A 135,112-nucleotide genomic window follows, 5' to 3' on the forward strand; every position below is an offset into this window, starting at 1 on the left:
ACTCGTGATTGCACTTGCGGGAAGACAACAGAATTTGGAATCCCTTGTTCACATGTTATATGCGCATCAAAATGGTTTGGATTAGATCCTGCACAGCTTGTACAACCATGGTACGCACTTAGCGAATATGTGAACACTTACGATGGTAGATTCTATCCTATACATGATGAACAATATTGGGATGAACCGACTTTCTAATTACAACACAATCCAGTTCGACGAGAGAGGAGAAGGGTCGGTAGAGATCGCACAACCCGCATTAGAAATGAGATGGATCAATCATCTGGCAGAGAGAGACGTGGGAGGTACGTGAGATATATACTGAGATATTATCTAAAATTTAATTCAGTGACATAATAATTTAATATTTATCACTTCTCATTAGGTAAATTTTATATTTAAATTGTTTTCATACTTTACAATGAACTGTTAATATTTTTCTTTCTTTTCACTACATGTAGGTGATACTTGAGGGATAAATTTCGAAGATATGAAACCTACATATTATCATTTTATACTCCAAATAATTTCTTTGTTGTAATTTTATTTTTTGGATATTAAGTGTTTTGTAATATATTTTGCAATTAACTTATGTTGCACATCTTATTTGTAATAATTTTTTTTATTAATTCTAATATTTTTTAATCTATTATGTTCATATTTCAATATACGTAAATAATCAAATATAATTAAGGTTTTTTATACTATAAAAAAACCAAAATTTTTGCAACAAACTTTTATAAAACTATCTACAATGATGATAACGGTGACCACCAGTGCCACAACTAGGTCTTACAATTCTTCTACAACCCCGACCGTATACCTCCTCCTCGTCTCCTTCTGTTTGTGGTCGCACAGGAGTTGTACTAGGACCAACCGTGCTCATTGTCATCTCACTTATTGGTGTATCAGAATATTCTATTGAAATGCGATTGGTGATATATTCAAACGAGGGCGTATGTCATGCATGAACGGTGTGAAGTCACTCTGTAGGAGCTGGGTAAAACTACCAGCATATGGGGTGTGGAAGTCACGATCATACCCTTCATAGCTCGACATCACATACAGAGTGTAAAATATAGAATTTGTTGTCGAAGGTCCGGGGTACCCAAAATTTTGCGTGTACCTAGGATTGTTCGTCGCTGAAGTTCCTGCCTCACACTCATTTCGTGTCCACGTTGGAGGTTGCGATGTAGATGCATGACCATGTCGTTGATATTGTTGTTCCTATATTATAAATTGAAATAAAATGTTGTACATGCTTAAAACAAAAATAAAGTTTTCAAATTTAATAAAATAATGAAAAAAATTAACGTAACAAATCTTACGTAAAATTGTCGGTAGCTTCCACTTATCGGATGGTATCCAACCATAGTCGTAGGTACTAGCATCGGAGATACAAAAATATGAGAAATACGTCGGTACCAACCAATATACTCCAACGTCGTGTCAGGTGTACCATATATGACAAGTTCCCCGCCCGTGACAAAATTATATCTATCAGTCCACATATCTACAAATTGTTTGTGAAAGGCGGCCCAATCAAAATCGGATCGCCCTTGTCGTGTCAGTTTGTGAAAATTGTCGTAGTTAGTGGCGGGTGGGGGAATACCCTGACGCATTCCAAATTGTCGAAGACATCTCTCTGGTCGATGCATTTCAACAATATCAAAATTTATCAGCGGACACGCAGACCGACATAAGAGATTTCTATTTCCCTCAAGGTACATATTCAACTCCGGTGACTCCATCTCATATACTGTCCATTTAAACTATCGAAAAACAAAGTACAAGTATTATCATGCTTATCTTAAGACAATTTATAAAATATGTTTATAAAAATAAATGTTGTAACAAATTACCTGTCCATCTACCATTCTGTCAAGCATATCCCTCATTGTACGAATAGAATGCCGCACAGTGTGCACCCATGAAAACCCACGCCTCCATCTATGATATGAACAAGCAGACATAATAGACCATTAATAAGAAATAATAGAAGCATATTACAAAGTAAATGTCTATAAAGAATACTTTGCGCCAAAAGGTGGGTATGGTAGACCCTGAAGCACATCAGAAACTGGATCCGATTCCAGATGACTTTGTTGCACCCTATCTGGAGTCAAAAGTGCAATCCTCGACCACACCCAAATCTGCGACGATATACAATATACATGTCCCTTAAAAACAATTTGACCAAAACATATATATTTTTATACAAGTATTCAAGTACCTGAAGTATTTGGAGAGACCCACATAAATCTTTCTTCAACTCCATACAAGTATTGCATAACTCGTGATAGAGATAGGCCAATACAGCGGAACCCTAGCTATACGTATTCACCATATCGATGTCCTCAAGAAATGATAAATACATAAGCTTTACCGCATAAATCTTTGAGTCCGAAAACATACATCCACCGATAATCAATAATGCCACACAACGAGAATATTTCACAACGTCGTCATCTGTGCTTTCATCATTAATCATATGATCTAAACAGTGTTTTCGTATAGCGGTGAGGGAAAGGTGGCCACCTTTGATTTTATTAGCCTCGGGCATAAAACCCAACCAATATAAACAGCGTTGCTGCAACTCATTTTTTGTGTATGCAGTATCTACACCAGTGATAGGAATGCCATCGATATTCAAACCCCACATTATTGCAACGTCCTGTAGGGTTATCGTGGTCTCACCGACTGGAAGGTGAAACGTGTGTGTTTCTCGATGCCATCTCTCTACCATGGCTGTAAGCAAGTGATTATCATAATATTTTATGGGTCCACACTGTAATATACCATAAAAACCCATGCGAGCCAAACATAGACGAACACGATGATGAATTCCTTCACTATACAATGTCCATAGAGAATGATCGGAACGACGTGGGGGTATAAGTGAATCCATATTCTCGGCATTGATATTGTTCGAAATATGTCTATCTTGTAAATACAATACATTTTCTGCATTTTTCGTCATCCTACAATTAATAAAATATGGATGTAAGTTATATTATTTTTTATATCTAAAAATAACCGATGACATTCAATAAAAACATCATACATACATTTATATTATTAATAATAAGAATTTAATAAAAATATCAATTTTTAGTATGAATTAGTGTATGTGAGATTTTAAGTGGTTAAAAAATAAAGTAAAAGTTGTTCTCGTTTTATAAAATGTGTAATTATCATATTTCAATAACTTGATTTGATGCTCATCATTTTTTAACAAGTTTTTAAAATTATCATGTTGAGTAATTGACGATTATCATATCAAAAAATTATTTAACTCAAGTCATTATTACACCATAATTTATTATTATTAACAATACTGACAAATAATATAACTAGCTTATTAATTACTATTTACTATTATTCAAGATCTTCTTACTCAAATTATTATTATTATTATTATATTATTTTATGATTGATAATTTATTTATTTTTTATTTTGTAATGTTTGTAGTATATAATTTTAAATAATTAAATCAATAACATAATTTTTTTAAAATAATTAAATCAATAATATTTAATTGTGTGATCTATAACATAAATAATTTTATAATTAATTTCATTATTATTTACAGTACTTTAATTATTATTGATCATTATACTAAAAGATATTATTTATTCAACAATAACATTGTGATCGTTACTACACTTTATTTAAAATTAAATTTAATATTCAAATTATTATTATTATTTTAGTAATTACAATAACTACATATTTATATTATTATTATTAAATTTAATTATTATATATATATAATATGTAATTTTAGTTATTTTTCCGGTTTGAAAATTAAAACTAGTTAAATTTTAATAATTAATATAATATTTAAATATTTTTTACAAATAAAATTTAGAAATTTTAATTATTTCCGATAATTTTAAGACTATATTACTGACTAATATATGCATATATATTAAAAATATCTACTTTTGCTTCTATTTTTTGTAGGATAGTATTACGAAAAAATATATACACTAGAGTTTAGTAAAAAAAAAAATTTTGATCAATTTACATCTTATTTTTGTCAAAATAATTATTAACATTCAAAATTATTAATTTTATTATAATATATTTTATATTTAAATTAAAAAAATTTATTCACGACTAGTGTAGTATTTTCAGATTTATTTATTTTTAATAAATATATTTGAATTAATATACGTAATAGATATTTTTATAATTTCAGAATTATAAAAAATAACAAAAATAAAAAATAATCACCTTTACATAAATCTCTTATTACGTATATTAATTCAAATATATCTATTAGAAATAAATCTGAAATAATACTACATTAGTCATTAATAAATTTTTCTAATTTAAAATAAAATATATTATAATAAAATTAATAATATGAATGTTCTTTCAAAAAAAATAAAATAATATTGAATGTTAATAAATATAAAATATTTTTAAACAAATTAAAACAAATATACAACGAAATAAAAATCATAACAAAAAAAATTATTACAACAAACTAAAAATTAAACATAGGTGCTTACCTTTAATAAACACGAGAAGAAATCCACGTACACTTCAAACCCCAAATTAAATTATACTGCAATATTATTTAAAAATAAAATAAAAACACACGACTAATTTAAAATTTTTAACAAAAAGCAAAAATAAAATGAACATTAGAAATACTTACCTTAAAAATAAGAAACACGATACAAGAAAGGAAGCAGATGGTATGCGAAACAAAATGATAGCATGGAGAATGAGCAAAGTGCCAATATATATATATTGAATCATTGAATAGGGGAGCAAGGGGTTGTTCATCCGTGAATTAAAGGTGTCATAGGTCAAGTTTGACCAGATTCCTTCCTTCTTTTATTTTTTTTTTTAATTTATAAAGCCAAAAAAAACAAAAAAATAATCCGAAGAGACTGTCATGACAGAAAATCCGGGACAGTCTGTCCCGAATTGTACTAGATACAAAAGCATCTCCAATTTACACTATTTTTGTTAATCTTTTTAAATTTTATATTATTTAATAAAAAAAAACCCCACTTTAAAGTGAGGACACCAATTTTTTTTTCCAAAATTACCCTTTACATTGTATAAATAAGTAAATTTGTTTTATTTATATATATTTTCATATTTTTCTCAACTAGATAAGATATAATATAGCATATAATACAAATATATCATATGATTTTGTTGTTGCGTGTGTGCGATTATATTAATAAATAATAATTTCTTCGCCTAAACTACATGGAAGTCACAAGAAAATTAGCTTATCTGGCCATTCCACCGACACCTAATCAAATCATATTAATGAAGATATGCCCGCCCGCCAACTTCTTCTACTTGTATATTCGTGGGAACGTACTACATTTCAAATTTTTTATTTTATTATTGAGTCATATAATACATAGATTTGTGACGCGAATTCGAAATCAAATACATTCCATTATTTCAATTTAAATGCAATATTTTTACATTTGATTGATGGATATGAAACTACAAATTTTGTTAGAGGATGTTTAACGGAGTTTAGCAATTTGTTTTGCAACAATTTTGTCAAATAATTTATAAAGAGTCAAAATAAGTTGTTTGACAATGTTTTAATCTATTCCAACTAAAGTGTGAGTATTCTGGTGGCGTACTTTTCATAACATTATTCCCACTAAAGCTAATTTAGCGCGACATCACATTTTAGTTTTGGGCTGGTCCCTTTGTGCTAGAGTTCGGATGATTCAACTCGACATGATTTGCTATTTTTTCCGGCAGTGCGTGTCTTCTTGAAAGGAAATGATGTGTGGTGGAGGATTAAGCAGATTGGAAACTCTGATATGCAAGAAATCTGTTTGTGGTTGATGGATAATACAGAGAGAGCTTACTTCGAAGAATTTGTGTGTCAGACTTGGATGATGTGGAGTGCTAGGTGCAAGGCTATCCATGACAAAGATAACATGGAAGTGAAACTCTTACCTCCGAGTGCATCCTTTTATCTTGTTGACTTCTGTGCGATCGTGACTGAGATGTATATCTCTTGGCCTTCAGACCCGTCAGCTTTCGTCAGATGGAATTTTAAGACTTGATGTAGACGATAGTTTTGGAGATACAAGATGTGGTGTAGGGGGGGTTTTCTGAAATTCAAATTATAAGGTGGATGCAGCTTCAATTTGTTTAAAACAAGTTTATTCAAACAATTTAACAGTTTATTTTTAAAATAATTTCTGACAAAACGATTTTTAATAAGTTTAGTATAACACCTCTTTGATAAATTCATTTGACTATAGATTTTAAACCTTCAACTTATTTTTTTTTGAAATCATTTTAATATATTTCAAATTCACCTCAAAATATAGAAGCATTTCAAAAATCATTCATCAAGAACTAAAATATTCGCTCAAATTCAACTCATATTATAATTATTCTAGTTAAAAAAACCACTGTATATTACCTTAATTTTATGAAAAATCATCAAACACTTAATTCTATAAAATATCATAAATCATAATCATCATCTCAGAATAAATAAATCATTGTTTTCTTATTATTTACCTTATTTATTTACTAAACTGCTGTAGAAGTATAAATAAATATTTTTTAAATTAAAAAAAAAAAACGACAGGGGTATCGTGGTCATTCGAGCACTGCTCCCCACTGGTACAGATTGCCGCGGCTGCCTGCAATGCACAGTCACGTACTAGAACGCACGGCTCATTATAGGCGGCGATCACTTTCTCACTCTCATTTCCTTTTAGGGCTCATCTTCTTCCATCAGCTCTCAGTTGCTTCGCTGCGATGAACCAGAACAACGCCTGTAAGAATCTCTTTCTGCTTCATGCGCATTCGCATTTGCCTTTGTATTTGTTCACTGAATCTGAATGCAGTCGTTTTTTTTCATATTTTTTGCCGAATTGAGTGGTAGCTTTACGTTTAATCTATCGATTTTTTCATTATACTTTTATACTACGTGTTTATGTTTTTTTCTTTTTGCTTCCGTATCAGAGTTGAGACTTCGAGAAATTATTGATTTCGAGGAACTATGTTTTAGGCGGCGCGATTGTGGGTGATGTAGACTTGTGGTATGTGTATTGATGTAGTATGACCCGTGTTTGTTGATCTTCTATCTCTGGGCGTCATGTAAAATGTATTGGTAGTTGATATCATCTTTATATACTGCTGCTGGTATAATTTTAGGTGCTTAAAGAGATTTTGAATCTCTGTACTGTTTGCTTTGCTTTAATGGACACCATCTAGTATGCAGGAGTATAAATTTCGCATCATTTCACTCCCCTTCTCTGTGATTATTATTATTTTTTTGGTTATTACCTTCTCTGTGATTATTATTATTATTTTTTGTAACTACCTTCTATGTGATTATTATTATTATTTTGTAATTAACTTCTATGTGATTATTGTGTGCTCTAGCATGTTGGTGTTTCTCTTATCCTCGTGTATATATTTCCTTTTGTTTGCTAGATTGATTTTTTGGCATATGAACTTTGTTACCATTGCACTTGACAAGTTACTTTTCTGCCAGTTTGTGACACTGGTAGCATTGAAGAACTGAATCACCAAAGTGCTTTGGAGTTTTTGCCTGTTGATTGGATGGCAAACAATTCTTCTCTAGTAATTGTTGAGGATGATGTGAACCAGCACTATGTTGCGACACAGGGGACTGATGGGATCTTTCAGGTGCCTGTTTCAATGCCACAACTGATCCGGCAAACACCTCAAAACTATGTCAAGTTTCTTGCCGAGAGTGGGTACCCTGAAATTCAGAACGTATTTTCGCCTATGATTTCTGCACCAATACCTAGCCTTGCACTGGAAAATCATTCTCAGGTGGAAAAATGGTAGTTGATATGTGCATAAAATTGAAATATAAACGAGGAGCTAATACATTGTGAAATTGATAGTCGCGTTTTGCAAATTTTGGAGGCTAACTATTGCCCATTTCCTTTGCAGAAACAAGATTCGAATGAAGACTATGGTAGTGTGTTTCAAGCTTATTTAGGGTCAGGTGCTACTGCTCTGAAGTGTCCTTCCAAGGCCAGCCGGAAAAGATCAAGAGAGAAAGCCTATGCTGCTGACCGCGTAAGGATCAGTCCATAAACCATACCATTTCATCATTTCTAACTTCACTCGAAGCAAACATCTTAAGACCTAAAGTGCCTGAACTTAATAGATCCAGTACCCCATCTGAGCTGACCTGTTTGCACATAATGTCTAAAGTTCAGATCATTGCCAGGATCACTGTCTACTTTCATCAGCTTCTAATTGCTCTTTTCTTAACTCTAGAGTCGCAGATTGAAGATATCACAGAGACTTGAGGCATTGCAGGATATGTTTCCTCAATTTAAACAGGTAATAAAAGCATATATGCTCCGAACAAAAACTCATCGCATTGTTGGTTAAGTTTTCCTCTGTGAAGGTGAGGCGAGAAGCTGAATTGCAGTCTGTGAGGGAATCAAATGCTGTTATGCATAAAAATATTAAAGAGTCAGGCGGTTGTTCAAGATCTAAATTGACAGCCTTTTTGATGTGCGATAATTTGATAATTTCTAAATTAGACCAAGAAATGTATTGTGGCTTTACAGGGTGGAAAAGCAGATTTGCTGGATCATGTTGTTGACCAACTCAAATATTTGCAGTATCAAGTGAAGGTAAAATGTTGTCCTAGTGCTTTCATCTCTTGAGACTCAATATTTTACTTGGTAATTCTGAAAAACAGTTGACAGGATTTTTCTTAACTCATCGAGGTTTGATTTCTCCGCATCTTCTCCCTGCATTAGCTTATACTTGTAGTACTTTGCTGTTTTGTACTTGTTTACTTCAGAGAGGGGGGTGGGTGGAGGAGTTTATTTTATGTTTCCTACAGAGGCTGCGGTATTCGAAGAAGACATTCTGGGCAATGTGATGATAAACCAACAAGCGGTCTCTCACTTTGTGCTGCACCTCATGTTATTTGACACAAATTTTATAGAATCACGCACACATCACTTTGGTTTTGGCTCGAATTTTCACTGAAAGCTCTAAGTTTAAGTACTTTACACTGACAAGTATGCACAATTTTTATCATTAACTCTGTTGTCAATTTAAGTGTAACCTCCCAAAAACATCACAAAAGATTTTTCTTTTTTAAAAGTACATACTAAAAGTCGCTGAAGGAACAATATGTGATCTTGTTTTCTTGGATGGAGTGCCTATCACATTAATCCAAACTTTCCTAGCACTGAACATTGGACTTGCAGTTGTTCCATAGTCCCTGACCAATTTTTAACGGTACTTTTTCTTTTAAAAATATTTATGACTGGTCATACTTTCTCAGCTCTAGCAAATTTCATCTTTGCAGGATCTGTGTCAAAGCAAATTAGGGGGTGAACCATCTTCTAGTTCTTTCATTTTTCTCGAGGTACTGAAAAATGCTCAAATTCAAACTAGATAGTTTCGAATGGCACAGTAATTTTTGTATCAACTCTAGGAGCTTTCCTCGTATGTACGCCGGCATTGAGGTGTTTCAGTCTTGATATGTTTTAGGGACATGGGCATTATCTTGTTAGCGAGCAGATGCTCAGTGGGTCACTAGAAGAGATGATGGGGAAGTTGCTAGAATTATATCCTTCAGCAGCTCTAGAACTTTTGCAAAGCAAAGGCCTTGTCTTGATGCCTATGACATTTGCTGGTGAATTGTGTGAATCCATAGGAATGCTGGACATGCAAGGTTAGTTTTAAATTTTGATATGAACAGTTGTACTATTTTTTCTGCTGTTTATTTTTCGTAAATAAAATCTTCAATATCCTCGTATATGACTAAATTAGAGGAAGGCAAAATTGTTGAGGTTTACTGTATGCAATCTGCATTCTGATTTCATTTGTTCATAATTACTATATTTTGTTAATTCTTAGCTGTACTAACAATTGGGCCAGATGGATGGAATTTCTTTTTATGGTCTTTTCGGCACCTTTCTAGTCTGGCCACCTTACTGTTTATACATTTTTTGTTATTTATCCTCATCTTTTATCCGGAATTCTGGATGGGGGAGCATAGTAAAAATTCTGTATTTAGTACAGATGTGAGCTTATCACCCTGCTTACTGGAGAACTTAAGTTAATGAAGCTATCGCTCAAGAATAATTATTTCGATGCCTGCATTGCTGCTAGAACTTAGAAGTTGCGTGTATAGAAGCTACTGCCTCTTTTAAAAGCCCAACCATTAACTTAGTATGTGATAGCATCAGATTGGATAAGTTTCGTAGAAGTCGAGGCTCGATGGATTCATCAAAAAGACAAGAAGAGGTGTGTCTACTGGAATGCATGTTGATCATACTTTACACTGTAGCTATAGTCGACATCACCAATACTATAGTCAACAAATCCTGAATTATGGGATTTCCATTTTGGTTTTGCAATCTCTCGAATATGGGTCAAATTTATTGGTTGTGCTAGGCAGCTAGCACAAAATATCACCGTCGACTGCTTGATGAAGTCTGACAGAAAAATGCATAACTCCTGCTAGGATAAACGAGGTTCAACAAATTGATTGTGGACAAATTTCTCCATCAACAACACCAATGTGATTTTTTGAAGATGTTTAACTTTTCTTTAAGACTCGAGCCATTTTATTAGTATAGGTATAGATTTCTCTATGTTATCCTTTAAGTATCTCGTCGATCGTGCTGAGAAACTGTTGGCTTTTATACTAGCTTTTATTATTCAGGCTTGATTGCTGCTGTGGTCCAGCTTATTCAATTTGCCTAGGCCGCTTTTCTTTTACATGTGGTTCCTCTATTTGACCGATGCCTGCTGCTGAAAGCTGAAAAAATAGTCAAAATAAACAAAACTATCCCCTAATGTCTGCGTAAATGACAAAAGAACAAATTCTTGTAAGAATAAAGGTAGTGACAAAAAACTGGGACCTGAAAGACCTGGGATGGACCAAAGAACCTGAATCGTCAAAGATCAGGTGAGGAATTGGTGGCTGGCTTGGCATTTTAGATTCTGGCAAGATAAATAAGAATCACAGCACAAAAGACTGTATGATGATGATGGTCCCTAAGTGGTGAAATTGAGGTGAAGTAACGTTGCGAAACCATCTAGAAATTTAATAGAAGGATGCGATTCAAGGTGCTTCAAGGGGACAATATATAATTTCAGAAACCATGTACACATAAATTTAAGATTTTTTCTCCTTTTAAGAAACCGAGTAGGCCTTGCTTTGCCCCCTGTGGAACTCTCGGCAGTCATTTGTGGTCGTGATCATGCCAAGCTAGATGGCCGTTTAAGGCTAACTGGAACCAGTTGTCAAGTTGTGCTACGTTCAACTGGATCAACCACAAGAAAGAAATTTACACTAGTGTTTTTACAAAAGCCATTTCTTCCCTTTAGATTTTTCCAATGGTTTTAACTAGTAGTGTGATGTAGAGTACGTGATATTTCGTGGCATGCGTTTTTTTTTTTAGTTAAAATCATACATTCTTTTGAGCAGATAGAGAACTGACTGCTTCAGTCTTTTCTGAGCCATAAATAATAATAATGTTATTGTTTCCAATGTACTCTGAATTGAAATGAATAAAATACTATAGATTCTATAATATTATTGAAGACAACTTCTGCTTGCAGCCTTTGGTTGTAAGGAACTGATGGGATTGTTACAAGATAATGGTAACTTTTTTTATTATTATCCATACGAACATATCAAAGGTTTAACTGAGAGTTTCAACTGTGTGCGTGCAGAAAAGGCGCATTTCTATCCTCCAAGTAAATTTTGGCATACACACAGGTGATGTGATGGTAGTGGGATCATACATTGCCAACTGATGTGACACCACCACCTGTTACCAGTGGGGATCTATAGAGCGATGTGACGTGGCGTTGAACTTGTTATAGTTTCTCATTGTAATCGGTTTGTTTTTTTTCCTTTTCAAAACATTATAATTGGATATTAAGTTTCTTCAAGTTGGAGTTTTAGAGATATGTATGTATAGTGAGAGTTTTGAAAAATGGATTCGAATGTCAAGAGTCGTTTTATAATTGGTTACTTAGTGCATGCGCATTAACTATGGTTTTATACTTATGATTTTGATGGTAGCGAGCACGATCGGAGTGGGTAATATTCGATCACTGTTTTTCTTGAAACCATACATGAATAACGTAAAACAGAAATTGTTGGATCGTCAAAACAATTGAAACACATCGTATGGATTCATGTTAGGTCTATCATCTATGAGATTCATTGATCAACATAGCAATGGTGTGAAACACTGCAATTGTTTCATGCAAGGAGAATCTTTTATGTCATATAATTTTTTCGAGTACGTACTATATTTAAATTATGATTGTATGAGTTATATTAAACTAATGCTCGTTGTATTAACGTAGTGTTTTGTAGATCTTCTAGAAAGTATTTTTCAATTTTTTCTTAACAGATTTTTTTTATAGAGTTTTTAGGAATCATTTTTCAATTTTTCTTTAACAAAATTTTGAATTTGTTAAAAAAAATCTGAGAATTGCTTTCTACTAACTCTATAAAACATTCCCTAAAAATCACATTTGAAATCTTGAGAACTTTGGGCCTTACTTTGCACTGGCCTTTTGATCTAGTTTCTAATTTGATTTTACGAGATTAATTTGTTTTGAAAGGAGTAAGTTGACGTTCGAGGAAAAAAGAAAAATGTGTGAAATTTTAAAATTTATTAAAAGCTATTTTTTTATGTAGTAACTTGTTTAATTTTGGGCCTTGATCCATTAACTTTTCAAAGTTTGATCTTAGTACATTAACTTTAATTTTCAAGTACGTTGGTCCAATTATTAGAGTGGCAAATACGGATATAATACCGAAAAATGATAGCATGACTTTGAAAAGTTAATTGACAAATTAATTGACCAAAAAATCTATTTTCCTTAAAAAGATGCTATACGTAGTTAGTTTGATGATAGAATTATAGATACGGCAAATAAAAACACTGCTCCTAGTTGATAATAGTGGATGATGTAAGATTGCAGAAGCTTGGAATAAGATTCGTTGATATGATGGTGAACTATATATATGCACACAAAATGTGGAAGAAGGTCAAATTTTTTGAATTAGCTTGTGGAAAGAGCACGCGTAAAGATTGTTCTATACTTCTAGCAAATGTTTAATTTTTTTTTATGTCACTCCGCTTGACTTATGACATTGATGGAACTTATTAGTTATTATTAATGACATAATCTTTAATTAATTTATGAAGTTTTTTTTATAAGGATTTGCGTATTTACTAGAGAATTGATTCGATAGTGAAATTTATTTATGAAATTCAATAATAATGGGATAATCCGCCAAAACCCTTATCCGCAAGTATGATCCCCCTTCTCTAGTAAACATAAATCTTAGCCTTTAATCGATATTTTAGAAAATCTGGATTTGGCCCTTGACAATATTGTTCTCTTTGTTATTTAATTTCTTTTAATCCACCCCATTTCAATATCATGTCAAATAATTTGAGAAAAGAAAAGGAAATATATAATAGATTATGGATAAAAATGAGATCTACTTTTTGGAAATGGGCATTTTCACTCCATAATTGTAAAGTAGTGCATTTTGTTCCATTTGCCTTTTGGACTCATCTTCATTTTGAACTTTTGGAAGGAATGCTTCTGTATTTATTTATTTTTTTTCTTTTTCGTTTTTTTGGAGGTTAATATTGGTATTTAAATCTAACTGCTTTGATTTTTGTACTAGACTACATGGCACGTCTATAAAACGCCGATGATATTTTTCTTTGTTTGACTAATTGGGGATTTGTATTTAGGTGTTAATAAGACAAAATAATAAGAAGTTAAAAAGTATAAAACGTTAAAGTACTTTTTTTATTTTAAATATTTGGAATTTCATGATTCGGGGACCATTGTAGAGGAAGGATCCATGAGTAACAATGTAACATCATACGATATATGATGTTCACGTAATTTAAAAAAGAAAATTTGATTTATTTTTGTAAAGAAAGAGCCAAAATTACTAATTTACTATTGTTAGGACGGTTTTTAGGAAAAACTGTAATTTTGTTCATGTATTTTGGTCATTTTGTGATTTCGATTCTCTATATTTTCATATTTTAGTTTTAATCTGGAAAGTTTCGATTTTTGACAATTTCAGTATTTTTTTTCTTCGAAAATGCTTACGTGACACTATACACGTCAGCTCCACATCAACAATGCATTAATGTCATATCAGCGCCACATCGAAAAAAAATTAAAATTAACAGAAAAATGAAAATAACAGACTAAAATTAAAATCTAAAAATATATAAGACCAACTCGTAAAATGACAATCACACATACCCAAAAAAACAATTTACCCTGATTTTTATCACAAGTTAACACATTATTGTCAATTAAAGATAAAATATATAGATAGATCTTGATCCATTTATTAATATTATCCCTTGATTAGTGAACTCCACTTTTTTGTGTGTGTTTGTGTATCGTTTTCAATGTATAAGCTTGATCAACTTTAAGGTTGAAAGAGAACAATTCTCATTTCCATTAGCATGCAGTAATTACATATGATTACTTTTAAACTTCCTGTCATTACGCAATCATTCAAAAATAATTAAATAACCATGGCAAACTAGTGTGGAATGTGGATCAATTTTTAGGGTTGATTTGAAATATAAAATTTCCTTAAACACAAATAACTTTCTTGCAGTTAATTCTTTGAACACAAAAAATCGGTCTAATTAGTTAATTTTGTAAGGCATGTCTCGTATTTAGATTACACATAAAAAAATATTATTTTTAAGTCAAATATATTACTTGTTATTGTAAATATGAGCAGAGTTAACCTGTCTCACGGGTAACGATCCGTGATAGTGTCTCACTAGAGACCTACTTTTTTTTAAACGATTATCCGACCCGACTCATAAAAAATAGTATTTTTCATAGTAGATGTAGATAGATACTTAAAACCCTCTTGATTATTGCTACATACTCTTGGTTAAATAATTTCTTAGATTTATCACATTTTTTTAATTTAAAATGAGAATGAACATTATCATTTGAGAAAATTGTAAAGAATCATATGTGCTTTCAAGTTTGAGAAGAGATAATGAGTTTAAAACTGCAAATAAAAAAAACACACTTGGTCAAAACGAGGTTAAGTTTTCACTTAATTATTTATGATATTCTAGTAATTATTCAATTGACATCGTCTAAAAACTATGATATCATTATGGAATCGAACATAAGAAATGGGCTTTTAAGTCAAAAATCAAAATCTTCCATTTGGCATTTTATAATATTGATGACTAAAAACAAAGCCACCATACATCTCTCATCTATCTTGTCAAAATAAGTTCAAAAACAATTATTTATATTATCTTTTTTTTAGCTCAAAAGTTGATTAGTGACATGTCCAAAAATTTAAAGAAAATATAAGAGACATAACCTGACAAGCAAATTAATACGTACTCTTCCATGGTAGAACTATCAACTATCATCATACTTTAAAACACACAGGTGTGTATATCAACAATTTTTGATGTAATAAAAATAATACATCTTGTTTGTATTTCTTTGTATAATAACATTTACTCAAGAAAACAAAAAAGTAGAATAACATGCATCAAAATGTTCGAGCACAAACGACCAAAGTAACTCGTGCTGAAGCCTGAGGGCGTGTGTCAAATCACACTTGAACTAAAATACCTTTTTCTCCTTCGTTTCATATATAATATATAAAATCATTTTTTTTCAAATTTTTTTTTTTTAAATAATATGAACACTAAAAAAACACTATTATGTTATCATTGTTTCACATATTTACGTATGATAGCATATAAAACACAAAGAATTATGCATATAGGTCTAATCAAATGCATCAATTTTTTTTTAAAAAAAAGTTTAAAAAAACATAAAACTTCCTATAAAATATTATTAATGGATTAATATATTTTTCATTTTTTTAAAAAAATATCGCAAACGTCTTAAAAAATTCAAGCATGTATACCCCATATGTAAGGAGTTTTTTTATCTGATTTTTAAAAATATGCTTAGATTTTTAAACACAATTAATTTAACCCCATCTGTAAGGAGTTTTAGCTCATGAACCAGATAACGAGTTTGAGAATTTATATGAAAGTGTTTTTTTAAGGCTTAATTAGCTCAAGATCCAACATATGAAATTGGACAAAAATAACTTGAACTCCAATTATTTACACTACTTCTAGTTAAATATGTACAATGTACTTGTATCTCACACCATCTTCATGCCTAAGACTGTGTGCCTACACGCTTGACGCGCTTGAGTCAATTCCACGGATCTCTTATATGTTCTCATTGACTCATGTTTGGGGGTTTATTTGGAAATCCAATAAGAAAAAACTACATTGATTGAAAAGACAATTAAGTTATACATCTAGCAACATCAATGTATCACACGAAAGCCACGTGAGTTGAGTTCGTATTGTCATAATATACAACGAAATAACTCATGTTTTCTCAAGTTAACACTATCAACATTGATATCACTCGTATGTTAAAATATAAACTTTTGAATACATGATTGAAGTATTATGATAAAAGTGACGTCTCATCAACCTGCCTAATAAAATCGTGGTTTTCCAAAGACGATGCATCTGGCATAGTCAATTCCAAATTAATTATACCATTTACCACTTTCCTTGCTTTTCACCACTTGCCATAGTTGCATTAAGATGGTGCCTAAAAGTGCACCAATTTGGACGTATTAATACTTCTTGAGATGCACGAATTCTGGAATTTGCGGCTCGTAATAGTTTATTATACATGTTAATAATCCAACTGGCTCAACATTTAATAAGTTCACGAGTCCCTACCCATTAATATATGGCACGTACTTCCTTTTATTATTGTCTTATTGATTAAAATTCTCATTACAACTCGAGAAGCTACAAGCCGTTTTTATTTATCAATTCCGTTTAGTTCTTATTCTTTATTAAGCTGTCACTCTCCTCTTGTATTCGATTTTAGTATACTAAATTCTATTATTTGCCTTCATGTTGAGCTGCCACTCTCCTCTAACAAAAATCTAAGAATTAATCTCTTGTAACACGGTCTCATATATTTATATTCGTGAGATTGATCAATCTTACTCATATTTACATTAAAAATTAATACTTTTAAAAAAATAATATTTTTTCATGAATTAAGTAAAAAAAAAAAAAAATTTTAAAAAAATTGATCTGTGAGACCATCTCATATAGATTCTTGTTAAAATCTATAAACTTACTTTTTTTATTTTCACAATCTTGTCATTTGAGTAGTTTTGGTTTTTCATCATATAATTCATTAAGTTTGTTTTTGTTTTTGTTTTTTTTTGAGAAAAATTCATTAAGTTTGTTTTTATTGCAACAAGTAAGACTTTCTTTTTTAAAAATTTTATTCCTTTTTTGGTGGAGAGCTAAGCATGCTAGTGACTTATCAATAATGTTCAAAGACATGTTAGCGATATATAATGCATCTCAATATTGGACATCAATCACATCAACAAAATCCAGTATAATGTCATTTTTCTAATTAAAATAAATCAAAAGGAAATAAAACTCAATCTATTGCTCTAAGATCAAATTTTGTCAGTTTGCAAATCAAAATTCAAAATAGATCAAATTACAAGAGGAAATTGCTATTTTTACCTCTTTCATTAGTCTATACACCAACCATTTAAAACCTATTAAAAAGGTAAGGGCAAAAGAAGGAAAAAAAAAAGAAAAAGAAGAAAGAGTACCCTAGTACAATTCAACAATTACTACCCAAATTTTGATAGCCAAACTTCAACCGTACAACATAGAAATTCCCTTTCGTTGTCAAGATAACTGAAAATAAATAAGCTTTCTCAAAGTAATTTGACACCCATTAAACAAGTTGTAGTTGACCCACCATTTTCTTTTTTAACTCAAGATTTTATCTCAAATGTGAGACATTAATGTTATTCGACAAATAATAAGATTAGTGTTTAAGATAATTTTTAGAAAATATTCTCAGCTTTTCATTAACAAAATTTCACAAAATTTTAAATTTTGTTAATGAAAAGTTTAGAAGCGATTTTCCTATTAGCTCTATCGAACACTATCCTAAAAGTCACTACGAGTTGACTTTGATTTAAGTAGAAAGCAAAGCTAATTGATCTAACATGTAGGATCCCATTGCCCCTCCATAAATACTCCATCATGCTTCCTCCTTATTGCTATCCTCTCCTCTTCTTCTCACAGCAAATACTAATCCCACTAACTCTCAGTTTCCATTCAAAATTTCTCTATTCTTTGTCTTTTCTTCCTCGGAGATTTGTACTACAAAATCTTCGAACATACCCTATTCGCCGCATACGCAGTTCATAAATGTCAAAATTTCGACTCTAGCTAGCTAGTGTATTTTAATTAATCGCAATATCATAATCAAGAATGGATGTTGCATTCTCCTTACCCAAGCAGATTCGACCTTTGCTGACTGGTAACAGGCAGCTCTTCCGCCAAGGCACGCAGAAGGAGAAGGTTGTGGTGGTCATCGGCGCCACCGGCACCGGAAAATCCCGGCTCTCCATTGATCTGGCCACCCATTTCGCGGCGGAGGTGATCAATTCCGACAAAATGCAAGTATACCATGGTCTGGATATCACCACCAACAAGATCACCGAGGAAGAACGCTGCGGCGTTCCGCATCACCTTCTCGGTTTCACTCACCCGGATTCCGATTTCTCCGCCGGGAACTACTGCGCCATGGCGTCTGTTTCCTTGAAATCGATACTCAGCCGTGGGCAACTTCCAATCATCGTTGGAGGATCAAACTCATTCATAGAAGCTCTCTCGGACTCCAGCTTCCGATCGAAATACGAATGCTGTTATCTCTGGGTGGATGTCGCAATGCCGGTGCTGCATTCCTTCGTCTCCGATCGGGTGGATAAGATGGTGGAGAGAGGAATGGTGGAGGAAGTGCGAGATTTCTTCAGCCCTAACGCGGATTACTCGAGAGGGATCCGAAGAGCAATCGGGGTTTCCGAGCTCGACAAATACTTCCGAATCGAATCATTCTGCGACGAGGTAACCCGATCCAGGATTCTGGCGGAGGCGATCGACATGATTAAGACGAACACGAGCAAGCTGGCGCGGCGGCAGCTGGAGAAGATAAACCGGCTGAGGAGACTCAAAGGGTGGAATGTTCATCGGCTTGATGCGACGGAGGTTTTCCGGAAACGAGGCGTGGAAGCCGACGCGGCGTGGGAGGATCTGGTGGCTGGTCCCGGCGCGGCGTTGGTGAGCGAATTTCTGTACAGTTTGCAGCCGCTGGTTTGCGGCGGCGCGAAGGAGCTGAGAGGGAGAGGTGAATTGATGGCGACATTAGGGTGATTGGGCATTTGCTGTACAGTAAAACTAATAATAATAATTAATAATAAATAAATAAATAAATAATGCAACAAACCTATGATTCACTGTGTCCACCCAATTTTGGAAACATTCGCAAGTACGCCCCTTGCCTTTTTCAACATATATAATCATCTATTAATTACTATCCATCGCATCCTTGTAATCCAATTCATTTTATCTGTTCGTCGATTGGCGGTGACTCGAGTTTTCTTCTCCTATTTTATTGAATCTATCTAATACAAGATAATTGAGATATTTTTTGACCTCACGCTATTAAACTAAAATTGAATCATTAGATATAGAATTAGGGTTATTTTTCACGTTGTTTATAATAAAAAAATCTAAAAATTTATTTTTCTAGGGGAGGGTGTATTAGCTGAAGTTTATATCGAGCTATATATCTTTAATATTTAATTTTAACAGATGATTTTAAAAAAAAATCGAAAAAAAAATATATTATTATTTAAATATATAAACAAAGGGGAATTGAGGGCTCCCGATTCCGGAAATAGAAAGTTGAAAAGGCAAGAGCATTTGAGACACGTGGGTGTGAACCCTACACCCCATGTTAGCATATATCATTACCATTTAATCATTTGCTAATTATATTATATTGGGATATATATATAAATGCATGCATTTAATGACTTTTTTTTTTCTTCTCATTTTTGAATTACATCTTAAGTTGATATCTTAGTTATTTGTCCATTCTGTACAACATTCCTTCATATCATCATACAATATATTAATTATTTTATATTAAATTGTTAGCATTACACCGATCTAAAAAAAAATTCACAAAAAATATAACGGCATATCACGATTATTATATCAACATATATATATATATATATATATATACAATTTTGCTATCCTGCCCACTCACCGTGCCCACCTAATGTGTCCACCATGAGGTGACACTCAACTATTGGATGTGATGAATTGTGCGTCCAATAGTTGAGTGCCACCTCATGGTGGGCACATTAGGTGGGCACGGTGGGTGGACAGGATAGCAAAACTATATATATAAATATATATATATATATATTTATTTATTGAGTGATCCATGTCTTGGAATTTCTAAATGCCAACGTTGTTAGTACTTTTTTTAGAGGGTTATTAGTACTTAAATAAGAGTGAATTGTCTTAAAATCCCTAATACCCTTCCTATCTTTATTATAACTCCATAGGCAAAAGATTCTTTATTATAACTCCCTAGGAACACCAAACTTGAATATTTTAATATTTAATTTTTGTGCTGGATTTATGCTAATCTATGCTTGAAATCTATATGTTATATGCTTAACTTGTAAAGATTTTATGCTTGAATCTGGAGATTTTGTGCTCATTTGCAGTATAAAGAATTATGCGGAAAAATGGTATCAAAGCTTTAGGTTAATTATTCAGACATAATATTATTCGTTAATTCATGCTTTTCTTTGTTGAGGAGAATATTTTACAAAAAGATGACTTCAAACGAAGGTTTGAATCAAGAGGGTTTTATTCATACGAAATCCTATAAACAAGTTAATCTATTCAAAATAGATTACTTACAACAGGTTGCGACTAATGCTCTCAAATTTGAAGAGATAAAGAAAAATGATTTCTAACTCTAAATTTTTAGAGATTACCCCAGATTCCTCTAAACTCTCCGGAGATATTAGAGAAATTCAAAAGACGGTACAATATTACAGCACTCAGTTATATGAAATACCTCGGCAAATTGAAGAAATCCTTAAGAAACAAGAAGAAATTCTTGGAACTCTAAAGGATCTTCAAAATAAAATCTTAAACCTAGAACATACTTCTGGTTCTAGAAAAGAAAATACAGGAGGAAGGTTACCACTCTCGTTTGGTACCGAACCTTTGTTACATCAGAAAGGTAAAACCAAAATAGTTCAAAAACCTTTAACTCATGATGAAATGATGATTAATCTTATAAAATCAGTATCAGATAAAAACACTATCTGATGACTACTATAGAAAGATTAAATCTCGAGGATCTACAAGATCTTGCGGATTCTTTTGCGAATCTCAAAGTTGTAGATCTAAAAATGAATTCCCCTGAGGGTGAACAACCCATGGGAAATCCCCCAAGATATGTGGTAAAAACAGAAGAACCACATAGTGAGTTCCATGTGGGAGAAAATTCACATCCAGCAGGAACTAGATCAAGAAGGAGTAAAATACCACTACATCAAACTTCTTATGGAAAAACTGTTTTAGACCCGATACATCCTTATGGGGTTATGTTAAACCTTGATGTTTTGGACTTCAAAAACAAAGAAGATCTTATAGATGATTGGACGTTAGCTATGAGAATTGCAGCAGGGACATTAGATCTCAATAAAGAAGGATTCATTAAACTTCTAGAAATGAGTCTAATGGGATCTATCAAGATCGCATGGGAGATAACTATGCCAGATACGAAGGAATCAATCTTAGCATGAGAATCCCTCAGCGAGATTGAAGAAAGAATGGCCACCCTATTTAAAGCACAATTCATAGGGGTAGACTATTTCAATAATCAAGATACAGAGAAAAAGATAAGATATACTTAAGCTCTGTATAGCCTCGAGTTACATGATATCTGTTTAGTTGATGAATACATTATGTTATTCACTAAATACAGATGGAATTCGGGAGTCAAGGAAAATGTAGCTATTCAGCTATTTTTTACAAAAATGCCAAGTCCCTGGAGAGAAATGCTGATTAAAGAATACATTCCAGGTAATCTTGATACATTGGCAAGACGCGCGTCTTTTTTGAAAGGAAAATTGGCAGAATGGTGCCATATGGCAGCATTACAAAAAGAACTACAAGAAAATAAGGGGTATAGATAAACGTACACATTTGTGTTGTAGAGAAAATGATCTTCCAATGATCATTGGAAACAGAACACAGGGATTTAAAAAGAAAAAAATTCAGAAATAATCCCTATAATAAAAAAATGAAGAGTTCTTGGAAACCAAGAACATTTTGGTCCAAACAAAAAGCCAGATCCTATAGATCAGATAGAAGAAGTGGGCCTACAAGAACGTCCCCAGCAACAGGCTCATCACAAAGCAGGGGAAGAACACCATCAAGAAGAACTTTCAGAAGAACTCATACAAGGGCAAGTGAAAGTTTCAAGGATTGCAACTGCTGGACATGTGGAGCAAAAGGACATATATCTACAAATTGTCCAGAAAACGAGAAAAAAGGAGTCAAACTCTTTGAAGCAACACCAGATATGGATGATGCGGTTTTCTTTCAAGATCTAGTCCAAGTATATCAATTGAGGATATTCCCTCAGATGAAAGCATATACGAAGAAGAGATATTATTTAGTCAAGAAGTTTCTGAGGATGAATCAGAATCAGAGTAAAGAGGAGGTGTTTCGACATGAAACACATGAAAGTTGGGCTGAGTTCTTTAGTCAAACCACGATATCTCATAATATGGTTCAAAGGATTATGAGAGAAAATCCAACACTACAGAAGTACCAAGGATTTTCGGCAGGACAAGTTGAAAGAGTTTTAGGAAACCTAAGGCTAAGACAAAGAAGACATAATTTGATTTATAAGGTATCCAGAAGGGAAATGGCGATTCCTATGGAATTAACCAGTAATCAAATTGAGATGCAGTTGATTCCTTTTGAAGAAATTCGATAGGAATTACATAAATTAAAAGCAGAAGTAGCAAAGACAATGTCTTGGATTCATATTGGAGCAATCCAGATTATGATCAAAGCTACTTTTAAAGAAGGAATAGATTCACCCATAGATATCGTAGTATGCGAGAAAAGAATGTGGAATATACAAGATGCGGTTCTAGGAACTATCTCAGGAAATTTGTGCGCATGAAAAAATGTGGGAGTTATTTATCCAAGAATAGCCTACAATTTAGCTGATAGAGATTTTAGTCGAGCCTTGACGTTGCATCAAAACTTCAAGGAAAAAAGACTAATGAAGGAAGGTAATAGGCCATATTCTATTACATATCAAATTTCATATGTTCTTTCTAATACTCATCATTTTGAATTATTTATTAGAAATGAGTTCATTGAAATTCCAGAGATATTTGGGAAAGTTGCTCATGCAATATACCCGGAAAGAATCGAGTTTCCTTTAATTCAGGAAACAGACATTCAAATTCAAGACAGACCTGTTCTATACAGAGACCTTAAAATAGAACCCCGAAGGTTATCTTTCCAAGGAGGCCGAATGACAAGTAGGAGATGGGACAAATCTCCTATTCAAGAAATTCCACCAGAAGAAAAGGAGTTTTCTATAATAGGAAAGCTTAAATCTCCAGAAGGATGGAAAGAAGTGAAAATAGTATTCGAAATTACAAGTCATCGGAATCAGTTCCCTTGTAACTCGATTTACTATTTGGAACAACAAGAAAAAGGAATTTACCAAGGAGTGATAAATATTGGAGAATTGGAAGTTCAAATCTGTGGAATTCCAGGAAAAGAGATGGATCAGTTCATTCTTGGCCTAGAATTTTTGAAAGACCATAAACCATGAAAACGCCTTGAAAAAGGAATAGAGTTTATGGCAAAAGAGAAGACTTGGAGGATTCAATAAAAATCCTACGAGATGAAAAACCAAGAGAATTGGATAAGGGACAATCCCTTAAACAGATTCGAAAACTCTGTTTACAAACAGAGGAAGAAGCAAATATTGAAATTAGTAAGTCATGAACATGATTTACTAGGACGCATCGAAGAAGTAGAAAGAAGTAACCATACTCTACCTTCTGAAGCCTTAGGAAAACTAAAGGTGAAAAGTCTTAATCGGATTAATGAGTTGCAACACAGTCTGTTAAAAATGGCAGAGCCATTTAGTAATCCCTTTAAAAAATGACAACAAGTCCTTTCTCCATAAACATTCCAATAGGAATGTTGTATGAATAATATAAGGCTGAATACTTTGCAGCTTATATTGACTCGGGAGCAGGAATTTGTACAGCAAAAAGAGGAGTCTTCCCTGAAGAATGTGAAGAAGAATTGCCAAAAATTTCTGGACGGGATTTCTCTAGAAGAATTTTAATTCTTTGCAAAGGAATAAAACAAGCAGAAATCCTCATGGGAGGAGCCGGTCAAACACCTTGGTACAAGGTAAAGACACCACCAATCTATTTCCATGATACAAGAGCTGATATCCTATTAGGAAATAACTTCTTACAAATGTTTAAGAAGTACACACAAGACAATGAGTCAAGAAGACTTATGTTCACTACAATTTGTGATCATAAAATTATCGTTCAAAGACTCAAAGTTACTTTTTATCGACAATTGCCGATAATATTTCGCAGCCAGCGTGGTGATAAAGGACAAATTTTTCACCCAAAAATGAAAGATCCAAGAAGGTTTGGAGAAACCATGTTGAAAATAACAACAGAACAAGAACTCCAAATAGAGGATATGGAGCTTCTCAAGGTGACTCTAAATCACAGAGATATAGAGTTAGAAAATAAGGTATCCCTTGAAGATGTCAAAAAGAGGCTCAAAGAAAGTTACAACGAGCATCCTTTGGCATGGTGGGATAGAAATCAACTCAAAGCTAGTCTTACTCTAAAGGAAGGCAAAGAGTATGAATTCGTCAAATATAAGCCTATCCCGATGAACATAACAGATCAAAGGGATATGAGAATAATTATCAATGAACATTTGGACCTTGGTCTAATCAAAGAAGGAGTTTCACCATATAGCAGCCCAGAATTTCTGGTCAAAAATCATGGTGAAATAAAAAGAGGGAAACCCAGGTTAGTTATTAACTACCAAGGTATTAATAAAATCCTGGAGTTTGATGGGTACTTCATACCGAGTAGAGAACACCTAATTAGCTGTGTACGAAATGCTAGAGTGTTCTCAAAATTTGATTGTAAGTCTGGATTTTACCACATTCGAATGGAAGAAGGCATTAAGAAATTCACAGCATTCTCTACTCCACAAGGACACTATATTTGGGAAGTTATGTGTAGTGACCCGCAATTAATCGAGGTAATTAAGGTAATTAATTACTAAAATGTACCTAAATAGTTCAAGGTAGATCGGACGGTCCGAAGAGGAGTTCAGAGGATCCGAAGTGGATCGAAAGCTCCGATCGAGATCGGAAGCTCCGTTGGCGAGATCGGAAGCTCCAATCGAACTCAGTGTACACGTCATTGGTTACGTCAGCAAGGTGACGTCATGGCTGATGTAATATCGGGCGATCGGAAGCTCCGAAGGGGCGATCGGAAGTTTCGATCGTGATCGGACGTTTCGAACTGGGTTCGGAGGTTCCGAACGTCGCCTATAAATATAGGGTTCGAGATGCTCATTTCTCACACTAATTCCCCCTCTTCTCTCTGATTCCTAAGCCTTCTAACTCAGATCTAGGCGTCCTATCGGTAATCCGGAAGTGGCTTAGTGATCTAGACGTCGTCGCGGAGCTATGGCCTAGTTTTGAGACTATCGACAGCAAAGGGCTAACGACGGACGCAGGTATAGCTTTGGCATCCTAAAAATATTTAGGAGTACGCTTTAGTTTAGTTAAGGCTTTTAGAGCTTTATTGTTGATGCATGGATATTTGCATTGTAGTAGCAGTAGACTGGACTAGTAGGCTTGGAGTATAGGCCAGTGGAGCTAGGTTTGTCCAGCAGTGTTAGAGGTACGTAAGTACTGACCGAGATAGTCGGCATGATATATTTGCATGTATGTTGCATGAGTATGTGCTATATGCTTTATCATGTTTTAGCATGTTTTACCATCTTAGCACATACATGATTTTACGTATGACTGCATCCGGAGAGATGCGAGTCATTGACAGTCTCCATAGGGAACTATGATCTCATTTTTGGACTCGAGTCAGGTATGACAGTTTCCATATGGGGCTTGTATCATGTTTTGGATTCGGGTCAGGATGGGGTTGACTCAGCCCTAATATGGAGTATACGAGTACCCCGCGGAGTCGCTCTCTAGCCGGTACTGTATATTCTCGGCGCCATGAGCAAGTGTTTTCACTTCAGCTTTAAATCATCTGTGTGCGCATATTTGTATTTATATCATTGCTTCGTATTAAGCGTTCTAGCTCACGCCTCTGTGCTTGGGTATTCGTTGTGTACCTTGTGGCAGGGCAGGTTTGAGGCTGGACGGTCTAGGCGGCTCTCAGCAGGATTGAGCTTGAGAGGGTGTGAGGTTGTAGAGGGTAGGGATTTATTTACCCTAAACCTTCGATTTGATTTTATAACAGTACTTATACACTTGTGATATCGTCGGTTGTATTTTTCCGATTGGATTTATTGTATTTTAATTATCCGCACTTTACGCTTTAAGCTTTTATTGCGTGCGCTTTTACTGTAACTCTGATTAGGTAGTGGATACGGGTTGGGTCACTACATTTTTGGTATCAGAGCACGCATTGCACTGGGAATATCGTAAAGAGGATTAAGTAATTATCTGTTCTTATGCAACAGATGGCAGAGTACGATGAGAGCCACGATAGAGGAGGCGGCGGTCGTTAGGGCGATCCAGATGATCGTAGACGTCGTCGTGGTCAGCCAGAGGAGCGCAAGCGAGTGAGTATGCGCAGATTCAAGGAGGTTAGCCCGAAGCCTTTGACTGAAGGTGAGACAGCTGAAGAGGCGGAGGATTGGCTTGAGAGGATGGAGCAGTGCTTCCAGGAGTTCCGTTGCACGGCTGAGGATAGGATGGAGATTCTTGCCTTTATGCTTGAGGGCAGAGCGAGGAAGTGGTGGAGATCTACTTCCGCAATGTTCATAGCAGCTAGAGGTGCAGCTACTTGGCTTAAGTTTCGTACTGCTTATCAGAGACTGTATTTTCCTCCAGCTCTTCATCAGGAGAAAGCCAGTGAGTTGTTGAGTTTGCGACAGGGGACGATGACGATCGAGGAGTACCAGCAGAAGTTCTTTGATCTGCTACCTTTTTGTCCTCATGTTGCTGATAGTTCTATGGCGAAGTTTGATCATTTCCTTCAAGGGTTGAACCCTGATATTCATCGGATGGTTGCTGTGGGCGGCGATGGGACTTACGAGGATTTGGTAGACCATTGTCGCTAGGCCGAGGACAGTATTCGGAAGAACAGGGGACTTTACTCTTCTTCTTCCAGGTCAGCGAGTGCTAGTGCTTTGGGCCCTAGGGGACAGTCCTTCAAGAATCCAGGAGGTACTTCTTCTTCTTCCTCTGGATCTGGTGGAGTGCATAACTTTGGTGGTCAAAGGCCGAACCGTTGTCGTCAGTGCAGATGCAGACATCCGCCAGGGCAGTGCAGTCGATCTACCAGTGCATGTTTCCAGTGTGGCCAGGAGGGTCACATGAAGAGAGATTGTCCTATGCTGATTGGGGCAGTGAGTGGTTCCGGAGGTTCTCAGGCATCTGTTCAGCCACCTCAGTACCAGCAGCCACCTTTCCAGTAGCAGTATTTGCATCAGCGCCAGCAGCCGCAGCAGTCTCAGAGACAGCCTACTCAAACTCCTTCTCGGGGTCATTCTTCTTTGAGGCCACGTGCCCAGGGTCAGGTCTTTGCGCTTAATCAGGAACAGACAGAGGCTGACAGTGATCGGATGATCGCAGGTACCTGTAGTTTGTGTGGTTTTCCTGCATTTGTTTTGATTGATACCGGTGCATCGCATTCTTTTGTCTCAGCACGTTTTGCTAAGAAGTATAGATTGCCGTTTATTCCTTTAGACATGTTGCTAGTCGTTTCTACTCCTATGGAGAGCGAGGTTTCAGCCAAGCGTCTAGTTGTGGGTTGTGTTTTGGATTTCGAGGGACATCAGCTTATTGCTAACCTGATGATTCTAGAAATAGAGGATTTCGATTGCATCATTGGGATAGATGTCTTAAATACCTACCGAGCGATAGTGGATTGCTATCAGAGGTTTGTTCAGTTTCGTCCAGAGGATGACGAGTCATGGTATTTCTATGGTGAGGGAGCGCAACCCCCGATGCCAGTGGTTTCAGCTCTGAAGGCCCGGCGTGCTTTAGAGTCTGGCAGGGAAGGCTACCTTATCTACGCCATTGACGCATCCTTAGGAGAGCCAGATATCCGAGAGATACCAGTGGTTTGTGACTTTTCAGATGTATTTCCGAAAGAGATTCCAGGTTTGCCACCAGTAAGGGAGATTGAGTTTGGCATTGAGTTAGTGTCAGAGACTGCACCGATTTCCAGAACTTCTTACCGATTGGCACCGTCAGAAATGAAAGAGCTGCAGAAGCAATTGCAAGATCTTCTTGATAAGGGTTATATTCGACCTAGTGTTTCGCCATGGGGAGCCCCAGTACTGTTTGTCAAGAAGAAGGATGGGTCGATGCGGTTGTGTATTGACTACCGTCAGTTGAATCAGGTGACAGTGAAGAATAAGTATCCTCTTCCGCGGATAGATATATCTTTGATCAGTTGCAGGGTACTTATGTCTATTCAAAGATTGATCTTCGGTCTGGGTATCATTAGTTGCGAGTTCGATAGGAGGATGTTCCTAAGACAGCATTTCGTACGCGGTATGGACACTATGAGTTTCTAGTGATGCCGTTTGGTCTAACGAATGCTCCAGTTGTTTTTATGGATCTGATGAACAGAGTTTTCCGCGACTTTCTGGATAAGTTCGTGGTGGTGTTCATCGATGACATTTTGGTGTATTCTCGCAGCATGGATGAGCATGCCTACCATCTCTATACTGTATTGCAGGTCTTGAGGAAAGACAGTTGTACGCGAAGCTGAGTAAGTGTGACTTCTGGATTGACCGAGTTGTGTTCCTTGGTCATGTCATTTCTCAGGAGGGCGTATCTGTTGATTCTAGCAAGACAGAGGCTATTTTGAATTGGTCACGTCCGACTACAGCTTCTGAGATTCGTAGTTTCCTTGGTTTAGCAGGATACTATCGTCGTTTTGTGGAGAATTTCTCTCAGATAGCTAAGTCTTTGACTCAATTGACGAAGAAAAACATTTCTTTCGTTTGGTCTGATGCTTGTGAAGACAGTTTTCGTGAGTTGAGACGTCGTCTGACGACAGCTCCAGTTCTTGCTTTACTATCTGGATCAGGTGGTTTTGTCGTCTTCACTGATGCTTCTCTCCAGGGTTTGGGGTGTGTGTTGACTCAGAATAGCCACGTGATCACTTATGCCTCCAGACAGCTGAAGACTCACGAGGAGAACTATCCCGTACATGATTTAGAGCTTGCAGCCATTGTCTTTGCTCTTAAGATATGGCGTCACTATTTGTACGGAGAACGATTTGAGATCTTCACCGATCATAAGAGTTTGAAGTATCTGTTCACTCAGGCTGAGTTGAACATGCGGCAGCGTCGTTGGATGGATCTGTTGAAGGATTACGATTGTGAGATCAAGTACCATTCAGGTTCTTCAAATCCTGTTGCTGATGCGCTTAGTCGCAAGGTTTATGCAAGTTCCCTTCATACCAATTCGGTACGGAAGGCAGTGGAAGAGTGTTGTTCTTCAGGATTCACATTCCGTCATAAGAAAGAAGAGCAAGGGATTCGTGTTTCTTCCTTGCTTGCAGAGCCAGCGTTGTATCAACGAATCCGGGAAGCTCAGAATTCTGATCTGAAGACGCAGAAGTTAACCTGTTTGGCTGAGGGTGATAATACTTCTGGTTTCCATTTGCAGGAAGACGGTTTGTTGTGTCTTTCTGGTCGAGTTGTGATACCCGAGGATTCTACTTTGAGGGATGAGATCTTATCGCAAGCTCACCGCAATCGATTCTCTGTACATCCAGGCAGCATGAAGATGTATAAGGATCTCCGCACTCGATTTTGGTGGAAAGGGATGAAGCACAGTGTCTATCAGTTTGTGTCCCGATGCCTTGTGTGTCAGCAAGTCAAGGCAGAGTTTAGACGACCCGGAGGGTTACTTCACAGCTTAGAGATTCCTGAATGGAAGTGGGAGCATGTGACGATGGACTTTGTCACCCACTTGCCTATGTCTTCCAGGAATTGTGATGCTATTTGGGTTGTCGTGGATCGGTTGTCGAAGTCAGCGCATTTTCTTCCCTGTAACCGCGATTACACCTTTGATAGGATGGCGCAATTGTATGTGCGGGATATTGTTCGATTGCATGAGATTCCGTTGAGCATTGTCAGCGATAGAGATCCGAGATTCACCTCGAGATTTTGGGGTAGTTTCCAGCAAGCCCTTGGTACTACTTTGAGTTTGAGTACGAATTATCATCCAGAGATGGACGGACAGTCGAAGCGTACTATTCGCACTCTAGAGGATATGCTTCGTGCGGTGGTGATGGATTTTGGTCCAGCGTGGCATGATCATTTACCTTTGGTGGAGTTCGCCTACAACAATAGTTTCCATCGCAGCATTGGCATGGCACCATTTGAGGCTCTTTATGGACGCCGTTGTCGTACACCTTTGTTTTGGGACGAGGTTGGCGAGCGTCAGGTTGAGGGTCCTCAGATGATTCAGTAGATGATTGATGCAGTAGAGTTGATCCGATGCAGGATTAAGGCAGCCCAGGATCGACAGGCTAGCTACGCGAACACTCACCGCAGGCCACTTCATTTTGAGGTAGGGGAGTATGTATTCTTGCGTGTGTCACCTTTCCGGAAGGTGATGAGGTTTGGTCGCAATGGTAAGCTGACACCTAGATTTATTGGTCCTTTCGAGATTCTCGAGAAGGTTGGAGATGTAGCTTATCGTCTGGCCTTGCCACCCGATCTTTCGAAGATCCATATTGTGTTCCACGTGTCCTTGTTGAGGCAGTATGTGGCGGACGAGTCACATATTTTGCATCCGACCGAGGTAAAGGTAGATCGAGATCTATCGTATGTGGACAAACCCCTGCGGATTCTTGACAGGAAGGACAAGGTACTTCGTAACAAGCGTATACCGTTGGTGATGGTACAGTGGCAACGCAGAGGGACATAGAAAGCTACTTGAGAGTTGGAGAGCCAGATGTTAGCCGAGCACCCCGAGTTATTTTGAGATTTTGTATTTCATTATATCAAGCTGTACTTGTTCAGTTGTAATAAGATTATTTGGTTGACTATTCCTATTTTCCTCTAAGACTTAAATTTTGAGGACGAAATTTCTTAAGTGGGGGAGAATGTAGTGAGCCGCAATTAATCAAGGTAATTAAGGTAATTAATTACTAAAATGTACGTAAATAGTCCAAGGTAGATCGGACGGTTCGAAGAGGAGTTCGGAGGATCCGAAGTGGATCGGAAGCTCCGTCGGTGAGATCGGAAGCTCCGATCGGACTCAGTGTGAAAGAGTGGGTGCCCGGTTAGCCAACTTGTGGCTAAGGGCTTTTATGACTCTATGTATAAACAATCTTTGTTTAATATAATTTACATTCATTAATGGCATTTTCTTTGTCTTTCTTCATATTGTTATATTGTGATATACTATTGTTGTTTTGATAAAGACCTTGAATATACTATAGTGCAAGTAAGATGAGATAGTGAATAAAGAGAGATCACTATTATGAAACACATCTTATAGTCACTGTATATTCTAAACAGTTTTTAGTCAATTGAGCCGTCCGCTAATAAGGATAAGGATTGCTCGAGATTGAGACTAGCATTTGTGATGCTAAGTACCATGTTTCATTGGTAATGGATATGGAGATGTTCAAAGCATGCAAATGGATATTCATATGATGAATGATCGAACTACCCTATTTAGACTTTCCAAGTGGTTATCACTTATCGAGTGGATAAAGTCCGCGGTTTTGGTTGTACACCATTAGTCCTTACTACTTGAAACATCATTGAGACTCTATATGCTAGTACTGTACTTTGACTCGTTTACCGACTCTATTGGGGTCATCAGGTGTCGGGATTGGGTACAGTTATGACACATATAGGAGTCGATGCTTTATTGTCAAGGATTCACCACATACTTGCGAGTGTGGATATCCTATGCGATCTGAGGAGATATTAGTGTGACGAATCTCTGGCCATAGTAAATGATGTGTTTTAGGTTACTCGGTTTTCCTAGTAACACATGCGATGTCACTATTTGATCTCCAAGATGTAATGCATAGTTATCGACTCTCGATGCACCAATGGTTGTTGATTCGATCGGGATATATGGATGAAGGGACCGTACTGTACGCTAACCAAAATCTACTGGTTCTTGCAGGCACTATCAGTGATACCTAGGGAATCATGGGGCAATGTTGCTAGGCGCTCTTACCATGATTCGATGGGTAAGTCGGAAATTGTTGTTTCGAGTCACAAGGAGTTGTGAGCCCACGGCTAGCTGTATCCCTGAACCATTGAGGGTCACACAAGTAATGGATTACTAAATCCTGTTGAGATAGTTAAATTTAAAGAGTTAAATTTAATGAAAGAGAAGTTGGACTTCTTAAGTAAAAGGGAGTGAAATTTCCTAAAATGACATAGGGATGGACATTTTTGGAAATCACTGAATTTGGATTCAGAAAAATTATCTTGACTTTAAAAGATGCATAAATGGTTTCTGTGCACATTGGTAAAATCAGTTTATCAATCGGAGTCACGATGATTTTTATATTAATATCTATAATAACAGGCTTGGCTTGTTGGGCTTAAGTTATGGATTGTGGGCCCTAAGAAGTTAGAGTCCTAATACAATTATAACTTAATCTAGTCTAGAAATTATCTATAAATACATGTGTAGTGTTCGAAAATCATAAGCTTTCATTCTTGCAATTTTCAAAAATACTGCATAATATTTCAAGGGGAATTTTCGAATTCCTCTGTCCCTTTTGAGATAATTCAGTCTGTAATTTTTGTGAAAAATTACATTCTGAATTGACAGATTAGATTTGTTTATTCTCTACGATAAACATCTGATTGATTTCTAGTGCAATCAATCAGAGGGTTTCTGTTTTCTATTCGTGGACTTAATTTCGGAGGTTGATCGTGATAGTAATCGGTTCCCGGGATTTACAAGAAGAGCAGATTAAATTCTGTTGGAGTCCATAATCAAGCCTTTGCTTGAATAGGTAAAAATATTTAATTGTGTATTTATATTTTTACTTGTAACAATTTTAATCGTTAGGATTTGATACCCACGATATGAAATCGTTCCATATCGAAAAATAAAAATTTTTAAACTTCCGCTGCTCCGGGTATCACATCCATGTGATCAGAGAACGCATGTTCCAACATAGTGTACACGTCATCGGTTACGTCAGCAAGGTGACGTCATGGATGACGTAATATCGGGCGATCGAAAGCTCCGAAGGGGCGATCGGAAGTTCCGATCGTGATCGGATGTTCCGAACTGGGTTCGGAGGTTCCGAACGTCGCCTATAAATATAGGGTTCGAGATGCTCATTTCTCACACCAATTCTCTCTCTTCTCTCAGATTCCTAAGCCTTCTAACTCAGATCTAGGGAGATCTAGGCGTCCTATCGGTAATCCGGAAGTGGCTTAGTGATCTAGGCGTCGTCGCGGAGCTATGGCCTAGTTTTGAGACTATCGACAGCAAAGGGCTAACGACGGACGCATGTATAGCTTTGGCATCCTAAAAATATTTAGGAGTACGCTTTAGCTTAGTTAAGGCTTTTAGAGCTTTATTGTTGATGCATGGATATTTGCATTGTAGTAGCAGTAGACTGGACTAGTAGGCTTGGAGTATAGGCCAGTGGAGCTAGGTTTGTCCAGCAGTGTTAAAGGTACGTAAGTACTGACCGAGATAGCCGGCATGATATTTTTGCATGTATGTTGCATGAGTATGTGCTATATGCTTTATCATGTTTTAGCATGTTTTACCGTCTTAGCACATGCATGATTTTACGTATGACTGCATTCGGAGAGATGTGAGTCATTGACAGTCTCCATAGGGAACTATGATCTCATTTTTGGACTCGAGTCAGGTATGACAGTTTTCATATGGGGCTTGTATCCTGTTTTGGATTCGGGTCAGGATGGGGTTGGCTCAGCCCTGATATGGAGTATACGAGTACCCCGCAGAGTCGCTCTCTAGCCGATACTGTATATTCTCGGCGCCATGAGCAAGTGTTTTCACTTGAGCTTTAAATCATCTGTGTGCGCATATTTATATTTATATCATTGCTTCGTATTGAGCGTTCTAGCTCACGCCTCTGTGTTTGGGTATTCGTTGTGTACCTTGTGGCGGGGCATGTTTGAGGCTGGACGGTCCAGCGGCTCTCAACAGGATTGAGCTTGAGAGGGTGTGAGGTTGTAGAAGATAGGGATTTATTTACCCTGAACCTTCGATTTGGTTGTATAACAGTACTTATACACTTGTGATATCGTCGGTTGTATTATGCCGATTGGATTTGTTGTATTTTAATTATCCGCACTTTATGCTTTAAGCTTTTATTGCGTGCGCTTTTACTGTAACTTTGATTAGGTAGTAGATCCGGGTTGGGTCACTACATTATGCCTATGGGATTGGCTAATGCACCCCAGATATTTCAAAGAAAGATGGATAACTTTTTTAAAGATTATTTCAACTTTATGTTTGTTTATATTGATGATATTCTTATAGCATCAAAAAATATTGACGAACACGTTAAACACTTAGAGATTTTCTCTAAAATTTGTAAACAAGAAGGACTGGTTTTATCTGAAAAGAAAGCAGTCATAGCAACAAGGAAAATTGAATTCCTTGGTATTGAGATTGATGAAACTGGAATAATTCTATAACCCCATATTGTGGAAAAGGTAAAGAATTTTCCAGATAGACTCAAAGACATAAAACAACTCCAGAGTTTTCTTGGAGTAGTTAATTTCGCAGGGATGTTCATTAACAACCTATCAATGTACAGAAAGGTGTTCAGTTCTTTGTTAAAAAAGGATGCTAGGTTTATATGGACCGAAGACCATACTCAAGGGGTAAACCAATTAAAGAAGATATGTAAGAATCTCCCAAAAATGGCTATACCCGAAGATGAAGATGATCTGGTTTTATTTACGGATGCTAGTGACGATTGGTGGGCAACAGTCCTTACCAAGATCACTCCGGATGGAGAAATACCATGCAGATACTGTAGCGGTCTTTTTTCAGAATCAGAGGCCATCAGATGGCATATCAACGAAAAGGAATTTTATGCAGTTAAAAGGGCTTTCGAAAAATGGCCATTATTTTTACTTGCTAAAAAATTCACGTTAAAGGTTGATAACACCCAGGTAAAACTTTCTTAAAAAATAAGATTGAATCTAAACCTGAGAAATCTAGGTTATTAAGATGGCAATCATTATGTCAAAATTATATTTTTGATATTGTTATTATTAAATCTCATGAAAATATTCTTGCAGATTTCTTAACAAGAGATGGAAGGCAGTGACGTGGATTCCATCATGAAAATGCAGAGGCATCTCAGGGAACACCTTGGGTTGCTTAAAACCGAGTTCAACCAGTTAGCCATTAATGCTGAAATGGCCGGCAGGTCACAACAAGCTGATCGGATCAAAGTATCTAATCGAATTACAGGGTGTATGCAAGTTCAAACACAACTATGAGCTGTTATTCAAGGGCCAATTGTGAAGGCCATAGAGAAATCATTGGTTTCTCATAAACAAGATATGCTAAAACCATTGGTTTTATAAAAATAAGAAATATAACCACCGGTTGGAAAACAAGATGTTGAGGAAGCTAAAACTCAAGAAACAAGTGCTAATCTATCATCAGCTTTTGATGATCTAGATAAAGCAACAATTGATGAGGATTCCTCATCAAGTCAACCCTTCACCTCTGGGTAAAAGAGGAAGAGATCAATCTTAGGCCCAACACTGACAAGGGCAAATCTAAGATCGATACTAATCCAGCTATTATTTTTCCATTTCTGGTTTATCAACAGAGGTGTGAGAAATTAAGTACAAGAAGTGAAATTAACCCTAACACTTGCAGGGTTGATGTTGCAGGGATATATCCAAGGGTATGGCTAAAAAACAATGTCAATCCTAAGGATGTAAAGCTTTGGAATGAATTTGGAGCCTTGGCCTCAGTTTATACAACGTCACCAAGCTTCCCGGAGATATCACAATTACCCAAATGGATTCAGGAAGCAGTCCAAGAAACATGGGAAAATAACGACCATTTGTCCAGAGGAGATGTGCTTGAATTATATTTCTTTAGTGCAGCTCCAGAAACAACAGGGAAAGGATCACATCATTTCATCAAGCTAAGGAGACCTGACATGAATAATCAAAGATTCATTAAGGACCCTATTTCTGAGGAAATACCATTAGTGTCCACTTTTGGAGAAAATGAAATCTCAACCAGAAGGGCATGAGGTATTTGGGTTTGTCTCACCGAGATGGACAAGGTCAAGTTTTCATTCAAATTTTATCAGAATTCTGTGAACGGATCATTCCTGTTAAACACAATGACAGGAAAAACTACGGCTTTTGCGGAAGAACTCTTCGAAAAGAAGAGAAACTTTTTATGGAATAACAAGCTGCCGGGGAGTAAAGAGACTCACCGAAAATTTTGTAACATGGCTTATATCGGAAGATGGTCAGAGAACATCTGCCCAGAGTGTCCCAACCAGAAGGAGTCAGAATTCGGAAAAAACTTCAGACCCCGAACGGATCGAAAAGATTTTTCCGAGACAAGCAAAGGTGGACAAGGACCACCAAAGCTGCGTTTTCACAGGGGCCTACTTCAAAAGAAAAAGATGCCCCGACAACAATAAAGCAGGCATGTGAGGAGAATAAAGCCAAAAGAAAGTGGCAGGCATGTGATTCTTTCACTAGTAAAAGATGTCATCAATAATGGCATAAAAAAATAGAAGATAGCTGTAAGATTCCCTAATTCCTCCACTAGTAAAAGATGTCATCAATAATAGCATAAAAAAATAGAAGATAGCTGTAAGATTCCCTGAAGTTTCTCGGTGAAACGAGTGGAACCTCAGCTATAAATACAAGAGTTCAAGGAAGCTGAAGAGTTCGATTATTCCCTTCAGTTTTCTTACAAATAAATTGTTGTAATATTTCTTTCTCTATTGTATTAAGTTTTCTTTATGTATTACAAGAACAAGGCTACTATGAGTAGCTAAACAAGTTGTCTTCTCCTCTTCAAAGGAGTTGATTTATGTAATAATATCATGTCTGAATAATTTCTTTAAAGCTTCTTGTTCTTTCATGCTCATATTTTATAATTAAATTTATATACCATACGCCTTAAGGTAGAAAACGAATTAAGGCTGTACTGGGTGTCGTTGAAGGAGCTTGTGCAGAAATCATTTGTTGCGACTGCGTGGTTGGAGTGTGAGGAGCACTTCGTAAAACTCGACAGGTATGACCCGACGACATTTTGGTCAAAGAGGTATTTAAATTTATTTCATCGTACGGAAGCATGTTGGACCCTAATTCGAAGTATATCGGCTGGAAACCTTGCGTAACTGATAGTCTTGCATGGATGGGACTGGTTCGATAGGTTAACAATGCCACGTACAAAGGATTAGTTGCTAAATAATATTTAATTCAAAAATAGGGACCACTAGGGAGTTGAAATAAAGAAAATTGTGGTTAGGGAGTTAAGATAAAGTTTGAAGGGTTGGTAGGGATTTTTAAATCATTTACCCCTTAAATAAATGTGCAAAATAATATATATAATTTTATTCGTAGAATGAATATAAAATGGAAAACTGTCGATGCTACCCATGTGAGTAACATGACGAGTTCTGATTGGTCCAAATCAGTGGGCCCCACATGAGATTCATTGATTTAGATCAATAATGGGGGTACACATTGGCCACAGGGTACTACCATATAAGCAGCATGTACAAAACCTATAAAATGGTGTGCAAATAACACCAGTCTTGTAATTTCTATGAGCCTAAAGCTCAAAAGTTTTACTCATCAGACAACACAATACCAAAATTCCAAATTTTATCCAGAATGTCTTTAATGTCTCATGTTTCTCTACCGATCATAAACGTTGTGTCGCGTACCTTTGGTGTGAGGGCTGGATTCCGATCTTTTGGTAAATTTTTGGTATCATCATACTCGATTTTGGTCTTTTTGCTCACTGCTACATATATACCACATGACCTAATGTCATTTTAATGTGAATTATCTGTTTTCTTCTAAAAAAATATTCTAAATTATGAAATTAGTGGAAATTAAGAGGAAAAAAATCTCCAATGGTTGAAAGTCAACAAACACAAAGTTTTTGGGCGGATCACTTGTAGATATTGCTTTATACACGCGAATTGCATCACCATCATCATCCAAATACAAAAATCGTGCTGCATTATTGTGACAGCAAAAAAAAAAGTCGCATTTAACTGTACACATTGGATGGAAACAAATGCTCGTAATTTGAAAGTATATATATAATTATGTACATTCCTCCACTATATAGTATAATTTTTATTATTCATATAATAATAATAATAATAATAATTAATAACATTATTATTATTGTGTTCTCTGGCTGTAAAGACGAGATAAGTTTGGAATAAAGAAGATTCAGCCCCAAATCAATCAACGTCTTCGTACATGCTCGCATGCCATCCCTTTTCACAGCTCACTATACTTCATAAATAACATAAAAAATTATATACAAATATCTGTATATGGAATTTAAAATGTATCTAAGTATATGGGGAAAAAAAGAAGTAATATATATAGTGATGTTTTACAAGATATCAGAAAAAAGTGTACAAATAAGAGAAGATTTTCGGTGAGACGCTTTCATGCACATAGTTATTTTTATGAGATGGATAGACTTGTTCATAATTAACTTGAAAGTAATATTTTTTTTTATGAAAAATAATATTTGTGCATCTATTGAGTCAGTTAGGAAATTCGTCTCATTAAATTGACTCATACAACCATCTTGTCCGAGTTTTTGTACTTAATTCATCTCTACAGTTTCAATAACGGAATTTATATATATATATATATATATATATATATATATATATATATATATTGACACATACGAAAAGTGATTCCTCCTTGTCCTTTTTTATTTTTTGAAAAGATACAAAAAGTGATTCTACGATTAGATAATAAGAAAAAAGGCAAAAGTCAAAAGTAGTTGACTTGATATCATAATTGTTTTTTTTTTCTTTCATTTTTTTTTAAAATGGCATTAGTGTTATATACCACAAAATTTTTCATTATTTTGACTAAACAACTCCTTATTAGCTATATCCTCCATTTGAAAACTTTTTTGCACATAAATGATGGAGCATATATTTCGTGGTTGACATCGAGCTAGGTCGTCTATACTGGCTTGACTAGGAATATGATCATGAGCCAATTTCCTCTAGCAAAGCCCCAACCCAAAGCCAAAATAGTCCGATTTATCTCTTGAGTGTCCGACATCCGAAAGCAATACATGAACAGGGCTTCTATTTTAGCTGTCTGAGGTCGCCATGATCAGTTTGGCTCATCCTTTGATATCAACACTTTATTGATCGTGAGGTTTTTATTGATCGACACAAACATAGGCATCAAGGTTAACAATTATCCAGCATGCTTCTAAATAATAAAGATGTGTCTATATATATAGATATAGAAATATTCAGCTGCACAATCAATGATGCACAACTCTTTTTCGACCACTGAAACCCGGTACCTATTAGGGAAAATTCCCCATAAACTTAAACCCAGAATCATCATGCTAAATCATCAAGATTAAATACTGTAAACTTAAGCGGAAGCGTACCTTAATTCTTAACAATTGATACCGATGTAGATCTGCATGGTTTGGCCTTCCAGATCAACACGATTTGCTTTGAGAGTTCCTTCAGTTCTCTCACGCTCTCTAATTATCGATGGGAATAGAATAGAATGACTTTGTCGATGTAGACGTCGTGTGATTTGAGGACCATAACCCTATATTTATATTTTGGGATTCTATTTAAGCTCATCAATCAAATAGAAAAGCCCACTTGTATCTACACATTAATGGTCACACCCTATTAGATACATTAAAGCCCAAATAAACCGAAACTTTATTTAGATCACTTTTAAGGGCTAACTTTATTTGACAGTCCACAACACATAATTATTTACATATAAGCCCAACGTTGGATTTATGATCCAACAATCTCCCACTGAGCTATATGTGAAACTTTATAATTATGTTTTGCAAAATAACCAAATGAGCTCAACTTTGCTGTCATTACCGAAATGTATCTACTGCTAATCCGGTCCATCAATCATACTAACATAGGATCAAAGAGGCTTTTGTCACATTTATCGTAACTCGACCCATCAATGGTCACATATGCCAGATAACTGAACGACATGGATTATGATGTGGATGTGTAGCATGGAAATTTCATGTAACGTGATCTTAACATGTCTATTTCCAACTGGTCCACCCTTAAACTTTAGTAAGATCAACCGTAATAAAGTCAGAGTGTGAATAAATCAAAACCTTTATTTCTGCATAAATAACTTTTCATTATGTATCCATCCAAAAAACCGAATAACCGAACATGTCTATAAAAGCATTTAAAATTACAAACTCCCACTGAAACTGAATATTCTTGATTGACAAAACAACCATACAAATAATGTGCACACAAAACCTTTTGGGTGATAGTCCCTTAGCAAATGGATCCATGTGCTTTATAGACATTATTCACTCTGAACTCTTACTTTAATAATTAGAAACATGATTGGATGCCTTGTAACACACTATAAAATCTACTGTCATGACAAAAGAGACTATAACAAGTGACTTTTTAGTACTCTTTTGTGAGATGACACCTTTTGGCAGCAGATTTAAATTGTCCAACATAGTTTTCACACTATCTAGACATCCCTTAAATCAGAGTCAGTATACCAAATGATCTCAAAACCGATCTGACCTCTGATATGTGAGCATATAATTCCTTTTATTTTCTGTAAATTCCATAATACATAATTGACTATCTTTCAATAGTCCACTCCTGAATTATTTAAATATTTGTCCAACATCCCAGTCATGTATATAAAATCTTTACGTGTATATACCTTAACAATACATTAGATTCTCTACTACTAAGTCATAAAGAATCTTTTGTATTTCTTTTCTTTAAATCATTATTAGAGCACTGGTTGAGACTAAATTGTCTCCCTCAACTTAGGGTATCAACTGGTTTACAATTTTGCATCCCATATCGCTTTACAACTTTCTCGATATAGCTTTTCTGTGATAATCCAAGAATACTTTGAGAGCGATCTCAATGTATCTGGATACCCAGTACAAAAGATGCATCACCAAGATCATTCATCTCAAAATTCTTAGCTAGAAATCTCTTGATGTCATGCAACATATCTATATCGTCACAAGCGAGCAGACTATCAATACATAGAAAACCAGAAAAATATTTACTCTCACAGACCTTATGATATATACAATCATCGACCAAATTCATCTCAAACCGAACGAGATGATCACATGATGAAATGTAAAAATATCATTTATCATTTATTAATTAAAATTCAGTAATATGTCAATATATTCTTGAAGAGTCTTTCAAATAAACCAAAGAGAAATATCTTTACAATTATATCATCTTACTGTGTAAAACCTCATTAATGACAAGACGAGCCTTATATCTTTCCATACTACCTTTTGAGTGCTCATGGTTTTAAATATCCATTTAGAACCAATTAACTTCACACTTTAGGCAATGAGACAAGATATCAAATATCATTGTCTTTCATAGATTTTATCTTTTTATATTGACATCAATCCATTTCGAGAGTTAGAATTTTTATGACTTCATCATGTCAATGTTGACCTTATTCTCTTAGAGAAATACAATCAAATTACCTAAGACTGTATTTCTTCTCTCTCGAGTGGAACTCCATAATGACAAGGTTATTGAGATGTAAGAGTTTGTTCTTTTAGAATATTTTTTGAATGAGAGATTTACCTAAATTGTCTTACCGTATTATGTTTTTGAAAAAAAGTCAAAAATATAATTTTGATCAATGTCAATAACACCTGTAAGAATATTAAAATATTCTTTCTTAAAGACAATTTTCAAACTTTATCTCCCCCCTACAAACTTGACATCCTCAAAAACCAAGCATTTTCCTAACTGAGAATAAAATTAATTATGGGACCATAATTCTTTCACCCCTTAGATCTTTAAGAATCACTTCAATCAAACTTTGTTGAGGATATATGCTGCAGTCATTAGTGTTTTTTCATAAATGAGATATAAAAGTCATATCTAAAATAATCATCTATGAACAATATAAATTATTGTTGATCATTCAAAAAAAAAAACCATTTGGAAGACCCACTAATATCCATATTTATAAGTTCATAGACATCCAAATTCTCGTTGGCTTCAAATCTCCTTTAATTTGTTTGTTTTCCCTTTATACATTTAACACAAATATCAAAATATGTTAAATTTAAAGGATTGAAAATTTCGTCATACATAAGTTTCTTTATTCTCCATCCGAAGATATAACATAATATCTCATGTCACGATGTAACTGAATTCTCATTTACTGGAATTTTATCTTTGAGACTTTTAAATTGAATTGCATGGACTTATTAAATGAAACAATTGTATCAACCGAAGAAAGATTATTGTAACGAGATGAAGAGCCAGAGCCAACCAATTTTGAATCATGAAACAACCTAAATTTCCATTTCCAAATGAGCAAGAGAAACTGAATTTGCCCAAAATAGAAATAAAAATTATCCCGTCTGAAAGTCGGTACAATAAATGTTTTATTTAGATTCAAATAAAACTCAGGCCTTAACAATAATCTAAAATTTTCAATTATTTCAACTTTAATTGTTTTGTCATTGTACACCGATGAATCTTTCATCATCATCTGAACTTTAGCAATAATAATAATAACTCCGCGTAGACACACTGATGATAGCACCAAAATCTATCCATCATATGTGACATCAAAGATAAATTATTTTTAAAACAAATCAAATTTAGAAACTTTATTTTCATGAGTCTTTTAGCTCCACAAAAGAAATAACTATTATTTTCCGATTAACTCGATTTTTTTTGTTGTTTCTTTTGAAGTGCTATATCTGCAGCTTACTTTATCCTTAATCATTTATCTTTATACCTCATTGAAAGTGAATTTGTCAAGAACGTACAAAATTCATCCTTTCATTCTTGACAAACCTCATTTTCAATATTCTTAAGGTGATTCTTAACTGTAGTTATATCTTTTCGACATATTGCCCTAATGATTCCTAAATGACTACCTTAATGATTATCAAACTTGCAATTTAATTTTTCATACCTTTCCATCTCCCTTCTTTCAAAAGAGATATTCTAGTTCATAAAGGTATACTGGAATCAATCTTTATTGCACTATCTTTGATCATTATTTTAATAACTATCAAGATGTTTACTTTTCCATAACTTGAAGTAACAATCATCTTTGAAAGTAATAATAAAGTTGATGTGGACAGTAAAACTAACAGAAATATTCAAATAATAACTGAACAGAAAATTATCAATAAATTAAATATGCTCACAAAAAATGCCCAAATAAGTAATATTAAATTCAAATAAAGGCACTCTCCATCTCAAGATATCGGACACTCCATTAATATTCCATCTTTGGACAAAATATTGACTTGTAAATGATATCTTGATGTAGTAATCAAATACTGATCATAAGAACATATCAAATAATAAATCTTCCTTTGGGCCGATTTATTATTCATATGTAAAACCAAATAATAATCACATATTTATTACCATAACTGCACATGTAATTCTGTTAAATAATAACCTTTCTTTGGGCCGATTAATTATTCACATAAGTTACATGTATAAAACCTTTTATATTTCAAAACAAATTAATTTCCAGAATAGAGGTCACTTTGGCGACATGTTGCTTCAATCAATTTATCCCAAAATATATATACCTTAAATGTTCCTTTATTCAAATTTAATATCAAAGAAAATTGACCTTTTTCTTAAAAAATAAATTTTAAGTATTTTGATCAAATTCAATTATTTAAACATTGATCGTAAGATCAATGCCGACTGGCGGGCAAATCAGGCAATTTACTGGTCATGAGTGATCTTTTCGGGTTGGATTCCTGTATATTCAAAAAATTAACTGACCCATGTATATTGACCTGATAAATTTCATCCATAGAAAATAATCAATTAATTCAAATAATGCAAACCTCATAAGGGATACCGAAAATTGATAGTCAATAACATGCCAAATAATAATCTTTCTTTGGGCCGATTATTATTCACATGAAAACCAAATAACTATCACAATTTTACCCTTATATAAATACATATGTAATCATATTAAATATTGATCTTCCTTTGGGCCGATTAATACTAATAAAAATTACATAACCGAAACCTTTTATATTTCAAAATAAATTAATATTCACAAGAGAGGTCACTTTGGTGACATGTTGTTTCAATTAATTTATTTTAAAATATATAAAATATAATCTTATCATTATTTGAATAATTGAAAATTTAAAACTTAAACCCAAAAATAAAAATATTAGGTTTATAACCAAATTAAACTTTATCCAAAAAATATATGATGGGCTAGAAAAAATTTACCAAAAATCTGAATATTTTCGTTTCCTTGATTTTAAAAAAAAAATTTAAATTTTCGAAAATTAGAAAATTGCCCAAAATAGAACAAACCCTAACCCATCAACATCTTCATCCTTATTGCACCGCCTCCGCCTTTCCTCAAACCGATTCCGACCGGAAAATGGTAGCCCACGAAGAGGCGACCACCACAGTGCCTTCACCTTCCCCGATAGTCGTCTTATCAGCCGAAAATCAGCCCCGATTTGTTCGAAGCTCGCGACCTTCCAGGCGTGACTTTGGCTTCGAAATCGGACGATTGTGTGAAGATTTACGGCGATGTATCTTTACTATCGGAGGCGCCTTTAGATGGGCAACAAAACGCCTTATTTATCGCCGCCGGAAACGGCCTGTAGATCGGCCGATTTGGGCGATTTCCCGCGGCCCCTAAAACCCTAATTCGAATTTTCCAGTTTTTTTTATAAAAAAAACGAAAATAAATAAAAATAATCTGGACTGAAAAATTCGAATTTGATTCGACCACTGTAATTTTCTGTTTTCGATTAGGCCAAATCGAATATAAACCGTATCTCAATGATTTAAACATGAGTGGCTCTGATACCACTTGTTAGGGAAAATTCCCCATAAACTTAAACCCAGAATCATCATGCTAAATCATCAAGATTAAATATTGTAAACTTAAGCGGAAGCGTACCTTAATTCTTAACAATTAATATCGATGTAGATCTGCATGGTTTGACCTTCCAGATCAACACGATTTGCTCTGAGAGTTCCTTCAGTTCTCTCACGCTCTCTAACTATCGATGAAAATAGAATAGAATGACTGTGTCGATGTAGACGTCGTGTGATCTGGGGACCATAACCCTATATTTATATTTTGGGATTCTATTTAAGCCCATCAATCAAATAAAAAAACCCACTAGAATCTACACATTAAAGGTCACACCCTATTAGATACATTAAAGCCCAAATAAAACGAAACTTTATTTAGATCACTTTTAAGGGCTAACTTTATTTGACAGTCCACAACACATAATTATTTACATATAAGCCCAATGTTGAATTTATGATCCAACAGTACCGTGTTTTAGTTATAAAAATCAAGAAAAAAACCACTAAAACCCGGTCGGGGATGAGGTGAGAAAATATTGTTGGGCAGATGACTTTATATATTTGGAAATTAATAATGTATCTCATCAGATTCGCCTATGATGAAAATCCCAATAGAGTGTTCTAGGCCATCAATGATTTCATGTTAAATTTAGGGTTCTTTTCGAATACTTGGGCATAATGGAGATGTCATTAATCATTATGAGACCTTTTTTTTCACCCCCTAGCTAGTTTTCAACTCTCATAATTTGTCCTTCAATAATAATATTTGACTCGAGCATTTGAGTAGATTCACGACGAAAATGTTTTGTTCTCGATCTTTTTGGTTTTATTTTCAAACCACGACTAATTGAAACACAAACTCGAAGGTCAATTTAACCACCACTCCACATGTATATATATATATATGTTTCGTTTAAGAGTATTCAGTTATATAAGTCAGATAACCAAGCTATAGATCTTTTATTTTTTATTTTGTTATTTTGAGAAATACATATTTTATTTTTAGGACACTTTAATTTATAATGATGACTTGTATATATAATATTATGTTATGTGCGCTCAAAACTTTTTTCGAGCAACAATTACTCAAGTTGGAAGATTTCGGCAGGAAGAACAATTAAAACAAGGCTTTTGAAATATTATCACATATTCACATGGTTTAATATATTTGAATTAGTTTGAGGTTCAAATGTTATAAATTTGTACGAATATAAAAAAATTTGAAAGGTACATTTTTTGTAAAAAAAAAAATTGGTTTGGATAATATTGAATATTTAAATTCGTTCTATAATATATTTTCGATTAATTAAGAATTTATTTGCCATCGATATGCTTGCCATTAACAAATGTGCCCATTCACAATTCGAATGGCTACTTTCATTTTGAACGAGAAAACAAGATAAAATTTTAAATATATATCATTCGCAAACCTTAAATACGGATATTTTACACATTAAAAAAAATTTAATGTTGACCAATGGAAATATAATAGAAAGGGTACTTCTGCTAAAATTCAAAAATAAAAAATTGGTTGACTATTTTATATTAAATTCGGGTAGTGTCTAAATAAAATACATTCCTAAGTATTATTACCCTTTGCTTATCGTCTATTTAAAAATTTCGCTACGTATATATGTATCCAATCACATTTTTACACTAGCTCATCTCTATAGAAATCTCGCGCGTATAGTGATTTTTCTATTTTTTATTTTTTTTAAAAAATGAGCCCAATTGTATAACAGAGCCCATCATGTGGAAGAGTAATTGGGTAAAATGGAAATAGGTCTGGCCCATTATGGTCGCGCCTATAAATTAATTGAGACTTGAGATACATCACACACATACATGTTTGTTTGTTTGTTTTTCTCTTCCCAAAAAAATAAAAAAAATAAAAAAAAATCATTTGTGATATTGTATTTGATAATCCCTTCTTTTATTTAGTCAAATTTTCAGTTTTGTAGCAGCCAAAATCGAAGAGATCATAACTAACAATCAAATTTGATCTTATCAAGATTTAGTTCCGACTTGGAGAGTGGAGACATGTGAAAGTAAAATGGATTTGTATGTTATTTTGTTTGTTTCTTTTTTTTTTTTTTTTAAAAAAAAAAACCTTTTCTGTTATTTTTTTTCAATGGGAGAAAGAGGTACTTGTGAGTTGTGTACTTTGCTTAAAATAATCAAAGTAGTTCCTCTAAATATATATGCTTAATGTAATATTATGACAATAAGATGTATAAAATAATAAACAATATACGAACTTATACGCCATATTTTAATATATCAATATTATAATTAAAATAAAATGTATTAATAAAAAAATTACATTATGGCGAAATTAAACTAAACAAACTAACAGTCTAATATAAATATATATATATATATATAGTTTTGTTATCCTGCTCATCCACCGTGCCCACCTAATGTACTCCTGCCCACCCATCGTGCCCAACTAATGTGCCCACCATGAGTTGTCACTCAACTATTGGATGCACAATTCATCACATCCAATAGTTGAGTGCCACCTCATGGTAGGCACATTAGGTGGGCACGGTGAGTGGACAGGATAGCAAAATTATATATATATATATATATATATATATATTAGTATTTCGCTGCACGCGTTGCGTCCTCGTATATTTCATTTTTTTAACGAAAAAAATAAATAATAAATTGTAAAATTTAAAAATAATAAAAATATAACGTTTTTTAAACAAATATTCACAAGAATATATATATCTTATAAAATGAGTGTTATTTTTGTAAATAAAATAATATCAAGGGGCACAAAGTGAGCTTTTAATGGCTAAAAAAGAGGAAACCATATAAAATAACTATTTTGCCCATTAATTTTGATTTTTTTGAAAATTAAGTTAGGAGATAATGATAATTTCAAATCAAGCTTCACCAATTAATTGAAAGTTTGTTAATTAGAGAGTCTCTACTTTAATAATATAGTAAGATATATATATATATGTTATTAATTAAGGGAGAGGGATGATTAGTAACTAACTTTTGGTGAGGTTTTTTTAATATGTCGACAATACCCTTAGTTAGTTTTTTTTTTTTTGTTTTTCAAATTTTTATTTATCCCTTTTTTTTACAAATATTTTTATTTTATAATTTAATTACAAATATTTATAAAACAAAAATAAATTAAAAAACAAAATTATGGTTGCGTGCTCCGAGATACTAGTATATATATATATGCATATCTTACTATATTATATTCTTATTAAAGAATATAACACTTTCTAAAATAAGAATATAACACCACTTAGTAGCCGAATTAAAATTGATTCAGTGAAACCAGAGACGAAATATCTAAAATATCATTCAAAAAATAAAATAAAAAACAAAAAAATAACAAAAATCTATCTCTGGTTTGAACTTCATATATGTCTATGATTTTCTCCATTTTTCGTGTCTCTAATTTTATTTTAAATTTAAATATATTAAAAATAAAAATATAACAACAACAATATATAATAATAATAAATATTCATGTTTTAACAGCACACACATTGCACGTGGATGCGACTAGTATATATATATATATATATATATATATATTTACTTACAACGGCATTCCTAAAAAGTTGCTTTTTTTGCTAATTTGGAAGGGTAATGCTACATGTACACTTTACACATTGCATTTGAAATTTCATGATTATCCTACATGCATTTTTGAAAGATTTTTTCCAAATAAAGTGCAGGGATAATTATGTAATTTTAAATGCAATGTGTAACCCAACGTGTAACCCTCAGTGTACATATAGCATTACTCAATTTGGAAATAAAAATAATTGTGGGTCATTTTTGTTCTGTGTAAAAGAAGTTAAACATTACGGAGAAAAGGGTCAAATGGTTCTTTTTGGTATTATTCTGTAAGCACAAAACAAAGATTATTTATGGCAATTTGGGTAGTAAATAATTTGATGCATTTTCATGTCCTATTACTAGAAGAAATTTATTTGTTAATCAATCCATTTTTGTATTTTTTTTGAATAAAAAATAAAAGTTGGTGATGTGTGTGTGGCGGTCCATGATTGGTCAGCCGTTTTTTGTAAAAAAAATAAAATAAAAAAAATTGTGTGGTTGTGGGCGCGCCATGTTGGCAGGCGCCCACAGGTGTGCAGGGTAAGGGTGTGCAGGGTATCATTTATATATATATATATATATATATATATATATATATATATATCATATTGTTAGTTAATTAGTGCATTATTGCCTAATAACAAGTTTGACAACCTCTTTAAATTTAAATAAAATATTTTAACAAACAACTAACACGTATGAGTTTCAAGATTTGTATACCAAGTTGGAAGTATTGGGACTCTTTGTGGGCTTCTTGATAAAAATAAAACTATTAAATATACGATCACAATATTTATCTGGCAATATTAGTGTTAGTGTCATTCACAAATAATGTATACATATATAAATTTTTTAAAATTAATTTTCTTATTAATTTCAAAATGTAACAAGTTTATATAAATATAAAATAAAATTTAATAATTTAAAAAAATTAAAATATAAAAAATATTTTAATTATAGTTAAATTACAAATAGATTAATTATTCTAAACTTCTTAATTTTATTAATATATTATATGTATAGACGAGGATATGTAATTGAATATGTAATATAGATATTCAAAGTCGAAATAAAATATGGTTTAAAAATTTTCAAAAATTACTCCATGAAATCAAGTTAATGGTAGAATTTTATTACAAAGAACGATTCTAACCAAAGACGTTGAATATACAAGAAGTGGAGGTCGAGAAAAAAAACATTGCATTATTTTTAATACAAAAACAATTATTGGCATAGAAAGAATGTCAATAAACATATATGTCACACAAGTTCACGTTACCGTAAAATATGAAAGGTGGTACAAATCACTATATATATATGTAGATGTATATATAATTCAATGCCACTAGCCCCTAAATTATATATTTTTCTCGGTTTATTTTAAAATATTTATTGTAAAAAATCAATGTAGGCAACCACCAAAAAATAAAATAAACAAAGTTTTTTTAAAAATAATTTAAAGTGTTTGAGTGATAGATGCATCCAACTTTTATATATATATATATATATATATATATATATAATGATAGATTAAGACATAGATATATAAAAAATGAATTTACCCGCTTTGTTTACCTTTAGACCTCGTCTAAACTCTAAAGTGTTGCAGTCAAAATAGGTCGAATTGTTATTATTGTTTGTTTGTCTTCTTTATTTTATTATTATTATTATTATATATATATATATATATATATATATATATATATATTACAAAACTTTGTATCTTCACGTTTATCTACTCATCGATAATTTCATTTATCATAATAATATCTGACAGATTTTTTATTATATTTATAAACATGATTAATCTATTTTAGCTATTTTTATCTGAAAAACCATCTTACAAAATACTCTAGTCATTCTTAGGTATGCTAAAAAATTTGTACTACTATAACGAATGTTATTTCATCGATGTAAAAAATAACGAAAACTGATTTCTATAAATTTTTTACACTCATTTTGTTATAATCTATAAAACGCTATCGAGTCATGTCGGATCGAAGCCATCGGATATATCTATAAATAATCTACTAACAAATCTGAATTAATCGTTTAAATTTAGAGCCAAAACTCTAGCTCGAAGAGGAAAATAATTAGATTACCAAATTCCGTACATAATAATCCCAATAACTGAATCGAACAGATTTTTATTTTTATTATTTAATAAAAAATAAATGAACCCAACTTCTCAAGTCTCAACAAACTATAAAAATCCTCTCCAACAAAAAAAAGATCCATATTATCGACCCATACCTGGAGTCTAGCACCATCGGCTGGTACCCCGCCAAGTAGAAATCCCCCGCCGCCAGCTCCGCCCCACCACCGCCGGCCAGGTGGGCCCTTCGAAACCCAATAACGTGGCACTCCAATGGAGAGTCTCTCCACCCGCTCCGTCTCTATCCCCCCTCCACACGTCACTCTCCCTCCACACTTTTAGACCAAATTGGCCCCCGAATGACAAACGACAGACGTATCTTCGTCTCGTTGCTTGTGCAAAAAAACTAGAAAGGTGTATTTTTTAAGGGGAAAAAAAAAACTGGGTATGATGAAATACATCATTGTAGGTATACCGAAAGAGGATTACCGGTATTGAGAGTGGTTTTATGGTTTTTCATAGTTTTCTTTTGACAGAAAGAAATTAAAGGGTGGTTGAAATATTCGGCATTCTGTCTTGATAATGGTTTTATCGGTGAATGCGGCGGCGGTGGTCGGGATTCTGACGAGGGCTTTTTATGCGGATGAACAAGATATAGCATTCGGGAATCCGTGGTGGTTTGTGTTCGCAGGTGTTTCGTGTTTTCTCGTTCTTTTCGCCGGGATAATGTCTGGGCTGACGTTGGGTTTGATGTCACTCGGCCTTGTTGAGCTTGAAATTCTTCAGCGGAGTGGCACCTCCAAAGAAAAGAAACAAGCTGGTATTGTTGAATTACTGTTTCGTAGATTCTGATTATCGTAGGCGAATATATCATTGGTTTGATTTTTTGTGTTGTGTTTTGTCAGTATGTATGATTTTGAAATTTGCACTGTTTTTCAGCCATTATTTTTCCGGTAGTCCAAAAGCAGCACCAACTCCTCGTGACCCTCCTAGTTTGCAACGCCGCTGCTATGGAGGTGAGCTGTTTTCCACGACTTTCAATTCTATGGATTTTGTGTAGAATTTTTAGTGGGACCCTTTTCATCTATGATAGGAAAGCAGTGATAATTGTATCAATTCAAGTGATTTTTCGAGAAATCACGTATTTCATTATTCTGAATTTCTGATGTTGATCAGCAGCCGAAAGTCATAAAATAAAATCTCAAATGTGGAGTCTTTGACAAGTTTCAAGTTTTACTAGCTCTGTCACAAATTTATCTCCAGGCTCTCCCCATATATTTGGATAAAATATTTCATCCTGCAGTTGCGGTCATACTCTCGGTGACATTCGTTCTTGTTTTCGGTGAGGTACATTTAGTTTCTACTTTATGTGATCATAATTGTTTGTCTGGAATTTGAAATCCTTACTTTTGCCTTGATTGAATAGATTATTCCTCAAGCAGTGTGCTCTAGATATGGGCTGGCTGTGGGTGCGAATTGTGTATGGCTCGTGCGTGTCTTGATGATAATTTGCTTTCCAATTGCTTACCCTATAGGGAAGGTACAGTTTACTAAAACAATACAGTTCTGTTGATTGGTCACACCTGATAGTAAGATGTACATGCTTCATACATGCGGATGTGATAACTTATCCTAGTAATGCTACTTAGCTGGAATATTCACGGATTTAATTGGAATTAACCATCAGACAAATTGGGCTTTGGAGTTTACGTTTGTTTCCCTTCAGTTATAAACTTCAGTATATTTGCAATTCTTGTGAATTGATGTTCGTTTATATTTTGTTAAGTTCAGATTCTGGATGGCGTTTTGGGCCACCATGAAGTTTTGTTCAGGCGACCTCAATTGAAAGCACTCGTATCCATCCACGCCCTGGAGGTATTTAATCTAAATCAGGGCTACATTTGGATATATGTGTTTGCATTTAAAATGTGGTATTTGAAAATACATTGATTTGAAATGACAAGTTTAAGGTTTCGTTTGGATGGAATGATTTGAAGCCATGAATTTCAAATTCATTTGGTTGCTTGGATGAACTTGTGCTGCTAATCTATGTAGAATGTAGATGTAATACTAATTATGATGGATTTGAAATACACCAAAAAAATTCAAATTTCTTCCCAATTCCAATCATTCCCCTCAAATCAAATTATTCCATTCAAGCACAATCTAAGGTAATTTCATATCATTTCGAAATTTATATGAGCAATGTTAGATGAAAATGGGGAATTTGAGTTTTTTGGCCCAATCATGCAAAATAGATTTGAGATGTATATTTGGAATCCGCTCAGTCCAACTTCATCTATCCAAACACAAGCCAAAACTGATGGCAATTGAATATGTTGTAAGCCTTACTATTCAATATTCTTGACAGAAATACACATTTAAAGGCCAAAAGTTCGTTCAAATTTGCTGTAAAGATATTCCTCTTGTATCTTTGCTCACTGTCATTCATGGTTTATTTTGGTTGATATTATGAAGGCTGGTAAAGGTGGTGAACTTACTCATAATGAAACAGCTATAATAAGTGGAGCACTGGATTTGACTGAAAAGGTATGTTCGGGTGTGGAAGGATCATTTCACAATATCTTTTCTCCTATTTTTTTCTCTCTCTTTAATCGCTTGTCTACCACCTTTTCCCCCCCTCATTTGAGCATGTACTGAAGATGTATAATGCATACACTTATGGTGCTATATAGACATTGCATATAACTGTGAAGAAATATTGAAGTGGTTTCAAATATTTGCAGACAGCAGAGGAGGCCATGACACCGATTGAATCGACTTTCTCTCTTGATGCCAGTTCAAAATTGGATTGGTAAGTTTTAGCTAATCTCTGCTCCCCATAAGGACCATTTATGTCCTGCTAGAATTGCCATATAAAGATGATCTCTCTGTCTCCCAGGTCATAGTATTTATTTTTTGGGGTTGGATCGGGGCTTATAGTTATTACTCATTAGAAGCCCAAGGTGCATATAGAACCTAGACACGAAGAACAAGACAAGGCCCATATTTAATTGGAGTGTAGCGCCTAGTGAGATGAAATGCTAAAGTTTTAATATTTGTGGAGAATTTTAGTACATATAACACAATTAAACAAGCCATCATTTGTTATGGGCCCAAATACAGCTAGATGTTTTATGTTATTGGGCCTAACCAATCAAGCCCAAGGATTACAATTCAAGCCCAAGGATTACAAGTCCTAGAAGAATCTAGATATAGTGGAGGTTATAAGATGGTAGAGTGGGAGAGGTAGGATCATTCAGTTCATTTCTTTGTTGAGTGTTAACTAGCGTGTGCTAGGGACTAGCTTTGGCTAGGGACAGAGTTCATCTCTGGGTGTTTTCTTTCAATTTCCAGCGTAAGTCATTTCTTATTATATATATAAAATTGTGGTTGCAACATCATTAGTCTGTAAGCAAAAATGCATAACTATGTTCTTTCATTTCATTTTACTATCTTTACGTTAAAACACACTTAAATTCAACGAGCCTTAAAAGCTCAACAAGGATTGGCTTCATCATTAGAACATGAGTCTCATCAAACAGCTGCACCGTAGCTTGGGCAGGCCAAGTCTTGTTGAGCATTGAGACTAGAGGCACGTCTCATCACTCATGGGTTTTTAGTAACAATGTCCCAGGTCATGTACCGGTTCATCAACGAGCACAAAGCATCTATCTAATCGAAGGGTTAATAAACTAGCTATCACTAATTTGCATAAATTTTTCAACCCATTGTTAGTTTTTTCCAACAATTCTCCTTGATGTTCTCTGATCTGGAGGTAAGATTTTGAGCAAGAATTAAATCTATTCTCCAAGTCTCCATTAATATTTAATGCCATGCAGCTTTTATAGCTGTAGCTACTTTCCTTGTTCTCCAATAAATTGTTTTTCATGAAAATTAAGTTATACATTTTATGCAGAGTATATCCTGTCAGCTATTTGGTTATCAGCATCTTTTTAATCAGTCTAGACAAAAAGATATATGTATAAAAAGGAATCTTATATTTGAAAATACCCTTTCATGCAGGGAAGCTATTGGAAAAATCCTTGCACGGGGTCACAGTCGCATCCCTGTCTTTTCAGGAAACCCAAAAAACATTATTGGGCTTCTACTGGTCAGCGGAAAGTTCATAAAGATTCACTGGAATATCTTGCACTAATAGCTAACTAAATGGTTATTCCAATTTTATCTTGTTTCTCGGTGAACAGGTGAAAAATCTTCTCACTGTGAGGGCAGAAACTGAGACTCCTGTAAGCGCTGTTTCCATTAGGAGAATGCCTCGGTATGTTATGTTCTCTGAATGATCTTTTACCTGACTTACGTAGATCATTTAACCACATGAATTTCATCCACTATATTATAGGGTGCCAGCAGACATGCCTTTGTATGATATCCTTAATGAGTTTCAAAAAGGTAGCAGCCACATGGCAGCAGTAGTGAAGGTGCGAAAAAGGGAGAGAAAGCTCTATTCTTGTAATGGTCATGGGATGGTTAAAAAGGACACTTTTACCAACCCGGATTCACAATTGATTTTTCCATTGCTTGACAAGAATGATAAACAACCAAAAAGTTTTGTCATAAACATCGAAAAGGCTTCCAAAAATAATGCAGTCGACAAGGGTGCTACTTACAAATCAAATGGTATGATGGAAGATGGTTGCAACCATCTAGAAGAGGACATTGAGGATGGAGAAGTCATTGGCATAATCACCTTGGAAGATGTATTTGAAGAACTTCTGCAAGTAATTAACATTGTTTCTACTTCTTTAATTTTTGGAGAGAAGCTACAGTAAAGTTATTTTTTCTGGTTTCTTGATTCATTTTAAAGCATCTTTTTAAAATGGAAAACCGAACCAAACACCACTTTTTATATGTATATGTATAAAAAAACACTTTTGAAAAAGAGGAGCATTTTTCAAAACAGTTTCTCGATTAAATGCACGTCGGGAGACTCGGGCACAAATCAATTTTTATGGCCAATTCTTCTCCTACTTCACTTTTGTGTGTTGCGAATGTGTTGTTTTCATTTCAGGACGAAATTGTTGATGAGACTGATGTGTATGTTGATGTACATAAAAGGTATTTAAAGTGTTCCTTTGCATTCCCCTGAATATTGGCTTTATTCTCACGAGGGTAATAGTAAGATTCTGTTGCTTTATTATATCGCAGAATACGTGTGGTGGCTGCTGCTGCTGCTGTTTCATCTGTTGCGCGAGCACCTTCAACCCGTAGATTGGTCAGTCAAAATCCATCGTGAGTAAGCACTAGATTTTGCTGTAAACTTCTTCCTACTAGATTCTTTGCATTCATCAATCACTACATTGATATTTCTGTATTTCAAATTATGAGGAAAAATCTCAAAGGTGTAACTAACTGGACGAAACGTAGTTTTTTTTTTTTTTTTTTTTTTTTTTCAAAAATTACTGCAATATTTTATGGTCATTATATGTTTCTTTTTCTAGACTTTATTACTGCTTCAAGAAACATGCATGACCTGAAATATCTCTCTTGGTGCAATTAAGAGATGGTCAGGCTAGTTACCAACGTTTCTTAAATTGCTATAAATAGATGTCAATCCGGTATGGGGCCTCGGCCTCGGTCATGCTTCTTTTCGAGCAAATGCTGCTTGTGGTCTTATTCTCCTATCGTGTATTCTGAATTTTCCCAGGGAAGCCTCGTTGAGCAAGGAACAACTGCAGAAATGCACGAGAGAGAACGCTAATGGTTGGTGAGATAAATTCTTCAAGCTCATGAACTTGGCAATCGGATTTTTAAGTTTTGAATAGAAAGTTGCAAATAAGTTGTAACATGTGCATAATGGTAAGTAGCAAGTAGGAACTTGTTCATATTTCTTCATCCCAATGTGTTGCACTGATTTGTTTGTTGAAGATTTTGCACCTAATATTTTGTCTTTCCACCTTGTGATTTTATATATGTATACCAATACACCCCAGAAAGCACAAGTTTCTTAATTTGAATATTAATATAATAAATAATATTTAGTTTTTTAATATAATAAAGATTATCAAAATTTTAAGTTTGTTTTGAAGGACAAAGTCAGATCAAATTTATTAGAGTTCAACGAAGAGTTACAGATTTGCGGTCGTGCTTATGAGCTTTTTTTGTATTTTATTTTATATATATATATATAAATATTTGGCATTTAATACTCACGTATTTTAAAGTGTTATTCTCCGGTAAAGTGGTGTTAAGAGTAATTTTGCATTGGTATTTTGGAGAAGATATATTTTGCCAATATTTTGGATATAAAAATTGATTGGGAGGGATTTCAAAAATAATAATAATAATTGAGATGGTCTCATAAATTCAAATCATAAATGAAACTGAATAGACCAAATTACCACTGTTGAATATAAACAATGACGAAAATCCCCGATTTCTTAGCCCATGAGTCTCTGACTCCCCCCCCCCCCCCCCCCCCCCCCCCCCCCCCCCCCCCCCCCCGACTCTTATATATTAATATAATATTAAAATTAATATTATATACGAGGAAACATAATCTTCCCAAGCTAATAAATGTTGTACCTTATGTCAAAATGTCGCCTTTTGGCTCTAAAGTCAAACTAGATACGAGGTACAACTTGTGGAGCTACAAAGGAATATGATGAGTCAATTACCTATAAATATGTATCCTTTTTCGTAACTCACAATCAACAGAAAGATACAGACATATATGACTCATTCGCTGTGAAAAATTCCTGCGCGATTTTAGGTCAGAATTCGCCGTTGTTTTTCCCTTTAGGGTTTTTTTCCCCTTTACCTGTGTTCTCGCCGTCAGGTTTGGGTTAATTGCATTGAATTATCATCGTGTTTTTTTTTAGAATTTTTTTTTTGGTTTATTAGATTACCGTGTTAAACATTTTTTCGTCAGTGATAGGTGCATGAAATATTTAGACTTTGAAAATTGAAATTCATGCCTTCTGTTGTTTGTTCTTTATGTATGTGGACGACTGATTTCAAGGTGTATCTAATGGATGGATAAAACTCAAATTATAGGAATTCTGGATTATCGTTTAAACTTTTATGTTTTTTTTCAAACTGAATTGATCCGTAGAATTCAGAGATGGGATTCAATGAAGTGTACAATTCATTGCTGGAGCTTTTCCCGGAGGTAAATTCTGGCTTCAGTATAATGATCCACTATCTTTTTTGTTCTCGTTGAGTAGGTATTTTTGGTTTCTTGTTCACTCAATGGCTCTACCCCTTGATTCTTGATTGCAGATTGATGCCCGAGTCATTAGAGCTGTTGCTATTGAGCACAGCAAGGATCCTGATGCAGCTGTTGAGGCAGTGCTAGAGGAGATAATTCCTTTCTTTTCTGAAATATCGAGACCAACTACACCTTTGACTGAGAGGAGTTCATTGGGTCAATCGCCTAAAGGTAGCAATTAAGTATTAAGCTTTTTACTTTAAACTTTTTCTTGAGTAGATTTATGAGACATCTGCTCCTATTTATATCTGCTGTGTGATTCTAATTGTTCTTGTAGAAGCTATCGCTACTGCACAATCTGTGGATCGCTTGCCCGTGAATGCAACAGGATCAGCTGAAGAGATAAATTCTAACAATGTGAATGGTGGGCACAAGTCTGATGATGCTAATGATGAGCATGATGAGGCGTTCTATGATACATATAATGGACAACAAGATGGAGATGGTGAATCGGCAATATCAGGTAAATTTGGTGAAAATAATATGAAAATATCTTCTGATATGTTCTCCCGTGGTCAACCTGCTATGTGGCTGGAGGAAACAAGGGTAAATATTCTTCAACATGAAGAGTCCGTACACCCTGAAAGAGCTGAAACAGTTTCAGCTTGTAAATGTCCAGAAGATGGCATCGAAACCTCATCTGATGCAACTCTTTGTCAGACACAAATGTCTTGCACAGATGGCAATAAATCTGTTGGGAATATTGTTTCAGAGGCTGTTCCAAATTTAACGATGAGCCAGTCAGAAAGCGTTGTCCAAGTGGTCGTGTTTCCTAACATGAATGGAAGTAATTCTGAAGTAAGTTTTCCATCTGATACTGCTTCCGAAATGGAAATCGCCAATGACAATGTTATCATTGAAGATGAGTCTACCGTAAATGATTCTGTGTCGCAATCTAGCCAAATCCATACCATGGGTGTTCTCGACGAAATTATCTCTGAGGCAAGAAATAACAAGGTATCATAGATAACAATTTTTGTCCTTACCTATTATCTCGGTGTAAATTCAAAACCTTATGCATAACAACCTGTGTATCGAGTGTTATGTAATATTTCAATGAATGACATGATGATTTGATGCTTGATAATTTTTCTTGCTGATAATAATGCGGATGTGCAAATATATGATATCTGAAGACTGAATTTGGATGGATCAGATTTTTTCTTCTTTGTGGCAACACCTTGGGATTTAGCTTTCCACAGGTCCCTAAGCTAGCCGCGTGCATTGATAATATACCTGATAGACTGATACTTGCTAAATTTTGCAGAAAACATTATTCTCTGCTATGGAGTCTGTTAAAAACTTGATGAGGGACGTGCAGCTGAAAGAGCAGGCTGCAGAACAAGCCAAAGAGGAAGCTGCCAAAGGAGGCATTGATTTACTTGACAAGGTGGAAGAGATTAAACTAATTCTGAAGCATGCAAAGGAAGCAAATGACATGGTTCTTTTTTTTTTCCTGTGAATTATATGTCTCTTACGATGATCTGAAATGAACTCTGCTCTTTAACTAAATCGTGTTCTCCTTCCCTACTCTCGTTTTTCTATGTTAGCATGCCGGGGAAGTATATGGTGAAAGGTCCATCCTCGCAACAGAGTTGAGAGAGCTTCAGTCCCGTGTACTCTACTTGTCGGATGAAAGGGACAAATCGCTTGCTGTTCTTGATGAGGTGGTTTTAAACCCTTCCCTTTTCTGTTGTAATATCATTTGAATTATGATATGTTTTGCACACCCGGTTGATAATGAACTGGATATGGAGTTCCACATGCGAAAATATTCAAACTTGGATACGTGCCAATGCATATTTTGTTAGCTAAACGGTTTCTTATTAGTTTGAACAAGCTGTTCGAGTTTTAGAATTTTGTGGTCACTTTTATCATTACTTAAGTTAAGAAGTATAAAGAAATAAAATAGAGAAAGGAAAATCGAAAATATAAGTTATTCTCATAGATATTGGTTATAAACTTTATTTGAATATACCAAGAGTCCAAGACGAATAGAAGTGCTTGCAAGGTTAATTTTCCTCTTCACTTTCTTAATTGTATCATTTTCTAGCAGATGTGTCAAACTTTAAAGGTGCGACTGGAAGCAGCTGAGAATGAAATAAATGATGCGGAGCAAGAAAAAATTAGAAAGCAAGTTTCTGCACGAGAAGCATTTTCTGAACAGGAAAGTCTTATGGATAGGGTTGTACAAGAGGCAAACATCCTGAGACAACATGCGGAGGAAAATGCCAAGGTAACTGCTCATTTCTCTACGTGACTCTAGTTCATCTCAATTCAAGTCAAACCATTGAATGTTGACAATACGATGTTCAATCTGATTTCCTCATAGCTGTTGCATCAACTCTTAACTATTTATTGTTCAAGTTTCTTATCTACAGTTCCACTGATTCTTTTTCTCCTTTGTATTTCAGCTGCGAGAATTTCTGGTGGATCGAGGTTGTGTTGTAGACACTTTACAGTAAGTTATTTAAGCGCTTGCAATTAATTCACCTTTTATCCGAGTTACCCTTGCTTTTGGGTGGACCACATCATTTTTTATTTTTATTTTATCTTGAATACACGATAGTTAACTAACTGCATAATCGCGGAATTCTCTGGTAACTGAAAAGTTGCATTTGAACATGTCGGATGAATAATCTGGAAAAGTTTAACAATCTAATTCATGAAGTGACACCGCGTAATCATATCTGGTTTCTAGATTCTTGTTGTAATTCCTTATGGCCTATGTTAGTATCAAAGTCTCGTTACCAACAAAAGTGAAAAGTATCAAATTGTAGTGAAGAAATGCCGAAATTTTTCCTAAAAGATTTAAGCTGACAAGCGTGTATCTCCGTCACTCTTCTTTCAGAGGAGAAATAGCTGTTATAAGCCAAGACGTGAAGCTTCTAAAGGCAAATATTGATGATCGTGTTCCACTGAGCAAATCTCATTCCTCCCCCCAAAGTAGCTGCATGATAGCCTCCTCAAGTTCCTGGTTGAAAAGTTCAATTCCAGATGAAGTGGAGCCCGGGCCAGTCCCGGATGATTCAACCAAGGCTCAACAACTCATGGATCCAGTCACACAGGTATCTGTAGATGAAATGGCTAGATATGATCGTGATGCACTTATCGCAGAGGGATGGGATTTTTTGACAACCTTGAAACGTGACAAGGACTTTTGAAGAACAGGTTAGCAATTCGACGTTCTTGGAAGTTTCATTCTCATTACATCTCTACAAACTGATTTTGGTTTTATCAAGTTTTGTTAAAACTGAGTTACTACTAGATTCTCACCCTCTTCAATTCTACTGTTGATTGGTGACTGGAATTTTATGGACTCTTCTATTAAATGCTGAGAAATTTTGTTAATAATAATGGTTTGTTAATATTTAAAATTTTCAGTTTTGTCCGACAATTTGTTATGGTCCGTACTGGGGTACCTAGTTGACGGTTTAAATCTTGAAGTATTAAATAGCTTCTTCCCAACTGCTGTTTCCGTTTTTGGTGTATTAATATATGGATTTTATATTCTCTTGCTTACCTCGTCTCTTCGATCAAAACCATGGGTCTAGGGGGTGTGCTCGATCTGTATGTGCTCTTTCAGTTTCTGAGAACATGAACCTAGGTACATAAATTTTCATGGATACATTTGGAACACAATTAAAATTGATCTCCTGCACAATTCAAGAAGCCCGAAGCTTGCGGAATCTAAATTACTAGGAAATATTGTGCTACATATTAAAAAAATTTATACGTAAGATCTACCCTCTACTAATATTTAACAGAGTAAAGAGCTGCACAACTTGCTTCTGGCACTGGTGCCTCTAAGGAATGTATCCAGTTGAGCAAGCATGAATATTGTCTACTCAAAGGAACAAAAGACCTTCATTTGCATGTTCAAATGTGTTCCTCTAAAAACCAATCTAAACCATAACTCTTCAAAGTTCCTGCATGTATAGATTCAGCTCGGTCCCGCGTCTTAATGAACTGCCATTTCTCTGTATTTCCATCGGTTGAAAATATCTCCATATTTAGTCACTCCAGCGCAGAAGCATAACAGTGCATCTCCATATGATGTAAAGGCGAGTCCTTTGCTGTCTGATTTGCTTCGAACATCTTTGAATCGACCCGGATTTCGAACTTGTTGCCATGTGTTATGTGTATCTGCAAAATGAAATGTATTTGTCTCTGAAAAACTTTCGGAATTTCTTCTGTGTCTATGGTAAGTGGGTATGATTGTTTAGACCGTTCTGTTATTATTTATAGTATTCGGGGAAATGGAGAGATGGAAATGGAAATTTGTTGGATAACCAACTTCATGGTGGGCCAAGGTATGTGGGTTCCTCATTTGAGAAAACAGTACTCGTCGGTTTATGCCCTACCTCTTCAAGTCCACAAAATTTTTCCCAGTTTAGTCTAATCCTTACAGATGTCAAATAGGTTTTACCAAAAATCGTTTTGATATCTTTTGCTTGCTACTTCGGTTCATTTTATTAGGTACATTAACATGACGAGTTTACCACCTTTGTTTAGGTATGGATAGAGGATACAGTTTGAGTTTCGAGTGGGCAAAGAGGAGAATTAGGATATGAATTCCTGTGGGGTAGAATTTGTTTGGAGTGAAATGGCCGTCTTTTGTAGTTTCTAGATAAGGAGGATTCTATTTCGAGAAGATTTTGCGTACTTAATTGAAAAAATCCCAATCCTACCAAGTTTGACTGTTTCTTGATGTGATTATCTCACTCCCAAACATAACAGATGCAGGTGGATTGTGGGCGTCTTAGAAAGGGCTTTAGTGATGTGATAGTATCTAGAATTTTTGATTAGTAGGATATTTTTCATTTACAAATCTCACTTGGATGTGCATCTAGACTAGACGCCAATCTTGAACGAGACTCCATTTTACTATTCACGGGCCTCGATGTGTCTCATCTGTCATGTACAATCCGACACATTTGGGTAATCCTTGGGTCATGGGCCCAGATGCGACCCATCTGTCATGTAAAATACTACACATTTGGGTCATCCTTCTTGGGTTTTGATCATGGGCCTGATTGGCCCATTGCATAACCATGTTCTTGTGATTTAGACATTTCTGATTGAGAGCCGGCATTTGATGATACTCCGATGCATGTGAAGAAAGAAAAATAATTTGGTAATTTAACGAAAACAACTTATTCCAGTCACTAAAAATCCTAATCTTGATGCGCGTAGAAGAAAGAACAAGGGTTCAGCAAAAATATTTGGTTTCTAAGAAAGATCATGAATGTATTACATATACGACCAGATGCAAAGTTAGAGAATCACGATGAAACTTTATTTTCTATCATAAGAACCCAAATGGAAACTCCCTAGTTAAAAGAGTGAAACTTCAGGTCAACATCTGCTTTAAATGAAATGAGGGGCTATATATCTCTTTGTCGAATTTGGTTACCTCGTTCATTCGCCATCAATGGTTCCTCATAAACGCAGTACATTATCTAATTTTTAAGCACTCATAATGTTTCTCTATTAACGCCTTCGAATAATTATGGTTTTAGGCAGGCACACATATGCCAACAAAAAAACGAAAAATTTCATGTTACTTTAGGACGGTTACGAGACGATCTCACTGATCAATTTTACGAAACAATCTTACCAATCAACAATCAATTCGTCTCCGATCAATTTTACGAAACAATCTTACCGATGAATCTTACCGATCAATTCGTCTCCGATCAATTTTACGAAACAATCTTACCGATGAATTTTATGAGACTGATCTTTTATTTGACCCAACTCATAAAAAACAATTACTTTTCATTGTAAATATTGTAAATATAAGCGGGTTGACCAGTCTAAAAAAACCTACCATAGTATTAATGCTAGAGGATGCATTCAAGGATATAAATTTAACAATAATAAATGGGGTTCACTAAAAATCACTCCACATGAATTCGTAATTTAGATGCACTCTTTCGGTACTACTGCCCAACATAATAAGGCCGCATCCAAAAAAAAATTACCAAGTCACCAGTTACAACTTACAAATCTTCATATTAAACAAGGGTCAAGACTACCAACCTTTTATCATATCACTTTTCAAAATATGGAAAGCGAATTTGTGATTACTCTCTTCAGTAACAAGGGTTTTTGGAACGTAAACTACTAGCAATGTACATGGATGGCTTTACAATGGAAGCCATCTGAAGAAACTACAAATCACTGACTAAAGGTTGCGAAAAAATCTACACAACTATATCACGTCATCACACTAGACAAATTTTAATGGACAAAACAAAAAAATTGTAACCAACGCAAGGAAACAGCCCAACAGAATGCTGCGACTCCCAACAAAAAGAGCTTAGGATCATCTATTCATTTCCCAACTGAAGACCGCATACCTATTTACACGATCAGTAAACAGATTTATTCTCTACAATGTCGAAATCTGGAAGTTCCCATGCTGTCAGACATAGCAAGACCACCTTCGATGAGTCATGGCTCCGAAACGAACAAGAATTCAACCTAATAAACAAATGGTAATGAGCAACTAGGGATAATTGACGAACTGAGAAATTGAGAAGTAATGAATATGTGATAACAATACCAGTCTGGCGCAAGTTTACAAATGCATCATCTTGGTCTCCAGTAATTTGGACCTGAACACACACAAAAGGAATAAGAGAGGTGGCAAACACATAATTCAACCAACCAAAGGTTTGCATGATAGGACGGACGATCCATTTTCAATTGTCTCTATAGTTTACAAGCCGTAAAGTATATAAACGGTGAACATACTTGAAAATATCCAACATATAATTGCTGGTAAACTTTATATACTACCTATTAATTCTAAAGATGAGTGACCTAGAGACAAGCTACAGTATTTAGGAAGTAATTTATAGTGAACATTCAAGCCAACAAAGAACGCACAACTCATCAATGTGAAAGAGTCCCCCCCGTGCTCTTTTGCCCAATACAATAACAATATCTGACGCCAGGTTAAACCAACCGAAAAACAGTCAGCAAAATCAAATTCATTTTCAGCATAACATATAAAGATAGATGAAGCACCTCTATTTCCCACAGGAATAGGACCTTCAGGTTCCCTGTAAGGATTGAATTGCCTGTGGTTTGGGGGCCGGGGAGGGAAATTCCACCTACTGTTGGTTGATGGCTCACGGGGTGGACCGTTGTATGACATTTGCCCATGCGACATCCTGGCACCATTGCGATAACATTGACCTGGAAAAGGAGAGGGGAGAATAACAGGATTGGTGACATTTAAAAATTGGAAATGTGAACCAAGATGACTTCAATTTCCAATAGTAGAAGGAAAAGCTTTAGTTACCAGAGATGGGAGGTAAGGGAGGCCTCCAGCACTCTCCAATATTATCACGAGGGACAAATTTATTTCTGTCACGGTCCCGGTAAAAATTGCTATTTTCTTCATTGCGTATATGGAATCTGTTAGGATGGGAAGGAGGAGGTAAATCCCTTCGCGATGGGATCTGTCGCTGTTGGGGGTACGAAAATTGATTTGACGGAGCAGGGTGAGGTGGGCGAACATGAAGACCCTTGTTGAAACCACCCTCTCCTGGATGGATTCTATTAGAACCTTGAGCAGATAAATGGGATGTAGGTCTATCATTGAAAGAGCAGGTATTGATGTTGTCTGGCATCTGCCTTGGTACTTGGGCTTCAAAATCCTTGTTGTCACGAGCACGATGATGCACCGATTCCACGTTTGTTGACTTCATTCTTGGCAAACCAGGCTGCTTTGCCATAGACCCCGGTAGATTGTTGTCAAAATTCTGCACAAGCATTAAGATGTTAATTAAAACCATCTAGCACGGTAGCAGTAGTCTAGACATAAGACATGAAAACTAGGACAGAGAGAGACCTGAGAGCTTGGATAAATATTTGCATTAGGACCACTAGCAGAAGAATCAAGCACCGCATGGGGAAAACTAGATGGTGGAAGGGGATATGGAGGTGGTGGATGCGAAGGAGACCTTTGCAAAGGAGCACATGCCAAAGTCGCACTCTTAGGTTGAGAGGTAAAAGGTGGCCCATAATGGTTATCAGAGTGATGATGAGGCAGTTGTGTGTGATCTTTAGTAAGATTACCAGTGGAACTATTTTCTTCCTCACAATAGGGGGCCACATCCTCCATTTCCAGCTCACCATCCACATCTTCCAAAATAAGACTTCGCTTTTCAACTGCAGGTATCAGAGCCCTTTCTCCATCAATATTTTCCAGATTATGCTCTGGGGTAACAGCCTCAAAACTCTCTCCATCTGAGTCACTTCCTACATCATCATCTCTCAGCATACGAGGCATACAGAAACCAGGAAGCTGAAAACTTGAATTGCTAAAGTAAAACGATGCATCTAGTTAGTTGTGATTCAAAATAATCATACATGCCTGAGAGTTCAAATAACAAAATGGTAAAGTCGGAAATCCATATACCTTCCATATTCATCAACCAACATACCCTCCATTTCTCTAATAGGGTCATCAAAAGCCCTTTCATTTCTTAACGGTCTGCGAGAGCTAGCTTTAGGGTATGAAACACATAGCGCGTCAAGCTCCCGGATGTGGTGGTGAATGATTGGCTCTGGAAGAATCTTCCTCTCCTGCCATACTCTCAAAACCTATCCAGCAGAGAAAAAGGTTTAGCACCACATTTCAAAGTACAAATTCAATATAAAAAGAAACAAAGGTCAATAAACAAATCTGAGAGGTTGTGGCTCCACGCACTTTCAAACACTGTCTATGATTCTCGAGAGAACTGCTACCAGGAGGAGCAGCTGCCAACAATAATCGTGGCAACACTGCCTGTATCACAGAGGGATAAATGCCACCGTCACCTGAACAAGACAGAGGACCTGAGGTTCCGAAACTCCAAATACTACGAATACCAACAAACAAAGTAAGCACTATACCTTTCATTCCTCGGGAACATTGAGCAATTGAATCAACAAGGAAAAACAAGTCCACTTTTTTGTGTGAATTCGACTCTCTTTCCAAATTTTGTGCAAGTAATTCCACCACCTAAAGCAAACCATACTTTTGTCAATATTAGCACATGAACATGAACTATATGCAGATGAGGTGGAGGCAATTCTGTGGTATAACATGCTGTCTTGGTAGAATATCTAGATAACTTTTTAGCTTACCAAGTGTCGAACCATATTAACTTAGCATATATACATGACACGGAGCACTCTAGGCTCAAGCCATGCGTAACATAGTCCAAAATAAAATCCAATGTGATGGTCATTCAATTTTGCTTTTAGACTAATAAGTATTTATTTTAATGTTATTCAACAGCTTATGAAGTACATATCATACCATTATGTGCCATAATTTTCTAAAACTATCTACTTGCTAGCATATAAGCGCTGGTGAGCCTTTGTTTTAATAAGGTAAATCCTGGATTCTAGGATGTTTGTATGCCTTGAGCCATCAACGATTATCATTATTGTAGTAAATACTTGATGTCGACTTCCAAGGTAGACATAGACTCAAAATTATACACGGTACCAAATATATATCTCTGTGCCCAAACATCCATGACAAGAAACAAACCTCCGAAAATGTGAAATGAGAAAACTTCCTTAAAGTTGTCAGCCAGGAAAATCTCTGATAAAGGAGAAGAATTGGCATGATTTGAGTGAAAAGATCCTACACTCTATTCAAACTCTAACTTCTCATAGATCAATAGATGATTCCCAAACTCTATCCAAACAACTTACAATCAAGAGGATAGAATGTCATGTTATCATTCATCTCATCTTGTCATTATTCTATGCTTTTACCACAATTTCCGGTACATATCGAGTAATTAATAAGTACACCGGGAAAATGGATTACAGAACAGCACTTTTGTATGCACGGAATTCCAATAAATGTAAGCTAAGAGGACCCACATCATCAAGGAGATTCAAAGCACAGATGTTTGCAAGGTGAATGTAAGCTGTACAAAGGAGGTTTCACAAAAATACACTCCACGAAATCAACGAATATAATTGAATAAGCAACTATGTCATGGATATGGCTGCTGAACATATCTAAGTAAAAGACTCAGGGTCAAAGTAACAAACATGTACATGTGAACATAAGCTAGGTGAAGGAGGTTTCACAGAACAAGTACTCTCCATAAAATCTATGAATATTGTTAAAATATGGAACAATATAATGGAGTTATTAATGACCAATGGTCATGTATAAGTGAAAGACTCTGGGTCAAAATAATGAACAAAATTGATCATAAACAACAACAGCATTTTTTACTAAAACAAAAATGTTTGCTAAATTCTAACAAGGGTACAGCTGTATCAAAATTTTGAGCCACAGAAAACTTAATCATAACCAGAAGTCTACCTTAATTGCGAAACCGAATTTTGCACAGTCAATAGCAACCCGTGTGGCTCGGCCGATGTTCTCTTTCGTTCCCGTTAGTGATCTGATAGCGGCTTCAAAGGACGACAAAGTTTCTTCACCTTTGCTGTTTGACTTTTCAGCAAGTTTAGCCTTATCAGAATTTAGCCGAGCATCAGGACTACAAGAGCTACGATTTTCAAGGTAATTATTATCTGATGTGGAAACATTGCCCATGGAAGAACTGCGAGGAGATGTCTTAGAGAACAATTGCAGCCCATTAGTCAAAGATGAAGACTGGATGACAGCAAAATCCTCCAGAGGCTCGTTGGAAATAGGAATGGAGTTGGATAGACATTGACGATGACCACTGGTTGAAACTTTCGCTAGACTACCAGAGGGCACACAATTTGAAAACTTAGATGCTGGGCTACGTATTTTCACAAACTCTGACCTGAAGATATACCCAGTCAGAATGCTAATCAAGGTATACCAAGGAATGATAAAAAAAAAATATTACAAGTTTAAATTGAAGAAAATAGTAGAATAACCTCCTGTAAGTTATAAGTACTTACTTTTGGCTATCTTGGTTTTTTTTGGCTAACGATAAGCCCTTCACACCGTGAGATTTATCACCTACACCCACAGCATTGTCTACCTGCACACTGGCGTCACGATTCAGTGAACTACCAGCAATTTCTTTCAGCGCATGGACTTCTAAACTCACCAGGGGAATATCAGGACTAGATTCCTTCACTGTTGCATCCAACTCCGAACATTCAATCTTGCAGTGCTTGGTCGGAGACATAATAAAACCAGGTGCATTGCGGTCCAAACAAACTTTTTCTTCACCAATGTCTTGTGGGTCTAATTTTACATGCTTAGAATCTAGTTCTAAAGGTGACACTTTGAGACATTTAAAATCAGAACCTTCGGTGTGTGCAGTTGAATCTTTGCATAATTCAGGATTCGAGCTATCACTGCTATCACTTCTAACACAGTCCAATACAGTTTTATATGTTTTTGAATCAATTAGAGGTGTTTCTGTGTTTGATGCAGAGCAAAACTCGGAAGAATCAAAGTTATCATTGTTGCTATGATTTTCAGCCGGTGCTGATCCTGATTCAATGACAGCTTTGTTTCCAATTGACAACTCTGAGCATTCAGCAACGGACGGACAGTCTCCGTTGCTTTTGGTTTTCACTGTCAGAGGATAACTGGAAGCACTTTGGTTATCTTCTGCCACATTAGCAGACATGGCTTCCAATGCACGGTGTAGTCTTTTAGATGGAGGTAAAGCAGCTTCACCATCCACAAAATTCCTAGTTTCCCATAAATTCTTACCCACTTCCCATGATTGAGCCTTTTTAGGACTTGCAGGCGATAAAGACATACTAACAGAATCTACTTCAATTGGAACAGATTCGACATCGCAAGGATCATCCACCTTACCATTCAATGGTCCAGAGGTCTGTGTTGCAAGTCTTTCAACAACTTCCAGCACCTTCTCCTCTTTATGTGCCATTTCTTTTTTCTCGGCAGGTGCAGGTCTCTCCAAACGGACTCTTGCTCTTTTGAACAATGGCAAGTGTTCATCACCATCTTCTCTAGCACATCTTTCAGCTAATTTATCATTATTACTAGGTGAAACACTTCCATTTCTAACTTCAGCATCAGAAACAACTCCATTGAAATTAGCTGCCCCAACAACATCATCACTGTGTCGTTTTCGATTAGGACCCCTTTTCTTCTTTATGATGGCAGTGCTGGTTTGAAAGTCGAGCTTATTATTTAACTCTGTTTCCTCTTCGTTATTATTTTCGCTAAAATGATCCACTGCCATTGGTTTACAATGGGATTCTACAGTGCTGCCGTTATTGAAACTAGGTGAGTCAGAGTCTACCGTCATAACTTCAGATTCATTCTCTTCAATACTATCATTTGATACTGAAGCAGGTGAGTTTGCATCATATCCTTCAGAATCATCAGAGGATTTCATAATCCTGGCACTTCTTCTCAAAGATCTATCTTTTGATGAATTTGTACCAGAATGCTTAGACCTCCTGCTGTTATTCAGAGAAGGTAATGTTAGGTTTTGGGGTCCTTTGGCATCTATCTTTGAAAAACTTCTCAACCTTCGAGCAGATATCCTTCCCTGTGTCACACTATTCCTTGATTGGGTTACTTCAGTTTTACTTCTTGTTGAATAAGAAGTTGAAACAGGAGTTTCAGTGAATAATCGAGCCTCCTCCAATTCTGTTTCTGCTTCATGCAAGGCATCTTCAGCAGCTACAGCTGCAGCAGCTTCCGTCAGAGAGTTCAAATCATTAGTGGCCGCAGTACAAAGTGGCTGTGGTTCAGCTCTAATAACAGAATCCTCATCATTGACACACTTAGTCAATGATTCCTCTGACTTATTTTCATTGTTTATAATGATTTCTGTGGTTTCATTAGCACTACTAACTTGTTCCTGTTTCTTCAGCTTCTCAAAAGAGAGAATTATCTCATTTACTGCACGGACAAAATCAGCACCCTTTCCATGACGTTTTCCTAAAAGAGACGATTTTCTTTCTTCCGTAAATTCTTCGACATCAGCAGGATTGCAGAAGCCACTGTACAAGAAGTAAATTTACTATAAATACATGCAGAAAATCTTACAAGTAGGCCATTGTTTATATTATTTCACAGTTATCGAAGTTCCTGTGTAGTTTTTAATTGGAATCTTGGCCTATATTGTTTTTGGCTCTCATACTATTGTGTCAATATGTTGCAAAAATGAAAGAATGACATTAAAAAACCAAATCAAACGTCCTGAAGATGAAGGGTTAACAATCTTTCAGAGGTCACATAAAACCTGTGTTTTCTGAGCCATCGAGTTGAATATAAAAATTAGAGAACAATTAGAAAATTTTAACATGTACAAACGCTACGCAGCATACAGCAAGGGTGAAAAAATCCCGACATGATTAATTACTGACCATTAAAGAAGAGTTGTTCAGCAACCAAAAACGATATGACTATAAAGAACATGACAGCCGAACTTTTTTTATAATAAATCATGTAGTCTCAGCAACCAACTACAAATGCCTCTTAAGCATAATGAACAAATTAGAGAGAGAACCTAAATACTTCAGAAATACATGTTACTTAAACAAAATATAATGCAGTGCGTACAGCAAAAAGATGCCATGCAGAAAAGTAAAGGGAAAAAAATAGATGCCATCCCCAAAATAAAAAAAGGTTAAAACACTTTAAGTTCATGGGTTCAGCTTTTGTGAAGGAAACTCCATAGCAAAACAAAGGAACAAAGTAAATGATAAATATAAAATCGTAAACCTTAAAAATCCCTGGCTTCAGATCTTCTTCATTGAAAGTTCAAAATTGCCGTGAAGTAAGTTAGAACACAAGCGAGTACATATTTACAACGTGGTTCAGCCACAGAATCAATTTAAAAATGCCTTAAAGCACAGGTAAAATGTTAAGTGGGAACCCAAAATAAAATAAAACCAACACTCAGAGAGAGAAGAAAGAAAACTAACATTTGTTGTGTCCCAAAAAAATGGACTAGAACTTTCTTCCGATCAGCCGGATAACCCCACTTCTCTGGCTCACTCACCTGCCATTATAAAATCATTGAATCAATCTTTAGTAGAGTAAAAACTAAAAAGACCTAATCTCGAAAGTTTACCAAGAGCCAAAAAAGTAAGGTAAATGAAACTGTATTTTAAAGCTAACGAACAAAGCCAAATGCTAATTTAGGGAAAACAATTAGCGTTCAAAATTTCAAGGACAGGACCAACACAATTTCCATCTCTTTCCAATCACTCATCCGGCAAGGCCCTCAAGGGTGTCCGGTCCTTTATTTAGCTAACCTAATGTTTTGATGGTGATATGCATGAGGTAAATGGAGATGCAAAATAACCGTACTCACCCATATTTTTAATCGTGACTTCTTTCCCTATGCAGTTAAAAAGGACATCTAAGCCCTCCTGAGATGTGTGGTGCTGAAAAATTATCCTCACATGACCATGACTTCAGTCAAAACATATATTTAAAGCTATTGACCATCCATCACATGCAAATATATATTCCAAACCTATATTTTTGCCATATGAAAACTACAGCCCGATTAAGTGGCACAAACAACAAAATTTAGTTGAAATACACAACGCTCAGAAGAAAAGGAACAACATAATCTAAATGAATATAAAAGTATATCAATTTTGTTAAATGTTGCTTAATTTCTTCAATATTGCTAGTCATATCGTCCAGAGTGCTACTTGCAGAATAAAACCACAGTAGATAGCATCCATCCAAGTGCTACAGAGTAGTTTCACTTTTTTCCCAGTCAGTGTATGTTACATCATTTAATCTCAACACCACAAAACATGCTTACACACATGTTTCTAGAATCTAGATATCCAAAACCAAAACAAAACCATTTCGCCTAGATCTGCAGTGAAAGAATATCGAACAACCTAATCATAAAACAAAGAACCGCATGATACCAAAGAAGCACATAACTTGAGGCCTGACTACTCGAGTAAAACAAAGAAATAAACAAAAATCCCGGAAAAAAAAAACCCCAGGCAGCATACCGTTGCAGGCCATGCAGGAAAGCCCTTCACTTTGGCAAGCACAAGATCACCGACCTTCCACTCCCGCCGCGTGGTCGAAGCAGCCGCCGCCGCCGCTTTGCCGACCCCTTTTCTTCGGCTCGGCGCCATAAAGCTACACGAACCGATAATCACCAGTCATCAGAGTCCAAATCGGAAACGAATTAAAACCCCTACTCTCGCACAATTGTTTAAAAATCCAAATACAATGAATCAGCTAATATTCGCTCCACTTAGAGATGAATGGAGTCGGCACAAAACCCTAACCCTAGTAATCTGGACAGAGAGGGTAGTGCAGATGGGGCGTGGGGGGGCGAGAGATTTGTGGAAGAAAGGCTGTGCTTAATTGCGGAAAAACAGATAGGAAATGAGTTTTGTTTGTTTGATTTTTGGAAGGGAAGGGGGCGGTGCTATAGTGCGCCGATAGCGTGTAGGATCAAGACTGCGTGTCATTTGTTACACACTTGTACAGTTGTGTGAAACCTGTGGCGCAGGCCCGCAGCACGTGACGTAACGATGAGATTGGGCTCCGCCAGAAATGGGCCCAAAATATCTGGGTCGTGGTTTCTTGTATTTCATGGCTTTAGCCCATTGATGGATACATTCGATCGGTGCTCCAAAAATAAATCACGATGGCCTTTATTACAAGGAAAATTCATTCTATAAATAATTACGGAGAGAATGTCATTTTGTCTTTAATTTGGTGAGAATAGATACTTTTCAATTTTTTTTTTATCACGTACAAATCGCCTTTGTGAAATTGTGGTTCATAAATATATGTTGAACAAAGATAATATTTCAACAATTTTATAACTTATGAACATTAATTTATTCACAAGCATGATCTGGATATCTAGATATACTATGAGATTCTTAGAAAGTTTCATCAATGTTTTTTTTCTAATAAAATAAAATTACCTTTATGAAACTACGAAAGCAAATAATCCCCAACGGTTATCTTTACTTTTTTACTATATTATAATAGAAAAGAGTCTCATAAAAACTATTTTTAGTATTTTTAGTGAACATCCTAAAATACCCTTAATTTTACTAATTAAAATTTTAAGAAAACCAATACAAGAAGGGTAATAAAGTAATATTACATTCTCAACTTCTCTCACGTTTATCTCTACTATTGTAATATTTGATTGTGCTCCTCATCCAAAAATAATTTATTTATATGATAAAAAAACATAAAACCTCTCATGTTCTTTTATATTTTTTTCACTCAAATTTTTCCTTCAATTATTCTATTTTATATAGTTTTCCCACACAACGTATGTGCTTTTTGCTAGTGTTATAATTATATTATTTGTTAAATACGAGAGTTTCGTGTAAATGGTATATGAATGGAATGACTTGATTAATTTGGACAAATATATTTGATTTGAGAAAAGAATATTATAGCACCCATAGCAATAATTACATCCCGTAGAAACATCTTCGGGCTGCCTCGTGAGCCACTTGAAAAAAGTGTATCTCAATTCTTGTGACATATTCAATTCTTGGCTTTCAAACAATAATAATAAAGAAAGTTAATGCCGATCAAAAAAAAATAAATAAAGAAAGTTAATGTTGAGTATATTTCTAATCCAATTATCATTACATTTAACATAATTAATGAATGGTGGATTTAATTTATACAAATAATCAAATTGATTTTTTTTATAAAAAAAAAAACGAAATACATCTAACCAAATGAACTAAAATTAAATTTCATTTTCAGTTTTATTTTTTAAAATTTCTTTATGACATAAGATAATTAAATGTAGAACAATCTTCAGAAAGAAGAAGAAACGGGTGAGCGATGAAAGAAATAATTTGTTAGAAATTCACATGTAATTAATAACTAATCTTTGATGCAGACACGTTCCACATAAATACATTTGTGCAAACCCCACCACCATTCCTATATTTTGATGTCCTTTCCTCATCGGGCCGGGCTATTAATCAACTAATGATTGACACTATAATTGTTAAAGAAATGGACTTTGACTTAACTCGATCCAAAATGCTAGCTCAAGAAGAGATGATTGTCCATGTCTATATGAGGAACATTAGAACTCTATCAAACCGATCTATGACATATTTCAACACACATCCGCAAAAAGAATGAACATCTGGATTATGAAGATATTAACGAGTGCCCTGATGTGGGATATATTTCGACCCCTCACATGCCCAGGAATCACGAACCTCTGGAGCGTGGAGTGTGGAATGTGGATAATGCTAGGGGTGGAATAGGGTCGGGACCCGTCCCGTAAACCCCTTACCCGACTCCCGTCCCGAAAAGAATCGGAAAACTTTTTTTCTCCCGATCCCGTACCCAAAACATTTCGGGACCCGACTATTTGGGATTCCGAATGTTCGGGATCCCGTCGGATAGAGAGAGAAAATCCCGAATTTTTTTTCATGTTCAAGATTTCGTTCAAAAAATAAAAATTTTGATAATTTTATTAAATATACTATTTTAAAACTTATATTTATAAATAAAAATAAATTTTCAACTTAAAACATATAATATTAAAATATTTCGGATAATATTTCAAAGTTTTGTTAAGAGAAAAAATGTATCGGATAATTAATAATAAAATGTTCGGATACAATTACTAAATAAATTTTGTTAAATAGATTGTCAAATTAATCTCTTGAGTCTTGTTCTACATATTTGTTCTAATTAGATAATTATAAATATGAATTAATTAAATTATTAATTTAATTTTTCAAAAAAATACACAAAAATAAAATGGCATTTCGTGATTTTACAATTTGATCGTCCCAACAATAAAAATTATGCAAATTAAGTCCACAATTAAGTGTTATATGAGTTGAAACCTAATAATATTTAACTTATTATATTAATAAAGTTATTAATAAAATATATTATTTCTATTATTTCGGGACGGGTCGGGAATCCCGTCGGAATAAGGTTTTATTCCCGATTCTGCTCCCGATATTAATCGGGATGGGAAAAATCCCGAAAATTCGGGTCGGAAAAATTTCGGGTTGGGATTTTTTCGGGACGGGAATGGGATGGGATTCGAGAAGGGTCGGGATTTCGAAAATTTTTGCCACCCCTAGATAATGCAATGGATCGAGTTGTGCCCGAGATACGTCGGTTACTTTGATCGATCTAAGTTTAGGTAAATATATAAATAATTTGATGATCAAGGAAAACTCGATCATACCATGAAAACATGATGCAAACAAAAGATCCACAAAGATTAATGTGATACATCCACCCTAGCTGGATAAAAATATAGAAAAATACTATTATGTTATGGAAAAGAAAGAAATAAAATTGTTTTTTTTTTGTCTTGGTGATTTATATAATCAAATTGCAGTCGATCTTAATCAATATATATATTTCAATGTTTTGCAATTTTGGTCATTTTTTTAATCTAGAGTGTCGATGTGCTACTAAACACGCAAATGTCACATCAACGTCGTATTAGTATCACATCAACATCACGTCTAGAAAAATAGCTAAGATCACTAAAAAAAACTAATATAGCTAGATAATTAATGAAATATAATTGGATAATATAAAATACCAAAATCACAAAAAAATAAAACATACATTGTCCAAAATGTAATTATATATATCCATTAAAAACTTATCGAAACGTCAACTCCAAGTCTCCAACCATAACCTTCTAAATATCTATGAACATGACATGCATATGATGCATGTAAATGATGCATGTGTCACCTCTAATTAATTAGCGAAATCACACAATATATATTTTTTCATGAATGGAAAACATGCAATTTTGTTAATATTAATTAGTAATTAAAATTACATCGTTTTTCATCCACATGGAAAAATTTTCAGTCTCCAAACAAATGGAGAAGGGGAAGAGAAGCAAAATGTGCTATGTTATAAGCAATTAAATTTGCATTTCGCTTGCAACATGAAGCATCAATAGCTTGAGTTGATTCCATCATATTGTGGATCGACAGAATGCATGCCGCGTGCACTTGTGTAATTCATGTCCTCCTCCTTCCCCATGACTGCTTGCACCGAGGTAATTAAGAGAGTCCGAAACAACCAGAAACCTTCGGATACCCCTTGCTCACACATTACCATACATATATAACTTTTTATTAATTTATTCTTAACATGTGTATTAAATAAAGGTAAAATAAATTTTTTGATCCAGTAACTTTATTTTCTTTGGGTTTTGGTTCATTAACTTTTTCGATATGGATTTTGGTACACTAACTTTGCATTTTCAGTGTTTTTTGGTCTAACTGCATACGTGTCAGCTTCTGATTAGTCCACGTCATCATTTTGGACCAATTAAAAGTTGACATGTATGTAGTTGGACCAAAAAACACTGAAAATGCAAAGTTAGTGTACCAAAACCCCACATTGGAAAAGGTAATGGACCAAAATTAAAACATGGACAAGTTAATGGACCAAAAAACTTATTTTTCCTTAGATAAATATAGCTCATAACAATCTAAAATCTTCTTAATCAGATTGCGTTTGGGTTGATGGATTTTAAATTAATGAATTTAAGATATATTTTTGTTATTTAAAATTTAAAATAAATAATAGAATAAACTAAGATACATCTTTAGCATGTTTATATAGTATTTCATGTTAATTATAATTAATATCGACTTGATTCAATAATGATGTTATTTGAATTTTTTTTACTTTATATTACTAATGTATAAATAAATAAAATATTGATTTAACATTTGATACATTGTTCTTGATTAAAAATAAATAAATAAAATTATATATGATTGAAACCATGTATAGATTTCAAATTTCAAGTACATCATCAGGCACGTACAATTTTTTTCAATCATTATAGGACAATCTGGTAGAGGAATAACTTCGAACAAGACTGATACTGGTTGTGTTTCGAAGAGCTTTTAGAAAACATTTCTCAACTTTTATTTCACAAAAATTTCAAAATTTTATGAAAAAAAAACTGAAAAATACTTTCTAAAAACTCTCTCAAACACTATCTTAATATTTATATCACGTCCCTTATAATATGATCTGGATAATAGATAAGATAATGGAAAGACAACATATATACCATGTTAGCTAGGACACTTGTCCCCTATTTTTATACTATAGGGTCCATCAATAATCATAATATTGTTTTTTAGGTCTACTTGGAACTAATCGACAAAAAGTGAAGTTTGGTCCGAAAAAGTGACCCTTTCTCAATTTTTTAAAATTAAATCAATCACTTTTAATGCATCCTTGGATCCCCTCGCAAAATAATCCACACACTGAGTACGTGGCAGCACATAAAAGTATTCTAAAGTGACCACTCTATTATAAACTTGACATTTATAATTGCATTCGACACAATTTAAATCTATATATGCTGTGTGTGTCACCTGTCACGAAAAATACATATGTAGGTGTCACTTATGCGAGGAACCATCTTTGAATATTAATACATCCAAACATTATATATATAAAAAAAAAATATTCGAGAAAATGTATATTTTTTTAAAAAAATTTACATAGCCCGAGATACCTCGACAAATTTACTACTAATGGGTCGAGTCCGGAAAGCAGTACGTGGGAGACGCTTGACTCCCCCACGTGTATTTTATATTTTTGGTAGGTAACACTAAAAGTGCAAAATATCTAAATCCGCCACGTGCATAGTGGATATATTTGTAATTTTGTACATTTCACCACGTGGCGGAATCTCAAGGAATCTCCCGGGACTAAACGTCGACGTTTCGTGTTCCCCGTGATGAAGAAACCCCATCATTCTTACAAAAGTGTTGTGTGACCCAATGGGTACTCGACAACGTACGGGCCCTGGATTGCGCTTTCTCGAAAACCGTTAATCAATCAACTGTTGACGTTGTTTCGACGTGTTTCCTGTTTCTGTATAAATTCCCAGCTTGAGAATTTTAGCTGGGATTGTTTTGAAATTAACCAAGCTAGCTACGAAAGAATTTGTATTTATTTTGATCTTATAATATATATATATTAATGAGCGCGAGTACTTCTTCTTCACAGAAACTGCAAAGAACCGCGGGTTCCGGGGATGATCCCTCATCAGATTCTGGGATACTGAACGAGCGGGTACTTGTGCTGGTGTTCCAGTTCTTGAAATGGGACATCCACGTCCTCTGCCGGACCGCCTCCGTGAACCGGCGGCTCAGAGCGCTGGCGAAGCGGCTGCTGTGGCGGGAGGTTTGTCTGTTCAGGGCGCCGCGGATGGTTTCCGCGTTGACGGAAGGAGCTCGAAACAGCCGTATCGTCGGCGGGTGGCAGCCGCTGGCGAAGCTGCTCTTCTTCTGCGGTGGCTGCGAGCCGACGGCCCATTTCGAGGTGTCGCATCCCCGACCGGGTCACTTCGTGAGATCGACCCGGTTCTCGAAAACCTCCGGGCAGAGCTTCCTGACGAAGAAATGCCGGGGAGACGTTCTGTACGTGAGCGACCCGTGCGAGCACCCCACGTCGGAGAAGGATCGAGACGACGTCGGGATTTACAGGGGAGTGTTTCGCGAGTTCATGAAGTCGAGGACTCGGGAGTTTCTGATCGGAAGGCGGGCGGATTTCGACGACCGGGTGAGGTGTACTTACTGCGCGGCGCGCGTGTGGAGCATGACGGCGGCGAGGCTGATCCCGAGGAAGAGCGCCGCCCGGAGGCTGGGATCCAATGACGACGCTTTGGAGTATTTCGTTTGCTTGAATGGACACTTGCATGGGACCTGCTGGCTGGCTCACCTGTCGTCCGAAGAAGAGGAAGGAGCCGACGACGATGGCGGCGAGAATAAAGACGATGCTGCGAGTGAAAGCGAGGACGAATACGAAGAAGACGGTGTATGATTTCATGAGGAATGGAGACGTATATATCCATGGATGGATGGGAGATTGAAGCCTTAGCTAGCCGAGTTGTGTTGTGTGTACGTTTGTTTCGAGTTGCATGATTTTCAATTTTGCATGCAAACTTGTCCCTTTTTTTTTTTAATTAATCAGTATGGGATTAATTTTAATATGGCTTCAAATTTTGGAATCTTGATATTAAACCATTCATATATTATGGGCTTATAATTATAATTAATTTTAAAACTTTAATTTTTACGAAATTCGTTTTATCCATATTAACTTGTTATTGTTGATTCTCCAATAATTTGAAATTTAAGGTTAAAAAATGATAGAAGAGGGATCAAAACTTTAAAAGAAATCAAATTATTTAACGTAAAAATTTCAAACTAAATTACATTTTGACTTTCAAATAAATCACACCTTGCGTTTAAAACTAGGGTTGGTTCGGATATCGACTTTTTCAAAGAATACCGGTACCGAAAATTGCGATATCGAAAAACCGATACTGTACCGAAATTTCCGTATATCGAAATATCGCTATATCGAAATTTTGATATAACATAAATTTCATACCATTTTTACTGAAAAGTTTCGGTATATCGAAATTTTGTACGATATCGTATAATACCGTTTATATCGATATTATTTTAAAAAAATCTTGTTTTTCACCATAAATTTATATCGTCTATACCGTCTATATATATACTGACTTAATTATTAATATATATTTAATTATATGTATATTAATTAATTTTAAAAAAATGAATGTTGTTCGGTATTTCGTTATATACCGAATTTTTCAAAAACATATACCGGTACCGATACCGAAAAGTTCTACCGGTACTGTGAAGAAGTTATGCAAGGAAAAATAAATGCTAGCTGCAGAGTTTGGAAGAAAATTGAAAAGTTGAAAATTTTAATTAAGTTGGAATATTATTTGGTAACTAAGTGATTTTAATATTAGTTTATATATATATATATATATATATATATAATATCCTTAATTGGATAATACACATTTCTCTCCATAGTTATGGAGGGGAGTATCCAATAGATTTTCATTTATAATATTGTATTATTTTTCATAACACCATGCGACCAGTTAGATTTTGATTGAATTAAGCATAACCCAACACAAAATTTAAGATTAAGAAAGACACAAAAATTAATTGATTAACGAAATTTTTTTTTTTTGAGGTTGCAACGTTCTCTAATTTTTTTTAAAAAAAGATCAAGCACTCTATAATATCGTCTATGGTTACTCTAGCTAGCTAGCTCGTTCTCGATTGGAATAATTAAGTAATTTATCACAAGATTTGGAATTTAATTTTATTTTGATATTGAATTAAGCATAAGCCACAAAATTTGAGATATTTAAGAAATACACAAAACTTAATCGATTAATGGAAAACAAAATTAGAAATTGCAAGTACTCTCTAAACGTTCTTTAAAAAGATTAAATTATATATTATCATAGGTCACTCTATCTCGTTCTATCGAAGTAATTAAGTCATTTATCACATTAATCCACAACTCAAGTGTTTGATATCAGTCATGTTTTGGTAAGTAGGCAAAGTGTTTGATCCTAAAATCGCATATAACTATTTTTTTGGTAAGAATTAATCATGTTAAAATTTTCAATATATGAGTATCACCGACTACAGTTAATTTTTCTGTAAATATACAAGTATTGTTTGATCCTCCAGCCATACAATAATATTTTGGTCAGAAATCATATCAAGTCAGAACCATTTGGTTTGAAATATGACATAATGATTATAGTTTCAATTGTTTATGGAACTCGAGCTAAACAGATGAAATAATTAGAATATATAATCAATTAATGTGATCTTATGAAGAAAAAGAATCATAAATTTGTAAAATCCAATAGCTGTTATGGTTGTTTGCTGTTATTTTGCTTATGAATCGTGTTTGATGTTGCTTAGCTACGTGTCCATAACATGAATTTATTACAATCTGACTCTAGTATATATTACATATATATTTTGTAAAAAATGATACAGAACGATGATTTTTAATTTTTGACAATTTTAATCTAGTAGTAAGTAGTATTACTTGATCGTATAATTACATCTTATCTCATATATTTTTAGTATTTTAAATTTAAATAAATGAAATTATTTGTATTTGAATAATTTCATGATCTAGAGTTGGGATACCGTACCAAAATACCGAATTATCGGGATCGTATCGAAATTTTTTCGACATTTTTTCGGAATATCGAATTTTTTTCGGTATGGTATTTGTATGGTACTAGTATGGATTTTTTCCATACCAAAATTTCAGAATTTCGATATCGGTATCGATATGAATTTTTTTCATACCGTATTTTTGATATGGTATACCGAAAACCAACTTCTATTCATGATTCCTAATCAAAATATGTATTAATATCTTAATTCCTAGGCCATAATTTTCACAGTTAAAAGCAAACGAAGGAACATGATCTGTGGTATGAAGGTTTAGATGAATTATGACAAGAAATGACAATATCGGGACAAGTGGAGGCATTTTATGAATAACAAATTAACAAGTAACAACATAGACACGTTCAAACGTGTTATATTTCCAATAGTTACATTATATTGGATCTACATATATATTCCATTTGTATGCATAAGAGGATTATTTAACGACAAAATTAGGGATATAAATAAATAAATTGAGAAATATAATTTTTTCGTACATTCAAATTTTAATTTAGTAAAAATTTTCGAGAATAAATTGAGAAATATAATTTTTGTACATCCAAATTTTTATTTTATAATTTTTCTAGCTGACTCGAAATGTTATATCCATCTCTTGTCTATTATTATTATTATTATTATTATAGACATTATTTAATTAAGTAACTTTTAATTAATTGATGAAGCTTGAGATTAAATTACGATTATATATATCTTAACTTAATTCTCAACAAAACCAAAATTATTAGAGAAATTGATCATTTTATACGGTCACATCTTTTTCTAGACATTATATTTTATTTTATTTATCAAAATGACTCATTATCTTTGTTTGTATTTTAAAATTTTTAAATCAGATAGTTATTACAAAAAACTTTTGAATATTTAATTCATCACGCGAGTTCTAAAAATAACATGAAAATTAATTAACATAAAATAAGATTATTTTTTTAAAAAAATAATATAAACTTATAATGACTTGTTCTACGTGGGGAGGGAGATTTCACTTTTTTTATGGATCCCGCGGGGTATATTCGTCATTTAAGGATTCGAAATTTGTTGTCCCATCGTAGGATCGGTTAACGATAACTTAACTGTCCATAAGAAGAAAACTCGCAAAACCAATGAACAGTTGGCCGTCCCGATCTTCTTGCCGCCTCCGCCCATTCTTCCCCCAATTCTTCATTGCAGAAAGAACCCTAAATTCATCCCATTTGGATTCTTTCATCAAGTCCGGTTGATTGGCGAGGAGATTCGGGGCATTTCCCTCCCTTGTTTGGCGCCTCTGTTTTCTGCTTTTTCTCAGGTAACGAAAAAAAGATTCTTCCTTTAAAGTTTTTTTGATGTTGATTCTTTACAATCTTTAATCAGATATATTAATTCTTTGTTCTTACAAAACCTTTTTGGTGTCATGAGTTTTCTTGATTTTTCAGACATGTTTTCCTTGTCCAGACACAAGGATTAATACACATGCGAAGCGGGGAGATTTTCCCCCTTGAAAAAATGAATGAAGATCTTATATTAAGTTGCTAATAATAGTTGTAAAATCATGTATTCGCGTTAACTCGCAGTTGAACGGCAATAATCTTGGTAGAAGAATATGGCTAGTGTTCAAGACATTGCAGTATCAGCAGCCATCAATCTTCTCTCGGCATTGGCATTTCTTCTGGCCTTTGCCGTTTTACGCCTTCAACCGTTCAACGATAGAGTATACTTCCCAAAATGGTACAAGAAGGGTATAAGATCGAGCCCCAAGTCCTCGGGTCCTCTGGTGAAAAAGTTTGTAAACTTAGACTTCAAAACATATCTTAAGTTTTTGGATTGGATGCCAGCCGCATTAAGGATGCCCGAACCTGAGCTGATCGATCATGCGGGGCTTGATTCTGCTATATATGTCAGGATTTATCTTCTTGGGTGAGTATATATGCAGGAACCGACGTTTTATTCCTATGTTTTTTCATGTTACTTGTGAATGACTGACTGCGCTGAAAAATCCTGAATGCAGATTGAAGATATTTGTCCCAATAGCTGTACTTTCTTTTGCTGTATTGGTGCCTGTGAATTGGACTGGGAAAACACTCGAGGATATCGCCGATTTAACATATAGTGATATTGACAAGCTTTCAATATCCAATGTGCCTTCAGGATCTTTGAGGTGGGTGTTGGAGTCGTTTTTGCCTCGTTTTCTGATATTTAAATGGGGCTGAATTTTCGATCTTATGTCAGTGAGGTCTCTTATTTAGGCAGCCCTTGGGAATAATGGTTATATCTCCAAGAATTATGTGTCAAAAAATTTATTGGTGAAAGTAAATAGAGTTGCTTGATGTTTTTCTAATTTTTTATTTCAGGTTTTTGGCACACATAGTTATGGCTTATGTATTCACATTTTGGACTTGCTACGCCCTGTACAAAGAATACAGTATCATATCCAGTAAGAGATTACAGTTCCTAGCATCTGAAAGTCGTCGTCCCGATCAATTCACTGTAAGTGCACAAAGCAAAATACCACCTTTTTCTCACATATTTCATATGTCAAAATATTGATTTTCAGGTCCTTGTGAGAAATATTCCTCCAGATCCCGATGAATCAGTGAGCGAGCACGTGGAGCATTTCTTCTGCGTCAATCATCCGGATCATTATCTCACACATCAGGTCGGGTTTTATGTTGAAGAAAGATCAGAATGGGAAATGAACTTACCTGCACAATGATGGACTATAATTTCTAAATTTTATTCTGAGGTACTAAGGTTTTTTTTTTATCGTCTGTCAAAAATTGTATTTCAGGTAGTCTATAATGCAAGAAAACTGGATAAATTGGTGGAGAAGAAGAAGAGTTTACTCAATTGGCTTACTTATTACAAAACACGACTCGAGAGAAATCCTAAGAAGAGGCCACAAACAAAGGTTTTTATTCCTCCAATGTTGGGTTTGGTCAGTGGAATCTTTTCATTTTCAAGATATGAATTTTCTCATCTGATTTTAAGTTTGTATAGACAGGTTTTTGGGGTCTTTGGGGAAAGTCAGTGGACTGTGTAGATTACTATACAGAACAAATTCAGAGGATAAGTGAAGAAGTAAGCTTTTTAACTTACAGCGCGCCTGAATTTTCAATTCAAAGTTAAAATTTTTAACAATGCTACATTTTCCTATCCATGTCAATTTTTTGGCCTGCTCCTTTTATCGGTGCATGTTCTACTTTTCCCAATCTTGGTTCATGCTCTCTGTTTTATTTTCAGTTTGGTAATCTGCTATATTGTTTCTTTCTCGTTATGAAATGAAGCAACGGGTATATTCACGAGTTATGATGAAAGCAGAAAGACAGTTGATCTTTCTATCAAAAGGCTTGATGGAGCCACCTTTCTTTAAGCTCAAATCCATTGCATTTTTTGCTAATAACATTTGTTTGTCCTGCCACGAGCATGGCTGCCTAATTGGCACAACGACCGAAACATGTCATTGGAAATGTTGTATGGTTTAAAAGATTTGAGTTGTACCAGTATATCCTGTTATATCTTTAACTGTGGGCACTTGGCCCTATAGTCTGCTTCTTTTCCCTATTTCTAAAATCTTTTTATGTGGATTCAGGAAGCTGTTGAAAGGGAAAGGGTCATGAGTGACCCCAAGGCCATAGTTCCTGCAGCATTTGTCTCATTTAAATCTCGATGGGCTGCAGCTGTTTGTGCTCAAACTCAGCAAACGAGCAATCCAACGGTTTGGCTTACAGAATGGGCTCCTGAACCAAGAGATGTTTATTGGGATAATGTTGCAATACCATATGTTCAACTCGCCGTCAAAAAACTGCTGATGGCTGCTGCTTTGTTCGGTCTCACGTTCTTTTTCATGATTCCTATTGCCATTGTTCAATCCTTGGCTAGCATTGATGGCATTAAAAAAGTCCTCCCATTCTTGAAACCGTTGATTGAAAAGTAGGTGAACATGACTGGTCTTTCTTTAAGCCAGTGTTTCTTTGGTAAAAGCAACATCTGACATATTGATTTTTTTCGTAGGGACGCGATCAAGTCTATCATTCAAGGCTTTCTTCCAGGAATTGCATTGAAAATATTTCTGGTTCTTCTTCCAACAATACTAATGATAATGTCTAAAATGGAAGGCCATACGGCCCTTTCGTTGTTGGAGAGAACATCAGCTGGGAAGTACCATATATTTTTACTCGTCAACGTGTTCTTTGGAAGTATCATCACTGGTGCAGCGTTTGACCAGCTCCAAAAGTTCCTTAATCAGTCCCCATCAGAGTATGCTATCCGCGTTTTCGTTAAAATTTAACTCGAGAAACATCATTTCTTGAGTGCTTATTCAAGTTTTTTTCCCTTTTTTCCAGGATTCCAAAAACATTTGGGGTTGCCATTCCAATGAAAGCCACTTTCTTTATAACATATATCATGGTCGATGGTTGGGCTGGCGTAGCTGCGGAGGTTCTTAGATTGGTTCCTTTAATAATGTTCCACATCAAGAACACATTCTTGGTGAAAACCGAAAAAGACAGGGAACTGGCAATGGAACCTGGTTCTATAAATATTGCCACATCAGAACCTCGCATACAGCTATATTTCTTGTTGGGACTCGTATACTCAGTCATCACACCTTTTATTTTACCTTTCATCATCATATTCTTTGCCTTTTCTTACATCATATTTCGCCACCAGGTTTGTTTAATCTGTCACCCCTAATACATTTACAATGTTTTGCATCTGGTTTGAAAAAACAACCAGGTTTTTATGATGGTTCTTGTTTTTTTTGTAGATCATTAATGTTTATGTTCAGAAGTATGAAAGTGGTGCTGCGTTTTGGCCAGACGTGCACCGTCGTGTGATTATAGGACTGATAATATCACAACTCTTGCTAATGGGACTTCTGAGTACAAAGAATTTTGCTAAATCAACTCCAAGCATGCTAGTTCTGTCTATCTTGACCATCTGGTTTCACTACTTCTGCAAGGGACGGTTCGAGTCAGCATTCGTCAAGTTCCCACTTCAGGTTAGTAGCCATCCTATAAACAGCATGTTAGAAATCTTATCATAGATGAAAGAATTCAAAATCATACAATGAAAACGAGCAGGAAGCAATGGTGAAGGACACGTTAGAAAAGGCGACGGAGCCGAACCTCAACTTGAAAGCATTCTTGCAAGATGCTTACGTGCATCCGGTGTTCAAAGGTATCGAGATAGATAGACCGGAGGCTATTGACGATGAAGAGAATAATCCACTTGTTTCTACAACGAGAAACTCACGCAGGAGTAGTAAAGCTTGTTCTGGTGGCATCTCTCCTGAGGTTATACTAGAAGAAGTCACTTCTTATTTGACATGATTTTTTTTTTTACTCGCAGATATCCATTCTTTGGACAAAAAGAAAAGAAATGATTTAAATTGTCAATATTAGGTGTGAAAATTCTTTTATTTACATGCCCTTTTTTGAAAGATTAGAGAGGGTCTAAAAGTGGGATTTGCTGTTGAATCAATACTCTTTGTAGCAACATTAATTTGAAAGCAGAATTTCAACTGTAAGAACTTATTTAAATTATGTTTCTTCATGTCCTTCCTTGTATTTTTCACAGAAACAGAAAACAAATTGGACAAAACAATGATACAAATTGTGAAATTTTGGCCATTTTTAAGGGCAGCCTGTAATGTGGTCGCTTTGATCCCAACAATGCCCTTATGAAGATCTAAATGCCCCAATTCACTTTGGGTTGTGGGTCCATATATTTGAACATTGCCGTTAGATCTAACGCAATAATTGTCATTTTTGGTGGCTGAATAGAACAATCAAAATATGACGATTGAGTTGCACGGTTACATCTGTAAATTTTGAAAATGATAAAACGTTTTATCTACCAATTGATATTCTAGCCAAAATTTTGAGTTCGATTATCATTTACTGCAAATAGTACAATTATTGATAAATAAATTGCTATAATAGAATAATGATCACTGTTAGATGCATAAATCAAAACGTGACAATGGGTTGCAACGTCTGTCCCTATATTAATTACAAAACAAGGCTGCTTATGTTTACAATATATTCCATGAGGTTCAGTTTTATAATAGAGTTCTATTTTATGTGAATGAATCATAGCAAAGGAAATCAAACTTATTTTACTACTTATTTTTCTGTCTTACCATTTCCATTTCAACTTGAAATTATTATTATTATTTTTTGGAAAGGAACTGGAAAAATTAATCACTTTTATTTAATTTTTTCCCCAAAAAAAATTCTTTCTATTATTTTATCGAAACACACGCATGACATTTCATGATATAAATAATAAATCAAACCATTTAACCAGTTTTAGCGTCAGGTTAACCGGTCGGTAGGAGTCTAGGAGATGGGGTTAACTCTATTATTTATGAAGTTCATTGGAGATGCTGTATCCGATCCACACAAGTATAAAAAACACTAAAGATAGCACAATTCGAACAGAGGAACATAATTCAAAATCCTGTTTCTATGATCATCTCAGCAGCAGCACCCATAGCGCCAATCCCACTAATTCCTAGAAGGGACAGCGCCAAGTCTTCCTCATTCCATTGTTTTAATCCCCTGCTAACTCTCTTAACGACTTCGACATCGACTTCCAGCATCCAAGCAGGGGTGCAGCTAACCATCAAACTTATGTATCCGGTGACGTATGCTCTATAAGTAGCTTTGTTGCAGCCGAGTGAAATTTTTCCATCCAAGGCACTTGCCAGGAATTCCAGGTGCTTCTCGAGAACCTTAGGTCGTCTCTTGGATGCGGGTGATGTCAGGTCCACTCCCCATGCAAATATACCTGTATATACGGTGAAATATGCAAGAGCGTAACCAACCATCATAGCAACCATACCCCCTGATTTCTCACTGCTCGATTCTGACCCATGAATCGAGGATATTAGCCATGAGGGTAGAGTTTCTTTGATCAAAATTTGAACCAAATTCAGACCGCCGGTAATCCAAACCAGAGAAGCTGCCAGTGATGCTGCAGTCTTCACTTGGGTCATTGAAGATGCAAGAGAAACCAGGCCATACTTAGAGCTGTACTTGGTTTTCTTGAGTTCTTCTATTTTTTCTTTGGGTAAACAGTTATTCAGAATATCTTTCACCGTGAGCATCAGAAGAGAGAGAATTTCTTCTGTAATAAACATGACATTTCTCACTGATTGATGAACTCGTAAATAAAGCACTCCAGGAGCGACTGCAGATAATCCACCGGCAAAGTGGGAACCAAAGCCATGACCAAGAAGAGCACCAACGCCACCATTGCTTGCTACTGAAGAAGAATTTAACCCAAGTACTGCTGTAAAGCATACTTTCAGGAGTTGGACAACGGCATCACTATTGTGGTGGAAGACCGTCTGTGCCGCACAGAAGACAAGAAAGTCACTCCAGCGCTTAACCTTTTGAGTCCACAAAGCAGCTATTATTGACATACAAGGCCAGGGGCAACAGATGCCAAGGTTACTCAAGGCTGGGCCTACCAAATTCAGAAAACGCCGAGAAGGTTTGTCGAGTTTATAGGTTATTGTGAGGCTCACAAGGGCAGCCAGCGGAAGCGGTATAGTCACAGGAGAGGTTCCCACTGCAAGTAAGACACTAATCAGTATAATAGTTGCGAACTAGGTACTTTTTTCTCCTTTCAATGAAAAAAAGACAAATCCTAGATCCATGAAGTGTCTAGGAATCTCTGTTTCTGAAGCAGGATTCGTAATACAAGGTAAAACTGGAAAACCCACTTTGTAATTCAAATAAAAAAATAACTCGGAACAATAAAAATATTAATCTCAAACCTTTCACCTTAATAACAGATAGCATTCAAAACTTAATTTTTCTAATATAATTTTAATTTAAAGTCAAAAGACATCATGCTGTAAAATCCAAATTCAGAAAACTCTGCCAGCAGCATAAGGCAAAGGCAACAAGTAGTTGTTAGGCAACTTGATTTGCAAATAGCAAAGGTGTGCACCTAAAGCAAGACATGGGACATTAACCCCAGTAGAAGCTAAAATTTTGTTTATCTGTTCCTCAATGTTGGATAAATTTGCAGCAGGGCTTGGCCAGTCCATTCCATTCATGAGAGCAGGCTTCCAAAGGCCCCGGGTCACTTCTGCAGAAAAGTAACTTACTATCGTCCCCAATGAAGCAGGAAGAAAGTCAGCAAGATCTTTGAGCCCTGAGGTGGAAACATGAAAGTAATGTCTGATTAAATAAAAAAAAATAAACAATTCATATAATTTGGATTTTTTTTTTACAAAAAAGAATCAACAGATATTAAAAGTAAGATGTGCATAAAATGATGAGAGACATTTCAAAGTAAAGATATTCAGTAGTCATGAAAATCATAAATGCAGGTTTTTAAATGGATTTCTAAAATAATTTCTCCCGAACTTCTGCAAATATTTTTGCCACTGAAAATAAAATTCAATTTATTTTATGTAATTATCTAAAAAACTTTTATGGCCGTGGAATTAACAAGAGCCTGTCAGTCATATCAATTACGCAGGGTACAAATGGTAATTCATTTTCTAAAAGCAGCCTTTTATTTATCCAGGTAGGAAAACATGTGACTCAAGTTTGACATGAAGACTACAGCACCAACGGCGAAAGCACTCTGCTGGGCCGACACTGACACTGAGAGACGAAAGCTAGGGGAATCTTGCATGCATTATGTTAGGTATCAAAGAAAATCTATTTTGGCTTCAAAAGCAAAACATGCTAATTAATCAGTTAAGACTACAGCATATTTACAAAAACAGCATAGCATGCATCTTCGAGGAAGTACAAGATTTATGAAATGTGACAGGTCTATAAGATATTGGCCAACCAGTGGTCAGTTCACGTGGTGTTAGTTTCCCATGGGCACAAGCAGCAAGGGCAGCATCAAGAACAAAGGGAACTGCTTCAAGAATATCCCAAGCAGGTAATTTAAGACACAGAAATGAATCATCAGTTCCAGATGCAGACGAGCTGCTGCTTCCAGAGGTAGGAGTCAGCGGTTGACCACCTCTATTTATTTTTTTGAACATCATGTATATGAGAGCCTCAACAATCTGATGAACAGGATTTCCAGGCACCAGAGCAGAAAGAATAGATGAAATGCACTCTTGGTGTTGTCGGTACCAACGCTTTAGTTTTGGAAAAGAATCCATAAATATGGGATCAGTGGAAGACGGATGCGCCAGTCTGGACAGCCTACTTGCTGTTTTTTTATTCTTTAGTTGATTCTCGTACACTTCTAACTGGGAATTGCGAACCAGCAACAGGTATTCCGGTGTCAATTGGGATCCAACTGAGCGGACATCTCCCATTACATGGTCCAGTGGCGGCCGATCAAATCTCCACAATCGCAACAACAGATTGAATGCATTTGAAAACACAGTATGAGAAGAGATTTCTTCTCCAGTACTAAGAGTCCATGACATATTGGGTGATGAACCAAAGACCTCACAGATTGGCATCAAGACAGCAGCAAGTTGGGGAACCTGTAAGATAGTTGAATAGTTGTTGCAAGAGTGCATGTGACAACATTCTGAGTTAACAACGTTTCCATAAAACCTATTCATCTTAGTTATCTTACTCCCACCCATTTCAATAATAATCTCTGGGTCATTTTTTAATCTAAAAATAAAGTTATTTTTAGTTCCTGCACAAACCCATGCTTCATTTATAGATATCGACAAAGGTTAAATTACATGGTTAAAAGCAAAATATGAAATGATCGGCATACTACAAGAATACGCTAATCTATCAGGTCGTGGGTTTAAACTAGTTGATTTTCCATACATGATACAACTCTACCAAAGTACAGAAGAAGAGCAAAGAAATGAAGTTGGACCTACCAAACCGTGCAAGGAAAAAATCTGCATACAATCAACAGATGATATCCCGCCAAGGAGAACATTCAGAACTGGTGCATAACCTAACAAATAACTCTCGTTTCCAGAAAAATTTGTGGGAACTGCAGGTGCAAGCAATCTTACAATGAAAAGAGCAGTATGTTCCTGTCAGCACGAGAAAAGACGTCACTGAATGAGTAACGAAGTGCAGAGAGCTACAAAAGACGGGCTCATAGGGATATCTTGTCCCAAAATCGCATGATCCTCCATTTAAGGACTATATAATGGGAAATGGATAATGGAACAACCCAAAAAGAGAAGCGGCTACACTGCTTTGGGCTTAAGTATCAGTGAACTAAATCAAGAGTCTCGAACTAACATTACAAGTTACACGATATTTATAAACAATTACCTGAATATTCCAACCTCGACTTAGAGAAGCCCCACAAAATATTGTAGTGGCAGAAATCTTCTCGTCATCAGTACCGCTGATAGCTATCTCGTACAATCTCTCAATCTCTACTAAGCTTCCATCAATTGCATAACCTCAAATCAGTTTTAATTAATACCGCCAGGGATATATACGAATATATATTGAAAATAAGAAGGATCTGGTGGCCTCGGTTGATTTATAAGAACTAAGCTCAATTTCGGCTGCCTTATTTGAATTGACAACTGGCTAAGTAAACAGATTGAATTATAGCAACTCAGCTTCCTTACAGCAGATGATATTCAAAATAGGGAACTGATAACCCAGCACTGTTTTACTGTGATATAACAATGAAGGATATGATTAGAAAATCCACTAACTGTGGATGGGTGGTAACATCCTGGGATAAATTGATACCAATCCATAAGTTTGTTATGGGATATCATGAAATGATAATATCAGCTAGATTACTGTTGTCCACCGGCCCACACAAACCCCCCACCCCCGCCAAAAACAAAAGAAAAAAGAAAAGCCAAGAAAAGAAAAGCATTGCCATTTCATAAATTTTGATTTTGATCACAAACACGGTCAAGAAGTGTGCACCAATAACACTACAAATATTTCAGAAAAGCTAGATATTGAGGTCCTCCATTTGAATATATATCAAATTTCCACAAGTTAGTTAATGACGATATTAACTTCCAACTTAAAAATTTTATCTACCTAGTGGCAGGAGTTGATGCCAGTGCATTGACAATTGTAGGAGTTAAAGGTGATCCTCTCATCAATGCTGACCAACAAGGAACTTGTCCGGAAATACTGCGTGGAATTTGGTCGCAATGTCCCTTTATGTATCCAGGCCACAGGTAAGCTGATGTATCCAAAACATTTCTAGCTATGCAAGCCTCAACAATCAGATGCCGAAGGTCCCCGGCTGCAAATTGTCTGAGCAATTAGAAGCAAACCAAATGGCCACAAGAATGGATATTAAGAACAAGGAAACACAGAGGTAGTATATCATCATCAAACCATCACAAATAGACCCATCCCTACCTCTCCCTATCTAAGCCATTTCTCACCATGAAAATATGAAAGGAAAAAGTTAAGTCCCACAAACAAAGTAACTTGAAATACATGTAGATATGGACAAACCAAAAGGAAACAAACAAATACCATAAATGCAAATACAGCCCAAGACATGAAAAGCGCAGAAATCAAGGAAAAAGCAAGGAGTGAGACAGAGAAGTTACAACCATTTTTCACTTTACAACAAGAAGCTTTTATACCATTAAGTGGGGTCTGCTGTGTGAATTATCTTTCGCCATTCTGTTATATCTCCTACCATATAATCATTTGTATTTAAATGAATTTTATCCTATTTTATTGTTGTTAACCAAGTATTCTTGTTATTAAGCAATGGACTTGGACATAACTCACCCCAAAAGCTAGCTCAAGGGGGAGGTAGGGATCTTCCAGGAACTCTATCTAACCGATATGGGACATATTTCAACACACACCCCCACACGCCCAGAAATAGGCATCTAGAGCGTGGAGATATTAACGGGTGACACAACTATGGGCAGTCCAACACATACCGCCTGGGCTCTAATACTATGTTGAGAAATGAACTTGGACCTAACTCAATTCCAAAAGTTAGCTCAAAAGGAAGGATTGTCCTTGTCTGTGTAAGGAATTCCTAGAAACACTATCCAACCGATGTGTGACATATCTTACTTCAACCCTTTTGAATCAATGTAAAACATCTCTATCAACCCCTCAGTTGTTTCAAAAAAACCGATCCTAGTCTCCTAGATACTTAAGACTCTAACATACAAGTAACTCGTCATTTTCTATCTAAAACATTGTCTTACCACATTTAATTCTTAAATTTCATATGTTATATGATTACTCTAGTAAGTCTAAAACTTTTTACTTCCTATGTCTTTGCCAAGATTCGAGCTTAGCCTAATATGTTTTTTCACCTATATTAAGTAAATTGCATGCATAGGAATAACTGAGGCAGAATTCACTGAAAACAAGAGGCTTGGACGGTATAAAGGAATCACATCACACTGATTTGCTTGCAATTTATACTCTCATTTGACAGATAACAGAAGACTAATAAATTCCAAAAATATCTTTGTAAATACAGTCAAGATCTCCGAATCCCTCTCATGGAAAGTACATGTATAAAAAAACTCACACATATTTATGGGGAAGTCATTCAGGCTCATGCCATCAATGTGTCCATTGCCAACTGTTAGGCCTGAAACAAACATCATTGCTTTTATAGCAGCTTGATTGGCCAACGAACTGACAAGTGGTGGAGGAGTCAACAAGCCTTCAAAATCATTCAACCGCTGTAAGCTGGAAACTAAGTCCTGACGACGCTTGCCCGTGGAGAGGATATCCTGTCTTTGATTAATGCTGCTTCGTTCAGCTTCACGGATTAATGTGATCTCTTCTTCTTCAATAATATGGACAATTACTAGTATGACAACAGACAGTAGCACGCATAAACAAGTGTCAAGACGGGGAATAGGGCCTTCACTTAAATTCGTCTCCTGGTCAAATAGAAAGAAAATATGTCAATTTCCAGTGTAGATTTGATGCAAAGCATCCATACATAACCAAATCAAAATGAATTTCGATCATGTAATACAATCTTTATTAAGAGCTACCTTCCTAAAAACTAATGGAAGATGTTGGCAGACAGAGAAGACCAATTATAATATTTATACTGTGGCCCAAAAATTTCAAATCAAAACAATTTTACATGGACCAACACAACTACTGAGTCCTCACCCAAGGCTAAACCGTATTAGTTATTAAGGTTTTGCATACATTAAAGGTACAGAAGTTAACATTTCATTTTTCTTGCGAATTATATTTACAAAGGACAGCATAGCAGGAAGCTGGAACTCAGTTGACCAAACAAATTGCAAGGAGAATGCATATGTGTCATCAAACAGAGTTATACTTAACACGAGAGCAAAAAGAATACAGACAGACTAAACTACAGATTACAGTGGGGTCAAGTTATATTGTTTCATCATTTTCAACAATTTCTTACCCTCTCAACAAGTCGTAAAGCTGCGATCCACAAGCCAAGAAATGAATCCTGCCAAGTGGTTTGATTTAGAGCCTGGAGTGCCTTAACTAAACCTGAAATACCAATCTAGATCAGCAGATCTAAAGTACATTAAATAGCTGTCCAACCATGTTTCAAAAGATATACCTGTAAGCGTTTCAACAGCAGCAATGGTCGTCACTTGCATTCCACTTATTGCATCTTCCAAATAAAGATCTATGGGAAGCCAAAGTTCTGATAGAACAGTACCACGGCTTTGACCAGCAGATGATGGGGGTGACCTGGCTGTAAGAGTGTGGTATTGTTTCTGTGAGTTCGTTTTGCATTTACATGGCAAAACATGATGTTTATCAGATGTTAACCGTGAGAGTTCCTCTGGAGAAATAACTTTTGAATTTCTCAGAGATGATGAATTTGCAGTGAGCAGTCTCAAATTGTGCATAAAGCATTCCCAGTGCATTGGCCTAAAAGCAAATGGGACGAATGCATGCTTCAGTGCTGTATGCAACCATCAAAAATCCAACTCACATTTCTATATAATAATTTATAGAGAAATCGAAAGGAAACAAGAATATTACATGTTTCGGCGAGCCAAATAAAGGATTCCAGAAGTTACTTTGTTCTGGAAAAAATCACCAAGTAGATCCACAGCAAAAACAGTATTAATTTTGCTCATTGCTGCCTGACGTTCCCCTTTCTTTCCGTCAAAATTATCAGCATAATCTATCTCCATGTCTTGATTCCTGGTCGGCCACCTAGATTTCTTTTCAGGAGTGAGTTCTATCAAACCTTCATCATCAAGTGATACATCGAGTAATCCCCATACAATTCCAAATATAAATTCCACAATAAGAAGCCCTGGTTCGGAGGATTGAACTCCGAACACCTGATAAAATTGGAGGACATTGTTTATCGATTCCATGACCCTGCAATTGGATACTTCATCTCATCAATGATTACAAAGAAGGATCAATACTGTTGTATAGTATGGAGCAAAATTGCAAGACAGAATTTTTTCTGTTTGGTTTCCACACTGAAATTTTACTTTTTATTTAATAAGATCGCTGAACTATGAACAATCCGACCAGTTTGTCTATAATCATTCTACGCCAAATAAATGGCAACTACTCCACTCACGTTTGGCATCTTCACAAGATTTACCTATTACCATGAAGATAAAGATCATTGAACAGCCCATCGCTAGCTAAAGAGTGAGCTAGTGCATAATTTACATCACATATAGCAAGACAAAAATAATCTTCATATCTGAATCAAAAGATGCATACTTTTGATAGTTGGGACCATTAATTAGAGATGGCAGGGAAAACACATATCTCTTAACAAGCTCCATATAGAGTCTATATGCCACTGGATGCTTCCTTCGCCTCGGAATTATCCTGCAATAACAACGTGCAAGTAAAAATGTTGCATATGACAAACATGTAAAATTCCAAGCAGTACGAAATGATGATTTCACACGAAATGACCGACATGGTTAACAAAATGAAAGCAAACCTCGTGAAGAGAAGAGCGATAACGAACATGGGAGGAATTACACGAATCGTCAACGCCTTCTCAAGGAATTTCCATGCTATAGGGACGTTGTTTGACCAGCAAATGTGAGAAACAAGTAACTCCGCCACTTCAACTGAGGGCATGGACACGCCGGCGGCGTTGAGGCTTGAAGACAGCTGCATGACCCAAATCAGGGGGTCAGTGCCCCTTTCCTGCGCCGCTTTCGTCAACTCCAGTATAGCGTCCCATGTCCGCTGCGGCGGCGGCGTCCCCGCCATATCAACTCACAATTACAATCCTCCCCGGAGATATTGACCGGCGATTAGGTTCATGGAATTTGGGGGCCGCAGGAGAAATTCGAGCACACGGCGCCAGCGGAGCGAGTGCAGCGGGCATTAATTTTGAAGTGTTGACGAGCACGCCTGTGTATCCGGAGCTTCACCTATAATTTTTCCTTTCATCGAAAATCATTTTTTTAATATATTAATAATGTTGAACTTGAATATATTAAATTAAATTTTCATAAAAAAATATTTAATAATGAAATCAAATTTTTATCGAGAAAATATTTTTATAAATTATGTGATTTTATTTATATTGAGCAAGAGTAAATATTGAATTACTCAACTATTTAATAAAAACAATATTCGCATAAAGACTTCATTATTTATTTAATAAAATTATTCCTTCAATTTTTTAGAATAATTATTCCTTTATTTTGCCATAACAATAATATCAAAAAAAAAATATTGTCCTAAAATCTCTAATACTCTTCCTAACTTTATTAGAACTCCCTAGGCAAAAGATTCTTTACTATAACTCCCTAGGACCACCAAACTTAAATATTTTAATATTTAATTCTTGTGCTGGATTTATGCTAATCTATGCTTGAAATCTATAGGTTCTATGCTTAACTTGTAAAGGTTTAATGTTTGAATCTGGAGATTTTGTGCTCATTTGCAGTATAAAGAATTATGCGGAAAAATGGTATCAAAGATTTAGGTTAATTATTCAGACATAATATTATTCGTTAATTCATGTTTTTTTTTTGTTGAGTAGAAGATTTTACAAAAAGATGACTTCAAACGAAGGTTTGAATCAAGAGGATTTTATTCATACGAAATCCTATAAACAAGTTAATCTATTCACAATAGATTACTTACAACAGGTTGCGACTAATGCTCTCAAATTTGAAGAGATAAAAAAAAATGATTTCTAACTCTAAATTTTTAGAGATTACCCCAGATTCCTCTAAACTCTCCGGAGATCTTAGAGAAATTCAAAAGACGGTACAATATTACAGCAATCAGTTGTATGAAATACCTCGACAAATTGAAGAAATCCTTAAGAAACAAGAAGAAATTCTTGGAACTCTAAAGGATCTTTAAAATAAAATCCTAAACCTAGAACATACTTCTGGTTCTAGAAAAAAAAATACAGGAGGAAGGTTACCACTCTCGTTTGGTACCGAACCTTTGTTACATCAGAAAGGTAAAACCAAAATGGTTCAAAAACCTTTAACTAATGATGAAATGATGATTAATCTTATAAAAGCAGTATCAGATAAAAACACTATCTGATGACTACTTTAGAAAGATTAAATCTCGAGGATCTACAAAATCTTGCGGATTCTTTTGAGAATCTCAAAGTTGTAGATCTAAAAATGAATTCCCCTGAGGGTGAACAACCGATGAGAAATCCCCCAAAATATGTGGTAAAAACAAAAGAACCACATAGTGAGTTCCATGTGGGAGAAAATTCACATCCAGCAGGAACCAGATCAAGAAGGAGTAAAATACCACTACATCAAACTCCTTATGGAAAAACTGTTTTAGACCCGATAAATCCTTATGGGGTTATGTTAAACCTTGATGTTTTGGACTTCAAAAACAAAGAAGATCTTATAGATGATTGGATGTCAGCTATGAGAATTGCAGCAGGGACATTAGATCTCAATAAAGAAGTGTAACACCCGGTATTTTAAATACGTAAATCCGCATGCATAATTAGGATATTTAAATAATTTAAATTTGTGATTTATGGGTTAAATAATTATGTGAATTATTTGTGCATGATTTAATTTATTTTCAAGCACTTAACCCATAATTAGTGATTTTTATGATTTATGGCATTTTAATTATTTGATCGCGTAGACGGGACCGTGGACGGACGAGATGACAACTTTCTATCCAAATTATTTTATGAGTCTTATTTGAGCCCAAAAATATTATTTTGAGATTTATTTCCTTAAAATTTTTAGTATTTAATTTTATATAATTTTAGGAGTCCATTTTTATCCAAATTTAGCCATTTAATGACTTTTAATTATTTTTAAAATTCCCTTAATTTGTAATTTCGAGATTTTTATGTTTTAATTTAAGTTATTAGAATTTTTTTAACTTTTATTTAGAGTATTTAAAACTTTTAATTATTCTAAAACCTATTTTAATTAAATTAAAAACCTAGACTAATTTAAAAACCTAATTCTACCCTACCCAACCCCACGCCAATCTCTATCACACCAGCCGACATCTCACCCTCCTCCATCATCTTCTTCATCGATTCAAGACATCTCCAAGACTCCATAGCCATTTTTCTTCGAAGCTTCAAGTTTGCTCGTCGTCCCGTCATCGCGGAAGTCGTCTTACGCTCGTTTCTCTTCGTTCTTCGGTGAAAGGCATGGTTCTTTCTATATTTTTCGTACCATCTCAGTTATTATGGTGTGCGCATGGTGTATGAATCAAAACTTTAAAGAATTTGCAGAAAAAGCCTCGGTTTTCATGAATTTTTGTGACTTGTGGTGTGTTTTGATTGTCATACTCACGTTTCTTGGCCATGGTTGTATCTAGGCTGTAGGTAAGGGTCCCTAGGTTGTTAGAGAATGGTCTGAACTCGAATGGCTCGAGTGGTTCGAGCCAAACGAGCCCAGAAAAGCTGCTGGTGTGCATTCGGCTCCTAGGGTGCGCAGTTTAGGGTTCAGAGAAAGGGTGGTCGGCTCAATGGATGGGGGCTGCATGGGGTCAGGGCTAGGGTCGGGTTAGGACCGCCCAGACGTGGGCTACGTCTGGGCGGCAGAGCTCCGGCCAGGGGCGGCCGGAGCAGGCCGGCAGCAGCCATGGAGTGGCTGCTGCTCACGGCCGAGGCTGCGCAGGGTAAGGGAAGGGTTTGGGTTTCGGGTCTAGGGTCTAGGAAGGGTCTGGGCCGGGTCTGTGGGGCTCGGGTCGGGTCAGTAGGTTAGGGGGTCGGGTTAAATTGGTCCGGGTCCGGGTCTTGTGGGCCGGGCTCGAGTCTTTTTATTTTTTTAAAGTATTTTATGAATTAATTGGTTTTTGGGCCAATTAATTAGAAATAAAATTATTTGGGAGTCCAAATAATTTTATTTGGGCTTTTAAAATTTTAATTAAGTTAGTCCATTAATTTTATGGGCTTTTGGGCCCATAAAAGTTATTGGGCCAGTCTTTGGGTTTTTGGGCCCATTGGGCCAGTCTAAGTTGTTATTGGGCCTATGATGATTTATGGGCTTTAAATTATTTTATTGGGCTTAGAATTATTTTATTGGGCTTAAGTATGTTAATGGGCCAGTCTCAGTGTTAATGGGCCAGATTTAAGTAAATGGGTTTGAGTGTTAGGGCCAGCAGTCCAGTACAATCCATGAGAAATTTGCATGTGTCCTGAGTATATATTTAATTATTTTTATGCATTGGAGTTATTTTTAATATTTATATGTTAGTAAGAAATTAAATTAAATATATATGAAGGACACACACAATTTATTTAAGTACATGCATTCATGAAATCAATTTTTATGCTATGATTGAAGTTCTATGGTTGAGCAAATAAAATATTTTAGGTGGAAATTGAAGTAGTGTGGCCATTTATGTATGGGCAGTTTCTGCCATTTATGTATGGATGGTTCGCCACCAGCCTCGTACGATGGTTTCTTAGACTGATCAGTCGCACTATAAGTATGGGTCACACTTACGGATAGGACCATTCGATGTTAAGAAAATAAGTGCTCAACAACTCAAGTATGTATGATATTATGTATGTTACGTATAATTCAGTGATTTCTTTAAGCAACATTTATGTTATTATTTTTGGAGGCATGCTCATGCATTTATAGGTTAAGTATTATGTATGAAAGTGTATTAAATTATTTTAAACCCTTGTTAGTATGCATGTTGGGTCTCTAGGCTCACTACACTGATATGGTGCAGGTGAGTACGTAGAGGAGCAGATTACCCCTACCGGTGGTGAGGACGTATGAGCGGAGCTGCAGTGGCCCCGTGACCGTAGTCTGCATCGTGCTAGTGTTCTATGCATGAATATTTTAAACACTATTTTATTTGAAGATTTTATTCCAGTGTTGAGATTTAAGTATTATTTTCACGCAACTTTTTAGTGTATGCACTGTTGATTAAATTGTTTTGAATTATTTTAAGTATTGCATGATTCAGACGTTTTAGTAATTATTTTTATGTTGCATAATTATTTATTAAATTTTAAATATCTTTTATGGTTGTACATATATGTATGGGCATATATGTATATATATATATATATATATATATATATATAAATATTTTGCTTAGTATTTATTTTAAAATTAAAAGAAAAAGAAAAATTTTTAAATTTTCCGCATTTTTGAAATTTATAAGTCTAGGATGTTTCAAGAAGGATTCATTAAACTTCTAGAAATGAGTCTAATGGGATCTGTCAAGATCGCATGGGAGATGACTATGTCAGATATGAAGGAATCAATCTTAGCAGGAGAATCCCTCAGCGAGATTGGAGAAAGAATGGCTATCCTATTTAAAGCACAATTCATAGGGGTAGACTATTTCAATAATCAAGATACAGAGAAAAAGAGAAGATATACTCAAACTCTGTATAGCCTCGAGTTACATGATATCTGTTTAGTTGATGAATACATTATGTTATTCACTAAATACAGATGGAATTCGAGAGTCGAGAAAAATGTAGCTATTCAGCTATTTTTTTGCAAAAATGTCAAGTCTCTGGAGAGAAATGCTGATTAAAGAATACGTTCCATGTAATCTTGATACATTGGCAAGATGCGCGTCCTTTTTTAAAGAAAAATTGGCAGAATGGTGCCATATGGCAGCATTACAAAAGAACTACAAGAAAATAAGGGGTATAGATAAGCGTACACCTTTGTGTTGTAGAGAAAATGATCTTCCAACGATCATTGGAAACAGAACACAGGGATTTAAAAGGAAGAAATTCAAAAATAATCCCTATAATAAAAGAATGAAGAGTTCTTGGAAACCAATAACATTTTGGTCCAAACAAAAAGCCAGATCTTATAGATCAGGTAGAAGAAGTGAACCTATAAGAATGTCCCCAGCAACAGGCTCATCACAAAGCAGGGGAATAACACCATCAAGAAGAACTTTCAGAAGAACTCATACAAGGGCAAGTGAAAGTTTCAAGGATTACAACTGCTGGACATGTGGAGCAAAATGACATATATCTACAAATTGTCCAGAAACGAGAAAAAAGAAGTCAAACTCTTTGAAGCAACATCAGATATGGATGATGCGATTTTCTTTCAAGATCTAGTCCAAGTATATCAATTTGAGGATATCCCTTCAGATGAAAGCATATACGAAGAAGAGATATTATTTAGTCAAGAAGTTTCTGAGGATGAATCAGAATCAGAATCAGAGTAAAGAGGAGGTGTTTCGACATGAAACACATGAAAGTTTGGGTGGGTTCTTTAGTCAAACCACGATATCTCATAATATGGTTCAAAGGATTATGAGAGAAAATCCAACACTACAGAAGTACCAAGGATTTTCGGCAGGACAAATTGAAAGAGTTTTAGGAAACCTAGGGCTAAGACAAAGAAGACATAATTTGATTTATAAGGTATCCAGAAGGGAAATGGTGATTCCTATGGAATTAACCAGTAATCAAATTGAGATGCAATTGATTCTCTTTGAAGAAATTCGAGATGAATTACAGAAATTAAAAGCAGAAGTAGCAAAGACAATGTCTTGGATTCATATTGGAGCAATCCAGATTATGATCAAAGCTACTTTTAAAGAAGGAATAGATTCACCCATAGATATCATAGTATGCGATAAAAGAATGGGGAATATACAAGATGCGGTTCTAGGAACTATCTCAGGAAATTTGTGCGCAGGAAAAATTGTGGGAGTTATTTATCCAAGAATAGCCTACAATTTAGCTGATAGAGATTTTAGTCGAGCCTTGATGTTGCATCAAAACTTCAAGGAAAAAAACTAATGAAAGAAGGTAATAGGCAATATTCTATTACATATCAAATTTCATATGCTCTTTCTAATACTCACCATTCTGAATTATTTATTAGAAATGAGTTCATTGAAATTCCAGAGATATTTGGGAAAGTTGCTCATGCAATATACCCGGAAAGAATCGAGTTTTCTTTAATTCAGAAAACAGACATTCAAATTCAAGACAGACATGTTCTATACAGAGACTTTAAAATAGAACCCCGAAGGTTATCTTTCCAAGGAGACCGAATGACAAGTAGGAGATGGGACAAATCTCCTATTCAAGAAATTCCACCAGAAGAAAAGGAGTTTTCTATAATAGGAAAACTTAGATCTCCAGAAGGATAGAAAGAAGTGAAAATAGTATTCGAAATTACAAGTCATCAGAATCAGTTCCCTTGTAACTCGATTTACTATTTGGAACAACAAGAAAAAAGAACTTACCAAGGAGTGATAAATATTGGAGAATTGAAAGTTCAAATCTGTGGAATTCCAGGAAAAGAGATGGATCAGCTCATTCTTGGCCTAGAATTTCTGGAGGACCATAAACCATGGAAACGCCTTGAAAAAGGAATAGAGTTTATGGCAAAAGAGAAGACTTGGAGGATTCAATAAAAATTCTACGAGATGTAAAACCAAGAGAATTGGATAAGGGACAATCCCTTAAACAGATTCGAAAACTCTGTTTACAAACAGAGGAAGAAACAACTATTGAAATTAGTAAGTCATGAACATGATTTACTAGGACGCATCGAAGAAGTAGAAAGAAGTAACCATACTCTACCTTCTGAAGCCTTAGGAAAACTAAAGGTGAAAAGTCTTAATCGGATTACTGAGTTGCAACACATTTTGTTAAAAATGGCAGGGCCATTTAGTAATCCCTTTAAAAAATGACAACAAGTCCTTTTTCTATATACATTCCAATAGGAATGTTGTATGAACAATATAAGGCTGAATACTTTGTAGCTAATATTGACTCGGGAGCAGGAATTTGTACAGCAAAAAGAGGAGTCTTCCCTGAAGAATGTGAAGAAGAATTGCCAAAAATTTCTGGACGGGATTTCTCTAAAAGAATTTTAATTCTTTGCAAAGGAATAAAACAAGCAGAAATCCTCATGGGAGGAGCAGGTCAAACACCTTGGTACAAGGTAAAGACACCACCAATCTATTTCCATGATACAGGTGTTGGAAAACGTGTTCAGATCAATCAAGAATTGATACCCGGTGCAGCGGAAGTTTAAAAATTTTATTTTATTATATGGAAAGATTCCATATCAAGGGTATCAAAACTTTTACGATTAAATATGTGTAAGTAAAACAAATAATCACAATTAAATATTTTACCTTAAAATCTCAAAGCGAGATTATGGACACCAACAGAACTTAATCTGCTCTTCTTGTAAATCCCGGGAACCGATGGCATCACGATCAATCACCGGAATTAGGTCCACGAACGAAAAACAGAAACCCTCTGATTGACTGCACTAGAAATCAATCAGAAGTTTTACGTAGAGAATAAACAGATTTGATCTGTTAATTCGGATTGCAATTTTTCACAAAAATCACAGTCCGAATTTTCTCAAAAGGGACAGAGGGATTTTCGAAAATCCTCTTGAATAATTTGATTCAGTATTTTCGAAAATTCAAGAATGAACTGTATGGAATTTTCGAACACTGCTGCCTATTTATAGATAATTTATAGACTAGATTAAGTTATAATTGTATTAGGACTCTAACTCCTTAAAGCCCACAATCCATAACTTAAGCCCAACAAGGCAAGCCCGTTGTTCTAAAAATTAATATAAAATTCATCGTGACTCCGATTGATAAACTGATTTCACCAACGTGCACAGAAACCATTTCTGCATCTTTTAGAGTCAAGATAATTTTTCTGAATCCGAATTCAGTGATTTCCAAAAATGCTCATCCCTATGTCATTTTAGAAAATCCCACTCCCTTTAGTTAAGAAGTCCAACTTCTCTTTCATTAAATTTAACTCTTTAAGGGTGCCCATCAACATAATTAATTGGAACGTCTTTTAATTTTAAGTTATATAGATCGTTTTCAAGTTGTCCATTTCCAATCAAACATTCATTCTTGTAAATATTGCAAATCACATTCACAAAATTACAAGAAAAACCATCTCTATCAAGCATAGAAACAGAAATAATGTTTTTAACTAAATCTGGCACAAATAAAACATCTCTAAAAAATAACTTAAAATTGTTCTGCAAAACTAAATAAACGTCTCCCACTGCTTTGGCTTCAACTCTGGAACCATTTCCGAGCCTCAGCTGGGTCTCACTCATCCTAAGCTTATGACTTCTTGTCATCATCTGTAAATCATTGCAAATGTGAGATCCACATCCGGTATCTAATACCCAAGAAGTAGTATTAAGTGAAACATTTATTTCAATGTAAAACATACTCTTTGCAGTTCGCAACTGCTCGAGGTATTCATTGCAGTTACGTTTCCAATGACCGAGTTTCTTGCAGTGATGGCAAACATCTCCGGATATGTTCACGTTTGAAGCTTTTGTTTTGGCCTTCTTTTGTGGTACAATTTTCTTGGGTGAGGCATAACGTTTCTTACCCTTTCCACTTGGCCCCTTCTTGGAGTAAGAAGAGGAGCCAACCAAGAGTACCGGTTTATCCTTCTTTAATGTGGCCTCATAAGACACAAGCATATTGACCATCTCTTCAAGGGTGGCCTCTATCCTTTTCATATTGAAGTTCACAACAAATCCGTCAAACGACGAAGGAAGTGAAAGAAGTAACAAGTCCGCGTTTAGCTCATGCTCCAATGTCAAATCGAGTGTTACCAACTTTTCAATGAGCCCAATCATGTGTACCCCATGCTCACAGACCGAAGTCCCATCTCGCATGCGGCATGTCATGAGCTCTTTGATGGTGGCATACCTCTCCGACCTTGACTGAGCTCCAAAAAGTTCCTTGAGGTGCATGTGTATGTCAGCAGCATTCACGGCATCCTCAAATCGCCTCTGGAGTTCATCAGACATTGAAGCTTGCATATAGCATTTAGCCTTGATATCATTAGGGGTGTTCAAACTTCGGATAAAACCGAAAAAACCAAAAATCCAAACCGGAAAAATCGAACTCCGAACCGAACCGAACCGAAAACCGAAATTTAAAATTCGGATATAAATGTTAAAACCGAAATTTATTTGGTTCGATTTTGGATTATATATCTCAAATCGAACCGACCGAAAAAACCGAAATTTTATTAATTAATAATTATATATATATAATTGTTTACATTATATATTTTATGAGATGATACCTAGTGACTAAATAATCATTTTTAATAATTTTTAGTTAATTGTTGTTTATTTATAGTCATTTAATGTTTGAATTTAAATATTTTACAAAACAATCATTTAAAAGATAACATATTATGTTTTAAAATATATTTATAATATTAATTAAAATAATTATATCAAAACCGAAATAACCGACCGAAATAACCGAACCGGTTTAGTAAAAAACCGAACCAAACCGAAGAAAAACGGTTCTGATATCGGATTATATATTTCTAAAACCGAAAACCGGAAAAACCGAAATAAAAAATCGAAAACCGTACCGAACGGACCGATGAACACCCCTAGATATCATGGTCCCACCATTGATCAAGTTTTGCCAATTCTTCCGGACTTATATTAGCCGATGCTTCCTTTGGAGGATTCTTTTCTAACACGTAGAAAATTTTCTCCGAGTTTAGAACAATCTTTAATTTACGGAACCATTCCGTATAGTTTGCGCCAGTCAATTTATTTTGTTCGAGAATTGAGTATAGTGGATTTCGCGAATTCATTGTAATGAAATACTGAAAAGAAACAGACAATAATCAGTGATTGTTTAATTAATTTACTAAGACATAAAATATGGCAAAATTTAATTTTATGAATTTCACTCCCACTATTTTAACGATTTCACTACCTTCTAGTCAAAACGGGAATCTCCTTTATTTAGTGGGAACATGGAGTTCAATTGACAAATCATAGTCTCGAATAATATCAGCCAACTATAATTTTCAAAAGGTAGAGCCCAATTACTTCCAAAGTAACCCCCATGTTTTTACCTCATGTCCAATAAGGGCCCAATAATATGACGCCGTTTATTGTGACATGTCAAGATAACCCATCAATATTAAGTTGTGGTGGACGGTCGCCATGTGGATCCCCCAATAATATGAGCCAATCCCATGAGAGTTCCACCCAACTTACAACATGTGTCGATCCAATGTACAGCTTTCCGACGAACGGGCCCCCCCCAATAATATGAGCCGGACCGTATCCGCGGGTAGCATCTCATACATTGATCGTTGATGGAAGGTAGGAACATTTAAACAATATTTAAATTCCCTTTTATAAATCTTAGTATCAATTTTAAATCATATTTAAAATGAGGGATTTTAATTTTTGAAAATTTGTCTCATCATGCAATTTATGTATGCTTGCGGGATTCATACAATTTAGTCTAAACATGCATACATCAATAATATCATATATTATTTAAGGATGATCGATCTCATTAACTAATCGACCCGTGGTTGCCAATCACGAGTCTAAGTCCAATCCTAGGTGATATGCAAGTATGCAATGCAATCCTATTACATTGAGCTTCCAATTTACATTTCTTCGATCTTCATTGTCTGCTGGGCCCACATTGTCTTCAAATCTTTGTCTCCCACTAAGTCTCATAATTTTACAATAAATTTCGATGACAAATATGGGATACATTTTTAGGGGTGGGAACGGGTCATAAACCAGTCCCACTTTTTATTACAAATGACAATCATATTGGGCTATAAACCAAGCCCATTAATAAAATCCAACAACAATAAGATAAATGTAAATTACCTAACATACACCTAAAATATTGGTCATGGCAATCGATCATCCTTTATTCAATAATTAATTCAATAATTAAATAATTGGATAAACATACAAAGACATCATAATTTAAAAAATAAAATCATATTTTATCTTATCCATCCATAAGATCATATCTTATCATCAATTGTACCAAAATAATTAATTTTATAAAATTTAATTTAACGAATAAAATTTATAAATTTTTCAAAAATTTAAATTTATCCAAAAATCAATTTTAAAATTTTCGGACTCGAACAATTCGATCCGATGCCTCGTGAACCAATCAAAAACAATTTTTGATCGGATCAAAAACTAGAATTTCAAAATATTAAAATTTTAATTAAAAATTAAAAATTAATTTTTCCGGGCTGCCCGGGACAATCCCGGGCAGCCCGCGCCCAAAAAGGGGGCCCGGGCAGGGCATCCCGTTGCTGCCCCTTGGGCAGCGACGCTCGTTGCCCCGGGCAGCGACGATCGCTGCCCGATTTGCCCATTAAATTTTAATTTTAAAAATTCGTTTTGTTTCAAAAACCGAGGCTTAAAAAATTTGTACAATCGATCAATTTAATCGTTTGATCTGAGCAACCTGGCTCTGATACCACTGTTGGAAAACGTGTTCAGATCAATCAAGAATTGATACCCGGTGCAGCGGAAGTTTAAAAATTTTATTTTATTATATGGAACGATTCCATATCAAGGGTATCAAAACTTTTACGATTAGAATATACAGTGACTATAAGATGTGTTTTATAATAGTGATCTCTCTTTATTCACTATCTCATCTTACTTACATTATAGTATATTCAAGGTCTTTATCAAAACAGCAATAGTATATCACAATATAACAATATGAAGAAAGATAAAGAAAATGCCATTAATGAATATAAATTATATTAAACAAAGATTGTTTATACATAGAGTCATAAAAGCCCTTTAGCCACAAGTTGGCTAACCGGGCACCCACTCTTTCAATCTCCCACTTGCCCTAAAGCCAACTAGTCATACTACGTAATCTCATTGCTTCGCGATGTTTGTCAAACAATAGTCCTGGCAAGGGCTTAGTAAGTGGATCAACGATATTGTCTGTAGAGGCCACTCTTTCGACAGTGATGTCTTCTCTTTCCACGATATCCCGGATGATGTGGTATTTCCTCAGTACGTGTTTGGACTTCTGATGAGACCTTGGTTCCTTTGCCTGAGCAACGGCACCCGTGTTGTCACACTACACCGGGACTGGACCAACAGCTTCAGGAATTACACCCAACTCTTGGATGAATTTCTTTATCCAAACCGCCTCTTTAGCCGCAGCTGATGTTGCAATGTATTCTGCCTCAGTGGTGGAATCCGCTGTGGTGTCCTGCTTGGAACTTTTCCAAGAGATAGCACCGCCATTGAGCACGAATACAAATCCAGAGGTTGACTTTGAGTCATCCACGTCGCATTGGAAGCTAGAGTCAGTATAGCCTTCCAACTTCAATTCTCTCCCTCCATAAACCATGAATAAATTCTTAGTCCTTCGCAAGTACTTAAGAATATCCTTCACGGCTTTCCAATGCATTTGACCGGGATTGGCTTGATATCTGCTCGTGAAGCTCAGAGCATAGGCCACATCCGGTCTGGTAGATATCATCCCATACATGATACTACCTATGGCTGACGCATATGATATGTGTGCCATCTTCTCTATCTCTTCATCAGTCTTGGGACACATAGACATGGATAGAGAAACTCCATGACACATAGGTAGATGTCCTCTCTTGGACCCATCCATTGAAAACCTTTTTAATATGGTGTCGATGTAGGTTGATTGAGTGAGTCCTATCATTCTTTTAGATCTATCTCTATAGATCTGTATTCCTAGAATATAGGATGCCTCACCTAAGTCCTTCATCGAGAATCTACCTGATAACCATATATTTGTTGACTGCAACATCCCTACGTCATTCCCAATGAGTAGGATGTCATCAACATAAAGTACTAAGAATGTTACCGCATCCTTAACTACTTTCTTGTACACGCATGGTTCTTCCGGGTTTTTGATGAAACCAAAATCCTTTATTATTTCATCAAATTTCTGGTTCCAACTTCTTGATGCTTGTTTGAGACCATAGATTGATCTCTGAAGCTTGCATACCTTATGCTCGCTTCCTATGAATGTGTATCCCTCAGGCTGCATCATATAGATCTCTTCCTTAATGTTTCCATTAAGAAATGAAGTCTTTACATCCATTTGCCATTTCTCATAGTCATACCAAGCTGCTATGTCAATAAGGATTCTTATGGACTTGAACATTGCGACTGGTGAAAAAGTTTCATCATAGTCAACTCCTTGTCTTTGAGTATAATCTTTTGCCACCAATCGTGCCTTGTAGGTCAATACCTTACCGTCAGGCCCAAGTTTTCTCTTGTAGATCCATTTACACCCAATTGGAACAATTCCATCGGGAGGATCTACTAAAGACCAAACTTGGTTCGAATGCATCGAATCTATTTTTGACTGCATAGCTTCAAGCCATAAATTAGAATCCGCATCAGAAATTGCATCATTGAAGTTTTTTGGATCACATCCAATGTCGGGTTCACTTTGATCCCCTTCAATAAGAAGACCATATCGAATAGGAGGTCTAGAATTCCTCTCGGATCTCCTAGATATAGGCGTGTCATCAATGGTTCCTGAGGTGTAGGATCGTTATTTTGTATCTCGGGTTCTTCTAGAATTTCTTCGAGTTCCATCATCTTGCCTTTCTTATCTAATATGAACTCCTTCTCCATGAAGGTAACATTCCTTGAAACAAACACTTTTGCAATGCGGATATGTTCACGTTTGAAGATTTTGTCTTGGCCTTATTTTGTGCTACAATTTTCTTGGGTGGGGCATAACGTTTCTTACCCTTTCCACTTGGCCCCTTCTTGGAGTAAGAAGAGGAGCCAACCAAGAGTACCGGTTTATCCTTCTTTAATGTGGCCTCATAAGACACAAGCAAATTGACCTTCTCTTCAAGGGTGGCCTTTATCTTGTTCATATTGAAGTTCACAACAAATCCGTCAAACAACGAAGGAAGTGAAAGAAGTAACAAGTCCGCGTTTAGCTCATGCTCCAATGTCAAATCGAGTGTTACTAACTTTTCACTGAGCCCAATCATGTGTACCCCATGCTCACGGACCGAAGTCTCATCTCGCATGCGGCATGTCATGAGCTCTTTGACGGTGGCATACCTCTCCGACCTTGACTGAGCTCCAAAAAGTTCCTTGAGGTGCATGTGTATGTCAGCAGCATTCACGGCATCCTCAAATCGCCTCTGGAGTTCATCAGACATTGAAGCTTGCATATAGCATTTAGCCTTGATATCATGGACCCACCATTGATCAAGTTTTTCCAATTCTTCCGGACTTATATTAGCCGGTGCTTCCTTTGGAGGATTCTTTTCTAACACGTAGAAAATTTTCTCCGAGTTTAGAACAATTTTTAATTTACGGAACCGTTCCGTATAGTTTGCATCAGTCAATTTATTTTGTTCGAGAATTGAGTATAGTGGATTTCGCGAATTCATTGTAATGAAATACTGAAAAGAAACAGACAATAATCAGTGATTGTTTAATTAATTTACTAATACATAAAATATGGCAAAATTTAATTTTATGAATTTCACTCCCACTATTTTAACGATTTCACTACCCTCTAGTGAAAACGGGAATCTCCTTTCCTTAGTGGGAACATGGAGTCCAATTGACAAATCATAGTCCCGAATAATATCAGCCAACCATAATTTTTAAAGGTAGAGCCCAATTACTTCCAAAGTAACCCCCATTATTTTACCTCATGTCCAATAAGGGCCCAATAATATGACGCCGTTTATTGTTGTTGGAAACGCGTCTCTCAGATCAATCACGATTGATACCCGGTGCAGCGGAAGTTTAAAAATTTTATTATGGAACAATTCCATAGTGTGGGTATCAACCGTTCAACGATTAAATTATAAGTGTGTGTAAAATTTAAATAACAATTATTAAATTTTACCTTCAATCTCGAAGCGAGATTATTGGACACCAACAGAATTAATCTGCTCTTGTTGTCTCTCCCTGGAACCGATGAACTCCTTCAATCAGGTCCACGAATGAGGTTTAAATCCCTCTGACAGATTGCACTAGAAAATCTGTCAGAAGTTTTTCTGCGAAGAGATTAAACGAATCTGATTCGTTATTCCTGACTGCAATTCAAAATCACAGACCGGAATTTCTCTGACAGAGAGAGGGAGGGGTCGGCCGAAAATTGAGAGAGGGAGACTAGGGTTTTCGATTTTTGTCTCTCAAAATTATGACCTGTTGTGTCTAATTTCTGTACTGCAATAACTTATTTATAATGCAGGCCACTAACACCTTAGGGCCCATTAGTCATAAGTTGAGGCCCGACAGGCAAAGATGTTCAGAAATTAATATAAAATTCATCGTGACTCCGATTGATGAACCGATTTCACCAATGTGCACAGAAACCATTTCTGCATATTTTAAAGTCAAGATAAATTTTCCTGAATCCGAATTCAGTGATTTCCAAAAATGTCCATCCCTATGTCATTTTAGGAAATCCTACTCCCTTACTCTTATTTAAGAAGTCCAACTTCTTTATTCATTAAATTAACTCTTTAAATTTAACTATCTCAACGGGATTAAAACTCCATTACACTGTGTGACCCTCAATGGTTCAGGGATACAGCTAGCCGTGGGCTCACAACTCCTTGTGACTCGGAACAACGATTTCCGACTTGCCCAACGAATCATGGTAAAGCGCCTAGCAACATCGCCCCATGATTCCCTAGGTATCACTGATAGTGCCTACAAGAACCAGTAGATTTTGGTTAGCGTACAGTACGGTCCCTTCATCCATATATCCCGATCGAATCAACAACCATTGGTATATCGAGAGTCGCTCAAGATTCGATAACTATGCAATACATCTTGAAGATCAAATTAGTGACATCACATGTGCTACTAAGAAACCATTTCTTAAATCACATCAAGTACTCTGGCCAGAGATTCGTCACACTAATATCTCCTCAGATCGCATAGGATATCCACACTCGCAAGTATGTGGTGAATCCTTGACAACAATGCATCGACTCCTATATGTGTTGTAACTGTACCCAATCCCGACACCTGATGACCCCCATAGAGTCGGTAAACGAGTCAAAGCACAGTACTAGCATATAGAGTCTCCATGATGTTTCAAGTAGTAAGGACTAATGGTGTACAACCAAACCGCGGACTTTATCCACTCGATAAGTGATAACCACTTGGAAAGTCGGATAGGGTAGTTCGATTATTCATCCTATGAATCTCCATTCATCCTATGAATATCCATTTGCATGCTTCGAACATCTCCATGTTCCCTACCAATGAAACGTGGTACTCCGCATCGCAAATGCTAGTCTCAAACTCGAGCGATCCTTATCCTTATTATCGGACGGCTCAATCGACTAGGAACAGTTTAGAATATACAGTGACTATAAGATGTATTTCATGATAGACATCTCCATGTTCTACCACATCTTACATACACTATAGTACATTCAAGGTCTTTATCAAAACAACAATAGTATATCACAATATAACAATATGAAGAAAGATAAAGTCATTGGCCATTAATAAAAGTGTAAATAATATTAAACAAAAGATTGTTTGTACAAAGAGTCATCAAAGCCCATAGCCACAAGTTGGCTTACTGGGCACCCACTCTTTCAATCTCCCACTTGCCTATAGCCAACTAGTCATACTACGTAGACCCATTGCTTCGCGATGTTTGTCAAACAATGGTCCTGGCAAGGGCTTAGTAAGCGGATCAGCGATATTGTCTGCAGAGGCCACTCGTTCGACAGTGATGTCTCCTCTTTCCACAATCTCCCGGATGATGTGGTATTTCCTCAGTACGTGTTTGGATCTTTGATGAGACCTTGGTTCCTTTGCTTGAGCAACGGCACCCGTGTTGTCACAGTACATCGGGACTGGACCAACAAATTCAGGAATGACGCCCAACTCTTGGACGAACTTCCTCATCCAAACGGCCTCTTTAGCAGCAGCTGATGCTGCAATGTATTCAGCCTCAGTGGTGGAATCCGCTGTGGTGTCCTGCTTGGAACTTTTCCAAGAGACAGCACCGCCATTGAGCATGAACACAAATCCAGAGGTTGACTTCGAGTCATCCAAGTCACTTTGGAAGCTAGAGTCGGTATAGCCTTCCAATTTCAGATCTCGTCCTCCATATACCATGAACATATTCTTAGTCCTTCGTAAGTACTTAAGAATGTCCTTCACGGCTTTCCAATGCATTTGACCAGGATTAGACTGATATCTGCTCGTGACACTCAGAGCAAATGCTACATCCGGTCTGGTAGATATCATCCCATACATGATACTACCTATAGCTGACGCATATGGTACATGTGTCATATTCTCTATCTCTGCATCAGTCTTGGGACACATAGACTTGGATAGAGAAACTCCATGACACATGGGTAGATGTCCTCTCTTGGACCCATCCATTGAAAACCGTTTCAATATGGTGTCGATGTAGGTTGATTGAGTGAGTCCTATCATTCTCTTAGATCTATCTCTATAGATCTGTATCCAAGAATGTAGGATGCCTCACCCAAATCCTTCATCGAGAATCTACCTGATAACCATATCTTTGTTGACTGCAACATCCCTACATCATTCCCAATGAGTAGGATGTCATCAACCAAGTACTAAGAATGTCACAGCATCCTTAACTACTTTCTTGTACACGCACGGTTCCTCCGGGTTCTTGATGAAACCAAAATCTTTTATTGTTTCATCAAATTTCTGGTTCCAACTTCTTGATGCTTGTTTTAGACCATAAATTGATCTCTGAAGCTTGCATACCTTATGCTCGCTTCCCATGGATGTGAACCCTCAGGCTGCTTCATATAGATTTCTTCCTTAATGTCTCCATTAAGAAAGGCAGTCTTCACATCCATTTGCCATATCTCATAGTCATACCATGCAGCTATGGCAATAAGGATTCTTATGGACTTGAACATTGCAACTGGTGAAAAGGTTTCATCATAGTCAACTCCTTGCCTTTGAGTATAACTTTTGCCACCAATCGTGCCTTGTAGGTCAATACCTTACCATCAGCCCAAGCTTTCTTTTGTAGATCCATTTACACCCTATTGGAACAATTCCATCAGGAGGATCTACTAAAGACCAAACTTGGTTTGTATGCATCGAATCCAATTCAGACTGCATAGCTTCAAGCCATAAATTTGAATCCGCATCAGAAATTGCTTCCTTGAAGTTTCTTGGATCACATCCAATGTCGGGTTCATCTTGATCCCCTTCAAGAAGAAGACCATATCGAACAGGAGGTCTAGAAGTCCTCTCGGATCTTCTAGGTTCAGGCGTGTCCGGTAATGGTTCCTGAGGCATAGGATCGTTATTTTGTATTTCGGGTTCTTCTCGAACTTCTTCGAGTTCCATCATCTCGCCTTTCTTATCCAATAAGAACTCCTTCTCCAAGAAGGTGGCATTCCTAGAAACAAACACCTTTGTTTCAGCAGGATAATAGAAATAATATCCGATTGAATTCTTCGGATACCCTACAAAATAACATAAGCTGGATTGACTATCCAACTTATCTCCCACTGTCCGCTTCACGTAGCAGGACATCCCCAAATCCTTAAGTACGAATACTTAGGAGCTTTGCCATTCCATAACTCGTATGGTGTTTTGTCCACTGCTTTAGTGTGGACGTTGTTCAACAACAATATCGCCGTTTCAAGCGCATAGCCCCAAACGAAGGTGGAAGCTCAGTGAAGCTCATCATAGATCGAACCATGTCCAACAGAGTTCGATTACGACGCTCCGATACACCATTAAGCTGTGGTGTCATAGGAGGAGTCCACTGAGAGAGAATCTCATTCTCTTTTAGATAGTCCAAAACTCGGTACTCAAGTATTCTCCACCTCGATCCGATCGAAGTGCTTTAATACTTTTACCTAGCTTGTTTTCTACTTCAGCCTTGAATTCTTTGAACTTTTCAAATGCTTCAGACTTATATTTCATTAAATATAAATACCCATACCTTGAATAATCGTCAGTAAAGGTAATGAAGTAGGTGTGGCCATATTGAGTCCCAACTCTAAATGGTCCACAAACATCTGTATGGATCAAATCCAACAGATTTTGACTACGCTCAGGTTTCCCCTTAAAAGGAGATTTAGTCATTTTTCCTTTTAGGCAGGATTCACAAGTAGGTAGAGAGTTAATATCAGACATATCAAACATGCCCTCTCCCACTAGCTTGTTCATTCTCCTTGAGGAAATATGGCCTAGCCTAGCGTGCCAAAGGTTTGCTGGGTTTTGACTATCGATTTTCCTTTTGTTTGTTGTCGCCGGTTTATCAATATAATTTATTGGAACGTCTTTTAGTTTTAAGTTGTATAGATCGTTTTCAAGTTGTCCATTTCCAATCAAACATTCATTCTTGTAAATATTGCAAATCCCATTCACAAAATTGCAAGAATAACCATCTCTATCAAGCATAGAAATAGAAATAATGTTTTTAATTAAATCTGGAACAAATAAAACATCTCTTAATAATAACTTAAAACCATTCTGCAAAGTTAAACAAACATCTCCAATGGCCGTAGCTTCAACTCTGGAACCATTCCCGAGCCTCAGCTGGGTCTCACCCATTCTAAGCCTGCGACTTCTTGTCATCACCTGCAAATCATTGCAAATGTGAGATCCGCATCCGGTATCCAATACCCAAGAAGTTGTATTAAGTGAAATGTTTATTTCAATATAGAACATACCCTTTGCAGTTCCCAACTGCTCTAGATATTCCTTGCAGTTGCGCTTCCAATGACCCGGCTTCTTGCAGTAATGGCAAACATCCTTGGATTTTGCATTGTTTGAAGCCTTTGTCTTGTGCTTCTTCTCGGGCTCGACTTTCTTGGGTGGGGCAGAACGTTTCTTGCCCTTCATACTTGGCCCCTTCTTAGCAGAAGATGAGGAGCCCACCAAGAAAGCTGGCTTATCCTTCTTAAGTGTGGATTCATATGTCACAAGCATATTGACCATCTCTTCAAGGGTGGCCTCTATCTTGTTCATATTAAAATTTATCACAAATCCATCAAACGAAGAAGGAAGAGACAGAAGCAGTAAATCCACGTTGAGTTCATGCTCCAACACCAAATCAAGGGTCGCTAACTTTTGTATGAGCCAAATCACTCGTACCCCATGATCACGGACCGAAGTCCCTTCATGCATGCGACACATCATCAGCTCCTTAACAGTAGCGAACCTTTCAGCCCTCGATTGAGCCCCAAAAAGTTCCTTGAGTTGAGCGTGAATGTCAGCAGCATTCACGGTGTCCTCAAATCGCCTCTGGAGTTCATCAGACATCGAGGCTTGCATATAGCATTTGGTCTTGATGTCATGGTCCCACCATGCATCAAGTTTGGCCAATTCCTCCGGACTTACATCAGCTGGTGCTTCCTTCGGAGGTGCTTTCTCTAACACGTAGAGCATTTTCTCCGAAGTCAAGACAATCTTCAACTTCCGGAACCATTCCGTATAGTTGGCGCCAGTCAACTTGTTTTGTTCGAGGATCGAGAATAATGGATTACGCGAATTCATTGTATGAAATACTGAAAAGAAAAACAGACATATATCAATGATTGTTTAAGCAATTTACTAAGACATAAAATAGGCGAATTTAATTTTATGAATCTCACTCCCACTATTTTAACGATTTCACTACCCTCTAGTGAAAACGGGAAACTTTTTCCTTAGTGAGAACATGGAGTCCAATTGACAAACTTATGGTCCCGAATAATATCAGCCAACCATAATTCTCAAAAGGTAGAGCCCAATTGCTTCCAAAGCAACCCCCATGTATTTACCTCATGTCCAATAAGGGCCCAATAATATGACGCCGTTTAAAGTGACATGTCAAGATGACCCATCAATATTAAGTTGTGATGGACGGTCGCCATGTGGATCCCCCAATAATATGAGCCGATCCCATGGGAGTTCCACCCAACTTACAACATTTGTCGATCCAATGTACAGCTTTCCGACGGACGGGCCCCCCCAATAATATGAGCCGGACCGTATCCGCGGGTAGCATCACATACATTGACCGTTGATGGAAGGTAGGAACATTTAAACAAATTTAAATTTCCTTTATTTATCTTGATATCAATTTTAAATCATATTTAAAATGAGGGATTTTAATTATAAAAAATTTGTCTCATCATAATCATTTTATTGCATGCTTGCCGGATTCACGCAATTATGTCTAAAACATGCATACAATCATAATATCATATATTATATAGGATGATCGATTCCATTTCTAATTGACCCGTGGTTGCCAATCACGAGTCTTAGTCCAATCCTAGGTAATATGCAGTATGCAATGCAATCCTATTACATTAGCTTCCAATTTACATTTTTTCGTCTTTATTGTCTGCTGGGCCCACCATCTTCAAATCTTGATCTCCCACTAAATCTAATGTATTTACAATAAATAACAATGACAAGTAGGGGATACATTTTTAGGGGGTGGGAACGGGCCATAAACCAAGCCCACTTTTATTACATATGACATTCATATCGGGCCATAAACCAGGCCCATTAATAAAACCAACAACAATAAAAACAAATGTAAATTCCTAACGTACACCTACAAAATTGGTCATGGCAATCGATCATCCTTATCCAATAACATTTAATTCAAAATTAATTTATTGGATAACATGCAGTGGCATTTCAAATTTAAACAGGATAAAATCATATTTTATATATAAAATCTCATTTTACATATAAAATCATATTTTATCTCTTTATCAAATAAAATCATATTTTATCTACAAAATCCAATTTTATAGATAAAATCATATTTTATTTAATATATTCATAAGATCAAATCTTATCATCAATTGTACCAAAAATAATTGATTTCAAAATTCAATTTAAGGATAAAATATTAAAATTTTCCAAAAATTCAAATTTATCCAAAAATCAATTTTAAAATTTACGGACTCGAACAATTCGATCCGAAATCTCGTGAACCAATCAAAAACAATTTTTGACCGGACCAAAAATAAAATTTTAACACATTAAATTAATTTTAAAATAAAAATTTAATTTTTCCCGCGGGCCGCCCGGGACACTCCCGGGCCGGCCCGCACCCGTGGGCGCGGGCCGGGGCAGCCCGGCTGCCCCTTTAGGGCAGCAACGGTTGCTGCCCTGGCGGCGCCGTGCGCTGCCCTGGGCGGCGCCGAGCGTCGCCCCCGGGCGGCGCCGTGCGCCGCCCTGGGCAGCGCCCAGCGCTGCCCTGCGCAGCGCCGAGCGCCGCCCCTGGGCGGCGCTGTGCGCCGCCCGGGGCAGCAACAATTGCTGCCCCACCGGGCAGCGATCCAATCGCTGCCCGGGTTTTGCCCCCGAAAATTTTTTTTTATTTAAAAATATTTATTTTGTTTCAAAAACCGAGACTCAAAAATTTTTGTACAATTGATTAATTTAATCGTTTGATCTGAGCAACCTGGCTTTGATACCACTGTTGGAAACGCGTCTCTCAGATCAATCACGATTGATACCCGGTGCAGCGGAAGTTTAAAAATTTTATTATGGAACAATTCCATAGTGTGGGTATCAACCGTTCAACGATTAAATTATAAGTGTGTGTAAAATTTAAATAACAATTATTAAATTTTACCTTCAATCTCGAAGCGAGATTATTGGACACCAACAGAATTAATCTGCTCTTGTTGTCTCTCCCTGGAACCGATGAACTCCTTCAATCAGGTCCACGAATGAGGTTTAAATCCCTCTGACAGATTGCACTAGAAAATCTGTCAGAAGTTTTTCTGCGAAGAGATTAAACGAATCTGATTCGTTATTCCTGACTGCAATTCAAAATCACAGACCGGAATTTCTCTGACAGAGAGAGGGAGGGGTCGGCCGAAAATTGAGAGAGGGAGACTAGGGTTTTCGATTTTTGTCTCTCAAAATTATGACCTGTTGTGTCTAATTTCTGTACTGCAATAACTTATTTATAATGCAGGCCACTAACACCTTATGGCCCATTAGTCATAAGTTGAGGCCCGACAGGCAAAGCCCGCATGTTCAGAAATTAATATAAAATTCATCGTGACTCCGATTGATGAACCGATTTCACCAATGTGCACAGAAACCATTTCTGCATATTTTAAAGTCAAGATAAATTTTCCTGAATCCGAATTCAGTGATTTCCAAAAATGTCCATCCCTATGTCATTTTAGGAAATCCTACTCCCTTACTCTTATTTAAGAAGTCCAACTTCTTTATTCATTAAATTTAACTCTTTAAATTTAACTATCTCAACGGGGATTAAAACTCCATTACACTGTGTGACCCTCAATGGTTCAGGGATACAGCTAGCCGTGGGCTCACAACTCCTTGTGACTCGGAACAACGATTTCCGACTTGCCCAACGAATCATGGTAAAGCGCCTAGCAACATCGCCCCATGATTCCCTAGGTATCACTGATAGTGCCTACAAGAACCAGTAGATTTTGGTTAGCGTACAGTACGGTCCCTTCATCCATATATCCCGATCGAATCAACAACCATTGGTATATCGAGAGTCGCTCAAGATTCGATAACTATGCAATACATCTTGAAGATCAAATTAGTGACATCGCATGTGCTACTAAGAAACCATTTCTTAAATCACATCAAGTACTCTGGCCAGAGATTCGTCACACTAATATCTCCTCAGATCGCATAGGATATCCACACTCGCAAGTATGTGGTGAATCCTTGACAACAATGCATCGACTCCTATATGTGTTGTAACTGTACCCAATCCCGACACCTGATGACCCCCATAGAGTCGGTAAACGAGTCAAAGCACAGTACTAGCATATAGAGTCTCCATGATGTTTCAAGTAGTAAGGACTAATGGTGTACAACCAAAACCGCGGACTTTATCCACTCGATAAGTGATAACCACTTGGAAAGTCCGGATAGGGTAGTTCGATTATTCATCCTATGAATCTCCATTCATCCTATGAATCTCCATTCATCCTATGAATATCCATTTGCATGCTTCGAACATCTCCATGTTCCCTACCAATGAAACGTGGTACTCCGCATCGCAAATGCTAGTCTCAAACTCGAGCGATCCTTATCCTTATTATCGGACGGCTCAATCGACTAGGAACAGTTTAGAATATACAGTGACTATAAGATGTATTTCATGATAGACATCTCCATGTTCTACCACATCTTACATACACTATAGTACATTCAAGGTCTTTATCAAAACAACAATAGTATATCACAATATAACAATATGAAGAAAGATAAAGTCATTGCCATTAATAAAAGTGTAAATAATATTAAACAAAAGATTGTTTGTACAAAGAGTCATCAAAGCCCATAGCCACAAGTTGGCTTACTGGGCACCCACTCTTTCAATTGTGACATGTCAAGATAACCCATCAATATTAAGTTGTGATGGACGGTCGCCATGTGGATCCCCCAATAATATGAGCCAATCCCATGGGAGTTTCACCCAACTTACAACATGTGTCGATCCAATGTACAGTTTTTCGACAAACGGCCCCCCCCAATAATATGAGCCGGACCGTATCCGCGGGTAGCATCTCATACATTGATCGTTGATGGAAGGTAGGAACATTTAAACAATATTTAAATTCTCTTTTATAAATCTTGATATCAATTTTAAATCATATTTAAAATGAGAAATTTTAATTTTTGAAAATTTGTCTCATCATGCAATTTATGTAAGTTTGCGGGATTCATACAATTTATTCTAAACATGCATACATCAATAATATCATATATTATTTAAGGATGATCGATCACATTAACTAATCGACCCGTGGTTGCCAATCACGAGTCTAAGTCCAATCCTAGGTGATATGCAAGTATGCAATGCAATCCTATTACATTGAGCTTCCAATTTATATTTTTTCGAATTTCATTGTCTGCTGGGCCCACCTTGTCTTCAAATATTTGTCTCCCAATAAGTCTCATAAATTTACAATAAATTTCGATAACAAATATGTGATACATTTTTAGGGGTGGGAACGGGCCATAAACAGGCCCACTTTTTATTACAAATAACAATCATATTGGGCTATAAACCAAACCCATTAATAAAATCCAACAACAATAAGACAAATGTAAATTACCTAACATACACCTAAAATATTGGTCATGGCAATCGATCATCCTTTATCCAATAATTAATTCAATAATTAAATAATTGAATAAACATGCAAAGGCATCATAATTTAAAAGATAAAATCATATTTTATCTTATCCATCCATAAGATCATATCTTATCATCAATTGTACCAAAATAATTAATTTTATAAAATTTAATTTAACGGATAAAATTTATAAATTTTCCAAAAATTTAAATTTATCCAAAAATCAATTTTAAAATTTTCGGACTCGAACAATTCGATCCGATGCCTCGTGAACCAATCAAAAACAATTTTCGATCGGATCAAAAACTAGAATTTCAAAATATTAAAATTTTAATTAAAAATTAAAAATTAATTTTTTCGGACTGCCCGGGACCGCGCCCCAAAAGGGGGCCCGGGCAGGGCAGCCCGTCGCTGCCCTGGGCAGCGCCCAACGCTGCCTTGGATCGCTGCCCTTGGGCAGCGACGATCGTTGCCCGATTTGCCCATTAAATTTTTATTTTAAAAATTCTTTTTGTTTCAAAAACCGAGGCTTAAAAAATTTGTACAATCGATCAATTTAATCGTTTGATCTGAGCAACCTGGCTCTGATACCAGTGTTGAAAAACGTGTTCAGATCAATCAAGAATTGATACCCGGTGCAGCGGAAGTTTAAAAATTTTATTTTATTATATGGAACGATTCCATATCAAGGGTATCAAAACTTTTACGATTAAATATGTGTAAGTAAAACAAATAATCACAATTAAATATTTTACCTTAAAATCTCGAAGCGAGATTATGGACACCAACAGAACTTAATCTGCTCTTTTTGTAAATCCCGGGAATGATGGCGTCACGATCAATCACCGGAATTAGGTCCACGAACGAAAAACAGAAACCCTTTGATTGACTGCACTAGAAATCAATCAGAAGTTTTACGTAGAGAATAAACAGATTTGATCTGTTAATTCGGATTGCAATTTTTCACAAAAATCACAGTTCGAATTTTCTCAAAAGGGACAGAGGAATTTTCGAAAATCCTCTTGAATAATTTGATGCAGTATTTTCGAAAATTCAAGAATGAACTGTATGGAATTTTTGAACACTGCTGCCTATTTATAGATAATTTCTAGACTAGATTAAGTTATAATTGTATTAGGACTCTAACTCCTTAAAGCCCACAATCCATAACTTAAGCCCAACAAGGCAAGCCCGTTGTTCTAGAAATTAATATAAAATTCATCGTGACTCCGATTGATAAACTGATTTCACCAATGTGCACAAAAACCATTTCTGCATCTTTTAGAGTCAAGATAATTTTTCTGAATCCGAATTCAGTGATTTCCAAAAATGCTCATCCCTATGTCATTTTAGGAAATCTCACTCCCTTTAGTTAAGAAGTCCAACTTCTCTTTCATTAAATTTAACTATCTCTAAGGGGTTTTAGTAATCCATTACTTGTGTAACCCTCAACGGTTCAGGGATACAGCTAGCCGTGGGCTCACAACTCCTTGTGACTCGGAACAACAATTTCCGACTTACCCATCGAATCATGGTAAGAGCGTCTAGCAACATCGCCCCATGATTCCCTAGGTATCACTGATAGTGTCTGCAAGAACTAGTAGATTTTGGTTAGCGTACAGTACAGTCCCTTCATCCAAATATCCCGATCGAATCAACAACCATTGGTACATCGAGAGTTGTTCGAGATTTGATAACTATGCAATGCATCTTGAAGATCAAATAGTGACATCGCATGTGCTACTAGGAAACCAAGTAACCTAAATCACATCGAGTACTCTGGCCAGAGATTTGTCACATTAATATCTCCTCAGATCGCATAGGATATCCACACTCGCAAGTATGTAGTGAATCCTTGACAACAAAGCATCGACTCCTATATGTGTCGTAACTGTACCCAATCCCGATACCTGATGACCCCAATAGAGTCGGTAAATGAGTCAAAGTACAGTACTAGCATATAACGTCTCAATGATGTTTCAAGTAATAAGGACTAATGGTGTACAACCAAAACCGCGGACTTTATCCACTCGATAAATGATAACCACTTGGAAAGTCCGAATAGGGTAGTTCGATCATTCATCATATGAATATCCATTTGCATGCTTTGAACATCTCCATGTTCATTACCAATGAAACGTGGTACTTGGCATCACAAATGCTAGTCTCAATCTCGAGCGATCCTTATCCTTATTTGCGGACGGCTCAATTGACTAGGAACTGTTTAGAATATACAGTGACTATAAGATGTGTTTTATAATAGTGATCTCTCTTTATTCACTATCTCATCTTACTTACACTATAGTATATTCAAGGTCTTTATCAAAACAGCAATAGTATATCACAATATAACAATATGAAGAAAGATAAAGAAAATGCCATTAATGAATATAAATTATATTAAACAAAGATTGTTTATACATAGAGTCATAAAAGCCCTTTAGCCACAAGTTGGCTAACCGAGCACCCACTCTTTCAATCTCCCACTTTCCCTAAAGCCAACTAGTCATACTACGTAATCTCATTGCTTCGCGATGTTTGTCAAACAATGGTCCTGGCAAGGGCTTAGTAAGTGGATCAGCGATATTGTCTGTAGAGGCCACTCTTTCGACAGTGATGTCTCCTCTTTCCACGATATCCCGGATGATGTGGTATTTCCTCAGTACGTGTTTGGACTTCTGATGAGACCTTGGTTCCTTTGCCTGAGCAACGGCACCCGTGTTGTCACATTACACCGGGACTGGACCAACAGCTTCAGGAATTATACCCAACTCTTGGATGAATTTCCTTATCCAAACCGCCTCTTTAGCCGCAGCTGATGCTACAATGTATTCTGCCTCAGTGGTGGAATCCGCTGTGGTGTCCTGCTTGGAACTTTTCCAAGAGACAGCACCGCCATTGAGCACAAATACAAATCCAGAGGTTGACTTTGAGTCATCCACGTCACATTGGAAGCTAGAGTCAGTATAGCCTTCCAACTTCAATTCTCTCCCTTCATAAACCATGAATAAATTCTTAGTCCTTCGCAAGTACTTAAGAATATCCTTCACGGTTTTCCAATGCATTTGATCGGGATTGGCTTGATATCTGCTCGTGACGCTCAGAGCATAGGCCACATCCGGTCTGGTAGATATCATCCCATACATGATACTACCTATGGCTGACGCATATGGTATGTGTGTCATCTTTTCTATCTCTTCATCAGTCTTGGGACACATAGACTTGGATCAAGAAACTCCATGACACATAGGTAGATGTCCTCTCTTGGACCCATCCATTGAAAACCTTTTCAATATGGTGTCGATGTAGGTTGATTGATTGAGTCCTATCATTCTTTTAGATCTATCTCTATAGATCTGTATTCCTAGAATATAGGATGCCTTACCTAAGTCCTTCATCGAGAATCTACCTGATAACCATATCTTTGTTAACTGCAACATCCCTACGTCATTTCCAATGAGTAGGATGTCATCAACATAAAGTACTAAGAATGTTACCGCATCCTTAACTACTTTCTTGTACACGCATGGTTCTTCCGGGTTCTTGATGAAACCAAAATCCTTTATTGTTTTATCAAATTTCTGGTTCCAACTTCTTGATGCTTGTTTGAGACCATAGATTGATCTCTGAAGCTTGCATACCTTATGCTCGCTTCCTATGGATGTGTATCCCTCAGGATGCATCATATAGATCTTTTCCTTAATGTTTCCATTAAAAAATGCAGTCTTTACATCCATTTGTCATATCTCATAGTCATACCAAGCTGCTATGGCAATAAGGATTCTTATGGACTTGAACATTGCGACTGGTGAAAAAGTTTCATCATAGTCAACTACTTGTCTTTGAGTATAACCTTTTGCCACCAATCGTGCTTTGTAGGTCAATACCTTACCGTCAGGCCCAAGTTTTCTCTTGTAGATCCATTTACACCCAATTGGAACAATTCCATCGGGAGGATCTACTAAAGACCAAACTTGGTTCGAATGCATCGAATCTATTTTCGACTGCATAGCTTCAAGACATAAATTAGAATCCGCATCAGAAATTGCTTCCTTGAAGTTTTTTGGATCACATCCAATGTCGGGTTCACTTTGATCCCCTTCAAAAAGAAGACCATATCGAATAGGAGGTCTAGAAGTCCTCTCGGATCTCCTAGATATAGGCATGTCAATCAATGGTTTCTGAGGTGTAGGATCGTTATTTTGTATCTCGGGTTCTTCTCGAATTTCTTCGAGTTCCATCATCTTGCCTTTCTTATCTAATATGAACTCCTTCTCCATGAAGGTGGCATTCCTTGAAACAAACACTTTTGTTTCAGTAGGATGATAGAAATAATATCCGATTGAATTCTTCGGATATCCTACAAAATAACATAAGGTGGATCGACTATCCAACTTATCTCCCACTGTCTGCTTCACGTAAGCTGGACATCCCCAAATCCTTAAGTACGAATACTTAGGAGCTTTGTCATTCCATAACTCGTATGGAGTTTTATCTACTGCTTTAGTGTGGACATTGTTCAACAACAATACCGTCGTTTCAAGCGCATAGCCCCAAAACGAAGGTGGGAGCTCAGTAAAGCTCATCATAGATCGAACCATGTCCAACAAAGTTCGATTACGACGCTCCGAGACACCATTCAGCTGAGTTGTCATAGGAGGAGTCCACTGAGAGAGAATCTCATTCTCTTTTAGATAGCTCAAAAACTCGGTACTTAAGTACTCTCCACCTCGATCCGATCGAAGTGCTTTAATACTTCTACCTTGTTTGTTTTCTACTTCAGCCTTGAATTCTTTGAACTTTTCAAATGATTCAGACTTATATTTCATTAAATATAAATACCCATACCTCGAATAATCATCAGTAAAGGTAATGAAGTAGGTGTGACCAAATTTATTACCGATACTAAATGGTCCGCAAACATCTGTATGGATCAAATCCAACAGATTTTGACTACGTTCAGGCTTCCCTTTGAAAGGAGATTTAGTTATTTTTCCTTTTAGGCAGGACTCACAAGTAGGTAGAGAGTTAATATCAGACATATCAAACATGCCCTCTCCCACTAGCTTGTTCATCCTCCTTGAGGAAATATGACCTAGCCTAGCATGCCAAAGGTTTTCCGGGTTTTGACTATCGTTTTTCCTTTTATTTGTTGTTACCGGTTTATCAACATAATTAATTGGAACGTCTTTTAATTTTAAGTTATATAGATCGTTTTCAAGTTGTCCATTTCCAATCAAACATTCATTCTTGTAAATATTGCAAATCCCATTCACAAAATTACAAGAAAAACCATCTCTATCAAGCATAGAAACAGAAATAATGTTTTTAACTAAATCTGTCACAAATAAAACATCTCTAAAAAATAACTTAAAATTGTTCTGCAAAACTAAATAAACGTCTCCCACTGCTTTGGCTTCAACTCTAGAACCATTTCCGAGCCTCAGCTGGGTCTCACCCATCCTAAGCTTACGACTTCTTGTCATCACCTGCAAATCATTGCAAATGTGAGATCCACATCCGGTATCTAATACCCAATAAGTAGTATTAAGTGAAACATTTATTTCAATGTAAAACATACCCTTTGCAGTTCGCAACTGCTCGAGGTATTCCTTGCAGTTACGTTTCCAATGACCGGGTTTCTTGCAGTGATGGCAAACATCTCCGGATATGTTCACGTTTGAAGCTTTTGTCTTGGCCTTCTTTTGTGGTACAATTTTTTTTGGGTGGGGCATAACGTTTCTTACCCTTTCCACTTGGCCCCTTCTTGGAGTAAGAAGAGGAGCCAACCAAGAGTACCGGTTTATCCTTCTTTAATGTGGCCTCATAAGACACAAGCATATTAACCATCTCTTCAAGGGTGGCCTCTATCTTGTTCATATTGAAGTTCACCACAAATCCGTCAAACGACGAAGGAAGTGAAAGAAGTAACAAGTTCGCGTTTAGCTCATGCTCCAATGTCAAATCGAGTGTTACCAACTTTTCAATGAGCCCAATCATGTGTACCCCATGCTCACGGACCGAAGTCTCATCTCGCATGCGGCATGTCATGAGCTCTTTGACGGTGGCATACCTCTCCGACCTTGACTGAGCTCCAAAAAGTTCCTTGAGGTACATGTGTATGTCAGCAGCATTCACGGCATCCTCAAATCGCCTCTGGAGTTCATCAGACATTTAAGCTTGCATATAACATTTAGCCTTGATATCATGGTCCCACCATTGATCAAGTTTTGTCAATTCTTCCGGACTTATATTAGCCGGTGCTTCCTTTGGAGGATTCTTTTCTAACACGTAGAAAATTTTCTCCGAATTTAGAACAATTTTTAATTTACGGAACCGTTCCGTATAGTTTGCATCAGTCAATTTATTTTGTTCGAGAATTGAGTATAGTGGATTTCGCGAATTCATTGTAATGAAATACTGAAAAGAAACAGACAATAATCAGTGATTGTTTAATTAATTTACTAATACATAAAATATGGCAAAATTTAATTTTATGAATTTCACTCCCATTATTTTAACGATTTCACTACCCTCTAGTGAAAACGGGAATCTCCTTTCCTTAGTGGGAACATGGAGTCCAATTGACAAATCATAGTCCCGAATAATATCAGCCAACCATAATTTTCAAAAGGTAGAGCCCAATTACTTCCAAAGTAACCCCCATTATTTTAACTCATGTCCAATAAGGGCCCAATAATATGACGCCGTTTATTGTGACATGTCAAGATAACCCATCAATATTAAGTTGTGATGGACGGTCGCCATGTGGATCCCCCAATAATATGAGCCAATCCCATGGGAGTTCCACCCAACTTACAACATGTGTCGATCCAATGTACAGCTTTCCGACGAACGGGCCCCCCCAATAATATGAGCCAGACCGTATCCGCGGGTAGCATCTCATACATTGATCGTTGATGGAAGGTATGAACATTTAAACAATATTTAAATTCTCTTTTATAAATCTTGATATCAATTTTAAATCATATTTAAAATGAGAGATTTTAATTTTTGAAAGTCTGTCTCATCATGCAATTTATGTATGCTTGCAAGATTCATACAATTTAGTCTAAACATGCATACATCAATAATATCATATATTATTTAAGGATGATCGATCCCATTAACTAATCGACCCGTGGTTGCCAATCACGAGTCTAAGTCCAATCCTAGGTGATATGCAAGTATGCAATGCAATCCTATTACATTGAGCTTCCAATTTATATTTTTTCGGTCTTCATTGTCTGCTGGGCCCACCTTGTCTTCAAATCTTTGTCTCCCACTAAGTCTCATAAATTTACAATAAATTTCGATGACAAATATGTGATACATTTTTAGGGGTGGGAACGAGCCATAAACCAGACCCACTTTTTATTACAAATGACAATCATATTGGGCTATAAACCAAGCGCATTAATAAAATCCAACAACAATAAGACAAATATAAATTACCTAACATACACCTAAAATATTGGTCATGGCAATCGATCATCTTTTATCCAATAATTAATTTAATAATTAAATAATTGGATAAACATGCAAAGGCATCATAATTTAAAAGATAAAATTTTATCTTATCCATCCATAAGATCATATCTTATCATCAATTGTACCAAAATAATTAATTTTATAAAATTTAATTTAACGGATAAAATTTATAAATTTTCCAAAAATTTAAATTTATCCAAAAATTAATTTTAAAATTTTCGGACTCGAACAATTCGATCCGATGCCTCGTGAACCAATCAAAAACAATTTTCGATCGGATCAAAAACTAGAATTTTAAAATATTAAAATTTTAATTAAAAATTAAAAATTAATTTTTCCGGGCTGCCCGGGACCGCGCCCAAAAAGGGGGCCCGGGCAGGGCAGCCCGTCGCTGCCCTGGGCAGCGCCCAACGCTGCCTTGGATCGCTGCCCTTGGGCAGCGACGATCGCTGCCCGATTTTCCCATTAAATTTTTATTTTAAAAATTCGTTTTGTTTCAAAAACCGAGGCTTAAAAAATTTGTACAATCGATCAATTTAATCATTTGATCTGAGCAACCTGGCTCTGATATCACTATTGGAAAACGTGTTCAGATCAATCAAGAATTGATACCCGGTGCAGCGGAAGTTTAAAAATTTTATTTTATTATATGGAACGATTCCATATCAAGGGTATCAAAACTTTTACGATTAAATATGTGTAAGTAAAACAAATAATCACAATTAAATATTTTACCTTAAACTCTCGAAGCGAGATTATGGACACCAACAGAACTTAATCTGCTCTACTTGTAAATCCCGGGAACCGATGGCGTCACGATCAATCACCGGAATTAGGTCCACGAACGAAAAAAGAAACCCTCTGATTGACTGCACTAGAAATCAATCAGAAGTTTTACGTAGAGAATAAACAAATTTGATCTGTTAATTCGGATTGCAATTTTTCACAAAAATCACAGTCCGAATTTTCTCAAAAGGGACAGAGGAATTTTCGAAAATCCTCTTGAATAATTTGATGCAGTATTTTCGAAAATTCAAGAATGAACTGTATGGAATTTTCGAACACTGCTGCCTATTTATAGATAATTTCTAGACTAGATTAAGTTATAATTGTATTAGGACTCTAACTCCTTAAAGCCCACAATCCATAACTTAAGCCCAACAAGGCAAGCCCGTTGTTCTAGAAATTAATATAAAATTCATCGTGACTCCGATTGATAAACTGATTTCACCAATGTGCACAGAAACCATTTCTGCATCTTTTAGAGTCAAGATAATTTTTCTGATTCCGAATTCAGTGATTTCCAAAAATGTCCATCCCTATGTCATTTTAGGAAATCTCACTCCCTTTAGTTAAGAAGTCCAACTTCTCTTTCATTAAATTTAACTCTTTAAATTTAACTATCTCTATGGGGTTTTAGTAATCCATTACTTGTGTAACCCTCAACGGTTCAGGGATACAGCTAGCCGTGGGCTCACAACTCCTTGTGACTCGGAACAACAATTTTCGACTTACCCATCGAATCATGGTAAGAGCGTCTAGCAACATCGCCCCATGATTCCCTAGGTATCACTGATAGTGCCTGCAAGAACCAGTAGATTTTGGTTAGCGTACAGTAAAGTCCCTTCATCCAAATATCCCGATCGAATCAACAACCATTGGTACATCGAGAGTTGTTCGAGATTCGATAACTATGCAATGCATCTTGAAGATCAAATAGTGACATCGCATGTGCTACTAGGAAACCAAGTAACCTAAATCACATCGAGTACTCTGGCCAGAGATTTGTCACACTAATATCTCCTCAGATCGCATAGGATATCCACACTCGCAATTATGTGGTGAATCCTTGACAACAAAGCATCGACTCTTATATGTGTCGTAACTGTACCCAATCCCGACACCTGATGACCCCAATAGAGTCGGTAAACGAGTCAAAGTGCAGTACTAGCATATAAAGTCTCAATGATGTTTCAAGTAATAAGGACTAATGGTATACAATCAAAACCGCGGACTTTATCCAATCGATAAGTGATAACCACTTGGAAAGTCCGAATAGGGTAGTTCGATCATTCATCATATGAATATCCATTTGCATGCTTTGAACATCTCCATGTTCATTACCAATGAAACGTGGTACTTGGCATCACAAATGCTAGTCTCAATCTCGAGCGATCTTTATCCTTATTTGCGGACGGCTCAATTGACTAGGAACTGTTTAGAATATACAGTGACTATAAGATGTGTTTCATAATAGTGATCTCTCTTTATTCACTATCTCATCTTACTTACACTATAGTATATTCAAGGTCTTTATCAAAACAGCAATAGTATATCATAATATAACAATATGAAGAAAGATAAAGAAAATGTCATTAATGAATATAAATTATATTAAACAAAGATTGTTTATACATAGAGTCATAAAAGTCCTTTAGCCACAAGTTGGCTAACCGGGCACCCACTCTTTCAACAGGAGCTGATATCCTATTAGAAAATAACTTCTTACAAATGTTTAAGAAGTACACACAAGACAATGAGTCAAGAAGACTTATGTTCACTACAATTTGTGATCATAAAATTATCGTTCAAAGACTCAAAGTTTCTTTTTATCGACAATTGCCGATAATATTTCGCAGCCAGCGTGGTGATAAATGACAACTTTTTCACCCAAAAATGAAAGATCCAAGAAGGTTTGGAGAAACCATGTTGAAAATAACAACAGAACAAGAACTCCAAACAGAGGATATGGAGCTTCTCAAGGTGACTCTAAATCACAGAGATATAGAGTTAGAAAATAAGGTATCCCTTGAAGATGTCAAAAAGAGGCTCAAAGAAAGTTACAAAGAGCATCCTTTGGCATGGTAGGATAGAAATCAACTCAAAGCTAGTCTTACTCTAAATGAAGGCAAAGAGTATGAATTCGTTAGATATAAGCCTATACCGATGAACATAACAGATCAAATGGATATGAGAATAATTATCAAGGAACATTTGGACCTTGGTCTAATCAAAGAAGGAGTTTCACCATATAGCAGCCCAGGATTTCTGGTCAGAAATCATGGTGAAATAAAAAGAGGAAAACTCAGGTTAGTTATTAACTACCAAGATATTAATAAAATCCTGGAGTTTGATGGGTACTTCATACCGAGTAGAGAACACCTAATTAGTTGTGTACGAAATGCTAGAGTGTTCTCAAAATTTGATTGTAAGTCTGGATTTTACCAGATTTGAATGGAAGAAGGCAGTAAGAAATTCACAGCCATCTCTACTCCACAAGGACACTATATTTGGGAAGTTGTGCCTATGAGATTGGCTAATGCACCCCAGATATTTCAAAGAAAGATGGATAACCTTTTTAAAGATTATTTCAACTTTATGTTTGTTTATATTGATGATATTCTTATAGCATCAAAAAATATAGACGAACACGTTAAACACTTAGAGATTTTCTCTAAAATTTGTAAACAAGAAGGACTGGTCTTATCTGAAAAGAAAGCAGTCATAGCAACAAGAAAAATTGAATTCCTTGGTATTGAGATTGATGAAACTGGAATAATTCTACAACCCCATATTGTGGAAAAGGTAAAGAATTTTTCAGATAAACTCAAAGACATAAAACAACTCCAAAGTTTTCTTGGAGTAGTTAATTTCGCAGGGATGTTCATTAACAACCTAGCAATGTACAGAAAGGTATTCAGTCCTTTGTTAAAAAAGGATGCTAGGTTTATATGGACCGAAGACCATACTCAAGGGGTAAACCAATTAAAGGAGATATGTAAGAATCTCCCAAAAATGGTTATACCTGAAGATGAAGATGATCTGGTTTTATTTACGGATGCTACTGACGATTGGTGGGCAACAGTCCTTACCAAGATCACTCCGGATGGAGAAATACCATGCAGATATTGTAGCGGTCTTTTTTCAAAATCAGATGCTATCAGATGGCATATCAACGAAAAGGAATTTTATGCAGTTAAAAGAGCTTTCGAAAAATGGCCATTATTTTTACTTGCTAAAAAATTCACGCTAAAGGTTGATAACACCCAGGTAAAAGCTTTCTTAAAAAATAAGATTGAATCTAAATCTGAGAAAGTTAGGTTATTAAGATGGCAAGTATTATGTCTAAATTATATTTTTGATATTGTTATTATTAAATCTCATGAAAATATTCTTACAGATTTCTTAACAAGAGATGGAAGACAGTGACGTGGATTCCATCATGAAAATGCAGAGGCATCTCAGGGAACACCTTGGGTTGCTTCAAACCGAGTTCAACCAGTTAGCCATTAATGCTGAAATGGCCGGCAGGTTACAACAAGCTGATCGGATCAAAGTATCTAATCGAATTATAGGGTGTATGCAAGCTCAAACACAACTATGGGCTGCTATTCAAGGGCCAATTGTGAAGGCCACAGAAAAACCATTGGTTTCTCATAAACAAGATATGTTAAAATCATTGGTTTTAAAAAAACAATAAATACAACCACCGGTTGGAAAACAAGATGTTGAGGAAGCTAAAACTCAAGAAACAAGTGCTAATCTGTCATCAGCTTTTGATGATCTAGATGAAGCAACAATTGATGAGGATTTCTCATCAAGTCAACCCTCCTCCTCTGGGGTAAAAGAGGAAGAGATCAATCTTAGGCCCAACACTGACAAGGGCAAATCTAAGATCGATACTAATCCAGCTATTATTTCTCCATTTCAGGTTTATCAACAGAGGTGTGAGAAATTAAGTACAAGAAGTAAAATTAACCCTAACACTTGCAGGGTTGATGTTGCAGGGATATATCCAAGGGTATGGCTAAAAAACAATGTCAATCCTAAGGATGTAAAGCTTTGGTATGAATTTGGAGCCTTGACCTCAGTTTATACAACGTCACCAAGCTTCCCGGAGATATCACAATTACCCAAATGGATTCAGAAAGCAGTCCAAGAAACATGGGCAAATAACGACCATTTGTCCAGAGGAGATGTGCTTGAATTATA

At 35.9% G+C, this 135,112-nt stretch overlaps 8 protein-coding genes across 13 annotated transcripts; 6 read left to right on the forward strand and 2 right to left on the reverse strand.

Moving 5' to 3' along the window:
- Positions 1 to 6,663: 6,663 nt before the first annotated feature.
- Positions 6,664 to 12,007, forward strand: LOC140892281 (bHLH transcription factor RHL1-like). The gene is made up of 8 exons (XM_073301123.1): positions 6,664 to 6,794; positions 7,518 to 7,822; positions 7,946 to 8,074; positions 8,279 to 8,344; positions 8,578 to 8,643; positions 9,333 to 9,392; positions 9,518 to 9,701; positions 11,714 to 12,007. The coding sequence occupies exons 1-8, from the start codon at positions 6,776 to 6,778 to the stop codon at positions 11,761 to 11,763; spliced, it is 879 nt and encodes a 292-aa protein (XP_073157224.1). The 5' UTR covers positions 6,664 to 6,775; the 3' UTR covers positions 11,764 to 12,007.
- Positions 12,008 to 17,689: 5,682 nt separating this feature from the next.
- LOC140892128 (adenylate isopentenyltransferase 3, chloroplastic-like) lies at positions 17,690 to 19,490 on the forward strand. Its single transcript, XM_073300884.1, has one exon. It carries the CDS (start codon positions 18,394 to 18,396, stop codon positions 19,333 to 19,335), a length of 942 nt encoding a protein of 313 aa, XP_073156985.1. The 5' UTR covers positions 17,690 to 18,393; the 3' UTR covers positions 19,336 to 19,490.
- A 31,759-nt stretch (positions 19,491 to 51,249) lies between these two features.
- LOC140892838 (DUF21 domain-containing protein At4g14240-like) lies at positions 51,250 to 57,013 on the forward strand. 2 transcript variants are annotated; one of them, XM_073301853.1, is made up of 13 exons: positions 51,250 to 51,931; positions 52,051 to 52,127; positions 52,375 to 52,458; positions 52,538 to 52,651; positions 52,903 to 52,986; positions 53,590 to 53,661; positions 53,859 to 53,926; positions 55,138 to 55,225; positions 55,320 to 55,393; positions 55,475 to 55,853; positions 56,144 to 56,190; positions 56,281 to 56,368; positions 56,780 to 57,013. In XM_073301853.1, the coding sequence occupies exons 1-12, from the start codon at positions 51,694 to 51,696 to the stop codon at positions 56,366 to 56,368; spliced, it is 1,413 nt and encodes a 470-aa protein (XP_073157954.1). In that variant the 5' UTR covers positions 51,250 to 51,693; the 3' UTR covers positions 56,780 to 57,013. The 2 variants fall into 2 exon arrangements, with proteins under 2 accessions (XP_073157954.1, XP_073157953.1); XM_073301852.1 differs by having other exon boundaries at positions 56,281 to 56,364.
- On the forward strand, positions 56,910 to 61,759 carry LOC140892837 (uncharacterized). 4 transcript variants are annotated; one of them, XM_073301851.1, is made up of 10 exons: positions 56,910 to 56,931; positions 58,187 to 58,243; positions 58,354 to 58,513; positions 58,620 to 58,805; positions 59,055 to 59,299; positions 59,610 to 59,783; positions 59,893 to 60,009; positions 60,399 to 60,578; positions 60,757 to 60,803; positions 61,194 to 61,759. In XM_073301851.1, exons 1-10 carry the CDS (start codon positions 56,920 to 56,922, stop codon positions 61,504 to 61,506), a joined length of 1,491 nt encoding a protein of 496 aa, XP_073157952.1. In that variant the 5' UTR covers positions 56,910 to 56,919; the 3' UTR covers positions 61,507 to 61,759. The 4 variants fall into 4 exon arrangements, with proteins under 4 accessions (XP_073157952.1, XP_073157949.1, XP_073157950.1 ...); XM_073301848.1 differs by having other exon boundaries at positions 58,620 to 59,299; XM_073301849.1 differs by lacking the exon at positions 56,910 to 56,931 and adding an exon at positions 57,721 to 57,844 and having other exon boundaries at positions 58,620 to 59,299.
- Positions 61,760 to 64,362: 2,603 nt separating this feature from the next.
- LOC140886337 (protein HUA2-LIKE 2-like) lies at positions 64,363 to 73,735 on the reverse strand. The gene is made up of 12 exons (XM_073292873.1): positions 73,292 to 73,735; positions 72,233 to 72,309; positions 69,269 to 71,305; positions 68,697 to 69,147; positions 67,256 to 67,364; positions 67,071 to 67,180; positions 66,780 to 66,964; positions 66,210 to 66,681; positions 65,658 to 66,120; positions 65,381 to 65,551; positions 64,914 to 64,965; positions 64,363 to 64,831 (listed from the first exon to the last, which is right to left on the reverse strand). The coding sequence occupies exons 1-11, from the start codon at positions 73,418 to 73,420 to the stop codon at positions 64,940 to 64,942; spliced, it is 4,230 nt and encodes a 1,409-aa protein (XP_073148974.1). The 5' UTR covers positions 73,421 to 73,735; the 3' UTR covers positions 64,363 to 64,831; positions 64,914 to 64,939.
- Positions 73,736 to 79,292: 5,557 nt separating this feature from the next.
- On the forward strand, positions 79,293 to 80,135 carry LOC140888802 (EID1-like F-box protein 3). Its single transcript, XM_073296505.1, has one exon. The coding sequence runs from the start codon at positions 79,293 to 79,295 to the stop codon at positions 80,133 to 80,135; it is 843 nt and encodes a 280-aa protein (XP_073152606.1).
- Positions 80,136 to 83,479: 3,344 nt separating this feature from the next.
- LOC140889262 (CSC1-like protein At4g02900) lies at positions 83,480 to 87,860 on the forward strand. Its single transcript, XM_073296976.1, has 12 exons — positions 83,480 to 83,648; positions 83,914 to 84,256; positions 84,348 to 84,497; positions 84,691 to 84,826; positions 84,894 to 84,995; positions 85,128 to 85,247; positions 85,337 to 85,417; positions 85,929 to 86,269; positions 86,351 to 86,596; positions 86,683 to 87,007; positions 87,105 to 87,338; positions 87,421 to 87,860. Exons 2-12 carry the CDS (start codon positions 83,943 to 83,945, stop codon positions 87,667 to 87,669), a joined length of 2,298 nt encoding a protein of 765 aa, XP_073153077.1. The 5' UTR covers positions 83,480 to 83,648; positions 83,914 to 83,942; the 3' UTR covers positions 87,670 to 87,860.
- Positions 87,861 to 88,679: 819 nt separating this feature from the next.
- Positions 88,680 to 97,655, reverse strand: LOC140889261 (mediator of RNA polymerase II transcription subunit 33A-like). 2 transcript variants are annotated; one of them, XM_073296973.1, is made up of 12 exons: positions 97,208 to 97,655; positions 96,979 to 97,089; positions 96,271 to 96,618; positions 95,840 to 96,156; positions 95,675 to 95,766; positions 94,805 to 95,165; positions 93,325 to 93,535; positions 92,584 to 92,698; positions 92,175 to 92,336; positions 91,160 to 91,817; positions 90,302 to 90,508; positions 88,680 to 89,917 (listed from the first exon to the last, which is right to left on the reverse strand). In XM_073296973.1, exons 1-12 carry the CDS (start codon positions 97,483 to 97,485, stop codon positions 88,794 to 88,796), a joined length of 3,984 nt encoding a protein of 1,327 aa, XP_073153074.1. In that variant the 5' UTR covers positions 97,486 to 97,655; the 3' UTR covers positions 88,680 to 88,793. The 2 variants fall into 2 exon arrangements, with proteins under 2 accessions (XP_073153074.1, XP_073153075.1); XM_073296974.1 differs by lacking the exons at positions 96,979 to 97,089; positions 97,208 to 97,655 and having other exon boundaries at positions 95,840 to 96,190; positions 96,271 to 96,407.
- Positions 97,656 to 135,112: the final 37,457 nt, after the last annotated feature.

This window comes from Henckelia pumila, chromosome 3, assembly GCF_033568475.1.
Source record: "Henckelia pumila isolate YLH828 chromosome 3, ASM3356847v2, whole genome shotgun sequence".
Classification (NCBI taxonomy): Eukaryota; Viridiplantae; Streptophyta; class Magnoliopsida; order Lamiales; family Gesneriaceae; genus Henckelia; species Henckelia pumila.

Coding starts and splice junctions, on each gene's coding strand:
- LOC140892281 (XM_073301123.1), top strand. Junction 9,393..9,517: donor GTTCTTTCATTTTTCTCGAG/GTACTGAAAAAT, acceptor GATATGTTTTAG/GGACATGGGCATTATCTTGT. Junction 9,702..11,713: donor AGGAATGCTGGACATGCAAG/GTTAGTTTTAAA, acceptor GTGTGCGTGCAG/AAAAGGCGCATTTCTATCCT.
- LOC140892128 (XM_073300884.1), top strand. CDS start 18,394: ATGGATGTTGCATTCTCCTTACCCAAGCAGATTCGACCTTTGCTGACT.
- LOC140892838 (XM_073301852.1), top strand. CDS start 51,694: ATGGTTTTATCGGTGAATGCGGCGGCGGTGGTCGGGATTCTGACGAGG. Junction 53,662..53,858: donor CACTGGATTTGACTGAAAAG/GTATGTTCGGGT, acceptor AAATATTTGCAG/ACAGCAGAGGAGGCCATGAC. Junction 55,226..55,319: donor ACATTATTGGGCTTCTACTG/GTCAGCGGAAAG, acceptor CTCGGTGAACAG/GTGAAAAATCTTCTCACTGT.
- LOC140892837 (XM_073301848.1), top strand. Junction 58,514..58,619: donor ATTGGGTCAATCGCCTAAAG/GTAGCAATTAAG, acceptor TTGTTCTTGTAG/AAGCTATCGCTACTGCACAA. Junction 60,804..61,193: donor TGTGTTGTAGACACTTTACA/GTAAGTTATTTA, acceptor CTCTTCTTTCAG/AGGAGAAATAGCTGTTATAA.
- LOC140886337 (XM_073292873.1), bottom strand. CDS start 73,420: ATGGCGCCGAGCCGAAGAAAAGGGGTCGGCAAAGCGGCGGCGGCGGCT. Junction 66,121..66,209: donor ATATTTATCCAAGCTCTCAG/GTCTCTCTCTGT, acceptor ATGCTTGTGCAG/AATTTTGACAACAATCTACC. Junction 65,552..65,657: donor TCCCTTACCTCCCATCTCTG/GTAACTAAAGCT, acceptor CTCCTTTTCCAG/GTCAATGTTATCGCAATGGT.
- LOC140888802 (XM_073296505.1), top strand. CDS start 79,293: ATGAGCGCGAGTACTTCTTCTTCACAGAAACTGCAAAGAACCGCGGGT.
- LOC140889262 (XM_073296976.1), top strand. CDS start 83,943: ATGGCTAGTGTTCAAGACATTGCAGTATCAGCAGCCATCAATCTTCTC. Junction 84,257..84,347: donor GTCAGGATTTATCTTCTTGG/GTGAGTATATAT, acceptor TCCTGAATGCAG/ATTGAAGATATTTGTCCCAA. Junction 86,597..86,682: donor CTTAATCAGTCCCCATCAGA/GTATGCTATCCG, acceptor CCTTTTTTCCAG/GATTCCAAAAACATTTGGGG.
- LOC140889261 (XM_073296973.1), bottom strand. CDS start 97,485: ATGGCGGGGACGCCGCCGCCGCAGCGGACATGGGACGCTATACTGGAG. Junction 95,767..95,839: donor TGCTGTTGAAACGCTTACAG/GTATATCTTTTG, acceptor TTGGTATTTCAG/GTTTAGTTAAGGCACTCCAG. Junction 93,536..94,804: donor TGACTTCCCCATAAATATGT/GTGAGTTTTTTT, acceptor GACAATTTGCAG/CCGGGGACCTTCGGCATCTG.